Raw genomic sequence first — 138,572 nt, 5'->3', positions numbered from 1 at the left:
ATTGGCCCCTACATATTTAGCAATATATGAAGTATATTTGTAAATTATATAAAACCTATTAGCCGGTTCTGTGTTTGGAATCATTTATTTTTAGAATGTGACACTATTCTCTATACTGTGCCATTCATGTTATCAGTTTTGAAATCAGCTTCAACTCAGTCAGAGAGTGGTAAGGGTGTGGAATGCACTACCTGCTAATGTAGTCACCTCAGCCACATTAGGGAGATTTAAACAATCCTTAGATAAGCACATGGGTGATTTTGGGATAGTGTAGGGGGACGAGCTGAGAATAGTTCACAGGTCGGTGCAACATCGAGGGCCGAAGGGTCTGTGCTGTGCTGTATTGTTCTATGTTCTATGTCTCACAATGTATCCTTGTGTTTTCATAGCTTTAACAGTAGCTTCATATTCAATTGATAATTCACTAAATTGTCTTCAGCAAAATGTGGACATAAAAGAGATTGGAAGTTTGCTCAATATCCTGGTTAGCTTTCATCCATTGATCCCCTAATACTGCTAAAAAAATCTATTCAATGCTTTCCAAACTAATTCTAGGTGTGACCCAGACTTCCGGGGGAAGATCTGTGGGGAGGGTGGTTCAATTTTCGTCTGGAGAAAAGTAGGGCTTTGAGGGAGTGGGAAGTTGAGCATTTCCTACCTCCCCACTCTTTCACCGCCATGTTACCCCCCCCCCCTCCTTTACCATGTACCTCCCTACACCATCAACCCACAATTTCTTCCTCAACCTTTCCCCCTCCAGGCCCCCATCAGAATAATCTGTGGAATCTGGAGGGTCAGGGAGAGCATTGCAGTATTGGAGGAAGAGGATACATTGGAGGGTTCAATCGACCTTAGCTAAAGAACAAAAAGGATACAATCATGTAGCTTGGTGTTGTTACAATTGAGATTTTTAATAATCAAAATAGACTGGGTTAGTGATAGTGTTAAGGACAAAAAGGGGCAAATGTTTTTAGATTGTGTTCAGAACTAATGTTTACAATAGAATGTGTCATGTACAATAAGAAAGGAAGCACTAATAGATCTGTTTCTATCAGTGACTGAGTTTGGCAAAGTAGAGCAAGTGTCACTGGGAGATCATTTAAGGGACAATGATCATTGTTTTATGAGATTTAGAATTATGATGGAAAAGTGAAAAGGACAATCCAAAGTAAGAATAATTACCTGAAGGAGAGCTGACTTCAATGGGGTAAAAAGGAGTTGGGTCAGACAGATTCAAGCTGAGAGTTGACAGAAAATGCTATGAATTGGCTACCTTCAAGGAAGAGGTGGTTTAGATAGAGTCAAGTTATATGCCTCAAAAAGGTGAAGGAAGGGCAAACAAATTCTGAGCTCCTTGAATTGAAAGGAGAGAGAAAGGAAGGCATAAGAAGAAAAAATGTACTTCTGGCAGTTGTCAGGCACAAAATAGAATTGAGAATCAAACTGAATACAAAATGTTCAGACAGAAAAATTAAAAAAGAAAGGCAAAGAGGGATGATGAAAAAAGACTGGCAGCAAACACAAAGGGAATGCCAACATTTTCTGTGGGCACTCAAATAGTAAAAGGTTTTAAGAGGAGTGCTAGGGCTAATTTGAAACTATAAAGGAGTATGGCTGAATTATTAAATTAATATTTTCCATCTGCCTTTATGAAAGAAGCAGATGTTACACAACATATAATGACAAAGGAGGAAAGTCAAAAACCACGTAGGTGCAAATTGATAAGAAAGAAATAATAAATAAGCTGTAGGTACTTCAGGTAGACAAAGTACAGGTGCACAATCCTTTATCCTAAATGCTCAGAACCAGTGGGTTTTCAGAATTCAGAATTTTTTGAATTTCAGAATAAGTGACAGTTTGATGGTGAAATTTTAAAAATCTTACCAAATAGCAGATGTACTGTGAATGAAACAGAATTGAGGCCTGTCAATGCTGGCCCACACCCTACACATCACATCTGAGTGACACGCATTGAGTGGGTGTCAACTTAGGTTAACTGTTTGCATGCCAAACAACCTTGTTAATTAGAAAAAAACTTCATGAGAAAGCCTTTGGATTTCGGAGCTTTTCAAACTTCAGGGTTTCGGATAAAGGAATGTCTACTTGTATGTGGACTAAATGTGATGTACATTAAAGAAAGTGAGACTTGAAATTTCATAATCTTTCAGTCTTACTTGGACTTGAGTTGTTGCTGGAGGATTGGAGAATTGCAACCATTATGTTCTTGCATAAACACTATAAAGATCAGACCAGGAATTACAGAGCAGTCAATTACCCTTCAGAATCATAATTTGAGAGAGAAATGATTTTCACGTGGACAAATATGGAATAATTATGGATGGCCAACATAGATTGCTTAAAGGAAAATGTTTCATTCTTAATGTTTAATTAACCTGTTTAGATTATTCGAAGAGGTATGCATGGATATATGAAGGGTGTTCAATACAGGACCGCACTACAGACTTATGAGCAAAATTATATCTTGTGGAATAAAAGAGACAGTAACAATATTGATACAGGATTGGCTGTATGATAAAAAGTAGAGAGTAATGGTTAATGGATTCTTTTTTCAGACTTGAGGAAAGTCCAGATGTTGATATTTTGACCCTTGCTTCCCTGACTATATTAATGATCTAGATTTTGGGGTGGAGGGGATAATTTCAAAGTTTAGAGATGATAACAACTTGGGAGCATTGTAATCTGTGAGGAGGACAGTGCCAATTTACAAAAGGATGTTGTCAAATTGGTGGAGTGTGTAGATGCATGGTAGATGAGGGGAAGTGACAGATGATATATTTTGGTAGAATGAACATGGGAAGAAAGTATAAAGTAAAGGGTGCCACTATAAATGATATGCAAAGATCTGGGTCAATATGTGCATAAGTCACTAAAGATGGCAGGAAAGATGGAGAGAGCTGTTTATAAGGAATTTGTATCCTTGGTCTTATCACTATGGATAAAAAGTACAAGAGCAGGAGTGATACGGAACCTATATCAGACATTAGTTAGCTCAGCTGGAGCATTGTGTATAGTTCAGAGAGCCCTAATTCCAAAGGATCTGAACAGACACTTCATTGGGAGTTTTCTATCGACCCCTCAATAGCAACAGAGACACAGAGGAGCAGGTTGGAAGGCAGAGTTTGGAAAGGTGCAAAAGTACAAGGGTTGTTGTCATGGCTGACTTCAACTTCCCTAACATTGATTGGAACCTCCTTCATGCAAATAGTTTGGATGGAGAAGATTTTGTCAGGTGTGTCCAGGAAGGATTCCTGACTCAATATGTAGATAGGCCAACTACAGCAGATTGGAGTTAGTGCTTCGCAACAGGTGTCAGATCTCTCAGTGAAAGAGCATTTTAGTGATAATGGTCAAAATTCCCTGACCTTTACTCTAGTCATGGAGCGGGTTAGGAGCAGACAGTATGGCAAAGTACTTAATTTGGGGAGGGGGAATTACAATGCTATTAGGAGGGAACTGTGGAACATAAATTGGGAACAGATATTCTCAGGGAAATGCACAGAAATATGGACGCTGCTTAGGGAGCATTTGCTGCGAGTGCTGGATAGATTTGTCCCACTGTGATAATGAAGGCATGGTAGAGCGAAGGAACCTTGAGTGGCAAGGGATGTGGAATACCTAGTCAAGAGGAAGAAAGAAGCTTACTTAACATTGAGGAAGCAAAGATCAGACCAGGCTCTAGAAGGTTACAAGGTGGCCAGGAAGTAACTGAAGAATGGATTTAGGAGAGCTAGAAGGATGCATGAAAAGATCTTGGAGGATAGGATTAAGGAAAATCCCAAAGTGTTCTACACTTATTTGAGGAACAAGAGGATGGGCAAAGTGAGGGTAGGGCTTAACAGGAATAGTGGAGGAAACTTGTGCCAAGAGTTGGAGGAGGCAGGGGAGTCCTTAATGAATACTTTGCTTCAGTATTCACTTGTGAAAGGGGGGCCTTCCCATTTGTGAGGACAGTGCAAAACAGACTGATATGCTCAAATTTGATGTTAAGAAGGAAGATGTGCTGGAAATTTTGGAAAACATGAGGATAGATAAGTTCCCTGGGCCAGGTGTGATATACACTAGGTTAGTACAGAAGGTTAGGGAAGACATTGCTGCGCATGTGGCGATGATCTTTGTATCCTTACTGTCCACTGGCGTAGTACCAGATGATTGACAGATTGAAAATGTTATTCCCTTGTTCAAGATAATTCTGGAAATTACAGACCCATCAGTCTTTCATCAGAGGTAGGCAAATTATTGGAGAGGATTCTGAGAGACTGGATTTATGATAATTTGGAAAAACATAGTTTGATTAGAAATAGTCGGCATGGCTTTGTGAGGGGTAGGTCATGCTTTACAAGGCTTAGTGAATTCTTTGAGGATGTGACAAAACACATTGATGAAAATAGAGCAGTGGATGTGGTGCATATGAATTTTAGCAAGTTTGATAAGGTACCCCATGGTAGGCTCGTTCAGAATGTAAGGAGGCAAGGGATACAGGGAAATTTGACTGTCTGGATACAGAATTGGCTAGCCCATAGAAGGTAAAGTATTCAGCCTGGAGCTCAGAGACCAGTGGTGTTTCGCATGGATCTGTTCTGGGACCTTTGCTCTTTGCGATTTTTATAAATGACTTGGATGACAAAGTGGAAAGTTGGGTTACTAAGTTTGCCAATGACAGGAAGTTCTGTGGAGTTGTGGGTAGTGTGGTGGGCTGTTGTAGGATGCAACAGGATACTAACAGAGTGCAGAGTTGGGCTGATAAGTGACAGATGAAGTTCAACTTGGAAAGGTGTGGAGTGAGTTATTTTGGGAGGTCAAATTTAAATGCAGATTACAGGGTTAAAGGCAGGATTCTTGGCTGTGAGGAGGAACAGAGGGATCTTAGGATCCACATCCATAGATTCCTGAAAGTTGCCATCCAAGTTTATAGGGTTTTTAAGAAGACATATGGTCTGTTTGCTTTCATTAGTGTGGCATTGAGCTTAAGAGCTGTGAGGTTATTCTGCAGCTCTATAGAGCCCTGGTTAGACCACACTTGGAATATTGTATTCAGTTCTGGTCGCCTCATTATAGGAAGGATGTGGAAGCTTTAGAGAAAGTGTAGAGGAAATTTACCAGAATGCTGCCTGGATAGAGGGCATGTCTTATGAAGAAAGGTTGAGGGAGCAAGGGTTTTTCTCATTAGAGCAAAGAAGATGAGAGGTGACTTAACAGAGGGTACAAGATGATGAGAGACATAGATAGAATGGTTAGCTAGAGACTTTTTCCTAAGTTGGAAATGGCTATCATAAGGGGACATGGAGGAAGGTTTAAGGGAGATGTCAGAGGTAGGTCCTTTACACAGAGAGTGATTGGTGCGTGGAATGCACTGCCAGCCGTGATTGGCGAATCATGTACATTAGGGACATTTAAGTGACTCTTGGATAGGCACATGGATAATAGCAATAGTTAGGTATGTAGGTTAGCTTGATCTGAGAGTACCATGCAAGATTGGTACAACATCAAGTGCCAAAGGGCCTCTATTGTGATGTACTGTTGTACGTTCTATGTAATTTGGAGAGAATGCAGGAGCGGTTTACAAAAATGGGCGACCTGGTAGATGTGTATAAAATAATGAGAGGTATAGATACAGTTAACAGTAGTTGTCTTTTTGCTGGGATGGAGGATTTCAAATCTAGGGGACACATTTTTAAGGTGAGAAGAGAGAGATTTAAAAAAGACATGAGAGGCAATTTTTTTTTACACAGAGCGTGGTTCGCATGTGGAATGAACTTCCTGCGAAAGGGGAGAATGTATGTACATTACTATGTTTAAAAGACATTTGGTTGGGTACATGAATAGGAAAAGCTTGGAGGGATAAGGGCCAGTAGCAGGCAGGTGGAACTAGTTCTATTTGGGATTATGTTCGGCATGGACAGGCTGGACCGAAGAGTCTGTTTCTGTGCTGTATGACTCTATAATGCTTCAGGAATGAACAACTTCATTTATGAAGATAGATCAGAAAAGTTGAAACTGTTTTCATTTGAGAGGAGAAGTTTGAAGGGAGCTTTAATAGAAGTTTTAAAAACCATGAGAGGATACAGTAGACAGGTCTAAATTGTTCCTTTTCACAAAAGAATCAAGAATATGAGGGATGAGATTTAAAGGATTTGTGAAGAGGTTAGTGGAATGTGAGAAAAATCTTTTTTTATTCTAAATGGTTTGAGTCTGGAATGTGTGGAGGTGAAAATCCAATCAAGGATGTCAAAAACACATCAGATGATTATTTATGTTGTAGTCATGTACAGGGTTATGGGGAAAAAGCACAAGATTAAAATGTTCATTTGGCAAGCTGGTATGGGCACAGAAGACTAAATGGCCTTCTCTGTGCCATACAGTTCTTTGATTCTGTGAATGTGAGGTTGGAATGCAAACAGTGGAGTTTTCAAGCTAATATTTGTGAAGGGCCACACCTGAAAGATTGGAAGAAAATTATTAGAAGTAAGTGGATCCAGAAATATTAAAGGCATAAAGGCACCCCAGTGGCATTAGACAGTGAAATAGATGTGAAGGTTGGTGGAAGAAACTAATTTTGTTGGTGGGTGGGATTCAAAATTGGAAGTTATGTTGAGGGCAAAAAAGGATCCAATGAGTATGTTCAGTGGTTTAGCCTGAATTAACTGCAATGAAGAATGGGTGTGGTAGCTGAGGCACGCAATTTTGGCTGGAGCAGTGCAGGATTGTTTTAAATATGTTGATGGGTTGATTTCTTTCCTTGTACTTTACTTTCAGTGCAGTTAATGTTGTGGTAGAGCCATCAGCACATCAATCATCTTAATTGTGCAAAAGTCTTCAGTGACCTAGTCGTGTTTTGCAATTCACTTTATAAGATGCAAATTCACCTTATAAGATGCAAATTTTTTTGTTGCATAAAAGTGCCATTATCATTGCCATTGTTAAGTAACATTGTTAATACCAATCATACATCACAGTTTGGATAAGCTACATTCCATAATTTGATCTAAAACAACAATACCATGGATATTCAAAACTGTTTGAAGAACAGTATTCAAATGTGAACAATATCTCTTCAGACACTGAGTATGCATGTGACCTTTGTAATCATGGAGATCAGATGAGTCAGCTTCTTGTTTCATTCCCATTACTAATATCCATTAGTTGTCTTGGAAACCAGCTTCTCTGTTCTGAATTAAAGCACTTATGGGAATGAAATTGTGCATGTTTATCTAAAATTAATGGAAGGAGATGGAGGTTACATAAAATAAATTTTGGAAGTGCTTTTTTACAAGGACTGGCTAATTAAAATAAGGATCAACCTGAATTAATATGTTAACTGCATTAGTGTCTTCAGTTAACCACGGATATGTTAAAATAAGCCCTGCATTAAGATACCACAGTACGTTTGTCTCAGACTAAAGAATTTGTGATTGCTTCAGGCAACATGCATAGTATAGCTATTGTGCTTTCATCTATCACTGCAACCCTCTACAACCCAGTCACTTTCAAGTAGGGGAACTTGAGAACATTTTTTATAAATTTATTTACTCAGTACCTTGAAGCACAAGTCTAATGAGAAATTATTGTTTTGTTGTATGGTTATACATTGTCAAAATAATAGAAGTGTCTATGAGCCATCGATAATGATGAAAATCTTGCCAAGATCATCCCAACCCCCCACTTCTTACCTTCAAGCAACTGCTAGAACTTAAAAAGACCCTCACTCACAACAAACTACCCAGCCTTCTGGATAACATCGATCACAACACTACACAACTCTGCCATGGCAACCTCTGTAAGACATACCAGATCATTGACATGGGTACCACATGTGGGAACACCACCCACCACGTACATGGCAGATACTCAAGTGACTCGGCCAATGTTGTCTACCTCATACGCTGCAGGCAAGGATGCCCCAAGACATGGTATAATGGTGAGACCTTGCAAACGCTATGACACAGAAAAATGGATACCACAGAGCAATCGCCTGACAGGGAAACACTTCAGCAGTCAAGGACATTAAGCCTATTATCTTTAGGTAAACATCCTCCAAAGCACCTTCAACGCAGAATCGCCGAGCAGAAACTGATAGCCAAGTTTCATATCATTGTTGATGGCCTCAACCATAATCTTGGGTTAATGTCATGCTACAGGTGCCTCCCCCTCCAATACTGGTCTGTATCAATAAAATCTTCTGTACTGTCCTGCTTTAACACCATCACCTTGATAACTTGTTATGCTGTCTCTACATTAATTATTTTGTAGAGTTTTGGATTAGTTGTTACTTTGGTTAGACCCTCAGCAGGTGACTCTTATACCTATCATGTCATTCCAGCCATTTGGTTTGCCTCCAGCACCAACTTATTTTTAATTTTTTGTAGTAGTGTCTCTGCCTCAATTAATTGGATTATAGGTCATCCCTTCACTTACTATTCATCTGTTGATACTTTACTCACACTGTTTGACACTTTTGATCACCTGTGAAGACTTATTATTCAATCTGTCCACACTCTACTCGCACCATTTGTATGATATTTTGATCTCTCTGCCTGTAAATTCTCTGCCTGTGTGCTTTTCTTCACTTCACCTGATGTGGGGGCAGAGTTTTGAAAGCTTGTGATTTCAAATAAACTTTTTGGACTATAACCTGGTGTCATGTGACTTCTGACTTTGTTTACCAGCTAAAAGCAATACCATGACAATAAGACAAAAGGCAGAGCCGATGAAGGAATAAATCAGGGGAGAATTCAAGGTCTGAAGTTGTCAAAATGGCCAATACAGAAAACTAGGTGCTGTTCAATAAACGTGCACTGGGTTTCACTGGAATACTAGTCGTCTGCCATTTCAACAATTTAAAAGCACGCCCCAACCATCCTTGCTATTTCATTAGCTTGTTAGACTGGTTGAGGACTGTAAAAATAATCCTGACCTTCCAGTCACTTGCCATTTCAATTAGACTGGGTGACCACTTTGTGGAGCATGGTTGCTCTCTGCACAAGCATGACTGATGTTGTTTGCCATTTCAGAACCCCATCCTGTTTTCATGCACATATTTTGGTCCTAAGCACACTGTAGTTTCTCCAGCATTTCCTCTGCAGGTACTGACAAACATTTTGGGGACAGCAGCAGCCTGACACAGATATAGCAAGGTAAAAACAATGATTGCAGATGCTGGAAACCAGATTCTGGATCAGTGGTGCTGGAAGAGCACAGCAGTTCAGGCAGCATCCGAGGAGCAGTGAAATCGACGTTTCGGGCAAAAGCCCTTCATCAGGAATAAAGGCAGAGAGCCTGAAGCATGGAGAGATAAGCTAGAGGAGGGTGGGGGTGGGGAGAAAGTAGCATAGAGTACAATAGGTGAGTGGGGGAGGGGATGAAGGTGATAGGTCAGGGAGGAGAGAGTGGAGTGGATAGGTGGAAAAGGAGATAGGCAGGTTGGACAGGTCTGGACAAGTCATGGGGACTGTGCTGAGCTGGAAGTTTGGAACTAAGGTGAAGTGGGGGAAGGGGAAATGAGGAAACTGTTGAAGTCCACATTGATGCCCTGGGGTTGAAGTGTTCCGAGGCGAAAGATGAGACGTTCTTCCTCCAGGCGTCTGGTGGTGAGGGAGCGGCGGTGAAGGAGGCCCAGGACCTCCATGTCCTCGGCGGAGTGGGAGGGGGAGTTGAAATGTTGGGCCACGGGGTGGTGTGGTTGATTGGTGTGAGTGTCCCGGAGATGTTCCCTAAAGCGTTCTGCTAGGAGGTGCCCTGTCTCCACAATGTAGAGGAGACCGCATCGGGAGCAACGGATACAATAAATGATATTAGTGGATGTGCAGGTAAAACTTTAATGGATGTGGAAGGCTCCTTTAGGGCCTTGGATAGAGGTGAGGGAGGAGGTTTGGGCGCAGGTTTTATAGTTCCTGCGGTGGTAGGGAAAGGTGCCAGGATGGGAGGGTGGGTTGTAGGGGGGCATGGACCTGACCAGGTAGTCACGGAGGGAGCGGTCTTTGCGGAAGGCGGAAAGGAGTGGGGAGGGGAATATATCCCTGGTGGTGGGGTCTTTTTGGAGGTGGTGGAAATGTCAGCAGATGATTTGGTTTATGCAAAGGTTGGTAGGGTGGAAGGTGAGCACCAGGGGCGTTTTGTCCTTGTTACAGTTGGAGGGGTGGGGTCTGAGGGCAGAGGTGTGGGATGTGGACGAGATGCATTGGAGGGCATCTTTAACCACGTGGGAAGGGAAATTGCGGTCTCTAATGAAGGAGGCCATCTGGTCTGTTCTGTGGTGGAAGGCAGATCCCTGGAGTTGGTGAACTGGTTTGACTGCATTGTTCTCCTTATAGAACACTTACAGTGTGGAAAGAGACCGTCAGCGTATCAAGTTCACACACAACCTCCAAAGAGTATTCTAGTTGGACCCACCTGCCTACAGTTGTGAAGTTGAAGGAGTGTACTATTCCTTTAAGAGAGAGTGAATGCTGTTTTGCACCGACATCTCACAAGCATCTGTCACATGATTAGGTAGCAATTTCAAGGGTACTGGAAAATTGAAAATTTGGAACATTTGGCTGTGAAATAAATACCTTAGTTGATTGTTGTTTTGACAACAATTCGAATTGAACCAATCAGTTTAAATTATGCCCAGGATACTAAAACCCAAGCGAGTTTGAATTTATTGTTTTGCCAACATCGAACCAATGAGACAATCTGATGTTGGGGGGATAAAAGTGACAGGCAGTTTGAAAGTGAGACAGACAGTAAACTGCCATCAAGAGAGACTACCATTCAGAACATTATCAAAGGTACCTTTTCATAAGAAACAGTTTTGCAGTAAAAGACAGAAGGAGATCTTCAGCCGAAAGGAGGAGGACACTGGAGATGACAGCAGCTGTGTGGTTTTGAAATTAAGTTGATGTAATTTTAATACGGGTTTTTATTGGAACAGAATATTGTTACAGAGTTGAAGGCAGATAGCAAGCAGTTAAGAGAAATGAGGCTTAGAATGGTAAATATCTTGTTTAATGTTCACTTTTAGAGAATAAATTGATTCTTTAAGTTTTTCTTTAAATAGTGGAATTTGGGAGTTCTCTGTCACTCATTATTTAACAGATTATGAGGTGAGGTGGGCTTTTCTGAGTGTTTTGTTTAATTAGCAAAAGGGTTCATCACCTTGACATAACACTTCCCTATCCCTGTAACCCTACATTTCCCATGACTAATCCAGCTAGCCTATACCGATACTGTCCCTAAACACTATGGGGCATTTAGCATGACCAATGCCCCTAACCTGTACATCTTTAGACTGTGGGAAGAAACTAGAACATCCACAGCAAACCCACACAGACACAGGGAGAATGTGCAATCTCCATGCTGACAATCACCTGAAACTGGAATTGAACCCAGCAGTGCTAACCTTTGAGTCGCCGTACTACACCTGAATCCCTCCTTCCAATCATCAAGGCAGGATACTGAATTACAGATTCATAAAATCCCTATAGGTTATTTAGCCTATCAAGTCCACTATGAACCTCTTAAGAGCATACCACCCAGACACACACCCCTACCTTATCCATGTAACCCTGCATTTCTCACAGCTAATCCACCTAGCCTACACATCTCTGAACACTATGGCCTATTTAGCATGGCCAATCCACCTAATCTGCACATCGAACTGAAAGACTGTCAGCAGAATAGCCCCAGAACAGGATGGCATGATGACTCAGCGGCTCGCACTGCTGACTCACAGTTCCAGAAACCCGGGTTCAATTCCAGCCTTGGACGACTGTCTCTGTGGGTTTCAATCAAGTGCTCTGGTTTCCTCCTACAATCCAAAGATGTGCAGGTTGGGCAGATTGGCCAAGTTCAATTGCCCATGATGACAAGGAATGTGCAGCTAGGTGGGTTAGCTATGCGAAATGTAGGGTTATAGGAAGTTGGTCTGGGTAGGTGTTCTTTGGAGGGTAGGTGTGGACTCAATGGGCTGAATGGCCTGCTTCTATACTGTAGGATTCTATGAAAAACATGAATTATTGTTATTTGAAGTGCAGGATCACACTGCCTGGATCATGGGAATGATTGGAATCCTAAAATCAGGAAAACGAATACCATGAAGGAAGTAGCTGCCAGAGTGGATGGGGATATAGCTGAAGACTGCTGCACAGCCAGTGCCAACTCAGTCCTTGCTGTCCTCTATCCAGCCAATCGCACCCAAGGGATGTTCCAAAGTGGTGTTGGAATTGTAACAGGAATGGGCTCTTCAAATAAGATTTCCCTCATGGACCAAGGGCACTTTTGCCATCAGGGACCAAGACCCCATCTGGAGCACTGGTCTTTCTTTCTCAGTGGCTTATTTCAAAATTATATTTAGCTCATTAAAAAAAATCTCTTTTTATACATACATTGTCACAAAAGCGGCTTAGTTCTGCACAGTTGTATGTCAAGTAAATAATCAAAACATTGACTTGCCCTGTACCCCAAAATATAAAGACCTCTCTTGCACATACAGTTCTAACATTTATATGTATTTGCGGTATCGGCAGTGTCCAAAAACTGAACGGACCCCCATTTACCTTCGACAGGAAGACTTCAGATAGAGGTCTTTCCCCACGGTGCCTTGGCAGTAGCTGGCCCAAGCTTTGGTGCCTTCATCAGCATTTAATCCTGGACCTTGGAATGTGCCTGTCTACAACATTCAGTCAGGGTCAACTTCCTGTTCTGGAAGTCAAGTTTCAGGCAGGCCAAAGAGCGCCTTTCAACGAGTTGATGGTCCTCCAGGCTCCATTGATGTTTGTCTCAGTGTGCGTCTTGGGGAACAAACCACTGCATCTTTCTCCAGACTTCCTTTGCAAAGGCACATTCCAGAAGGAGGTGCGTGACAGTCTCTCCCCACCCACCAGCAACCACTTCGGGGCAGCATGCGGTGGCACAGGCTGACTGGGCACACATGAAGGATCTCACAGGTCGTACCCTTCTCACCACCAGCCCAGCAATGTCTTAGTGTGTGTTAGAAAGTTCTGGTAATGGGGCATTCTGTCAATGACTTTGACAGTCTGCTCAGGGAACCACACGACAGTATCCACCCCCTCCTTTTCCTACAGGATCTCAAGGATGCTGTCCACCTCCTGATGGACTGCTGGTCAAAGGTGTTTTCCTTCACAAATTTCTCCACAAAGGACAGATGATACGACAGCTACTTGGAGCATTCTATGGCAGCGAGGCCAGGCCCATCCTTCACCATACAAGGTCAGGTAAAACCTCAGTACATAGTAACACTTAGTATTTGTGTACCGAGAGTATATACACAGCTTGATGCAGCCACACACAAAGATGGCCATCAGGATGAGGGTGGCATTGCTTATGCTCCCCTGACACCCCCCACCCCGGCTTATCCAGAGTTTTGTAAATGGACTTCCTACAGACCCAGTCTATAAGTGTGTAAGTTAGCTCACTGAGCTTGAAGGTTTGTTTTCAGACCTTTTGTCACCATACTAGGTAAAATCATCGGTGAGAGTCTCTCGTGAACTGTTGGTGGTATGTCTCACCTCTCTGTTTATAGAGCTTGGTTTCTTAAGGTGGGTAATGTCATTTTTCCATTCTTTTTTTCAAGAGAAGGTAGATAGGATCTAAATCGATGTGTTTATTGATGGAGTTCTGGTTAGAATGCCATGCCTCTAAGAATTCTCGTGCGTGTAGAGGCCATAAAGGAAGTAACTGCCAGAGTGAATGGGGATGTAGCTGAAGCCAAGAAGCCAACAGAGCCTTTTCAGTATACAACTAGGGGCTACTACCATCTCTGCTGTCATTCTTCCCATAGCAGTCAGTGGAGACATTGTAGGGTAAAACCAGGCACTCTCTCATTGGGCTCCTAGAATAGCTGTAGTCTTGCTTCATAAAAGCTACTCCATGGCCCACAGAGAGGTACATTCCCGGCAATGACAATGCCTAACACTGTGGCTACACTCTACTGTTTGAAGTGTATCTCCACCCTTAAATGACCATGGTCTGCTACTTTAACTACCTGGAGCCGGAGCTATTTTAACTTACCAGGCCTTTGAAGATGTGTCCATTAAGTTAGGTGCAGCTCTTGTTTTTAGCCTCTGGTGGCAGGACGTGATCAATGAAGGAAAAAGCAATCAGCACAAAGTCGAACAAGCAACTCAGCAATGTATAGCCTACTAACTGTGGAGTCAGAAGTGATGTGCCAGCTCTGGACATTGTTGTTTAAGGCTTTAAAATCACTAACAGTGTGAAGAATCCAAAGAGAAGCAGAAAAAAAATGTGGAATACTGAGTATAACCTTTCTGAAATACTAAGAATAAATTAATATCTCAATTTAAGAGCATTTTAGGAAAGGAGCAGGCAGGCAGCATTCCTCACAAAAGAAAAGCTCTGCTTAAACTGGATGCTTGAGGAATAAAATGTGCAGAGCTGAATTGAAGCTGGAAGAAATCTGCTCTAAAAACTATATTAAAAAAATGAGAGAAGGGAAACAGTTCTGAAGTCTGAGACAGTCAGTTAAAAATCATGTTTTTTTTTAAAAGATCCGAAATTCTGGCTGTTGCCATTTTGGAAATGGAAAAAAGCATGAATCCAACATTATATCACAAGTCAGAAAGTAATCAAAAAAGAGTTCTTCTGCTTAAAAATGTTGGAGAATCTGTTGGAGAGTCTAAATAAAAACCAAATGAACTGCGGTTGCTGTGAATCAGAGACAAAAATACAATTACTGGAAAAGCTCAGCAGGTCTGGCAGCATCTGCAAAGAGAAATCAGAGTCAATGTTTCGGGTTCAGTGACTTTCCTCTGTTCTAAGGAAGGATTACTGTACCTAAAACACAATGGTGGCACGGTGGGTCACTGCTGCCTCACAGTCCCAGGTTCGATTCCAGCCTTGGGCGACTGGCTGTGTGGAGATTGCACATTCTTCCCTATGTCTGTGAGTTTCCTCCGGGTACTCCAGTTTCCTCCCACAGTCCAAAGATGTGCAGGTCAGGTGAATTGACCATGCTAAATTGCCCGTAGTGTTAGGTGCATTAGTCAGAGGGAAATGGGTCTGGGTGGGTTACTCTTCGGAGGGTCGGTGTAGACTGGTTGGGCCGAAGGGCCTATTTCCACTCTATAGGGAATCTATCTATCTATTAACTCTGATTTCTCTCCACAGATGCTGCCAGATCTGCTGAGCTTTTGCAGCAATTTCTATTTTTGTTGGAGAGTCTTAAAGAGATGCAGAGGAATCCAACATCTTTATTTAAGAAGATTCAGAAGCGATAAAAAGTTTTGAAAAGAATTTAAAACAAATTCAAGAACATTATTGCAATAGTATTACTACATTTTGAAAGTTCAAAGCACCAAATAATTTAAAAGCATAGCAGTTGTCAAAGAAGAAAAATTTTTAAAGGCACCAGCAGAAGAAATCAATGTCTTGTGCTCGAATGATAGCCAGCACTGAAAGACCACAGAACGCCCTAGATACATCGAGACACAGCAGAGTTCCAAATATATTGCAAAAATTCAAATAGTTTTTCTTCAGAAAACTGGTGACTATTTGTTATTGTTGAGGTCAACATCGCGGCAAAAGTCAATATTACATCTGTGAATTCTTAAAATAAAATGCAACTGCAGATTTGGGAAACCAAGATAAAATGTATAAATGAAAATCTTCAGCATACAATTGTTCACTAAATTCATGTGCATGATTGATAGTGCTGGAGTACAAATACAATCAGTTCATTTGGACATTGCAGATGTTCACAACGTTGATGCTGCCAGACCAGCAATTGCACATATACCAATATAGATCATAAGACCATCAGATATAGGAACAGAATTAGGCCATTTAGCCCATCAAAGCTCTGCCATTAAATCATGACTCAACCCCCTTCTCCTACCTTCTCCCCGTAACTTTTGATCCCCTCACTAATCAAGCACGTATCTAGCTATGGGTCAAGATTAGAGTGGTGCTGGAAAAACACAGCAGGTTAGGCAGCATCTGAGGAACAGGAAAATCAACATTCTGAGCAAAAGCCCTTCATCAGGAATTCCTGATGCCAGCTCCACTCTAATCTTGACTCCAACCTCCTGCATCTGCACATCTACTTCTACCTATCTAGTTATGTCTTAAATACATTCAATAACTTGGCCTCCACAGTCTGCTGTGTCAACGGGTTCCACAGGTTCACCATTCTCTGGCTGCAGACATTCCTCCACATCTCTATTCTACAGGGTCATGCTTTCACTTTGAGGCTGTGCCCTCAGGTCCTAGTCTCTCCCACTAGAGGTAATAGCTTTTGCGTGTCCACTCCATCCAGGCCGCTGTATGATGTGACCTTACATTAAACAGTTAGACATCAGAACCAGAAAACAAACAACAGTGGACACTTGCAAAATGCAAGAAAACACGGAGTGCCTCACTTTCTTCTGAATTAGCAGAACTAAAATCTCAGCTCTCTACTGCTGAGAGAAAACCAAACTTCGAGAGTAAAAGGCTGAACAACTGGCTCAGAATAAATCCAAACTTGGAGAACACTGTCTCAGAGATGATGAAGTATTTAAGTGATGCCTCTGCTCAACTCCCAAAGATGAACAAAAAGCTGAAAGAGCAAGAAGTAGGAAAAGCTATAGGTTCCATATCAATAATCAAAGAAAAAGATTTCCAGTCCACAGGAAGACATGATCAATTTGAATATAATACAGACCAGACTGAACAGGAACAGCTGCAGAAAGATTAGCCCATAACAATGCTGAAGGAAGTGGCCAACAGGCAAAAAAACGGGTGGAGGTGCATAGTACTGTATAGGCATCAATAATCTGCAAGCCACCTATGGAACAGTTGTTTAGAAAAAATGCCAGCAAAGGCCAGCAAACGTCAGAGAACTCACGCAGCACATGAAGGGAATACAACAACTGCTGAAGTAGCAAGTGGAAAAGGCCCAGGTTTTCAAGAAAACAAAACAAAATGGCAAGACAATCAAAAAGAAAAGGCAGTATCACATTGACAATGGGAATCAACTGCATCTCCAGACAAAATCATCATCATGAGATCCAGATGTATCAAGAAACAGCTGACACATTATAGAGACAAACAAGCTCTTTGTTCTTTAAACCAGTTGATTTTGGTTTGGAAGAAAGGTGGATGTCATATGTGTACTAATCTTTAAAAGACTTCACCAATAAGCACTGACTCTAAATGCTGCATATATACAATGTTACAACTCCCACCCACCACCCTGTCTGACCGGTGTGAGTAGGCAGGACACACAGGAACAATGTCTGCATTACAACTGACAAGGTGTTTTGTCGTCTTAAAGAAATCAGGCCACAGAGTTAATTCATCCCAAATGAGTGTTTGATTATTAGAGCATATTTGTTAGTGTGACAAAAACCTTCCGGATTTGACAGAAATATTTAGCTCACACCCATCCCATGGATAGCCGCAGGAGTGGATATCATCAGGAGAAGACAAGAGGCATTCCCTTTCTACAGCAGTAACTGTAATATTCTATCAGTGTGGATGACGAGGTGGCTAGGTCAGTGCTTGAATCAGTGGGTGCATTTGGTAGCTGGGTGGGTCACTGGGTAGCTGGGAGAAGTAGGTAGGTAAGGGAGGTGATTAAATGTGACAGAAGGAAGATGCCTGAGATGGGCAAGTGGATAATTGGGTGGTTGAGAGGTAGGTCAAGCTGCAGGGTAGTTGGAGAGTGGGGATGGTTAAGGGTCAGTGGTATAGTTGCAGTTACTCAGATGTTAGACCAAATTTTAAACTGGTTAACATTTCCTGGACAATTATGAAGATAAATACTGTCTCAAATTTCTGACTTGGAAATATTGTCAATCTGAAATGTTCTCGGCAATTCCTAAATTTGTCCAAACATTAGAACCTCCATGGAGCCCTGACATGAGTTTCAGTCGTAAACTCCGTCTCCAACAATCCAGAGACTTAAAGGTTTGGGCTGATTCTGATTTTGTATGAGCTTGAGGGAGGTCATGCGAATTACAACGAGTAAGTGTTAGTAGAAGTGTAACATACTTAATTTGGTCATGAGTGACACAAATGATTTATAAAATGTTTATATTCTCCAGTATAATATCTTTTTACGATTCAGCACACACAGCCTCATTCTACACTCTGCAAATGTACAGGGTTAACTGAGTAGTTGGCGCATGTAAGAAGGAATCAACAACAAGAAATCTCATTCTTAAAGGCTTTCTTATTTACTGTGCAATGTTGTCACAATGGCTATTTAAAAAAGTAAATATATTAGTTGAGAATATCTTGCTCAACATTCATTACTAAAAATGGACTTCCCCATTTATAAAAGAAGCAACATTTCTTCAGAATGTATTTTTGAATTTCCTTATTTAGCAGTTTTGTGCAAGAACACATGCAAGTTAGAAGTTTCAGAGCTGGTTGCAGTTTTGCATTGTTTCCAACTTGGTAATAATGACAAGAATTCTGAAAAAGATCAGCAGCAGATCTGTACCGTTTGGTGTAGAGATGCAGAGGAGTCCAACATTTTCACATGATTCGTGCTGCCTAAGTCTGCCAAGTTTACTCATGAAAAGCAGTCGACTGGACTTCATTCCAAATTAGGTATTAATACAGATTGATGCTCTTCAAAGGATTACACTAAGTATGCCAAACAAAACAAGGCATCTGATTGGTCAGGGCTGCTATGATTTAATGTTTTCTGAACTGACTCAAGATCTGAGCCCTTTCCTAAGTTATATTTATGAAATCATGTTACAGAATTTGTCAAGTCATGTTAGCCACTCTGGTAATGGTAAAAATTTTGATTTGTTTATTGAATTCCTCTGGAATGCAAAGTCTTTCAGTTGTTCTTCTTTTATCTATTTGTTGGTTTTGATCAGGTAAATAGAAATTTGGGAATCTTCAGGGAATAAGTTGCAGTTCCGACTGTCGAATCAGTTTAGAACTTTCCTTATGTTACTTACTGTCGGTAACATTTCACACAAGTGGAGCTTTGTAAATGGTAGGATTTTGATATCAACAAAAATGTGGGCATTGAGTCAGGGAACTGATAACAGGAGACCCAAACTAATTTAATTAATCGGGTTTTGGAAGGAAATGTTTACAGTGTTTGGATGAGGGGGTGGTACTGGGTGGGATGCTTTTTAGAAGGTCCATGTGGACTTGGTAGGCTGGATGGCCTGTTGTCACACTGTAGGAATCCTATGGAAGGCAGGTCAGGGAGACAATCTTGAAGGGGGAATAGCTGGAACTGATTACAAAGTTTTGTATCCGCTACCTTCCTCAAAATTCTGCATAGCACATTTGTTGAATGTCCACCGGTAGCTGGGTTCCTCACAGTCTAGTACAAATCGAGCATGCTGTGCTCACTCTGCCCATCTGAGAATGTTACAATTCTACAATTGATGTGCATATGCAAGGAGCTTATTACCAAAAACTGGTGGGAGTACAGCTTGCTCAAGTTGTCACCTTTCCCATATTGCTTGTGAACCTCCCAGAATGGGCAGTGGACCACCTGGACGCTGCCTTTAATACAGAGATCTGTGTCCTATTATGCTTTGTGCTGGTTGTACAAGTATCCATCACTTCCCTGGCATTGAGCTGATGTCAGTTCTGTGATAGCTAGAAACAGAGGTGGCTTTTGTAATGAGACAGTGAGGAACTGGAGTTTACTGATTGCTCGGTCTAAGTCTGTCTTCATTGTAATGTCCCTGTAAGCTCCATAAACATGATTCTCCTAAACCCTTCACTCATGCAATTAGGCAACGGCAGACAGCCAGCCTCATCACATCACCATGGCTGCTCTCGGTCCAATTTCCATACCACTTCATGCCTTTACTTTGGACCTCAGAGCTACCTAGAACTTACACTCTTCTGCCAATTTGCTTTGTGTGCAGCAATAAAATATGCATCTAAATAGGATGGATGTAGCATATGGCTGTTAACTTTCAATCTTAACACTCACTCACTTTGTACTTAGTTGGAAGTTGCCAGACTCTCAGACTTGCATTGCTCATTGGTGCAGAGGGAGAGGCAGTCAATTTGTCATGGAGGTTAGCCATGAACAGTCAAGAGGTGAACACGTTGCTGTTCAGCACCACGCTGTTTCAATTTCACACCTATGACATGTACTGGTAGTTTATGTGGCAAATATACTGCATGTACTTCAGCCAAATGGCCATGCCCATAAGTTAAAGTGGAGCAGTGTTTATTAGGGTGCTCCTGATTGTAGCACCAGTCTTCCTGAGAGAAAGACGCACATAGATTGAGATTGAGATCCTTTGCTTCCCTTTTGTTTTGCCATTGATGCTGAACACCTATGGCTAGAGTGATGGAGTGCAGGTCCATGTGTATATCTAACAGAGACTGAGTTTACAGGACCTGACCCTCCAGATTGGCCAGTAACCTGTCCACAGAAACAGGCAGACACACATATGCCAGAGGTAGCAGGGCAGTGATACATTGGGGGCCTCCTCCATCCTTCATTTCAATTTACCAAGTGCCTCTGACAAATCCTGAGCCTATCTTTGCATTTCTGACCAAGAAATAATGGCCAAGGCCATGGGATCGTCTTCTGCCCCGGTGCTGAGCATTTGTCTCGTCTTTGGCAAAAGTCTGAGTGTCAGTAACTGGGGTCATTTCATCGTCACTGCTGAAAATGTGTTGCTGGAAAAGCGCAGCAGGTCAGGCAGCATCCAAGGAGCAGGAGAATCGATGTTTCAGACATGAGCCTGAAACACCGATTCTCCTGCTCCTTCGATGCTACCTGACCTGCTGTGCTTTTCCAGCAACACATTTTCAGCTCTGATCTCCAGCATCTGCAATCCTCACTTTCTCCTAGATCATTTCATCATCAACCAACCACAGAGGCATGTCAGCGATGTACTCACCATATTGTGCTCCTGAGTCTAACCCAGATACAATACCCTACCAAGGTTAAAATCCTTCAAGCTGCTGGAAGGTGCAGGTGAAAGCCTTTCTGTACATTCTCCAGGTTCAGTGCTTCCTCCTCAGATGTGGAGAGCTGGAATCAAAACTCAGGGCTCCAGTGCTGGCTTATTTTTGTGTCTGATGTTCCCTGGGATCCATTAGTGCCTGCATAAGAGAACAGAGGGAATGAATTCTTCTAAGAGAGAAAAATTTATGCAGGTTAAGATTGAGTTGATACTGGTGGTACTGGCAGTGCAACATTGGTTGCACACTGAGGTCTTTCTGTCTCCACATGAGTGGAGATGGTATTTGTCAGCTAACTTTATGAAATTTCTCTTCAAATGGAGTGATGATGTCCACCATGCCACCATCAGTCTTGGCCCTCTCAACCCAGTTGTGGGCCAGCTTTTCCTGCAGTGTGAGACAAAGGGAGGAATTTGCTGTCAGTGGATGGAAGTGGTGACTCAGGAGGATAAAAGATGGTGTGATGGACCTGGTGAGTGGGGAAAGAAGTGCAGAGAATGGGAATAGTTAATAATTTGGGAGGATGCTCTGGGTAAGAGCCATTGAGTGAACATTTTGCATACAATAGTGACAGTTGCAATTCCTGAACCTAGGTGAGAGGCATATATGGTGGCAGAGTTAGACCTTGTGAGTGAATGGGAGCAGTGAGAAAATGGTGGCACTTACCCTTGCAAAATGTGGAAGTTCATTGACCTTTTTTTCTTGCACTATGGAGAGTTTCTTTTGCCAATGGCACAGTACTGACCTGGATCACCATCTTAGTTCAGAACGGATGTGTCTGATGACATGGTCAGCGGGATAAAGCTTTACCGTCTTCTCAATCACCCTATCCACCATCATCTCTCATCCCTGAAGGTACAACTACGTGGGTGATGGCATCCTTTTCTGGGCCATGTGCTCAGCTGTAAATGTTAAGTAATGCAATACAAGGCCCAATCCCTGGTTTGCAGCATCTGAAGTAGTGTACAGCTGGGCTTTAAGTGTGGTGCCAGAAGATCCTGGCAGTGGTGAGCAATCTGCCTCTCCTGCTGTGTGATTCCACAACAAGGTAAACAAAAAGGCCAGTTGCATATTTAATCAAATAAACAGTGGAAGATGCATGACAAAAGTTACTATAAGCTATGATGGACCGGGTGCTATGTATCTTAAAATCTTGCTCATGCCCGAAACGTCGATTCTCCTGCTCCTTGGATGCTGCCTGGCCTGCTGTGCTTTTCCAGCAACACATTTTCTGCTATGTATCTTACTCAATAAATCACTTTAACTGAAAATTCAAACATTCAGCCTCAATTATATTTGTTGAAAAGGTTTGAGATCAAGTAATATATGTTGTACTTTTTAAAATTTTTTCTTAATTTGTGATAAACATACATATCTCAATGCAGAGTATAGGAGAGCATGCCAGGAGCAGTACCAGACCTACCTAAAAGATTTGACATTAACCTGATGAAGCTACAGGTCTGCTTGCATGCCAAACAGCTTAAGCAGGTAGTGATAGACAGACCAAGCGACCACACACTAACAGATCAGATCTAAACTCTGCCATCCTGCCACATCTTGTCATGAATGGGTTCAGACAGTTAAACAGCTCACTGATGAAGAAAGCTCCAGAAATATCCCCGTTCTCAATGATAGGGCCAGAGTATCAGGGCAAAAGATCCGGCTGAATCACTTACAAAAACCTTAACCAAAAGTGTCAAGTGACCTCACCCAAAGGTTCTCCATTTCATTGATGTCAATCTTCAGCCAATTCAATTCATTCCATGTAATATCAAGTGGCTGGAGACATTGGATAGTGCAAAGGCTTTGTGCCTTGATAACATTCCAACATTAGTACTGAAGACTTGCACTCTAGAACTTTCCACTTCCCTAGCCATGTAGCTACAGCACTAGCACATTGGTTAGGTATGTCCAGTACAAAAGAAGTGAGACAAAACTAATCCAGCTAATTACTGCCCCATCAGTCAATTGTCAAACATGATGGAAAGTGTCATCAACAGTGCTATCAAAGAGCACTTGCTTAGCAATAATTTGCTCACTGATATTCAGTTTGGATTCTGTCATGAACACTCAGCTCCTCATCTAATTACATCCTTGGTTCAAACATGAACAAAATAGATGAGGTAAGTGTGACTGCCCTTGAACATCAAGGCTGCATTTGACCAAGCATGACATTAAAGAATCCCAGCAAAACTGGAGAGAAAGTGAATCAGGAGAAAACTTTTCATTGGTTGGAGTCATACCCAGCATGAAGGAAGTCAGGTTTGGTTATTGGAGGTCAATCATTTCAACTAGAGCACATCTCTACAGGAATTCCTGAGGGTTATGTTCTAGGCCAAAGCATCTTCAGCTGCTTCATCAATGACTTTCCCTCTGTCATAAGGTCAGAAATTCTGTTGTTTAAGGGTGATTGCACAATGTTCAACACCACTCATGACGGCTCAGAAACTGAAGCAGTCCATGTCTGGGGCAATATCTAGATTCAGACTGACAAGTGGCAAGTAACATTCATGCCACACCAATGTCAGGCAATGACCATTTCCAAGAAGAGAGAATCTGATCATTTCTCATTGACAGTCAATGGCATTACCATCTCTGAATCTCTCACTATGTACATCCTAGGGGTCATCATTGACCATAAATTGAACTGGGAGTGTGGTGCTGGAAAAGCACAGCAGGTCAGGCAGCATCCGAGGAACAGGCGAATCGATGTTTCAGGCAAAAGCCCTCCTTGATGAAGGGCTTTTGCCCAAAATGTCGATTCTCCTGCTCCTTGGATGCTGCCTGACCTGCTGTGCTTTTCCAGCACAACACTCCCAACTCTAATCTCCAGCATCTGCAGTCCCCACTTTCACCATAAACTGAACTGGACTAGTCGCATTAATACAGTGGCTATGGGAACAGATTAGAGGCTCGGAATCCTGCAGCAGTTCACTCACCTCCTGTTTCCTCAAAGCCAATCCACCATCTACAAAGAGAGTATGAAATACTCTCCATTTGCCTGAGTAATTGTAGCTTCAACAGCACCCCAGAAACCCACAAAAATTACCATTTCAAAGGACAGTGGCAGCAGATACAATAGAAACAATAGAAACACTAGCACCTCCTATTTCCCCACTAAACTGCTCACCAGCCTGACTTTGAAATGTTAATAATCTTTCTCTATGGCTGGATCAAAATCCTGGAATTCCCTCCTGAATAGCACCATGGATCAACAGCATATGGCCTGCAATGGTTAAAGAAGGTAGTTCACCACCACCTTCTCAAGGGCATCCAGAGATAGGCAATAATTGCTGGCTCAGGAGCAACATTTACATACAGTGAATGACCAAGAAACTCACATGGCCTAATGGGAGTATTTGTTATTCTTATTGGAACCTAATGGAAAGGGAGGAGCACATGGCAGTTCTGAGAACTCTAGTAAATACATCATGATAAACTGAGTGTATATTGTTACTCTTTGGCATGCAGTGCAAAGTCGTGCTTGCTGTTTAACAGAAGGTAAGTATATGAGTAGAAACTTAAAATAATTTAAGCTATATAATAGCTTAGATGGCTCTTCCTTCAGATCTCTCTCTCCCTGTGAAGAAGGGCTTTTGTCCGTCTGGTTTCTCTCTCTCCTGTAGTATGGCTAAATTGAGCAATTTATCACGGGAATGAACGTTTCCCATCACTACGGCATCTCAATTACATTGCACTACTATTGTAACCATTGAAAAGCCTTCAATTAATATTTCAATGAATCAGTAATATTTCAAACTGTTATACATCATTGACTTGGAGTACAGTCATACATGTTTACATGCTCTGTCAGAAATCTGAGCAGGTGGAAAAATGCTACTCATGATATCTATTTGCTTACCACGAACATGAAGTGACTTGGGGGAATGAACAAAAGCTTTTCAAACTTCAAAAGGCCCTGAACGACCAGTATTCCTTCCACAAGAGGTGTTACTGATTACATTGTACAGAATCATTGAACAATTGGGGAATAATGAAAATGCTGAATTGTTTCAGTCTATTGTCGCAAACATGTATTTTTAAAAATATTTGATTAACAAAAAATGATTTATCAAATTAATGTAGAATAATACCTTTCATCTTTCCAAGAGTTTGAAATTAGATCATATACAAGAATCTGCTGGCAGAAACATTTTTTCTATTTTAGAAATTTATCTTTTCCTTACCTGCCATGTAATTCACAAGTTACTCTACAATCTAAAGTAACAGAGACAAGTTAAATCTTGCTAACACGCTTTATAAAATGACCCGCTGAGATGACCACAGGATCACATTCGCAGCTGGTTGCAGGATGATATTGAGCAGTAAACTGAAAGTGAGAAACTGTTTACATTCCCTGTCCTCCTGAGGCTCCCTGTGATTCTTCTTGCATTGAATGTGAGAGATCACTCTTCAGTTGTTTACTGGCCTTTCCTCCTGACTCTGGGGATCCATAATTCTATGCAAAACCTCACAACTGACAGCAGGACCTTCAAAAGCAGACCATGAAATAGAGAACAAGCTTCTAATGTTGTACTTCTATTCTGGTGATTGATGAAGCTTCTGAAGTAAAATTACAAAGGAACTTTTCTGATCCTCATCATATCCTCTTGAAACAGAAGGAATTTTTTTTCTTAGGCGTGGGTCATCAATATGCTTGGACTCAGAGGTTGTATGCTAAACCAGGCAGTGTGATATTTATGAGTTAAATAGTAAAGGCCACTCCACCGACAAACAGATTGCCAGCAAACTGTTGGCACCCCAGCACCCCTACCACCCAAAACTGCAATCTTGCATTCTCAAACCATCAGATTTGTTAACATTCTGTGCAGATTTATCTCTTCAACCACACTAAGCAATCTTCCAAATTTTATGTCTAAACGGATATTTTATTGATGATACATACACAAAGTTAGCAATTGTAAGAAAACTTAGCAAAGCGAAATCAGTATTCCATATGTGTAATACTCCACTGTAATTGTGGCATGAATCAACAGCAGCTTCCAGATTGCAAATTTCAGTTAATCATATTTACAGCAAAATTATTCACACATATTTGGACACATTTTTTTACAATTTCCAGGAGAAAAAACGCATTAGAATTCCATATACTGAGCTTGATTGCCATTTTGAATTAAATACTTGAGTATTTGTGGCATTTTTACTGTGTGTTTTTCACATGCGTGCTTTAAATGTGTTTTATGACATCATGTATACCAAGAACTACATCAATGGCACAAAGCCCATGATAATTGTTGGAGAAATATTATATTGTACAAATTGAGCAGTGCAGTGGATTAAGGCCCCTCTGAGACCTGGATTCAAGACAGACGTGATGAAAGTGTCTTCTACCTTCTGGTTATAAGAATTCTATATGAAATGAAATCTAGTGGTCTTGGGGCAAAAGCAGGAAATTACTCCTAAATTGACAACAATTGACAATGTCACTTAGATAGGCCCAATGATAAATAATGACAAAAATCAAAATATATTACTGGTGCACTGTGATATATGTTTCTAAATGCTGAGGTTAATTCAGTGGAAAAAGTATCTCCGCAGCTGAAAACGTTTGATGCTGGCATTGGATGCTTTCTTTAGACTGAAAGTATTCCCTTCCTGACCATTATTGTAACTTAGCTTGATAAGGTCGAGAATAGTTTATTATGGTATGTCTTATGCTATACTACTTAGGTCAGTGTGGCGTATTTCTTAAATGTTACTTGTTTCGAACTTGCAGATAATTGAAGTTAAAGGTGTTTTTCATTGGAGATGGATTGTCGATGTTTAAGGTTCTTTTCTGATAAAACCTTAATTCTTTCATATTTACTGTTTATTCATGTTTCAGTTATCTCTGCCTAAAAACTTGAAGTACAAATCATATTGAGATTGTAATCCTTATTAACACTTAAGTTTAATGATACTAGCTATGCAAATGATTATTCAGAAAGGATTAAGTTATGTGAAGGCATAAAGTTACCATTCTTATCTGACTGAAAACCATAGGTAAGGTGTGCGCCACCAAATAGTGATTTAAAGGCATGAATATTGTCCCCATTATATTTGAATCAAACATAACTTTTGAGCAGCCTATAGACAAAAATATGCAAAATGATGTATAATTTGCTGCATTTTATTTTTAATTCTGAATTTGTTATTGAAGCAAGTTCATCATAGTTTGAAATTGTGATCTTTAACACTCAGTGCAAAATGAAATGTCCTTATTGCTCTGTAAAACACCTCTCTTGCATGGAATAATCAAATACTTATTTAGTTAAATACAGGAAACAGCAAAGGTAACCACTGTGTAAAAGCATCATATCACCATTATGAATAAAGCTGTCCATGCATGTTTATTCCTTAGTTGTTGGCTTTTTAATTTCTTTTGTCTCAGACTTGCTTATAGAGATGGAAACAGATGGAGGTTGAGATATTTCAGAGAACTGTTTTTGTTCACTTTGAATCATTTCTCCCATTCTTACAAAAACAGCCGATGTATCATCAGTAGCCATTGCTCCAGGAGCGATATCTCTTTGTAATACGGAACGCTCAGTTAAGACAACTACAGTTCCTCCTGTTTTGGTATATTTCTTAGTAAGGGTGGCAGATACAGTGCCATCTGATTTGGGAAAGTGGAATTCAGACAATTCAGCTGTCCCACTGGCAGCTTGTTCTTCAATGAGCGATTCTTTGGTGACAACTGTGGAATGTTCTGTTGGATGTGTGTGTGTTGTGCCTTCAGGTGGTGGGGATATTGGTAGGTTAAAACTTTGAAGGATTCCTGGTTTTGGGGTGCTTTGTTTATCATTTGATTTTGTAATTTTGGTTCCAGTCAGAATAACTTGATGAGGCTCAGATGAAGTTTCACAGATTGGAACATGGCCTTGATGAGAAGGTTCTGGTTTACTTGTTTTGGTTGCTTGGACATTTATCCTGAAATCGCCTGATTCCAGTAAGGCAAGCTCAGTTCTGGCGGTTGATGTCACAACTTGACTGGGTGTTACCACGTATGCGCCTCCAGCTATGGTATCAGGATCTTTAGATTTCATTGTTACTATTTGAGTTGTGCCATCATCAGTATCCCCAACCACTACTTCTTTTGATGTAGGCATTGTTGCTGGTGATACTTCATCTGTAGGCCTGCTAGGTAAAAAATCCTGGCCATCAGATTTTACATCAATTACTGGTTCTGTGCTAGAAGTTGGAAATTCATGCGCAGTATGTTTTTCATCATCAGCGGCTTTTCCTTTCTTCCATGGTGAGGAAAAGTTAATTTTTGGAAATTTAAACCAACTTGTCCTCCCCTTTGATGGAGAACTTTCATCTGTTGTTGTCAGTTCAGCACCCCTTTCACCTTTCAGTTCAGGAGCTGTTTTATTTGATTGCTCACAAGACTTTCCTTGAACTGATTGACCTGAAATGTCAAATATAAGAAACAAAGAACATCAAAAAATTTAAGTTTAGCTTCACAATTTTTCTGATCAATATTCAATTCTATCCCACATAGTTTTAATACTGCTTTCTGTTCAATGTGAATGGACATTAGAACATCTAGACTGGTGCTGCCAGACCTGCTGAGTTTCACCAACAATTTCTGTTTTTATATCACATCTCCAGCACCCACAGTTTTTTTTGTTTTGTTATACATCCAGACTATTACATAGAACGTTATCCTTCTGCATGCTATTTAATTTTCACTGTGTGCACTTCATTGTAGGTAGATTTATGGTTGACCAATGCTTTCCGCCTTCTTTCTCAAGCAGTTCTTTCACTAATGCTTTAGTGTGTGTCTTCTGTTTAGTTACATTGTCAGCAAATTTGCAAATAACTGATTGTGATATTGATTATTTCATAATAGCATTAAATTTTGCCCTGATCATAATAAAACTGATAAACTCAAGAAATGGTTCAAATTCTTTGCTAAGGCTGAATGATCTGGTCCTAGAGGAATGAATCCCAGTTTTAGAAACATTCACATGCATTACTGAAATCACAGGTCCCATTCATTTTCTTCTCAGATTCATTTGTGTGGCTTCTAATGACTCCTGTTTGTTTAGTCCTATTATATAGTAAACAATGATTGCTGAACATAATGTTCTGAATGTTTCATGTACAAATTTCTTTCATCATATCTACTTCATAGCACCACGAGGCCAAACCCATATCAACACCTCTGGTGCTAATTAATCTGCCAGCCATGCAGAGCTCAATATTTCTAAATTAATGTCAATTTTATGATAATTTAATGTGTTATCTAAAACTTTATCCAACAACAAATGTAATCCAGTTTTGGGATGAAAGACTTTCTGAATTACAGGTGGTCGGAGGCAGGGGAACATTGACCATGAGAGTGAGTGCAATCAGTTTTACACCACATTCAATTTTATTCTGCTTGGTGTTCAAAGGGAAGTCAGCCTGCCAAGAAAAATTCCACCATCCCAGATATGTCAGCTTAAATATTTCAAATTGAGCCAGAGTTATTGTATGACCAAATAACCTCCTACAATATTAGAAACTTGAACATCAAATGTCATTACATTAATAAAAGTACCTGATTCTTTTGTCAGCGCCTTGGGAAAATCAGAATCTTCAGTTAGTGATACATCTTTCTCTTTTGTTTCTGATGTAAAGTCGACATCTGGAAATTTAAACTTTGAAAATGAAATAGAAAATAGTGCTGGAGCTTTAGTGTCCACTGACATTTCAGGAGCTGAAACATCAAGTTGAGTCTTGGGCATCAATGTATCAGCATCAATTTTCCCTTTTGTTTCTGGATCACCAGTACTGATTTGTGAACATTGATCCTCAGGCATTTTCAGATGGGCATCAACATGCTTGAAATCAAAAGCTGCGACATTGTGCTGACCTTCCACTGTTCCTACTTTCATGTCTATGCTTGGCTCATTCTGAACAAGGTCAGTTTTTGAAAGTGGAATGTCAACTGGAGCAACACTAATATCAGCATTCGTATTAGAAGATTTCATCCCAGATGTTGAAACACCAAACTTTATTGCTTTAAATTTTGGTATGTAAAATTTTTCTCCTTTCCCTGCAATGGCAACATCACCTGCCTCTACACCATCTTCACATTCTGGAGCAGCCACATCAACTTTCAATCTTTCAATGTCGATCTCTCGCTTTTCAACTGAAATATTGACATCTGGCTTGCCCACAGTCATATCAACTTCAGGGCCTGTGCATTTTGGAAGAGATACACCGAAAGAAGTTATTTTCACAGGTGGAAATTCTAACCTTGCACCATCATCTTTCATCTTTGGATCTGCTGATCCTAAATCCACATCAACTGTTGGCAGATGCATGCCAGTTGATGGAGTGTTAATGTCCACTGACATTCCTGGAGCTGAAACATCAATTTCAGGTTGAGGCACGGACACATCGACATCCAATTTCCCTTTCACTTTTGGCATTTCAACATCGACTTTTGGTTTTTCCACTTCAGGCAGTTTTAGACCGATATCAGGACCTTTGATGTCAATCTTCCCAAGACTAAGATCACCTTCCATCTTGCCTGCTGAGACATCAACACTCGGTACTTTGATATCCACATCAGGATTCTTGAGTGAGACATCAGCTTTGGGAAGATTCATGTCTAGGTCCACTTTTGGAGCTTTTATATCGGGAGTGGACAATCTGAATTTGGGAGTTTTGAATTTGGGCAGTTTCATTTTACCACCTTTAACTTTAATGTCAACATCCGGTGCCTGCAGATCATCTTCTAGTTTTGGAGTTTCTACGTCAATCATTGGAACTTTAATGCCTATCTCAGATTTTTGAACTGAAATATCAACATCTGGCTTGCTCACATTCACATCAACATCCGGTCCTTTGAACTTTGGAAGAGAAATACCAAATGATGGTATTTTCATGGATGGCATTTTGAACTTTGCTCCCTCACCTTTCAACTTCAGATCTGCTGAATCTAAATCAACATCAACTGCTGGCACATCAATATCAGCTGATGGAGGTTTAATGTCCACAGACATTCCTGGAGCTGAAACATCAATTTCAGTTTTAGGCACGGACACATCGACATTCAACATCCCTTTCACTTTTGGCATTTCAACATCGACTTTTGGTTTGTCCACTTCAGGCAGTTTTAGACCGACATCAGGACCTTTGATGTCAATCTTCCCTACACTAAGATCACCTTCCATCTTGCCTGCAGTGACGTCAACACTTGGTACTTTGATATCCACGTCAGGTTTCTCTAGTGAGACATCAGCTTTTGGGAGATTTATATCTAGGTCCACTTTTGGAGCTTTTATATCGGGAGTGGAAAATCCAAATTTTGGAGGTTTGAATTTGGGCATTTTCATTATACCACCTTTAACTTCAATGTCAACATCCGGTGCCTGCAGATCACCTTCTGGTTTTGGTGTTTTTAAATCAATTTTAGGACCTTTAACGTCTATCTCTGGTTTTTCAACTGTAATATCAACATCTGGCTTGCTCACATTCACATCAACATCCGGTCCTTTGAACTTTGGAAGAGAAATACCAAATGATGGTATTTTCATGGATGGCATTTTGAACTTTGCTCCCTCACCTTTCAACTTCAGATCTGCTGAAACTAAATCAACATCAACTGCTGGCACATCAATATCAGCTGATGGAGGTTTAATGTCCACTGACATTCCTGGAGCTGAAACATCAATTTCAGGTTGAGGCACGGACACATCGACATCCAACTTCCCTTTCACTTTTGGTATTTCAACATCGACTTTTGGTTTGTCCACTTCAGGCAGTTTTAGACCGATATCAGGACCTTTGATGTCGATCTTCCCAAGACTAAGATCACCTTCCATCTTGCCTGCTGAGACGTCAACACTCGGTACTTTGATATCAACGTCAGGTTTCTCTAGTGAGACATCAGCTTTCGGGAGATTTATATCTAGGTCCACTTTTGGAGCTTTTATATCGGGAGTGGACAATCTGAATTTGGGAGTTTTGAATTTGGGCAGTTTCATTTTACCACCTTTAACTTCAATGCCCACATCCGGTGCCTGCAGATCACCTTCTAGTTTTGGTGTTTTTACATCAATTTTAGGACCTTTAATGTCTATCTCTGGTTTTTCAACTGAAATATCAACATCTGGCTTGCTCACATTCACATCAACATCCGGTCCTTTGAACTTTGGAAGAGAAATACCAAATGATGGTATTTTCATGAATGGCATTTTGAACTTTGCTCCCTCACCTTTCAACTTCAGATCTGCTGAATCTAAATCAACATCAACTGCTGGCACATCAATGTCAGCTGATGGAGGTTTAATGTCCACTGACATTCCTGGAGCTGAAACATCAATTTCAGTTTTAGGCAGGGACACATCGACATCCAACTTCCCTTTCACTTTTGGCATTTCAACATCGACTTTTGGTTTTTTCACTTCCGGCAGTTTTAGACCGACATCAGGACCTTTGATGTCGATCTTCCCAAGACTAAGATCACCTTCCATCTTGCCTGCTGAGACATCAACACTCGGTACTTTGATATCCACATCAGGTTTCTCGAGTGAGACATCAGCTTTGGGAAGATTTATGTCTAGGTCCACTTTTGGAGCTTTTATATCGGGTGTGGACAATCCGAATTTGGGAGTTTTGAATTTGGGCAGTTTCATTTTACCACCTTTAACTTCAATGTCAACATCCGGTGCCTGCAGATCACCTTCTAGTTTTGGTGTTTTTACATCAATTTTAGGACCTTTAATGTCTATCTCTGGTTTTTCAACTGTAATATCAACATCTGGCTTGCTCACATTCACATCAACATCCGGTCCTTTGAACGTTGGAAGAGAAATACCAAATGATGGTATTTTCATGGATGGCATTTTGAACTTTGCTCCCTCACCTTTCAACTTCAGATCTGCTGAATCTAAATCAACATCAACTGCTGGCACATCAATGTCAGCTGATGGAGGTTTAATGTCCACTGACATTCCTGGAGCTGAAACATCAATTTCAGGTTGAGGCACGGACACATCGACATCCAACTTCCCTTTCACTTTTGGCATTTCAACATCGACTTTTGGTTTTTCCACTTCAGGCAGTTTTAGACCGATATCAGGACCTTTGATGTCGATCTTCCCTACACTAAGATCACCTTCCATCTTGCCTGCTGAGACGTCAACACTCGGTACTTTGATATCAATGTCAGGTTTCTCTAGTGAGACATCAGCTTTCGGAAGATTTATATCTAGGTCCACTTTTGAAGCTTTTATATCGGGAGTGGAAAATCCAAATTTTGGAGCTTTGAATTTGGGCATTTCCATTTTACCACCTTTAACTTCAATGTCAACATCCGGTGCCTGCAGATCACCTTCTAGTTTTGGTGTTTTTAAATCCATTTTAGGAACTTTAATGTCTATATCTGGTTTTTCAACTGTAATATCAACATCTGGCTTGCTCACATTCACATCAACATCCGGTCCTTTGAACTTTGGCAGAGAAATACCAAATGATGGTATTTTCATGGATGGCATTTTGAACTTTGCTCCCTCACCTTTCAACTTCAGATCTACTGAATCTAAATCAACATCAACTGCTGGCACATCAATGTCAGCTGATGGAGGTTTAATGTCCACAGACATTCCTGGAGCTGAAACATCAATTTCAGTTTTAGGCATGGACACATCGACATCCAACATCCCTTTCACTTTTGGCATTTCAACAACGACTTTTGGTTTTTCCACTTCAGGCAGTTTTAGACCGATATCAGGACCTTTGATGTCGATCTTCCCAAGACTAAGATCACCTTCCATCTTGCCTGCTGAGACGTCAACACTAGGTACTTTGATATCAACGTCAGGTTTCTCTAGTGAGACATCAGCTTTCGGGAGATTTATATCTAGATCCACGTTTGGAGCTTTTATATCGGGAGTGGAAAATCCAAATTTTGGAGCTTTGAATTTGGGCATTTTCATTTTACCACCTTTAACTTCAATGTCAACATCCGGTGCCTGCAGATCACCTTCTGGTTTTGGTGTTTTTACATCAATTTTAGGACCTTTAATGTCTATCTCTGGTTTTTCAACTGAAATATCAACATCTGGCTTGCTCACATTCACATCAACATCCGGTCCTTTGAACTTTGGAAGAGAAATACCAAATGATGGTATTTTCATGGATGGCATTTTGAACTTTGCTCCCTCACCTTTCAACTTCAGATCTGCTGAAACTAAATCAACATCAACTGTTGGCACATCAATATCAGCTGATGGAGGTTTAATGTCCACTGACATTCCTGGAGCTGAAACATCAATTTCAGGTTGAGGCACGGACACATCGACATCCAACTTCCCTTTCACTTTTGGTATTTCAACATCGACTTTTGGTTTGTCCACTTCAGGCAGTTTTAGACCGATATCAGGACCTTTGATGTCGATCTTCCCAAGACTAAGATCACCTTCCATCTTGCCTGCTGAGACGTCAACACTCGGTACTTTGATATCAACGTCATGTTTCTCTAGTGAGACATCAGCTTTCGGGAGATTTATATCTAGGTCCACTTTTGGAGCTTTTATATCGGGAGTGGACAATCTGAATTTGGGAGTTTTGAATTTGGGCAGTTTCATTTTACCACCTTTAACTTCAATGCCCACATCCGGTGCCTGCAGATCACCTTCTAGTTTTGGTGTTTTTACATCAATTTTAGGACCTTTAATGTCTATCTCTGGTTTTTCAACTGAAATATCAACATCTGGCTTGCTCACATTCACATCAACATCCGGTCCTTTGAACTTTGGAAGAGAAATACCAAATGATGGTATTTTCATGAATGGCATTTTGAACTTTGCTCCCTCACCTTTCAACTTCAGATCTGCTGAATCTAAATCAACATCAACTGCTGGCACATCAATATCAGCTGATGGAGGTTTAATGTCCACTGACATTCCTGGAGCTGAAACATCAATTTCAGTTTTAGGCAGGGACACATCGACATCCAACTTCCCTTTCACTTTTGGCATTTCAACATCGACTTTTGGTTTTTTCACTTCCGGCAGTTTTAGACCGACATCAGGACCTTTGATGTCGATCTTCCCAAGACTAAGATCACCTTCCATCTTGCCTGCTGAGACATCAACACTCGGTACTTTGATATCCACATCAGGTTTCTCGAGTGAGACATCAGCTTTGGGAAGATTTATGTCTAGGTCCACTTTTGGAGCTTTTATATCGGGTGTGGACAATCCGAATTTGGGAGTTTTGAATTTGGGCAGTTTCATTTTACCACCTTTAACTTCAATGTCAACATCCGGTGCCTGCAGATCACCTTCTAGTTTTGGTGTTTTTACATCAATTTTAGGACCTTTAATGTCTATCTCTGGTTTTTCAACTGTAATATCAACATCTGGCTTGCTCACATTCACATCAACATCCGGTCCTTTGAACGTTGGAAGAGAAATACCAAATGATGGTATTTTCATGGATGGCATTTTGAACTTTGCTCCCTCACCTTTCAACTTCAGATCTGCTGAATCTAAATCAACATCAACTGCTGGCACATCAATGTCAGCTGATGGAGGTTTAATGTCCACAGACATTCCTGGAGCTGAAACATCAATTTCAGTTTTAGGCATGGACACATCGACATCCAACATCCCTTTCACTTTTGGCATTTCAACAACGACTTTTGGTTTTTCCACTTCAGGCAGTTTTAGACCGATATCAGGACCTTTGATGTCGATCTTCCCAAGACTAAGATCACCTTCCATCTTGCCTGCTGAGACGTCAACACTAGGTACTTTGATATCAACGTCAGGTTTCTCTAGTGAGACATCAGCTTTCGGGAGATTTATATCTAGATCCACGTTTGGAGCTTTTATATCGGGAGTGGAAAATCCAAATTTTGGAGCTTTGAATTTGGGCATTTTCATTTTACCACCTTTAACTTCAATGTCAACATCCGGTGCCTGCAGATCACCTTCTGGTTTTGGTGTTTTTACATCAATTTTAGGACCTTTAATGTCTATCTCTGGTTTTTCAACTGAAATATCAACATCTGGCTTGCTCACATTCACATCAACATCCGGTCCTTTGAACTTTGGAAGAGAAATACCAAATGATGGTATTTTCATGGATGGCATTTTGAACTTTGCTCCCTCACCTTTCAACTTCAGATCTGCTGAAACTAAATCAACATCAACTGCTGGCACATCAATATCAGCTGATGGAGGTTTAATGTCCACTGACATTCCTGGAGCTGAAACATCAATTTCAGGTTGAGGCACGGACACATCGACATCCAACTTCCCTTTCACTTTTGGTATTTCAACATCGACTTTTGGTTTGTCCACTTCAGGCAGTTTTAGACCGATATCAGGACCTTTGATGTCGATCTTCCCAAGACTAAGATCACCTTCCATCTTGCCTGCTGAGACGTCAACACTCGGTACTTTGATATCAACGTCATGTTTCTCTAGTGAGACATCAGCTTTCGGGAGATTTATATCTAGGTCCACTTTTGGAGCTTTTATATCGGGAGTGGACAATCTGAATTTGGGAGTTTTGAATTTGGGCAGTTTCATTTTACCACCTTTAACTTCAATGCCCACATCCGGTGCCTGCAGATCACCTTCTAGTTTTGGTGTTTTTACATCAATTTTAGGACCTTTAATGTCTATCTCTGGTTTTTCAACTGAAATATCAACATCTGGCTTGCTCACATTCACATCAACATCCGGTCCTTTGAACTTTGGAAGAGAAATACCAAATGATGGTATTTTCATGAATGGCATTTTGAACTTTGCTCCCTCACCTTTCAACTTCAGATCTGCTGAATCTAAATCAACATCAACTGCTGGCACATCAATGTCAGCTGATGGAGGTTTAATGTCCACTGACATTCCTGGAGCTGAAACATCAATTTCAGTTTTAGGCAGGGACACATCGACATCCAACTTCCCTTTCACTTTTGGCATTTCAACATCGACTTTTGGTTTTTTCACTTCAGGCAGTTTTAGACCGACATCAGGACCTTTGATGTCGATCTTCCCAAGACTAAGATCACCTTCCATCTTGCCTGCTGAGACATCAACACTCGGTACTTTGATATCCACATCAGGTTTCTCGAGTGAGACATCAGCTTTGGGAAGATTTATGTCTAGGTCCACTTTTGGAGCTTTTATATCGGGTGTGGACAATCCGAATTTGGGAGTTTTGAATTTGGGCAGTTTCATTTTACCACCTTTAACTTCAATGTCAACATCCGGTGCCTGCAGATCACCTTCTAGTTTTGGTGTTTTTACATCAATTTTAGGACCTTTAATGTCTATCTCTGGTTTTTCAACTGAAATATCAACATCTGGCTTGCTCACATTCACATCAACATCCGGTCCTTTGAACGTTGGAAGAGAAATACCAAATGATGGTATTTTCATGGATGGCATTTTGAACTTTGCTCCCTCACCTTTCAACTTCAGATCTGCTGAATCTAAATCAACATCAACTGCTGGCACATCAATGTCAGCTGATGGAGGTTTAATGTCCACTGACATTCCTGGAGCTGAAACATCAATTTCAGGTTGAGGCACGGACACATCGACATCCAACTTCCCTTTCACTTTTGGAATTTCAACATCGACTTTTGGTTTTTCCACTTCAGGCAGTTTTAGACCGATATCAGGACCTTTGATGTCGATCTTCCCTACACTAAGATCACCTTCCATCTTGCCTGCTGAGACGTCAACACTCGGTACTTTGATATCAATGTCAGGTTTCTCTAGTGAGACATCAGCTTTCGGAAGATTTATATCTAGGTCCACTTTTGGAGCTTTTATATCGGGAGTGGAAAATCCAAATTTTGGAGCTTTGAATTTGGGCATTTCCATTTTACCACCTTTAACTTCAATGTCAACATCCGGTGCCTGCAGATCACCTTCTAGTTTTGGTGTTTTTAAATCCATTTTAGGAACTTTAATGTCTATATCTGGTTTTTCAACTGTAATATCAACATCTGGCTTGCTCACATTCACATCAACATCCGGTCCTTTGAACTTTGGAAGAGAAATACCAAATGATGGTATTTTCATGGATGGCATTTTGAACTTTGCTCCCTCACCTTTCAACTTCAGATCTGCTGAATCTAAATCAACATCAACTGCTGGCACATCAATGTCAGCTGATGGAGGTTTAATGTCCACAGACATTCCTGGAGCTGAAACATCAATTTCAGTTTTAGGCATGGACACATCGACATCCAACATCCCTTTCACTTTTGGCATTTCAACAACGACTTTTGGTTTGTCCACTTCAGGCAGTTTTAGACCGATATCAGGACCTTTGATGTCGATCTTCCCAAGACTAAGATCACCTTCCATCTTGCCTGCTGAGACGTCAACACTCGGTACTTTGATATCAACGTCATGTTTCTCTAGTGAGACATCAGCTTTCGGGAGATTTATATCTAGGTCCACTTTTGGAGCTTTAATATCGGGAGTGGACAATCTGAATTTGGGAGTTTTGAATTTGGGCAGTTTCATTTTACCACCTTTAACTTCAATGCCCACATCCGGTGCCTGCAGATCACCTTCTAGTTTTGGTGTTTTTACATCAATTTTAGGACCTTTAATGTCTATCTCTGGTTTTTCAACTGAAATATCAACATCTGGCTTGCTCACATTCACATCAACATCCGGTCCTTTGAACTTTGGAAGAGAAATACCAAATGATGGTATTTTCATGAATGGCATTTTGAACTTTGCTCCCTCACCTTTCAACTTCAGATCTGCTGAATCTAAATCAACATCAACTGCTGGCACATCAATGTCAGCTGATGGAGGTTTAATGTCCACTGACATTCCTGGAGCTGAAACATCAATTTCAGTTTTAGGCAGGGACACATCGACATCCAACTTCCCTTTCACTTTTGGCATTTCAACATCGACTTTTGGTTTTTTCACTTCCGGCAGTTTTAGACCGACATCAGGACTTTTGATGTCGATCTTCCCAAGACTAAGATCACCTTCCATCTTGCCTGCTGAGACATCAACACTCGGTACTTTGATATCCACATCAGGTTTCTCGAGTGAGACATCAGCTTTGGGAAGATTTATGTCTAGGTCCACTTTTGGAGCTTTTATATCGGGTGTGGACAATCCGAATTTGGGAGTTTTGAATTTGGGCAGTTTCATTTTACCACCTTTAACTTCAATGTCAACATCCGGTGCCTGCAGATCACCTTCTAGTTTTGGTGTTTTTACATCAATTTTAGGACCTTTAATGTCTATCTCTGGTTTTTCAACTGTAATATCAACATCTGGCTTGCTCACATTCACATCAACATCCGGTCCTTTGAACGTTGGAAGAGAAATACCAAATGATGGTATTTTCATGGATGGCATTTTGAACTTTGCTCCCTCACCTTTCAACTTCAGATCTGCTGAATCTAAATCAACATCAACTGCTGGCACATCAATGTCAGCTGATGGAGGTTTAATGTCCACTGACATTCCTGGAGCTGAAACATCAATTTCAGGTTGAGGCACGGACACATCGACATCCAACTTCCCTTTCACTTTTGGCATTTCAACATCGACTTTTGGTTTTTCCACTTCAGGCAGTTTTAGACCGATATCAGGACCTTTGATGTCGATCTTCCCTACACTAAGATCACCTTCCATCTTGCCTGCTGAGACGTCAACACTCGGTACTTTGATATCAATGTCAGGTTTCTCTAGTGAGACATCAGCTTTCGGAAGATTTATATCTAGGTCCACCTTTGAAGCTTTTATATCGGGAGTGGAAAATCCAAATTTTGGAGCTTTGAATTTGGGCATTTCCATTTTACCACCTTTAACTTCAATGTCAACATCCGGTGCCTGCAGATCACCTTCTAGTTTTGGTGTTTTTAAATCCATTTTAGGAACTTTAATGTCTATCTCTGGTTTTTCAACTGTAATATCAACATCTGGCTTGCTCACATTCACATCAACATCCGGTCCTTTGAACTTTGGAAGAGAAATACCAAATGATGGTATTTTCATGGATGGCATTTTGAACTTTGCTCCCTCACCTTTCAACTTCAGATCTGCTGAATCTAAATCAACATCAACTGCTGGCACATCAATGTCAGCTGATGGAGGTTTAATGTCCACAGACATTCCTGGAGCTGAAACATCAATTTCAGTTTTAGGCATGGACACATCGACATCCAACATCCCTTTCACTTTTGGCATTTCAACAACGACTTTTGGTTTGTCCACTTCAGGCAGTTTTAGACCGATATCAGGACCTTTGATGTCGATCTTCCCAAGACTAAGATCACCTTCCATCTTGCCTGCTGAGACGTCAACACTAGGTACTTTGATATCAACGTCAGGTTTTTCTAGTGAGACATCAGCTTTCGGGAGATTTATATCTAGGTCCACTTTTGGAGCTTTTATATCGGGAGTGGACAATCTGAATTTGGGTGTTTTGAATTTGGGCAGTTTCATTTTACCACCTTTAACTTGAATGCCCACATCCGGTGCCTGCAGATCACCTTCTAGTTTTGGTGTTTTTACATCAATTTTAGGACCTTTAATGTCTATCTCTGGTTTTTCAACTGAAATATCAACATCTGGCTTGCTCACATTCACATCAACATCCGGTCCTTTGAACGTTGGAACAGAAATACCAAATGATGGTATTTTCATGGATGGCATTTTGAACTTTGCTCCCTCACCTTTCAACTTCAGATCTGCTGAATCTAAATCAACATCAACTGCTGGCACATCAATGTCAGCTGATGGAGTGTTAATGTCCACAGACATTCCTGGAGCTGAAACATCAATTTCAGGTTGAGGCACGGACACATCGACATCCAACATCCCTTTCACTTTTGGCATTTCAACATCGACTTTTGGTTTTTTCACTTCAGGCAGTTTTAGACCGATATCAGGACCTTTGATGTCGATCTTCCCTACACTAAGATCACCTTCCATCTTGCCTGCTGAGACGTCAACACTCGGAACTTTGATATCCACGTCAGGTTTCTCTAGTGAGACATCAGCTTTTGGGAGATTTATATCTAGATCCACGTTTGGAGCTTTTATATCGGGAGTGGAAAATCCAAATTTTGGAGCTTTGAATTTGGGCATTTTCATTTTACCACCTTTAACTTCAATGTCAACATCCGGTGCCTGCAGATCACCTTCTAGTTTTGGTGTTTTTACATCAATTTTAGGACCTTTAATGTCTATCTCTGGTTTTTCAACTGAAATATCAACATCTGGCTTGCTCACATTCACATCAACATCCGGTCCTTTGAACTTTGGAAGAGAAATACCAAATGATGGTATTTTCATGGATGGCATTTTGAACTTTGCTCCCTCACCTTTCAACTTCAGATCTGCTGAAACTAAATCAACATCAACTGCTGGCACATCAATATCAGCTGATGGAGGTTTAATGTCCACTGACATTCCTGGAGCTGAAACATCAATTTCAGGTTGAGGCACGGACACATCGACATCCAACTTCCCTTTCACTTTTGGTATTTCAACATCGACTTTTGGTTTGTCCACTTCAGGCAGTTTTAGACCGATATCAGGACCTTTGATGTCGATCTTCCCAAGACTAAGATCACCTTCCATCTTGCCTACTGAGACGTCAACACTCGGTACTTTGATATCAACGTCAGGTTTCTCTAGTGAGACATCAGCTTTCGGGAGATTTATATCTAGGTCCACTTTTGGAGCTTTTATATCGGGAGTGGACAATCTGAATTTGGGAGTTTTGAATTTGGGCAGTTTCATTTTACCACCTTTAACTTCAATGCCCACATCCGGTGCCTGCAGATCACCTTCTAGTTTTGGTGTTTTTACATCAATTTTAGGACCTTTAATGTCTATCTCTGGTTTTTCAACTGAAATATCAACATCTGGCTTGCTCACATTCACATCAACATCCGGTCCTTTGAACTTTGGAAGAGAAATACCAAATGATGGTATTTTCATGAATGGCATTTTGAACTTTGCTCCCTCACCTTTCAACTTCAGATCTGCTGAATCTAAATCAACATCAACTGCTGGCACATCAATGTCAGCTGATGGAGGTTTAATGTCCACTGACATTCCTGGAGCTGAAACATCAATTTCAGTTTTAGGCAGGGACACATCGACATCCAACTTCCCTTTCACTTTTGGCATTTCAACATCGACTTTTGGTTTTTTCACTTCCGGCAGTTTTAGACCGACATCAGGACTTTTGATGTCGATCTTCCCAAGACTAAGATCACCTTCCATCTTGCCTGCTGAGACATCAACACTCGGTACTTTGATATCCACATCAGGTTTCTCGAGTGAGACATCAGCTTTGGGAAGATTTATGTCTAGGTCCACTTTTGGAGCTTTTATATCGGGTGTGGACAATCCGAATTTGGGAGTTTTGAATTTGGGCAGTTTCATTTTACCACCTTTAACTTCAATGTCAACATCCGGTGCCTGCAGATCACCTTCTAGTTTTGGTGTTTTTACATCAATTTTAGGACCTTTAATGTCTATCTCTGGTTTTTCAACTGTAATATCAACATCTGGCTTGCTCACATTCACATCAACATCCGGTCCTTTGAACGTTGGAAGAGATATACCAAATGATGGTATTTTCATGGATGGCATTTTGAACTTTGCTCCCTCACCTTTCAACTTCAGATCTGCTGAATCTAAATCAACATCAACTGCTGGCACATCAATGTCAGCTGATGGAGGTTTAATGTCCACTGACATTCCTGGAGCTGAAACATCAATTTCAGGTTGAGGCACGGACACATCGACATCCAACTTCCCTTTCACTTTTGGCATTTCAACATCGACTTTTGGTTTTTCCACTTCAGGCAGTTTTAGACCGATATCAGGACCTTTGATGTCGATCTTCCCTACACTAAGATCACCTTCCATCTTGCCTGCTGAGACGTCAACACTCGGTACTTTGATATCAATGTCAGGTTTCTCTAGTGAGACATCAGCTTTCGGAAGATTTATATCTAGGTCCACCTTTGAAGCTTTTATATCGGGAGTGGAAAATCCAAATTTTGGAGCTTTGAATTTGGGCATTTCCATTTTACCACCTTTAACTTCAATGTCAACATCCGGTGCCTGCAGATCACCTTCTAGTTTTGGTGTTTTTAAATCCATTTTAGGAACTTTAATGTCTATATCTGGTTTTTCAACTGTAATATCAACATCTGGCTTGCTCACATTCACATCAACATCCGGTCCTTTGAACTTTGGCAGAGAAATACCAAATGATGGTATTTTCATGGATGGCATTTTGAACTTTGCTCCCTCACCTTTCAACTTCAGATCTGCTGAATCTAAATCAACATCAACTGCTGGCACATCAATGTCAGCTGATGGAGGTTTAATGTCCACAGACATTCCTGGAGCTGAAACATCAATTTCAGTTTTAGGCATGGACACATCGACATCCAACATCCCTTTCACTTTTGGCATTTCAACAACGACTTTTGGTTTGTCCACTTCAGGCAGTTTTAGACCGATATCAGGACCTTTGATGTCGATCTTCCCAAGACTAAGATCACCTTCCATCTTGCCTGCTGAGACGTCAACACTAGGTACTTTGATATCAACGTCAGGTTTCTCTAGTGAGACATCAGCTTTCGGGAGATTTATATCTAGGTCCACTTTTGGAGCTTTTATATCGGGAGTGGACAATCTGAATTTGGGTGTTTTGAATTTGGGCAGTTTCATTTTACCACCTTTAACTTCAATGCCCACATCCGGTGCCTGCAGATCACCTTCTAGTTTTGGTGTTTTTACATCAATTTTAGGACCTTTAATGTCTATCTCTGGTTTTTCAACTGAAATATCAACATCTGGCTTGCTCACATTCACATCAACATCCGGTCCTTTGAACTTTGGAACAGAAATACCAAATGATGGTATTTTCATGGATGGCAATTTGAACTTTGCTCCCTCACCTTTCAACTTCAGATCTGCTGAATCTAAATCAACATCAACTGCTGGCACATCAATGTCAGCTGATGGAGGTTTAATGTCCACTGACATTCCTGGAGCTGAAACATCTATTTCAGTTTTAGGCATGGACATATCGACATCCAACTTCCCTTTCACTTTTGGCATTTTAACATCGACTTTTGGTTTTTCCACTTCAGCCAGTTTTAGACCGACATCAGGACCTTTGATGCCGATCTTCCCAAGACTAAGATCACCTTCCATCTTGCCTGCTGAGACATCAACACTCGGTACTTTGATATCCACATCAGGTTTCTCGAGTGAGACATCAGCTTTGGGAAGATTTATGTCTAGGTTCACATTTGGAGCTTTTATATCGGGAGTGGACAATTCGAATTTGGGAGTTTTGAATTTGGGCATTTTCATTTTACCACCTTTAACTTCAATGTCAACATCCGGTGCCTGCAGATCACCTTCTAGTTTTGGTGTTTTTACATCAATTTTAGGACCTTTAATGTCTATCTCTGGTTTTTCAACTGTAATATCAACATCTGGCTTGCTCACATTCACATCAACATCCGGTCCTTTGAACTTTGGAAGAGAAATACCAAATGATGGTATTTTCATGGATGGCATTTTGAACTTTGCTCCCTCACCTTTCAACTTCAGATCTGCTGAATCTAAATCAACATCAACTGCTGGCACATCAATGTCAGCTGATGGAGGTTTAATGTCCACAGACATTCCTGGAGCTGAAACATCAATTTCAGGTTGAGGCACGGACACATCGACATCCAACATCCCTTTCACTTTTGGCATTTCAACATCGACTTTTGGTTTTTTCACTTCAGGCAGTTTTAGACCGACATCAGGACCTTTGATGTCGATCTTCCCAAGACTAAGATCACCTTCCATCTTACCTGCTGAGACGTCAACACTCGGTACATTGATATCAACGTCAGGTTTCTCTAGTGAGACAGCAGCTTTCGAGAGATTTATATCTAGGTCCACTTTTGGAGCTTTTATATCGGGAGTGGGAAATCCAAATTTTGGAGGTTTGAATTTGGGCATTTTCATTTTACCACCTTTAACTTCAATGTCAACATCCGGTGCCCGCAGATCTCCTTCTAGTTTTGGTGTTTTTAAATCCATTTTAGGACCTTTAATGTCTATATCTGGTTTTTCAACTGTAATATCAACATCTGGCTTGCTCACATTCACATCAACATCAGGTCCTTTGAACTTTGGAAGAGAAATACCAAATGATGGTAATTTCATGGACGGCATTTTGAACTTTGCTCCCTCACCTTTCAACTTCAGATCTGCTGAATCTAAATCAACATCAACTGCTGGCACATCAATATCAGCTGATGGAGGTTTAATGTCCACAGACATTCCTGGAGCTGAAACATCAATTTCAGGTTGAGGCACGGACACATCGACATCCAACTTCCCTTTCACTTTTGGCATTTCAACATCGACTTTTGGTTTTTTCACTTCAGGCAGTTTTAGACCGACATCAGGACCTTTGATGTCGATCTTCCCAAGACTAAGATCACCTTCCATCTTGCCTGCTGAGACGTCAACACTCGGTACTTTGATATCAACGTCAGGTTTCTCTAATGAGACATCAGCTTTCGGGAGATTTATATCTAGGTCCACATTTGGAGCTATTATATCGGGAGTGGACAATCTGAATTTGGGTGTTTTGAATTTGGGCAGTTTCATTTTACCACCTTTAACTTGAATGCCCACATCCGGTGCCTGCAGATCACCTTCTAGTTTTGGTGTTTTTACATCAATTTTAGGACCTTTAATGTCTATCTCTGGTTTTTCAACTGAAATATCAACATCTGGCTTGCTCACATTCACATCAACATCCGGTCCTTTGAACTTTGGAAGAGAAATACCAAATGATGGTATTTTCATGGATGGCATTTTGAACTTTGCTCCCTCACCTTTCAACTTCAGATCTGCTGAATCTAAATCAACATCAACTGCTGGCACATCAATGTCAGCTGATGGAGTGTTAATGTCCACTGACATTCCTGGAGCTGAAACATCAATTTCAGGTTGAGGCACGGACACATCGACATCCAACTTCCCTTTCACTTTTGGCATTTCAACATCGACTTTTGGTTTTTTCACTTCAGGCAGTTTTAGACCGACATCAGGACCTTTGATGTCGATCTTCCCTACACTAAGATCACCTTCCATCTTGCCTGCTGAGACGTCAACACTCGGAACTTTGATATCCACGTCAGGTTTCTCTAGTGAGACATCAGCTTTCGGGAGATTTATATCTAGATCCACGTTTGGAGCTTTTATATCGGGAGTGGAAAATCCAAATTTTGGAGCTTTGAATTTGGGCATTTTCATTTTACCACCTTTAACTTCAATGTCAACATCCAGTGCCTGCAGATCACCTTCTAGTTTTGATGTTTTTACATCAATTTTAGGACCTTTAATGTCTATCTCTGGTTTTCCAACTGTAATATCAACATCTGGCTCGCTCACATTCACATCAACATCCGGTCCTTTGAACTTTGGAAGAGAAATACCAAATGATGGTAATTTCATGGATGGCATTTTGAACTTTGCTCCCTTACCTTTCAACTTCAGATCTGCTGAATCTAAATCGACATCAGCTGCTGGCACATCAATGTCAGCTGATGGAGGTTTAATGTCCACTGACATTCCTGGAGCTGAAACATCTATTTCAGTTTTAGGCATGGACATATCGACATCCAACTTCCCTTTCACTTTTGGCATTTCAACATCGACTTTTGGTTTTTCCACTTCAGGCAGTTTTAGACCGACATCAGGACCTTTGATGCCGATCTTCCCAAGACTAAGATCACCTTCCATCTTGCCTGCTGAGACATCAACACTCGGTACTTTGATATCCACATCAGGTTTCTCGAGTGAGACATCAGCTTTGGGAAGATTTATGTCTAGGTTCACATTTGGAGCTTTTATATCGGGAGTGGACAATTCGAATTTGGGAGTTTTGAATTTGGGCAGTTTCATTTTACCACCTTTAACTTCAATGTCAACATCCGGTGCCTGCAGATCACTTTCTAGTTTTGGTGTTTTTACATCAATTTTTGGACCTTTAATGTCTATCTCTGGTTTTTCAACTGTAATATCAACATCTGGCTTGCTCACATTCACATCAACATCCGGTCCTTTGAACTTTGGAAGAGAAATACCAAATGATGGTAATTTCATGGATGGCATTTTGAACTTTGCTCCCTCACCTTTCAACTTCAGATCTGCTGAATCTAAATCAACATCAACAGCTGGCACATCAATATCAGCTGATGGAGGTTTAATGTCCACAGACATTCCTGGAGCTGAAACATCAATTTCAGGTTGAGGCACGGACACATCGACATCCAACTTCCCTTTCACTTTTGGCATTTCAACATCGACTTTTGGTTTGTCCACTTCAGGCAGTTTTAGACCGATATCAGGACCTTTGATGTCAATCTTCCCTACACTAAGATCACCTTCCATCTTGCCTGCAGTGACGTCAACACTTGGTACTTTGATATCCACGTCAGGTTTCTCTAGTGAGACATCAGCTGTCGGGAGATTTATATCTAGGTCCACTTTTGGAGCTTTTATATCGGGAGAGGAAAATCCAAATTTTGGAGGTTTGAATTTGGGCATTTTCATTTTACCACCTTTAACTTCAATGTCAACATCCGGTGCCTGCAGATCACCTTCTGGTTTTGGTGTTTTTAAATCCATTTTAGGACCTTTAATGTCTATATCTGGTTTTTCAACTGTAATATCAACATCTGGCTTGCTCACATTCACATCAACATCCGGTCCTTTGAACTTTGGAAGAGAAATACCAAATGATGGTAATTTCATGGATGGCATTTTGAACTTTGCTCCCTCACCTTTCAACTTCAGATCTGCTGAATCTAAATCAACATCAACTGCTGGCACATCAATATCAGCTGATGGAGGTTTAATGTCCACAGACATTCCTGGAGCTGAAACATCAATTTCAGGTTGAGGCACGGACACATCGACATCCAACATCCCTTTCACTTTTGGCATTTCAACATCGACTTTTGGTTTTTTCACTTCAGGCAGTTTTAGACCGATATCAGGACCTTTGATGTCGATCTTCCCAAGACTAAGATCACCTTCCATCTTACCTGCTGAGACGTCAACACTCGGTACTTTGATATCAACCTCAGGTTTCTCTAGTGAGACATCAGCTTTCAGGAGATTTATATCTAGGTCCACTTTTGGAGCTTTTATATCGGTAGTGGAAAATCCAAATTTTGGAGCTTTGAATTTGGGCAGTTTCATTTTACCACCTTTAACTTCAATGTCAACATCCGGTGCCTGCAGATCACCTTCTAGTTTTGGTGTTTTTACATCAATTTTAGGACCTTTAATGTCTATATCTGGTTTTTCAACTGTAATATCAACATCTGGCTTGCTCACATTCACATCAACATCCGGTCCTTTGAACTTTGGAAGAGAAATACCAAATGATGGTATTTTCATGGATGGCATTTTGAACTTTGCTCCCTCACCTTTCAACTTCAGATCTGCTGAATCTAAATCAACATCAACTGCTGGCACATCAATGTCAGCTGATGGAGGTTTAATGTCCACTGACATTCCTGGAGCTGAAACATCAATTTCAGTTTTAGGCATGGACATATCGACATCCAACTTCCCTTTCACTTTTGGCATTTCAACATCGACTTTTGGTTTTTCCACTTCAGGCAGTTTTAGACCGACATCAGGACCTTTGATGCCGATCTTCCCAAGACTAAGATCACCTTCCATCTTGCCTGCTGAGACATCAACACTCGGTACTTTGATATCCACATCAGGTTTCTCGAGTGAGACATCAGCTTTGGGAAGATTTATGTCTAGGTTCACATTTGGAGCTTTTATATCGGGAGTGGACAATTCGAATTTGGGAGTTTTGAATTTGGGCAGTTTCATTTTACCACCTTTAACTTCAATGTCAACATCCGGTGCCTGCAGATCACTTTCTAGTTTTGGTGTTTTTACATCAATTTTAGGACCTTTAATGTCTATCTCTGGTTTTTCAACTGTAATATCAACATCTGGCTTGCTCACATTCACATCAACATCCGGTCCTTTGAACTTTGGAAGAGAAATACCAAATGATGGTATTTTCATGGATGGCATTTTGAACTTTGCTCCCTCACCTTTCAACTTCAGATCTGCTGAATCTAAATCAACATCAACTGCTGGCACATCAAAGTCAGCTGATGGAGGTTTAATGTCCACTGACATTCCTGGAGCTGAAACATCAATTTCAGGTTGAGGCAGGGACACATCGACATCCAACATCCCTTTCACTTTTGGCATTTCAACATCGACTTTTGGTTTGTCCACTTCAGGCAATTTTAGACCGATATCAGGACCTTGAATGTCAATCTTCCCTACACTAAGATCACCTTCCATCTTGCCTGCAGTGACGTCAACACTTGGTACTTTGATATCCACGTCAGGTTTCTCTAGTGAGACATCAGCTTTCGGGAGATTTATATCTAGGTCCACTTTTGGAGCTTTTATATCGGGAGTGGAAAATCCAAATTTTGGAGCTTTGAATTTGGGCATTTTCATTTTACCACCTTTAACTTCAATGTCAACATCCGGTTCCCGCAGATCACCTTCTAGTTTTGGTGTTTTTAAATCCATTTTAGGACCTTTAATGTCTATATCTGGTTTTTCAACTGTAATATCAACATCTGGCTTGCTCACATTCACATCAACATCCGGTCCTTTGAACTTTGGAAGAGAAATACCAAATGATGGTAATTTCATGGATGGCATTTTGAACTTTGCTCCCTCACCTTTCAACTTCAGATCTGCTGAATCTAAATCAACATCAACTGCTGGCACATCAATGTCAGCTGATGGAGGTTTAATGTCCACAGACATTCCTGGAGCTGAAACATCAATTTCAGGTTGAGGCACGGACACATCGACATCCAACTTCCCTTTCACTTTTGGCATTTCAACATCGACTTTTGGTTTTTTCACTTCAGGCAGTTTTAGACCGACATCAGGACCTTTGATGTCGATCTTCCCTACACTAAGATCACCTTCCATCTTGCCTGCTGAGACGTCAACACTCGGTACTTTGATATCAACGTCAGGTTTCTCTAATGAGACATCAGCTTTCGGGAGATTTATATCTAGGTCCACTTTTGGAGCTTTTATATCGGGAGTGGGAAATCCAAATTTTGGAGCTTTGAATTTGGGCATTTTCATTTTACCACCTTTAACTTCAATGTCAACATCCGGTGCCTGCAGATCACCTTCTAGTTTTGGTGTTTTTACATCAATTTTAGGACCTTTAATGTCTATCTCTGGTTTTTCAACTGTAATATCAACATCTGGCTTGCTCACATTCACATCAACATCAGGTCCTTTGAACTTTGGAAGAGAAATACCAAATGATGGTAATTTCATGGATGGCATTTTGAACTTTGCTCCCTCACCTTTCAACTTCAGATCTGCTGAATCTAAATCAACATCAACTGCTGGCACATCAATGTCAGCTGATGGAGGTTTAATGTCCACAGACATTCCTGGAGCTGAAACATCAATTTCAGGTTGAGGCAGGGACACATCGACATCCAACTTCCCTTTCACTTTTGGCATTTCAACGTCAACTTTTGGTTTTTTCACTTCAGGCAGTTTTAGACCGATATCAGGACCTTTGATGTCGATCTTCCCTACACTAAGATCACCTTCCATCTTGCCTGCAGAGACGTCAACACTCGGTACTTTGATATCAATGTCAGGTTTCTCTAGTGAGACATCAGCTTTCGGGAGATTTATATCTACGTCCACTTTTGGAGCTTTTATATCGGGAGTGGGAAATCCAAATTTTGGAGCTTTGAATTTGGGCATTTTCATTTTACCACCTGTAACTTCAATGTCAACATCCAGTGCCTGTAGATCACCTTCAAGTTTTGGTGTTTTTACATCAATTTTAGGACCTTTAATGTCTATATCTGGTTTTTCCACTGTAATATCAACATCTGGCTTGCTCACATTCACATCAACGTCCGGTCCTTTGAACTTTGGAAGAGAAATACCAAATGATGGTATTTTCATGGATGGCATTTTGAACTTTGCTCCCTCACCTTTCAAATTCAGATCTTCTGAGGCTAAATCGACATCAGCTGCTGGCACATCAATGTCAGCTGATGGAGGTTTAATGTCCACAGACATTCCTGGAGCTGAAACATCAATTTCAGTTTGAGGCATGGACACATCGACATCCAACATCCCTTTCACTTTTGGCATTTCAACATCGACTTTTGGTTTGTCCACTTCAGGCAGTTTTAGACCGACATCAGGACCTTTGATGTCAATCTTCCCTACACTAAGATCACCTTCCATCTTGCCTGCAGTGACGTCAACACTTGGTACTTTGATATCCACGTCAGGTTTTTCTAGTGAGACTAGAGCTTTCGGGAGATTTATATCTAGGTCCACTTTTGGAGCTTTCATATCGGGAGTTGAAAATCCAAATTTTGGAGGTTTGAATTTGGGCAGTTTCATTTTTCCATCTTGAACTTCAATGTCAACATCCGGTGCCTGCAGATCACCTTCTAGGTTTGGTGCTTTTACATCAATTTTAGGACCTTTAATGTCGATCTCTGGTTTTTCAACTGAAATATCAACATCTGGCTTGCTCGTACTCACATTAATTTCAGGCCCTTTGAACTTTGGAAGAGAAATACCAAATGATGGTATTTTCATGGATGGCATTTTGAAATTTGCTCCCTCACCTTTCAACTTCAGATCTGCTGAATCTAAATCAACATCAACTGCTGGCACATCAATGTCAGCTGATGGAGGTTTAATGTCCACAGACATTCCTGGAGCTGAAACATCAATTTCAGTTTTAGGCAGGGACACATCGACATCCAACTTCCCTTTCACTTTTGGCATTTCAACATCGACTTTTGGTCTTTCCACTTCAGGCAGTTTTAGACCGACATCAGGACCTTTGATGTCAATCTTCCCTACACTAAGATCACCTTCCATCTTGCCTGCTGAGACATCAACACTCGGTACTTTAATATCCACATCAGGTTTCTCGAGTGAGATTTCAGCTGTGGGAAGATTCATGTCTAAGTCCACATTTGGAGCTTTTATATCAGGAGTGGACAATCCGAATTTGGGAGTTTTGAATTTGGGCAGTTTCATTTTACCACCTTTAACTTCAATGTCAACATCCGGTGCCTGCAGATCACTTTCTAGTTTTGGTGTTTTTACATCAATTTTAGGACCTTTAATGTCTATATCTGGTTTTTCAACTGTAATATCAACATCTGGCTTGCTCACATTCACATCAACATCCGGTCCTTTGAACTTTGGAAGAGAAATACCAAATGATGGTATTTTCATGGATGGCATTTTGAACTTTGCTCCCTCACCTTTCAACTTCAGATCTGCTGAATCTAAATCAACATCAACTGCTGGCACATCAATATCAGCTGATGGAGGTTTAATGTCCACAGACATTCCTGGAGCTGAAACATCTATTTCAGGTTGAGGCACGGACACATCAACATCCAACTTCCCTTTCACTTTTGGCATTTCAGCATCGACTTTTGGTTTGTCCACTTCAGGCAGTTTTAGACCGACATCAGGACCTTTGATGTCAATCTTCCCAAGACTAAGATCACCTTCCATCTTGCCTGCCGTGATATCAACAGTCGGTACTTTGATATGCATATCAGGTTTCTCTAGTGAGACATCAGCTTTCGGGAGATTTATATCTAGGTCCACCTTTGGAGCTTTTATATCGGGAGTGGAAAGTCCAAATTTTGGAGGTTTGAATTTGGGCAGTTTCATTTTACCACCTTTAACTTCAATGTCAACATCCGGTGCCTGCAGATCACCTTCTAGTTTTGGTGTTTTTACATCAATTTTAGGACCTTTAATGTCGATCTCTGGTTTTTCAACTGTAATATCAACATCTGGCTTGCTCACATTCACATCAACATCCGGTCCTTTGAACTTTGGAGGAGAAATACCAAATGATGGTATTTTCATGGATGGCATTTTGTACTTTGCTCCCTCACCTTTCAACTTCAGATCTGCTGAATCTAAATCGACATCAACTGCTGGCACATCAATATCAGCTGATGGAGGTTTAATGTCCACAGACATTCCTGGAGCTGAAACATCAATTTCAGGTTGAGGCACGGACACATCGACATCCAACTTCCCTTTCACTTTTGGCATTTCAACATCGACTTTTGGTTTGTCCACTTCAGGCAGTTTTAGACCGACATCAGGACCTTTGATGTCAATCTTCCCAAGACTAAGATCACCTTCCATCTTGCCTGCCGTGATATCAACAGTCGGTACTTTGATATCCACATCAGGTTTCTCGAGTGAGACATCAGCTTTCGGGAGATTTATATCTACGTCCACTTTTGGAGCTTTTATATCGGGAGTGGACAATCCAAATTTTGGAGGTTTGAATTTGGGCAGTTTCATTTTACCACCTTTAACTTCAATGTCAACATCCGGTGCCGGCAGATCACCTTCTAGTTTTGGTGTTTCTACGTCAATTTTAGGACATTTAACGTCTATTTCAGGTTTATCTACTGAAATATCAACATCTGCTTTGCTCACATTCACATCAACTTCAGGTCCTTTGAACTTTGGAAGAGAAATACCAAATGATGGCATTTTCATGTATGGCATTTTTAACTTTGCACCCTCGCCTTTCAACTTTAGATCTGCTGAATCTAAATTGACATCAACTGCTGGCACATCCATGTCATCTGATGGAGGTTTAATGTCCACAAGCATTCCTGGAGCTGAAACATCAATTTCAGTTTTAGGCATGGACACATCGACATCCAACTTCCCTTTCCGTTTTGGCATTTCAACATCGAATTTTGGTTTTCCCACTTCAGCCTGTTTTCGACCGAGATCAAGGCCTTTGATGTCGATCTTCCCAAGACTAAGTTCACTTTCTATCTTGCCTGCAGTGACATCAACACTCGGTACTTTGATATCCCCCTCAGGTTTCTCTAGTGAGACATTAACTTTGGGGAGATTGACATCCTGGTCCACTTTTGGAGCTTTTATATCGGGAGTGGAAAATCCAAATTTGGTAGTTTTGAATTTGGGCAGTTTTATTTTTCCCCCTTTAACATCAATTTCCATATTTTCCTCAGTTTTTGGTGGATATGAATCACATTCTTGCTCCCTCTGAAGTGCTTGATATTTCATGCCCGAACTTTCAATTGCCTGCTGCCTTTTGTTGTTCTCCAAGGTTGAGTCTGCCTCTTCTGGCTCAGTGAATGTTGTTGTGAGATTACCCAGTAACCTGCCTGGTAGCACTTCTCCTCCTTGTTCTGTGATATCTCTATCAGTGTTTGTACCTTTGGCATCAATCTTCATTAAGCTAACATCTATTGCAAGTGTTGAAGACTTACTTTCTTGCCCAGAAGCCTTATCTTTGTCTTCCTTAGTTTTGGTTTTTCTGATTTTTCCTTGCTTATCTGTCTTGGATTTCTTTGTTTTTTTCTCAGATTTTGGAAGAGGTTTCTCAGCAACCTGTTTGCTCGTACTTGATTTTTGTTCCTCATCTAATGGCAATATAACATCAGCTTTTACATGTCCGCTACTAGGTTCTTCATGTGAGACAACCTGTTGCCTTTGTTGGACAGTTATTTTATCATATTCCTTCCTTACTTGTAACTTAGGTTCGGATAGTCCACTGCCTGTTTTCATTTTACCTTCTGAAGCATTGGTCAGAATACCTGATTGTGTGTTACTGTCTTTTTTTGAATCATCAATTTCAATTTTCTGCTGTTCCATGTTTGTAGCTGATGTTGGCAAGTGTGATTGTTCATCTGGTAATTTTGTTTCAATATCAATTGTGGGTTGAATTGGTTCTGAAAGGATAAATTTTGCTATTTTCAGTTTTGGCATTTTCAGTTTGGAGTCTATATTAATATTGTCCGGTTCCATTGCATTGTTCTGATTCTCCAGCTTTGAATCAGATTGCTTTATTGTTGTTTTTGTGGTGCCATTTGTGCTTTGTGGCATACTATCTGCATGTGTTTTGAATTTCTCATATTTCAAAGTTGATGACTCCTTGCTGCCTGGTGACGGTTCTTGTCTTCCTTGCTCAGAGTTTTCTGTTTTCCCCATTTTAATTCCTCCTCCACCAATATGTGGAAGTTTTATTTTTCTTCTACGTTTTTTTAGCTTTTGAGGGGTTTCTGCTGTTTTTAAATGGGACTCTATATCTGTGCTTGTTGCAATTACATCATGTTGTTCACATTCCTCCGTTTCTGATAGGCTGTGTGATCTGTCCAGTTTGTATGTCTTTGTTTTTTTGAAAGCTGGAAACTTGGGGCAAGAGAAAGTTACATCAGGTACTTCAGCCGCCTTTGTCCTTCCCTTCTGTGTTGCTTCTTGCGTTTGTGTTTCTATTGGTGTGCTCATTTCTTCAGAAGCACGTCTTGCTATTTTTGCTTTATTTCCATAAAGTTTTGAAAAAAACTCTTCTTCTGCTCCCTATAAAAAAGTATGCACTGTTATTTCATCAGGTTTTGTATAACATAAACCTATAAGCTTGCAATATTGATAGAGAGAGACAAGTAGAGTGATTAACCATGGTGCATGTGTTTGAATGCAAACGTTAACTGCTTCGTAAATGGCCTGGAGTTTTGCTCAATGTCTAAATGGTAAACTTATGTACTCATTTTTGTAGAATACCATTGTGAGCTACTTTTGATTATCTGATTACACTGTAATCAGTCTGATTTCCATGTCCTTTTCTTGTGTTCATTGCAGAAGTCAGCTTTCCATAAACTGCAGTTTCATCTCTTGTGTAATATCCTATCTGTTATAATTCTGATGCAGAATGAAAACTGAACTTGTTTGCCAGTATGTTATAGACTAGAAATAAAATGCTCCAAAAACATAACTTCTCCCTGAAGAACTTCAACAATGCTAGGTAGCCTTTGGCCCTTCGCTTATTATGATAGTTAGGAGCTGCCAATCTGTTTGATTATATTCTCATGATTAATTTTAATGTCAATGTCCCCATTAAAATGATCACTCTTGTGTTTGCTTCGTATCTTATCATGTAGGTTGTGATTGAATCGTGTTTCCATCTGCATTGCGTTTTGTGTATCTCTGGGGAGAGTTCATTTCGCCGGGAATGCTGGTATGTGGGTTTCCTTTTATGCACTTTTTTGACTGTTCACTGTGTTTTTATTTGGTTAAAAATCAGACAACACCAGGTTTTAGTCCAACATGTTTATTTGGAAAAACTAGCTTTCAGAGCGCTGCTCCTTCATCAGGTAGCTGTGGGACAGGATCATAAGACACAGAATTTGTAGCAAAAAAATTACAATGTCATGCAACTGAAATGATAGATTGAACAAACCAAGATAAAAGCAATCTAGGTTTGCTCAATATATCAGAGCTGAAAATGTGTGGCTGGAAAGGTGCAGCAGGTCAGGCAGCATCTAAGGAGCAGGAGAATCGACGTTTTGGGCATGAGCCCTCCTTCATTCCTGAAGAAGGGCTCATGCCCGAAACGTCGATTCTCCTGCTCCTTAGATGCTGCCTGACCTGCTGCACCTTTCCAGCCACACATTTTCAGCTCTGATCTCCAGCATCTGCAGTCCTCACTTTCTCCTTGCTCAATATATCATTTCAGTAGCATGACACTGTAATCTTTTACTATAAATTCTGTGTCTTGTGGTCCTGTCCCACAGCTACTTGATGAAGGAGCAGCAGACCAAATGCTAGTGCTTCCAAATTAATCTGCTAGGACCATGACCTGGAATTGTGTGATTTTTAACTTTGTCCAGCCCAGTCCAACACCAGCTCCTCCACATCATTTTATTATTTGGAGGATTGTGATGTGGTTTAGTTTGTTGGTTCTAAGTATTGCCTTACCTGTTGGTTATAGTGGGACTTTAGGCACTTGTTTTCGGGACCCCATTTCTTAGTGGGAATTTTTTACTGTTAACTGTTAGTGTGTCATGTGTTTGTCAATTTGTATGACATTAAATAAAAAAAACTAAATAAAACAATCACTTTTGCACCCTGTTTGTACCTCTTGGTAAAGCCCTCATTTTCACTTCATTAAGTAAAAAGGACTGGAGACGAGAATGATTAAAACTGGCTTACCCATTCATTGTCAGATCTGATTAGATTAGATGAAGCATTATCTGGCTCTGGACTTGTCTTCCAAAATTGATAATTTTTCTAAGGTGACTCTGGAATGCAGAGCTAACCCCTAAAGTATATTCTCTGCTCCAAATCCTCATCTTAAATCACCTTCTCTGACTTTCTACGCTTAATGCTAACTGCAAATGTAAGGAATTCATGCATATCTATTACAAGGTGTGAGGCCATCTGTGCATCTGTACCTACATCTTCCCACTTGTCATCCAAGTTCACCAGCTCAAACTTCTCCCATCCAGCCCGGACTTCGCAACTTCCTCCAGAATTTTTATTATATTACATTGTGCACACTCCAAGTCTGATTTATCCATGAAAGCCACCTCGTCCTCCTTTAATCCTATTTCCAACAATTTTAATCACCTCTCTTCCTCTTCAAATCTTCTTTAATTCACTATTCCAAAAAAAGGTATCTTTGATACCTCTGTCCATCAATATTTCAACTGAAATCATTTTTGATTGTGACTAAGGTCCATTCTTATCTTCTGGGTCACTCAACATCCTTCAACATGGTCAATGCTACAAGTTATTACAAGATCTCACCTTCATCCTCCAGTTTAGGGGAACTTCTTCTGCCAAGTGCCATCCTTAACTATCCATTTGGAGCCATAAGTTTATCTGTAGTGACTATCTATTGCATCGGGATTTTTAGATTAGATTCTCTACAAGGATCAACCAATGATTACCATCACCTACTTTATTTCTCAAGTGCAAGCTGTCCATTAGCATATCACACAAAATGTCAAAAACATCAGTAATTGCACTTACACAGCTACTTGCTTCATATCCATTATTGGATGAACAGAAATATTGTTCAACCAAATATTTGGAAGTTTGAAACTACTGTCTTTGGTTCCCCCAACAAATTGACAATTTTGAGCTGTAATGTGGCACTGCAGTTAAGGTACTCAAAGCTATAAATATTGTGTCTGCTTCACCACAAAACCACCTACTGCCATCTCCAAAAGACCATTCACAATCTTTATCAATTATCCAGATGTGGGGACCTAGTGTAATGTTTCCACATTTGCTAGTGAGACAATAACAATAGGTAGGAATGTGAGTTGTGGAGAGAATACAAAAAAGGCTTCAAGTGAATTTGAACAGATTGAGTGACAGGGTAATAATAAAATGTGATTTAACGTGAAGATGGCCACTTTTATAGGAGGATGCAGAGTACTTATTAAATGGTATGAAATTGAGAATGCTGATTACAAAGGAACCTGACAGACATTGTTTATAAGTCATCAAAAGCAAAGAAAGTCGGAAGACAAATGGTATGTTTGCCATTATTAGAGGAAGATTTGAGCATGGGAGTAAAGAAATCTTGCTGCACTTGTGTAGAGCTTTGGTGAGACTACATTGGAGTCTTGTGTAGAGTTTTGTCTCCTAAACTAAAGAAGGATGCATTTGCCACAGAGGGTATGCAAATAAGGTTCACCAAATTAATTCCTGAGATTGCGCAATGATGCCTTGAGGAGAGACTGAGAGATTGATAGAGTCTGTATTCTGTAGATTACAGGAGGATGAGAGGAGCTCTCAATGATACGTAAAAAATTCTTAGAGTGTCAACAGGGTAGATGCAAGATGGATTTATCTTCTGACTTGGGATAGTGAAGAAGGGAAGGTCATCTAGTACGTGGTCTTAGAACAAGAAGGTAAAAATAATGGCTGCAGATGCTGGAAACCAGATTCTAGAGTAGAGTGGTGCTGGAAAAGCACAGCAGTTCAGGCAGCATTCGAGGAGCAGGAAAATCGACGTCTCAGGCAAAAGCCCTTCATCAGGAATACTGGCAGAGTTCCTGAAGGGTGGAGAGATACAAAATCTCTTCTTGGCTTCTATCGCTTCTTGCCCTTTTGGCTTAGAACAAGAATTAAGGCCGAGATGAGCAAAGACATCTTTACTGAGAACTTGGTGAATTTCTATAGTTGTCGATCTCAGAAAGCTGTAGAAGATCAGTCATTGGCTATATTCAGACAGAGATTGACAAATACCTAGCCATTAAATATTTCAAGGGAATGTGGGAAAAGTGTGATCAAAAGGTGTTGATTTTGAAAATCAGGCATACTCTAGTTGAATTGCAGAATAGGCTCAAGGGTCTGAAAACCCAATCCTTCTCCTATTTTTCTATCTGCAGCTGTGTGACTGCCAAATCACATCTGCTGCTGTAACTCTTCTTTATATTATTATCACCAGTAGAATCACCAGGTCCATGCCTTCACAGCAGTCTTCCTTCCTATATAACTTGAACTTTCCAGAATTCTGTTGACTGTGTCTTAACTTCTCCAAGTCCAATTCACCCATCACCCTGAGCTCACTACATACATTGACTCAGCAAGACCTCAATTTTCAAAGTCTCTTCCTTTTTTAAATCTCTTGCAAGGCCTTGCCTCTCCCTATTTCTGTAGCATTCTTTGGCTCCCCAGAGCCCTCTGTAGTTCATATCCATTGTGCAACCCCAACATCAGTCCCTCCAGCATTGGTGAGTTAGCTTTAAGCTGCTAAAGCGAATAGCGCTGGATTCTATCCCAAACCCATTCCCTTCCCACCCACAGTCTACTTCTTTAAGACCATCTTCAAAATTTATTTCATTAACCACTTTTTTTTGGCTATCTATACTGATAACCTTTTAAAGGGAAGTTCTGCAGAGATAGTGGAAGCACTAATCAAAATACTTCAGAGCACATTGGATTCTGGAAAGGTTTCAGTCGATTGGAAAACTGTCCATATAATGTCCCTGTTATTGAAGAGAGGGAAGAGAAAGCAGGATACTACAGACCAGTTAGCTTAAGATATGTCATTGAGAAAATGCTGGAGTCCATTATTAAAGAAGAACTGGCAAGACGCTTACTGCAATCAAACAGAGTCAACATGGCTTTGTGGTGGGAAATCATGTCTCACAAACTTGATTGAGTTTTTTGAGAACGTAACAAAGAGGATTGATGAGGGCAGAGCGGTAGATGTCATCTGTATGGACTTCAGTAAGGCACTCGACAAGGTTCCCCATGGGAGACTGGTTAGCAAGACTAGATCACACGGAATATAAGGAGAACTAGCCATTTGGATACAGAACTGGTTCAAAGGTAGAAGACAGAGGGTAGTGGTGGAGGGTTGTTTTTCAGACTGGAGACCTGTGACCAGTGGAGTGCCACAAGGATCGGTGCTGGGTCCTCTACTTTTTGTCATTTACATAAATGATTTGGATGTGAGCATAAGAGGGACAGTTAGTTAGTTTGAAGATGACACCAAAATTGGAGGTGTAGTGGACAGAAAAGAGGTTTACCTCAGATTACAACAGGATCTTGACCAGATGGGACAATGGGCTGAGAAGTGGCAGATGAAGTTTAATTCAGATAAATGTGAGGTGCTGCATTTTGGGAAAGCAAATCTTAGCAGGACTTATACACTTAATGGTAAGGTCCTAGGGAATGTTGCTGAACAAAGAGACCTTGGAGTGCAGGTTCAGAGCTCCGTGAAAGTGGAGTCGCAGGTAGATAGGATAGTGAAGAAGGTGTTTGGTATGCTTTCCTTTATTGGTCAAAGTATTGAGTACAGGAGTTGGGAGGTCATGTTGCAGCTGTACAGGACATTGGTTAGGCCACTGGTGGAATATTGCATGCAATTCTGGTCTCCTTCCTGTCGGAAAGATGTTGTGAAACTTGAAAGGGCTCAGAAAAGATTTACAAGGATGTTGCCAGGCTTGGAGGATCTGAGCTACAGAGAGAGGCTGAACAGGCTGGGGCTGTTTTCCCTGGAGCGTCGGAGGCTGAAGGGTGACCTTATAGAGGTTTACAAAATTATGAAGAGCATGGATAGGATAAATAGGCAAAGTCTTTTCCCTGGCGTCGGGGAGTCCAGAACTGGAGGGCATAGGTTTAGGGTGAGAGGGGAAAGATATAAAAGAGACCTATTGGGCAACTTTTTCACGCAGAGGGTGGTACGTGTATGGAATGAACTGCCAGAGAAAGTGGTGGAGGCTGATACAATTGCAACATTTAAGAGGCATTTGGATGGGTATATGAATAGGAAGGGTTTGGAGGGATATGGGCTGGGTGCTGGCAGGTGGGACTAGATTGGGTTGGGATATCTGGTCGGCATGGATGGGTTGGACCGAAGGATCTGTTTCCATGCTGTACATCTCTATGATTCTATGATTCTATGAAAAGGAAATCATGTTTGACAAATTTGCCAGAGTTCTGTTAGGAAATAACAAGCAGAGTTATGAAGGGGAATCACTAAACATAATGTATTTAGATGATCAAAAGTTACTTGATAAAGTGCCACATACAAAGTTATTACACAAGCTAAGAGCTCACAATATTGGAGGGGCATGGACTGAGAATTAATTAACACAGAGCTCAGAGAGTTGGAATTAATTAGTATTTTTCTCACTGGAATTTTTTTAACAAGTGGAATGCCTCAAGGATCTGTCCTACAGCCTCAATTATTTACTATCAATATTAATGTCTTGGAGGAGGGGGCAGAGTGTAACGTATCCAGATTTGCTGACAGTACAAAAAAGATGGAAGGGCATGTCATGATGAAGACATAAGCAAGGAGACACTTCCCAACACTTGCGTTTATGAACGAAATTCCATATTACAATTAATTTTAAGGATCCAACATGCAAAGATTCACTCAAACAAACGAGTATATTATACAGTACTGTATTGTGTTCTGATTTGCGTACAAACTGACTTATGAATGAAATCAGCAAAGGAACCCATTTGTGACCTAGGGCCAGACTGTAGGACAAAGTTTAGTGAATGGCAACAAGTTGGCAGATGGTGTTTAATGTCGGGAAATGTGAGGTCAACTCTTTGGTAAGTATTACCAAAAGGCTGAGTATTATTTAAATAGAGAAAGACTTCAAAAAGGAGTGTTCTTGTGCATGAAACACAAAAGGTTAGCATGCAGGTACAGCAGATTTAAGACGACAAATGGAATTGGCTTTTAGGTGGTTGAAGTTAAAAAAACAGGAAGATCTTGTTACAACTGTATAGGGTGTTGGTGAAGCCACTCCTGGAGTATTGTGTACAGTTTTGGTCTTGTATTTACAAAAGGGTATAAAAAGGTGCAGTTAAAAAGCGATTCACCCATTGTTTCCTGGTATGACAGGGTTGACTTATCAAGGGCAGCTTAACAGATTAGGCCTTTATTAATTACAATTCAGAAAAAAAAAGGGGGCAATCTTAATGAAGTACACAAGATTCTGGAGCAGCTTAATAGGATGGACAATGGGATGATGTTTCCATTAGTGGGGGAAAGTCAAACAGGGGACATAGTTACAAAATAACTGAGATGTGAATGAATTTCTTCTTCCAGAGATGGGTGGCACGGTGGCTCAGTGGTTAGCACTGCAGCCCCACAGCACCAGGGACCCGGGTTCAATTCCAGTCTTAGACGATTATCTGTGTGGAGTTTATACATTCTCCCAGTGACTGCATGGGTTTCCTCCCACAAGATTTGTGGGCTAAGTGAGCTGGCCATGCTAAATTGCCCATAGTGTTCAGGAATGTGTAGGTTAGGTGCACAAGTCAGGAGTAAATGTAGAGTAATAGGATAGGGTATGAGTCTGGGGGGTTACTCTTCGGAGGGTCGGTGTGGACTTGTTGGGCAGAAGAGCCTATTTCCACACTGTAGGGATTCCATGAGATATTGAAAGCCTGGAATTGTCAAATAGTTGTGGAGACTAGATTACTGAAGATATTTAAAGAGGAGATATTTAGAATTTTAAAATATCAGGGAGTTGCCAACTATGCTGAGCTGGAATGAAGGAGGAATTGAGGCCTTGAGCAGATCAGCCATCATCTTGTTGAATGACAGGGCCAGTTTGAGGGGCCAAATGGCTTGCTCCTGCTCTGATTTCTTATGTACTAACAAGACAGGCAAAGCCTGAAATCTGTGAAGAGTAAGGAAGAACAGAGTTCTTCACAGAAGGCTGTGCCACCATATGTTCTCAAGCTTCATTTAACCCTATGGAAATGCTTGAGCTGAATCTGATTCAACAAGGAGCTTACTTGTATCACCTCCTTCAATACAACATGAGGCCTCACACAATGGCAAGGATGGGCCTGCAAGCATTTGTAAAGGTTACAGTGGGGTTGAATTTCAAAATATCTGAACTTATCATGTGTGGGGGGGAATGACATAACCAACCTCTGCCCATATACCATCCAAGGATGCTTCCAGAATGTGATGAAAATGGGCTATATTGGGAGTGGTACATATATCAGGACCTGAGGAATCCAGCCATTGCTAAATAAGCTACATGGATAAAGCTACCTCCATTTTGAAGCAGTCTGCTATTCCTGCAGTCTTTGTAACTCCACAGAGAACCATAGCATGGCTACTTGGACACAAAACGTATCAGTGCAGATGACGACTGATTTTCCTCTGCCCATGCACGGGAATTGCCTATGATGAGAACTATAGAGTGATCAGAACCATTATGGAGGAGACTGTTGGCACGCTGGAGCAACACTTCTCATACCTGGTTCATTCACACAGAGCCCACAAAATATGTTGAACTCAGCGGCAGTCTGCTGCAATCTCCATACATCATCACAATGCTACAGAATTCTGATAAAGAGCTTATGCTGAAAACGTCGACTCTCCTGCTCCTTGGATGCTGCCTGACCAGCTGTGCTTTTCCAGCACCACACATTTTGACTCTGATGTCCAGCATATGCAGTCCTCATTTTCTCCACAGAATTCTCAGTCAAGTATCTGAATGCCAGCTCATGAGGAGACAGAGGAAGAGTCGAGGCAGAGCATAGTACAACTGACTTTGTCATCTTCCTACTCGCCAATGAGTCCACAAAGATATTGAATTTCTCCCCAAGTATAGCCCGTTGAATAATGGAAATAGATGATGTCACAACACATTAAAGGGAAAAATGTACTAGAGAGTGTACAAAATAAGTATTGCAGGCATTCAAACTAAATTTGCTTCAGAAAAAATGAACTTTGTAGAGATGAGACCAGATTAAGTGGTTTTAGGTGCCTATATAAAATTGACCAGCCTACTAACAGATGTTACATGTTAAATTCTCTACTCTCCTAGAGTGGCCTGGCATATAATGTACAATTCTGGCAATTAAAAGCCTGAATCATATAAACTACCTTTGTTCATTCAGTATGTCATCTTTGAAGAGTTCCCTATTCTAGAATATGGAGAGTGCATGTGAGAAAGAGATTTAAAATATGTGGCTGTGGTTTTATTTTTTTTAAACATTAAAACAGGCTAAATAAACTGAATAGGCTACCAATGTTCCAATGATCTTATGTGATAAATGTCAAGATCTGTCTGCAAACAGTAACCAGTGAAATATTACAGAGAATTATTCCTCTAAAGAGATTTCAACAATTATCATCTTCTGGAAGCTGAACTTAAAAAGTCCTTTTATCCTCTACTGAACTAAAATAAAGACAAATAACAAACTTTATTTTAAGAGTGAGTGGAATTTAAATAGTAATCTTTCTCTCACTGTGAATGTGCCCCCTTAGTGTCCTCTTACTGTATGAGGCAGAAACAACATTATAATTCATAATAAGAACTGCCAACAGAATATACTTAATTATGTATTTTTAAGTAATTTCTAAGGAAATGACATTAACAGTAGAAGCAGTGAACAACTAATATTTAACAGAAAATAGACCCACCACGATAGGTTTACTTCCTTTTACTTCAACTGCCTCTGATCCTAGTGTATTAGATATTGTTCGTTTCAGGCAGTATTTCATTTTGTATGGTTCTGAGTACTGCAAAATCTTGAGTGCGTCCTCATATTTGATATTATCAAAATAAATTGTAGCACTGATAAGTTGGTCACCTGATGAAAACAAAATCATACACAAGTTTAAATAGTGATTAGACCTCAAATGATTTTAAGTCTTTGCACTTTATTTGGCAAACTTACTTATTTAAGGTGCTATATGGAACAGTAAGCCCTGCTGCATTTGGCACAACCAGAATGAAAACATACCTTTCATGAAAAGCAAGAATAGTAACTATTGTATTTGGGTCTGAAAGAGTGAATACAGAGGAGAGCCATGCACACCACCCACAATGCTGATGTCATTTGGACATGTGGATATACGGCTTGGGAGTAAGAGTTAATACCTGATCCTCTTTATAATCTCTTTAACAATATCTATCACATCAGTGTAATCTGTGCGATGTATATTTTATTTATGTTGTTTATTTTTGATCATTGAATTTTTAATTTTGAACTAGCATAGAATGTGGATTTTCCCAAATTCCCTGTTTGAAAGGCTATAATGATTAACTTGTGACTATTTCTGTACACCCAGTGATTTCTTTTAATACACAGCCTGAGAGAAAGACTTCCTCGAGAGTAATGGGAATTTGTTGACATGGAGTGAATTTATGAGTGTACCAAGTAAACAGTTACGTTTTCAGAAAGAAAATTCTAGAATTGTTTTAGACTTAGGGGTTACGCCCATAGCTTGAAGAAAAAGGCTTTTTCAAATTTCAGTTTGAGATGTTATGCAGGATTCTTAGTGCAGGTTAGATATATAAAGCAATTTCTCCAGAGCGAGGCAGAAGTTAGTTTAGAATTTTTAACCTAGATTAAGGAGCTTAGTTTGAAAATCCCTGAACATAAATATTTGGTTAAAACCCTGAAGGGGTTATGTGAAGCTGAGAATGTTTAAGCTCAATTACATGATGAATCAGGAAGAGGCTAGCAGATTCACATGATTAGGAATTGAAGCCACAGCTAAGTCAAGCATTATGTGGAACTGAAAAGAACACCTCTCCCATGTTTTTGAGCTATGGTTAGATTAATGGGCATATATTTTTACTGTGTGTTTCAAAATGTTTAAACGTGTTACATGTCAGTGTTTTGGTTTATTCTAGCTTAATTTCTTTTGCATAACAAACTTCTTTTTTTGTTAATACTAAGTCTGCAATATCACATGCTTGTATTTCAGTCAGAGATGACCTTGTTAAAAAAGGAAAAAGCAAATAAAACAAAATGTGATCTATCAAATTTAATTTTAGTCTGGGATCTAACTTCTCCAGTAATAACATCAACTGTCATAATAACACCTGTATCTTAGTTGCTACCATGCAATCAACTACTCCTTGTTCAACATAAGAATTGCTTCTAGTTAGGCCAATACTTGATCTACTATTCTGGACTAAATACCCATTAAAAGAGGATTATGGCAGCAAACTTGTCACATGATGAGATATAGACATAGTTTAGTTGCACGTAGAACAGCAACCTGTGAACATGGTCTTGTTTCTACAGGTAATGGAAATGTTTCAGTGTCTTGCCTATATATTAGCTTGGCCTCTTACTCAAAGGATAGTCAATTCAAGCCTATACCATGGTTTGAACACATAATTTAAGCAGTACAGTATGGAGGGGCATACTGCAATGTCAGATGCGTGATCTTTTGGATTAGATATTTAGCTGAGCTAGCATGAGAAGATGCTGGTGGACTTCCTTTTTTTACAGCTGAGTGTTTATTCTGGTGGCTATAAAAGATTCTGTGGTACTTTTCTAGATGAGAAAGGAATCCTCCTTTGTCCTCCCACTCTCACTCCCTCTACCAATACTAAAATCAAGTCCACTGGGTCATTGTATTTGTCTCTGGAATATGTTGTGAACAATTTGTTTTATTGAGATTTATTAAATGTAGATTGGATGCTTCCCCCTGCAGGGTAATTTTAAACAAAAGGTCATGGTTTTAGGTCAAGGAGTGGCAGATTTAAAATGGAGATGAGGAAGAATTACTTCTCTGAAAGGATCATGAATCTGTGGAATTTGCTACACAGAGTGTGGCCAATGCCAGGACACTGAATAAATTTGAGGGGATAGACAGATAGATAGGTTTTAACTAGTTGTGGCTTAAAGGGTTCTAGGAAGTGGACAGTTATGTGAAGTTAAGGCCAAGATAAAATCAGCCATGTTAGTATTAAATGGTGGAGCAGTCTCAAGGGGCTCACTTGCTTAGTCCTGCTCTTAGTTCTTATGTTTGTATGTTCTTATTGCCTATTCTCAGCTAGCATGAGAAGGTGCTGGTGGACTTTCTTTTTTTTACAGCTGAGTAATTGTTATGTCACTCATCGGGTAGTTAAGATTGACAAGGTTGAAGTTGGACAGGAGCCTTTTAAAAGCATGGTCAGGTAAGCCAGGATGTAAAGATTTCCTTACCGTAAAGGACATAATGAACCAACAGTACCACTTTTGCTGACAATAGCTATTGAGATTAAGGCTGTTTTTTCCTTTAGGCTGAACTAAAATTCTCAAATGGCTATTTTGAAATTTCATGTTCTCTAACTATTAGTTCAGGATTTCTAGTTCAGTGAAATAATCATGACTCATTGTCATTTACATATCTACAAAGATTGCATGTGAAAAGCTGTTCGTTGGAGGCAAAACAACTGAGAATACAAGATATAATAAATTGCATTCCCTCCACAAATGCAAGTAGAATGAATAAACATAGTTATAATTGAAGAGAAGAAAATTTAATTTTATACTTTGTAAATCATAATTCAGATACTTTTATAAATAAAACCATTGTCAGAAAACTTATGGCATTAATGCCATTTCATTACCAAGTGTAATATTGCTCTAACAGAGTCTGTTTTTTTCTGGTGTTAATGTTCACAGAGATCTTTGATCTTCAGTGAGTATGTTTTTTTAATGTGAATTGAAGTTAATTTGCTTAATATAAATAATTGATAAAATGAACTTATTTACTTTTTCATAAAGATTTGTATAAGTGCAATCAATATGTTTAGAGATTGCTATGGAATCAAATTGTGGCTCAGATATGATTAGTGGTAAAATGGTGGCCTCAAAGAAAACTACCTACAAATATCTAATGGTCTCTGTAACACAGACTTCTATTTTCTCATATTAGTTTGAATTTATTGCCGTGTTAAGAAGATTTCCAGAGGTCCAGGAACAATGCTGTCATTCAGTAGGACAAGCAATCAATCATATGAACATATTCTTATTGTCAGCAAACCAAGATATAAAATGTACTCATCATCCTAAATTATCCTGTATAACATAAAATGGCTGTTTGGTATGCACACATTAGAAGTAGAAATACTATAAACATTTTTAAAATTGTGTCAAAAATGCTAATTTTTTCAGGGTGCAGAATGTTTACCTTATACATACATGAAATTAATGTTCATGGATCCATGTGAATCTTCAGCATCAGTTATAAAATTAAAACCCAATTACATTTAATTAAGAATGTATAATTCTTGAAGAATGTTGTAATTATGAGTACGAAAAGAAAATTTAATGTCAGTTAAGTAATTTCCAGAGGGTCACAATGAGAGTGGAGTGCAATAAATTACCTTATGGAGAACTCCTGATAGGAATTTCCAGATTGCCATAGTTAACTGTGCATGTATGAAACAGAGAAATATAGAAACTAGGAGCAGGAGTATGCCATTCAACTCTTCAATCCTGCTCCACTGTTCAAGGCTGATCCTCTACCTCAAACACCTTATTTCCACTTTCTCTCCATACTCCTTGAAGCCTTTAATATTTAAAAATGTATCAATTTCTTTTTTAAATACGCTCAGTGGTTCAACCTTCACAGCCTCCTTTGGTAGTAAGTTTCTTAGATTGACCTAACTCTGGGTGAATAAATGTTTCTGTAACTTAGTCCGAAATGGCCTTCTCTGTATACTGAGACTGTGACTCTTGGTTCTAGACAACCCAACGAGGGAAGCATCCTCCCTGCATCTAGTCTGTCTAGTCCTGTTAGAATTAAGCATAGATTTCAGAAATTGTTGTCAGTTTCAAAGAACTAGTGATTATAAATGTTTTTCCATGTTGTTACTACCACATGGTCAAGACCTCAACCTTGCTTTCAATAATACTTGTATTAGCGTATTATTTCTCTGTAACTTAGCTGTTATTAAAATGACATTAAGTGATATTCATTGCATTACAAATATTTGCATTTTCTTTTCCCAATGTGACACCAATTGTTCTGTCCAAACAGATTTTGGTATGCTGATATGCACAAGTAAGCTCATTTTTCATACTTAGACTGTGTAGAGCTGCATCTTGAGGGATAAGAATTATTCCATGTACAGTAAGCAATCTATTGGATTTAACATAGCTGCATAACATGTTTTCATATTCTCTTCAAAATGATAGATATCATCATACAAATCAGAGTATTACAGACTAAAGTCAGGAATAACTTTGTTGTAATATTTTATGAAGCTCTAATAATTGTACTATGTTTTAATAATAATGTTATATTTCCTGTCAGTCATACACTAGAAAATTCAGACCTAATGAATCTTCTGGGATTTTTCATAGTAAAATACTGCAGATTCTGCATTATCCCTTAAAGTATTCAATTAAATCCTTTCTTGTTTTTCAGCAGAGATATTAATCTGCTTAAAATTAAAAAAAACAAAGAAATATAGATGAGTTAGTTAAATGGAATGATTGGTAATTATATGAGAAGATGGACAGTATGTTTGGATGATGTTGTCTTGTTTGTTATTTTTCTACAGATGATAAGTTATGCCTGGTCTGAAAAATGTCAGCCCAATGCATTAGTGACTTACTTATTCATATTCCTAGGCTAATAATCTGTCAATTCCACTGAATAACAGAATATGGTCATTTAGTACTTTCTTCTCTTTTGTCATGTCCATCCTTAAAAATGATTGCTTTTAAAGATGAAACAAATTTCCTCAGGGGTCTCCTGATTACTATCAGTAGAAGATTGGTGAAAGCCCCATTTAGATGTGTATCAGGTACCAGCTAACTCTCTTTGTGAATCAGGAACACCCCAGAGGATATTCCCAGCAGTTTCACTAAGTTTCTAAAATACATGCTGGCCTCCAAGGTGCTTGCTGCACAAATCAAAGTATTTGAACATCAGGACATAGCTGGATTCTATCCAGCAGAGATCACCAGGTTGTGACAGTTAAAGCAAAAGGAACACCGATTGATTTAGCTCTTGTCTGGTTCAGGGGAAATTGAGGTCAATTTAAGTGGTTTCAAGCTGTGATCAGCTGAATCAGTGGAATATAAGTATTAAGCCAGGAATCTCCACAGTCTATAGGCCTCTTTTTAGCAAGTTTGGTTTAAACTTTCACGTAATATTCAGTGACTATCTGGATATGCTTTACCTTCTCTCATTCGTAGCTGTTTTGCAGCAGGAGAATCCTTCAGAACATGTTTGACGAATATGCCATCTTTTTCTCCACTTTTAACACTGAAACCAGTTGCACCTACTTCAGCCTCTGTCTTCACAAATACTTCCACAACATCCTTTTCCTTTTCTTCCTGTAAAGAAATAAGAAGAAAATGCAAATAAGACAGCAGGTAGTTTTAATATTATTTTGTTCTATTTGTCTCCAAATTATGAACAATTTTTTAAATCCAAGTAGCAAAAAAAACCTACCTCTTTGTGACTCATCTTTGCAGATAATTGTTTCTTAGACAAAATTTCTAACTCCTTTTTCTGGTCTGTGATGTCGCCAAGTTCTTCATGTGGTAGCTGCCCCAGTAGCTGCATACGAAAGTTCAGAAATTGGTTGAAATGAGTGAGAATCTTCAAGGTTCTGATACAAAATATAATACTTGCATTGAAGTAAATCTGTGTTAAGCAATCCTGTAGCTGGGTTTGAGGCAGATGATTGAAGCTAGACCTTTCTGTCAGCACTATCAGAACAAGTGGCAGCTTTATTCCACTGGGAGTGATACCTCATTGGTATCTTAAATACAGAATGGGACCTTAGTTGCAAATTGTGTGGGCTCCTGACCTCTTATGATGAGAGTACTGCTTCTCTGTTTCTCAGCCTGTTTTAAATTGTCAAACATCAGTGGGACTGGGGTTATACATGCACGCCATCGTCTTAAACCCAATACCTCCAAATACCCCTTTGAAAACATGAACAAAAATCATCTGCCATGATTTTGTGCAATTTTGCCCAGTGCACTGTGAATTTAAATTCCTACATTTCTGTGAAAAATGTAAATCGCTGGATTCTACCTCTACAGTGTTTGACCTCACCTTTTAAAAAAGTACATAGAAAGATGGTAGAAAATATTTACCCCACAGAATAGGCATTTAGTATTTTGGAGTGTGAGGAACAAAACTAATGTAGTCTGTGGATTTTGGACACAATCATGAATGAGCAGGATGCTGGTATTTGGCAGGGGCTAGTTGTGAAATTTAGCCAATAGGGATTAGCAATACTGGGCACAGAGTCCTACAAGTCAGGTCTAACTACATCCGGTCCTGGAGTATGGAAATACTGCAGAAAGGACTTTTGGCTGAACAGGAAGTTATAATGTAGATATTAGCTGTCCTTGTGACTAAGTTATGATGGTGAATCCTAGATTCCTGTTGCCCCAGCTGAAGAATACCAGCAAGTAGCAGCATTGTGTGAGTCAAATACCAATATTGCTCAGTATTGTGAGGGCATCTGAGTTTAATAATTCCGGAGAACATCCTGCGATCTGTAAACTTCGGAGTGAATGGTTCAAGAGGTTGGAAGTGCTAAAAATTAATAGAATCATAGAATTATTGACTGATTACAGTCTAGAAGGTGGCCCATCATAGCCCATTATGTTCTTCCTGGCTCTCTGCAGCCTCAATTCATTCTCTGTGGTCCTTTAATGTTTCTCTAATAAATTGTCATTTGAAAGTCCTGATTGCAACTGACTCCACCACATTCTTTACAAAGTGCATTGAGGATTCTAACCCCAGGCAGGATGTCAAAGTATCTCTCGGGTAGGGAAAGAGTTAAAACAGGGACGAAGTGAGGGCTGCAGATGCTGGATATTAGAGTCGAAGGTGTGATGCTGGAAAAGCATGCAGGTCAGGTAGCATCCGGGGAGCAGGAGAATCAATGATTCAGGTATAAGCCCTTCATCAGGAATGAAGCTTGTGGGTTGGGTGGCAGAGAGATAAATGGGAGGGGGTTGGGGCTGGGGGAAGGCAGCTGAGAATTCAATAGGCAGATGAAGGTGGGGGAGAAGGTGATAGGTCAGAGAGGAAGGTGGAGTGGATAGGTGGGAAAGACGATTGACAGGTCAAGAAGACGATTTACATGTGAAAGAACTGAAACCAACATGTTCATTCTAAAAGATGAGAGACTTAACAAACAATCCAGGTCTTTTTCAACATATAATTTCAGTTACATCACAATGTTAGCTTTTGCTATAAATTCTGTGTCTTATGATCTTATTCTCCACAACCACCTGATGAAGGGGCAGCGTTCCGAAAGCTAGTGCTTCCAAATAAACCTATTGGACTGTAACCAGGTGTTGTGTGATTTTTAACTTTGTACATCCATTAACATTTTACAACTACAACTTTTGAAGTGTAGTCACTGTCTTGATGTTAGTCAATTTTAGCAGGTTCACACAAGAAACAAACAGCTGAGTGTCCATATAATGTGTTCTGTTAGAGACGATGGTTGGTCAGGACACCAAGAGTTAAATGATCTTTCACAACCATCTGAATCAGGACCAGGTTTTTGAAAACCCTGAATATTGTATTGAAAAGTCACAACAGATTACACTACATTCTGCTACAGAACCCATAAATGTTTGATTTCCAGTTGGAAGTTCTGCTAACTGATGCATGAGAGGCAATCAAAACTGAAGCTAAATTTCTTTTCCTATGTTTTGCAATTTTCTTGCTACTTTGCTTAGCTTCTTGAGAAAATAGAAAGAGGAAAAGACAAACAAATTGGAGTGGTAAAAACAATGACTGTAGATGCTGGAAATCAGATTCTGGATCAGTGGTGCTGGAAGAGCACAGCAGTTCAGGCAGCATCCAAGGAGCAGCGAAATCGACGTTTCAGGCAAAAGCCCTTCATCAGGAATAAAGGCAGTGAGCGTGGAGAGATAAGCTAGAGGAGGGTGGGGGTGGGGAGAAAGTAGCATAGAGTACAATGGGTGAGTGGGGGAGGAGATGAAGGTGATAGGTCAGGGAGGAGAGGGTGGAGTGCATAGGTGGAAAAGGAGATAGGCAGGTAGGATAAGTCCGGACAAGTCATGGGGACAGTGCTGAGCTGGAAGTTTGGAACTAGGGTGAGGTGAGGGAAGGGGAAATGAGGAAACTGTTGAAGTCCACATTGATGCCCTGGGGTTGAAGTGTTCCAAGGCGGAAAATGAGGCGTTCTTCCTCCAGGCATCTGGTGGTGAGGGAGCGGCAGTGAAGGAGGCCCAGGTCCTCCATGTCCTCGGCGGAGTGGGAGGGGGAGTTGAAATGTTGGGCCATGGGGCGGTGTGATTGATTGGTGTGGGTGTCCCGGAGATGTTCCCTAAAGCGCTCTGCTAGGAGGTGCCCAGTCTCCCCAATGTAGAGGAGATTGCATCGGGAGCAACGGATACATAAATGATATTAGTGGATGTGCAGGTAAAACTTTGATGGATGTGGAAGGCTCCTTTAGGGCCTTGGATAGGTGAGGGAGGAGGTGTGGGCGCAGGTTTTACAGTTCCTGCGGTGGCAGTGGAAAGTGCCAGGGTGGGAGGGTGGATTGTAGGGGGGCGTGGACCTGACCAGGTAGTCACGGAGGGAACGGTCTTTGCGGACGGCGGAAAGGGGTGGAGAGGGGAATATATCCCTGGTGGTGGGGTCTTTTTGGAGGTGGCGGAAATGTCGGCGGATGATTTGGTTTATGTGAAGGTTTGTAGGGTGGAAGGTAAGCACCAGGGGCATTCTGTCCTTGTTACGGTTGGAGGGGTGTGGTCTGAGGGCAGAGGTGCGGGATGTGGACGAGATGCGTTGGAAGGCAGTGCAGAACTGGGTGTGATCTAGAACAGGTGAGGTTGTTGGGTGCAATTAGCCTGAAGCATTTTCTCACGTTTTGCAAAGGTTACATTAAGTATAGTTACTCAGAACAAAATAAACTCAACAGGTGGTTGCAGCTTTTACATTTTAATGTTTCAGCTTACACAGCAATTCTAGACACTGATCATAATTATATTGTGAAAAGTCAAAAGGAGATTTTATTTTTACATTTATTTTTGTTGGACATGAATTACAACCTACCCATCAACATTGATTTTGATCAAGCAACACACCCAGACCTACACCCCATCCCATCCCCATAACCCTACATGGAGTTTTAACCATGGCAAACCTACCAACACTGCACATCCCTGGACACCACAGAGCAATTGTTAACATGGCCAATCCACCTAACCTGGCACATTTTTGGAGGAAACTGGAGGACCCAGAGGAAGCACTGAAGACTGGAATTGAACCTGATCCCTGGTGCTCCAGAGAAGATGTTAGATGCTCATCTGAATTACAGGTCTTAAGAGAGTGAAAACAGGACCACTAAGGTGATAGCATAGTCAGATCTAAATCCAGAGAAGCTGATTGTTACAAGACAGTTAGTTATCTTTTAATTCAAGATAATCTGGAGTCATTCAGAGAGGGTGATTTAATCTCATACAAATATACCATGAGACAAGCCCATGTGAACTATTTGTTATGGAAATAGAAACTCAAATCAATGTTTATTAAAATTGATATGTGAGTTTTAACTCATTAACACAAGAGAGGCAGCTGGAATCTTGTTGAAGGGTTGGGGGTCTCACCTGTTGACTGAAGAGCTGGAGAGACACCCAAGATGCCAGTGGAAAGGCCCTCCAAACCACAGGCCAGTCAAGCAGTGTGAGGCTAACAGAGGGTCTCCCACTGAACTTAAGACCCAGGGGGTCAGGGTTTTGTCTACTCGGAGCTGGAAGCCGGTCAAGTGCAGTAGCTCTTGTTTTAAGAAAATACAGCTGCCAGCAAGTTTGAAAGCACACTGTAGGTACCATGCCCTCAGCTGTTTGTCCCATTGTGGATTCTGTACTCCCTTGGTTGCTTATTGTCTGCATTTATGTTCTTGTAGGCTGCACTGGCTTATTAGATTGCGACTCTTCTGAGTTCCGAGCATCCCTAATTTGTCTTATAAGAGATTTAAGTCATCTCACAACTTCCATACTGTAAACTCCTTATTTGCACTTTGACAGTGCAGTATTGAATGCTGCTCTCTCGTACAGTGTTTCATTCCTGCTCCATTACATTCTTCTCTTTCACCTGCCCTCTTCTGCTCTTCTGAAGTCAGAGTTGTATCATCATCATCATCATCATCATCATCATTATCTACTTGTATTCTAATTAAAACAGCCCATGTGCTCTGCAGCGTAACAGGGCAGATCAGGTGGAACACTCCTTGCAGACACAGGATTGTGGAGATACACAGGACACAGTAAAGTGGGAATGGATGAGGTTTCCAGGGTTGGGAAGTGGTGTGTGCATGGTAGTCGGTTCAAGGGCAGGGGTCTGGCTCTCAACACACACCCCCTCTCTATTGTCCAGTCCCTCAATTGATGTCCAGTCCCTTTTTCTGAAGAAAACCTATTAGTTTGGAAAAGTTCTATACAGATGCTGACAGAGCTGTTGAGTTTGTCTGGCACTTTCTGATTTTATTTCCTATTGCCAGTATCTGCAGTTATTTGTCTTTATCAAATTTTAAGGTGTACACATTTATTTTCCAATGTTTACCTTTGTTCCTAAACATGAAAGGCAGTAGTGGCACTTTACAGCCTTTCAGACTCAAGAATGAATTCAACAATCTTAGATCATAATAAGCACTTTCACTTCATAGGATGACAGCTGTTGGTAACCATTCTGCTACTGCCATTTACACATCCAAGACCCGCCTTTTGTTTCTTTACTTATCCCATTACATTCCTGTTCGGCCCTGCAATCCTGTCTTCCTCTTCGCCATTTGACTAGAATTCTTTAGAAGTAGAATTGCTACAGTATGGAAACAGGCCCTTCAGCCCAACAATTCCACACCCGACCCTCCAAAGACTATCCCACCCAAACGATTATTCTACATTTATCTCTAACTAATGCACCTACCCAACACGTTCCTGAACACTACTGGCAATTTAGCATGGCCAGTTCACCTAAACTGCACATCTTTGAATGGTGGGAGAAAACGGGAGCACCCGGAGAAATCCCATGCAGACACAGGGAGAATGTGTAAACTCCACACAGTCACCTGAGGCTGGAATCAAACCTGGTCTCTGGTGCTGTGAGGCTACAATGCTAACAACTGAGCCACCGTGCCGCCCATAATTGGTTGAAATAAAAAAATTAATGGATGAAAGAATCAGTTGAAACCTAAGGGGAGGCAGGCAGTGACTTAAGGCGAAATATTGTCTGTATTCTAGAAACTTTGAACAACAGTTTGAAGTCTTGTCACAGCAGCAACCTGCTGACATAAATATGAGGAGTTAGCATTTGTACTGCACTTATAATTTAGCAAAATATCACATGATGCTTATCAGTAGTATCAATAAATACAATTTTTGTCACTGAGCAACATAAAGGTGTCAGGACAGATGATCACAAACTTGGTCAGAGAGGTAAGTTATAAGGTATTTTTGGAGGAGGGAGAACTTGGTCGGCATGGAAGAGTTGGACCGAAGGGTCTGTTTCCATGCTGTACATGACTAACTTTCATCTTATTACAGAGCTTCCTTTTCGCACATTCCTCCCCTCTCCTTTCCCTGCCTCTGCACATTCTTAAAATCTATTGCTTCTCATTGGCCAACATGTAAACTATGTCCTTCTCCAAAACTGCCTCCATTGCTGTGTATTTCCACAATTTCTGTTGTTGTTGCAGTATATTGAAGTTACTGTCAATTAATGCAAAAAAGACAATATCATGAGACCACTTTCAGGAAAAATGATACTGCTGTGTGACAACTCATTACTTCACAAGGAGTACCTTCACAGATCTTTCGTGGATTATTTCAAATTTCTATGCCTCATGGTCAGAATTAAAAGCATTCATATTTACATGACAAAATCTAACAGAAATATGATGGGAATCTTCACCATGTTCAAACAGCGGATTTCCAGCATAATTGTTTTGTCAGCAGTTGTACTCCACCAGATTTCTCTTTATTTTTCAATCTGTTTAGAATTCAGATGCATTCACATGCTACTTCGACAGATTTTTATTTCAGAATTACACAGAATTTGCGGCTCAGAAACAGGTTATTTGGCCCAATTGGCCTTGTTTCATTAAACCCGATGCACAAATGTTTCCTTACGTCTCGAGTTCTTATCTGACATTCCCTTGACACTATTTACATTAATTGCAGTATGTGGTTGAAAGTTCCACATTCCAACCAATCTCTGGGTAAAACTATTTCTAGTCATAAATATGAAAACCTACAGGCATTGATCACTCAAAAACAGAGGTTCACTGCACAGTTGTTGTGCTTACTTATTAGAATGCCTCTTGCTGTCATTCACATTACCTACTCGCGTTGCTTCTGTGTCTCACTTCAATCTTCTGTCTGCCAGGGTTGTAGTCAAGAACTCTTTTCTCTTTTTCATAATTTTTTTTAACTTTAACTGAAACTGCTGATGCAGCTCAGCTATTGTAAGTAATTTTATAATTATGTGTATAATTCTCTTAGGTTTTAACATACAGCTGTGAAGTTCAGTCATCATCCTCACAGCCCCAGTTCTGGTTTCCTCACCTGAGGAACAGTGTGGTTGTGATAGACGGAGTGCAATGGAGGCTTATCAGACTGGTTCTTAGGATGGTTGGGCTGTCCTTTGAGAAGCAATTGAGAGCCTGAAAGGATGTTTCCTGGGCAGGTTCAGCCATTAAGTAAGTTGAAGACAGAGATGATAAAGATTATTTTAAGTGAATCGTTTTTATATTTTGCAATGGAATAGCAATAACTGATACAATCTTTGACATTACTGTGCCACTTGCCAGTTAGGAATTGCCTCAAGAGATATGGGCGTAGCACAAGATTATGACGGTGACTTAGATATCAACCATGATCTTTACTGGTGGAGCTGGTTCAAGGGATTGAGTAGCCTCCTCCCACTTGTATGTTGCATTCCAGAGTACTGTATTTACACAGTTTAATTATAGCAACCTGCTTGTACCATTGCTCCAGAGCTGGTAAACGTGGCAACAAAAGTAGCATTGATGCTGTTAAATATCCAGGTCCTCCTCTATTAGAACAATTGCGTTCTGTTTTCAGAAAACTTTTAACTTTAATTCTACCTGTTTGATCATCTTGAAAAACAAAATCAAACTTGTATAAAATGTTGTTCCCATCAGACTCCATAGATCCCAGAAAAATGGTGGGCGGAACACAGATACATAAGATTCGACAGATCCAATTGTTACCAGCAGGATAAGGCTGAGGCAGTGAGTCTCACAAGATGGAAGTCCATACTCAACTAGACCATTTGAACTTAGTGCTGGCCCCAACCAGATCCCATGTTAATTTACACAAGGGTTTAATCCTTGGTATGAGATGGACAGATTGATGGAGTAGCCATTCGTACTTTGAAGGATGGTCAGCAATTTTTCTAAGTGTCATGATCTTAAGTTCTTAAATCTTCTGCTTTTTAAATATTAAAAGAGGAAGTTGACATTGAGATGGCAGCATGGGAAGGTGGGATGGGGAGAGTGGAGGTGGGGGTTGGTGGGGTACGGTACATGGGGCCGTGAATGTTGATTAACGTTTTGAGAGGTGACGGGTGAAAGATGTGTCCACATCTAAACACCTGCGACAGTGTCCCAGAGAATTGAGCTGAGCATTCTCACCAGCCTGTCTCAGCACTTGCCCATCTCCATGTCTGCGTTAGATCTGCTTCAGGAATCAGCAAGTCAGAAACGATCCCAAATCTCCCAGAGCAAATGAGTTCAGACAGGGATCCTTTGAAGTGGAATGGGTCTGCCAAATCTGGAAATTTCTGGATATGAGTTAAACACGTCTAAGGCAAAATTCATTGTTTTGAAGTGGACATCCCATGTATTTAAAAATGTGACTTCAGCACATTTAAAACCATGACTTCTCCTGCTCTTGCTTACATTTCTTAGACTAAGGTAAACGTGCATTTCAGAAAAGGATAAGACCAAGTGGTCAAATTTAGTAGAATAGTAGTTTAAACAAAAGTGAGGGAGTGAGCTTCATTTTCAAATCAACAACACAACAGTGCAGAATACTTTCAGGATTCACCTTTTGGGGTGGGGTTGGGTATGTCAAATTTCTTAATCTGCCATTCCGAGAAGGGAGTAGCATTCATACTCAGGGATTGTTAGTCAGACAATCTACAATTTTTCATCCAAGGCTGAATTACAGATCATTCTTGATTTTAGCTGCGTTGTTGTCATTTCCACTTCATACTTGTTTACGTACCCTCTTTCCTTTGTATTCCTCTGCTAATGAATAGTCATATACTGGTGAAGATCCCTGAGGCCTTGGTCTAACAGTTTCTACAAATTCTGTTGGCAGCTCACACACCTACGAGAGAATGAATTGCAAATAAAATCCATTCCTTTAAAACATTAGCTTATTCTCAAAATATTATATCAAAATTATAATGAGCATGTAAAAGATTATTTTGAATGAATCTTTTTTGTATTTTGCAATGGAGAAGCAATAACTGATACAATCATTGACATTACTCTGCCACCTGCTAGCTCAGCAGTTTGTATGAAGATCAAAGCATTGCTGGTACAACTTCAAATATTTATCAGACTAAAAGCTGAATATAGCACAAAACAGCAACAGTATTTTGTGTAAGGGCATATTTGTTCAATGAATGTTGAATGTTGAACCTTGGTTGTTGGTAAAATTCTAGAATCCATCATTAAGGATGAGGTTTCTAAATTCTTGGAAGAGCAGAGTCTGATTAGAACAAGTCAACATGGATGTAGTAAGGGTGGTCGTGTCTGACAAACCTGTTGGAATTTTTTGAAGAGGTGATAAGTAAGTTAGACCAGGGAAACCCAGTGGATGTGGTCTATCTAGACTTCCAAAAGGCCTTTGATGAGGTGTCACACGGGAGGCTGCTGAGCAAGGTGAGGGCCCATGGTGTTCAAGGTGAGCTATTGGTATGGATTGAGGATTGGCTGTCTGACAGAAGGCAGAGAGTTGGGATAAAAGGTTCTTTTTCGGAATGGCAGCCTGTGACAAGCGGTGTCCCGCAGAGTTCAGTACTGGGGCTGCAGCTGTTCACCTTATATATTAATGATCTAGATGAAGGGATTGGGGGAATTCTAGCGAAGTTTGCAGATGGAACGAAGTTAGGTGGACAGGCAGGTAGTACTGAGGAAGTGGGGAGGCTGCAGAAGGATCTAGACAGTTTGGGAGAGTGGTCCAAGAAATGGCTGATGGAACTCAATGTGAGCAAATGCGAGGTCTTGCACTTTGGAAAAAAGAATAAAGGCATAGACTACTTTCTAAACGGTGAGAAAGTTCGTAAAGCCAAAGTACAAAGGGATCTGGGAGTGCTAGTCAAGGATTCTCTAAATGTAAACATGCAGGTTGAGTCCGTGATTAAGAAAGCGAATGCAATGTTGTCATTTATCTCAAGAGGATTTGAATATAAAAGCACCGTTGTGCTACTGAGACTTTATAAAGCTCTGGTTAGTCCCCATTTGGAGTACTGTGCCCAGTTTTGGTGCCCACAACTCAGGAAGGACATACTGGCACTGGAGCATGTCCAGCAGAGATTCACACGGATGATCCCTGGAATGGTAGGTCTAACATACGAGGAACGGCTGAGGATCCTGGGATTGTATCCATTGGAGTTTAGAAGATTAAGGGGATATCTAATAGAAACTTACAAGATAACACATGGCTTGGAAAGGGTGGACGCTAGGAAATTGTTTCCATTAGGCGAGGAGACTAGGACCCATGATCACAGCCTTAGAATTAGAGGGGGTCAATTCAGAACAGAAATGCAGAGACATTTCTTCAGCCAGAGAGTGGTGGGCCTGTGGAATTCATTGCCGCAGAGTGCAGTGGAGGCTGGGATGCTAAATATCTTCAAGGCAGAGATTCTTGATTAAGGGCTACGGGGAGAATGCTGGTAAGTGGAGTTGAAATGCCCATCAGCCATGATTGAAAGGCAGAGTGGACTCGATGGGCCGAATGGCCTTCCTTCCACTCCTATGTCTTATGGTCTTATGGTCTTATGGAATGTGATAAAACCAAATTAGTAATGTTTATTTAACTGATATTGCATTTAATAAATTCTGTTTCTTTTTTTAAAGTTGTACTTTAAAACTCCAGTGCATAATAAAATTAACGTAAAGAAATATTTCACAAAATGACTTTACAGATTTTTAAAAATATATTACTTACAGAATCACGATCACCAGGGTCTACCTCAGCCTCTTTTAAACACTGAACAGAACCTATAAAAGTGTTGAGATAAATGACACTTAGTAATTGAATAACATACAGCAACAACTGCGCACATACTCCAGAGTTCTTGTTACATATGTTCTGATAACACATGCAAGCACTTCTATTAGTCCTGTTTCTAAAATGGTCACTGATTCCCACATCAGAAATCTAATAGACGAGAATAAGCATCGTATTTAGAACAATAAGATCAAATCTCTTCCTAGCATCATATATTGAAATATCTCTGATTGTTGAAAACTACTTCTAATTATTACAAAAGTAATTATTTTTGAACCTCACAACAAAAGGCTTAACTTCAGGATAATCGTAAAATAATACATCAGTAGAGAAGCAATACATTTTATCATCAGAGATAAAGGGTGCACTTTGTTTTAACAGTATAATCAGTACAATCACACAGTTCAGCACAATAACACAAAAATGAATCTAAATCAATGAGTTGAGCTGTTCAAATCATAAACTGAAAAAACTGCAGATGCTGTAAATCGGAAAGAAAAACAGAAATTGCTGGAAAAGCTCAGCAGGTGTAGCAGCATCTGTAGAGAGAAATGTGAGTTAACATTTTGGATTGAGTGCCCCTTCCTCAGAACACAGACCTGAAACATTAACTCTGAGTTCTCTCTACAGATACTACCACACCTGCTGAGTGTTTTCCAGATTTTTTTTGTTGAAAGCACGTATTTTACAAAAGTGTAATAGCTATGAACAAGGCATGATTTTTGATTTAAAGCCTTTGTAAATGAGTCAATTGCTTTTATAATGCCCAGAGAGCAGAAAGAGAGAGAGAGATCCTTAATGTGTATTTTTTTAATTACTGTATTTTAAATTACTGTTCCTTAAATCAACCTTTGTCAACATGAGTATCATTATTCATATGATGCCAGCTGACTACAATTTCTGGAAAATTCAGATAAGTAGTAACCAGGGAAAAAAGCACGTATCACCCTCCTGGACTGTCACATTATATAGACATTACAGCCAAGCCAATACAATGAAACAAGAGTTGAGATATCCACATCAGCCAGTTCCTAACAAAGTAAAGCATTGAAATACATTATGTTGGAGATAATGCTACAAAATGCATGGTTATCTGGTACACAATGGATTTTAATGATACACCTCAAATCATCTCATTCACTAAAATGTCTCAATCTGAAATCCTAGTCATGTAAATAAATTTGAGGACTCTAAAACAGTTTTAATTTTAGAACTTTGACTTATATAATAATTTTGTTTGTTACAGCAGACCACATCACTTCAGGTCCAGACTTAGCTACCGCCTGCTACTGGCTTCAATCTCTCTCAAAAGTCTGATGTCTGGAGAGAGTCCTTTCCCTGTGAACTGAGCCAATTTCCTGTTTACAACTGCTGCGCTCTCACCAGCAATTTGACAATATCTAACTCCTGCTGATTTCTACTCGACTGAAAGGACCACTCATTGAACATTGAATTATTAGACAGTCTAATTCACATGAACCAATACCAATATATTTGATATTGCCATTTGTGATGTGTTACTCCTTTTCTTTCTGTTCCTTGTATACTTGTGAACATTCGTTCTGAATCGTTTCCCTGGGTTTTGAATGTATGAAAAAAACCAACATTGTTTTAATTCAAAAGATATTGGGTCATGGGTCATCCTTAAGTTGGACTTCATAAACATGGATGAGCAAACACACTACCTCTTGCTTTTTGAGAAAAGGAAAAGGAGAATAAAAGAAATTAAAACCCACTCATAGTAAGGACAGATGAGGGGAACAGTAAAAATGCTTCAATTCACCTCTCCCTCCCATCCTTAACATCCCATTAAAGCATTCGTAGAACAATACAGCATTGGAATGGGCCCTTCAGCCCACAATGTTGTGTTGAACATGACACCAAATTAAACTAATCTCTTCTGCCTGCACTTGACCCATAACCCTCCATTCTTTGCATATGCATGTGCTCATCTAAAAGCCCCTTAAATGCCCCCATCTTATCTGCCTTCACCATTATCTCAATGCATTCCAGATTCCTACCACTCCGTGCAAAGACAAACTTGCCCCTCATATCTCTTTTGAACTTCCCCCTCACGCTAAATACATGCCCCAATATTAGACATTTCAATTGTATGAAAAAGAGTTTGAAGTAAATTTTATTGCAAGGATGGTAAATAATGATTTAACCCTGTATGTTTTGACGTAGCTTTTACTCGGTCAAATTGGCCATATTTTATAAATTGTGAGAACATATTGATACATTTGTCAAACACATTTCATCATAGCTGTTTTATAATAACCTGGTGCAAACATTTGCACTTGGTACCTTTTGAATAGCAATAGACCGTATTCTAGAATTCTACTCTGATAAACTGCTCAGTGTGTGCAGGCAAGTTGCTAAATGTGTGGAATCAAGAACAGGATATGAAATTTGGCTTCAGAGCAACTTCCTTGAGTGAGAGGTAACAGCTGTGCACAACAAAACACTCACCCAAAGGAACTGTGCTTATGAAGTCAACTGTGTTGGCTTTCCAACATCTCTGATGAAGGGCTTATGCTCGAAACGTCGAATTCTCTATTCCTGAGATGCTGCCTGGCCTGCTGTGCTTTGACCAGCAACACATTTGCAGCTTTCCAACATCTCTGCCAGGTTCAGAATTAAATTGTATATGTGCTACTTTTGCCTGCACTTCATAAGGCAAATAATGGGCAGTGCAATCAGCCAAGATCTGAAGCTCTATGAACTGAGAGTTTGTGGTCCAAATAATTGTGGGATTCTGGATATTAGTGTTGGCTAGCAGATAGAAAGAACGAACACAGGAACATTTACAAAGAGCCTTTCATGATACTAAGATATTGCAAAGCACTTTACAGTCAATGAAAAACAGTTGTATTGTAGTTATTAAATAATGGAGGAACAATGGCACCTTCCTAAAGTCCTTCTCACAGCAATGTGGCAGTGATCAAATGTTAGTGAAGGAATAAATATTGATAGGATCCACAGAAAAATTCTCCTGTTCTTTGAATAGTCATTATAATCACTTCTGTCCATTGGAGAGGACATATAGGGGCTTGGTTTAATGTCTTATTCAAAATATGGCACCTCTAACCTCTGGCAACACTTAAAACACTGCACCACACTGACCAAACCATGGTTAATGAGCAAACAAGAGTGGTGTGTCCAGGTTCAGCTGGTAGACGGTGTCAAGACGCTGGGAGATATTCAGAGGAAGCCATTAAATTGAGACTTAGCCGAAAGGACTTTAGTTAGAATGAATGTCTTGAAAGCTATTATTTTCCAATAAAAAAATCACAGTCTTAGAAAGGTTCAATTGCAAAACGATCATCGCCACAACAACCCTGTAGAGACTCCTCGGGATCTTGTATGTTTCAATCAAGTTGCCTTTTACTCTTCTAAACTGAAGCGAATACAAGCCTAGCCTGTGCAATTTTTCTTTATGTGCAATTAACTAATTCAAGTTATTAGTCCAGTAAATTGTAGCCAGACTGAATTGCATGCTGGTACACTCTGGGGAGTTCAGTAGGTCTAACCAAATATGAGCATAACAAGCTACAGGCTCAACAGCAGAAGACAACATAATTAACCAACGTAATGAGATCTTGTCTGATGAGATAAACATCAGGAGATAATCTGATCAACTGAAATAGCGAGATTATGTCTCCTGAAACAAATGATTTGGTGGCTTGCTGCATGCAGGAATGCAGGTATTGAGTCACACATGTCTTTGAGAAATAATCCATGCATATACTGGTGAACAGAACACTAGAGCGACAACCCAGGAACAACCTATCACAAGAAGACAGAGGAACCCTGTGCTAGAAGCCATAAAGATTGTGAGCTTGGAGCAGAGAGATCACAACACCGGTAGTCAACCTTTGTTGGTGCCTAGCCAGTGTGACTCAGACGTGACTCATTGATCTTGCTTGGGAAGATAAGTATTGTTTATTTTTTGGGAATAGATTGTAGCACTTTAGAACAGAAAATAGTCACTTGCATTTCAGCAAATATTGATTTTGATTGAATGAAGTCAGAGTTTGTGAGTTTGTGTTCATAAATAGATTTAGCAGCAGAGCCTCAGTCAACGCAACCTTCTCTGAACTCTATCCAATACATTTACATCTTACTTAAATAAAGTGACCGATGCTGTGTCCAGTACATCAGAGGTCATAGTGTCATGAAGATGTACAGCACAGAAGCCTGTGCAATTAGATAATAGTCAGTTCTGCTATAATGCAATAGTTCCATTCTTGGACAATCCTGTTTTACAAGAAAATCTTGTAATAGCAGCACCATTTAAACTAATGGGGCCGAATTGTGTCATAACCAGTACACACTTTAAAACTTCATGCTTTAAAAAGTGTCCCCAATGTGTCAATCGTGTTATAGTGAACTTGTGTTAACAAAATGCATGTTACAGCAAAACAACCTATATGCTTCCATTTTTTCATTCTTCCTTCCAAAATAGGCAATTTCATGTTTTCCCAGGTTCGGGAAACAAAGCTAATCAATGGCCAGCACAGCAGTTTTGTTTTCACCTCTATATGTTATACATCGTGAAAAAAGTTCCAGTTGTATAAACTTAAAAGCTATTAAACATGTCAACGCAAATATGTTGCTGATGCATAATACAACACCAGTGTTCTACAAAGTTTCCTTTTCATTATAACTATGTTAGAAGATCAGGAAATGACCTGTGGAGTTCTGATTTGTTAGTCTTGTTGAAAGCGTATTGACTTGCATCTTCCTGTAGGAATACACATAAAGGCAAAAAACTATGGATGCTTGAAATCTGAAAAAAAAACCAGAATGGTGGAGAAACCCAGCAGATCTGGCAGCATCTGACTCATTCTGAAGAAGCGTCATACCGGTCTCAGCAAGTCTGGTAGCATCTATGGTGAGAGAAACAGTTAACCCTTTGAGACGGGTATAACTCTTCTTCATAATAATTCAAGTGCTGCCAGATCTGCTGAGTTCTCTACCATTCTCTGTATTTGTTTTTCAGATTTCCAGCATCCATAGTATTGGCCTTTAATTGAGTATATATATTTGTGTATTACTACAGGAAGATACAGGTAAATACAGATAAATTAAAATAAATTTGCGTTAGCGGATATCAGAAATTTTAAACACATTTGAAGGAACCACATCATCCAGTGTGAAATTTCTTGAATTATAAATGCAAGATGACAGCATTGAAGCATTACAATAATGTATATAAATAATGCCTCTCACAGGGGAAGTAATGGTCTAGTGATATTATCACTAGACTATTAGTCCAATAACTCAGTTAATATTCTGAGGATCTGGGTTCATCGTGACAGATAGTGGAGTTCGAATTCAATGAAGATTCTGGAAGTAAGGGTCTAATGATGATCATGAAACTCCATTGTTGATTGTCAAGAAAAACCCACCTGGTCTGCTAGTGTCCTTTAGGCAAGGAAATTTGCCATCCTTACCTGGTCTGGCCTACATCTGACTCCATGCTCATAGTAGCATGGTTGACTCTTAACAATTAGGGATAGGCAATAAGTGTTGGCTTAGCCAGAGACTCCCACATCCCATACGTGAATAACAGAAAGAGGAATTACATTGAACAACATTGCTACCGAAAAGGAAAAATGATTGACAAGATAGTTTTAAGGAAGCATTAGTTTTATACAATAATTTCAGGATATTTTTGGTCCTCTTGGAGACTGTGACTTATTTGATGCTGTCTACTTCTGTCTGGTTGGAGGGAGGATGGGAAATTGCATATTAGTGAGATGAAATGTCAGAACATGAGCAAAGTTGCCACCAAGTTGACAGGGTTGTCAAGAAGATGTATGGTGTGTTGACTTTCATTAGCAGGGAGATTGAGCCATGAGGTTATGTTGCAACTCTATACAGCCCTGGTTAGAACACACTTGGGATATTGTGTTCAGTTCTGGTCGCCTCATTATAGAAAAGATGTGGAACCTTCAGAGAGGGTGGAGAGGAGATTTACCAGGATGCTGCCTGGACTGGAGGGCATGTCTTATGAAGAAAGTTTGAGAGAGCTAGGGCTTTTCTCATTGGAGTAAAGAAGGATGAGAGGCAACATGATACAGGAGGACAAGATGAATGAGAAGCATAGATAGAGTGGGTAGCCAGTGACTTTTTCCTATAGCAGAAGTGTCTATCACGAGGAGGCATAATCTTAAGGTAATTGGAGGAAGGCTTAGGGGAGATGTCAGTGGTAGGATTTTTTTATACAGACAGTGGTGGGTGTGTGGAATGCACTGCCATCAGTGGTAGTAGAGTCAGATATATTAGGGATGTTTTAAGCGACTCTTGGATAGACACATGGAAGATAGTACAATGAAGGGTGTGTAGGTTAGTCTGATCTTTGAGTAAGATAAAAGGTCAGCACAACATAGAAAGCTGAAGGGCCTATACTGTGTTGTACTGTTCTAAGTTCTATGTAGTTAATGGTAATGACAAAAATGGTTTAGATTTTGACCACCAAGGTAAGTCGCTCAAATTGTGAACTTTCCGAATCTGCCTCAGTAAAAATTATCATGGACGTTTCATTGGGGTAGGGGGGTCATTGCAGTTGTTGGATGGAGTTAGACCAGCTAGAAGCCGAACATAGGCAGCCAGAGGGATAGACAAACACCAAGGTGGACTAATTATAAGGCCTCCTGTAGCTCTCTGGGAAGACATCCCAGTTGTTTCAGAAATTGTGAAGTCCCCTGTCTGTCATACCATCTCATGTCTCTGTCCATGGCCCTTATAACCTCCATGTAACTCTGTGCCAACTCATGCCCATCTCACTCCTCCCCATAGTCCCTGATATCCTCCATGCCACTCCTATGACTTTTTTCGAGTATCCTCAAAAGAAGGATCTCAGGGGTCATGTGGAGAAGAAACACAATAAACTTCCAACAATCTACTACAGCTGTCACTCCAAGATACTCACTTTTATTTAGACCCCACATCAAAGAGACCTAATTTTTTAACAGTTTCTTCAAGCTGTCAATCAAACTATGAACTCAAATATGTTGAACAAGTGCCTGTTCCAGTCCATATTGGTATCAATGACATACGGAGTTAGGAAGAAAATTAGGAAGTCAAGAGCAGCCATCTCAGAATTACTTCTGGTCCCACATGCTAGTGAGCATCAGAGTAAGAGTATTGATCAAGTTAACATGTTGTGGGAGGTTTGATGTGGAGGAGTAGATAGACTGCAGCAGTTTAAGAAGGCAGCTCATTGCCACCTTCTCAAAGGTCAGTAAGGGACAGGCAATAAATGCTGGCCACCCAAGGATGCCCATGTCCCACGAATGAATAAAAAGTAGTTGGGGGCTTCAGATTTCTGAGGCAATGGAACAAGGTTGGAGCAGGTGGGACTTATTCAAGTTGAGTGACACCTGGGTTAAACCTCTACACGATCAAGACTAATATCCTCACAGAGAGATTTGCTACTGCTGTTGGCAGGGGTAACTAGCTTGTCAGAGGTTTGTGAACTTGAGAGAAGTTCAGATTGCAAGGATATAAAGCTAGTAACAGGGAATGGAGGAGTGTCAAGTAAGGTTAGGACACACGTGAAATGACGGTTTAGAATGCAGTATAATTTTAAAATTAAGGTCACTCTACCTGAATACACAAAGCATTCACAACAAGGTAGATTACTTAAAGCCACTATTAGAGGTAATTGAGGAAGATTTAATTGCCATTACAGGAACATAGCTGCAGGATGACCCAAGCTAGTAACAAAACTTTCAAGGATAATCAAATTTAAGAGGGACAGGCCAAAATGTAAAGGAGATGCTATTGCACTGATAATAAGTACATGAGCATATTAACATGAGAGGACATCAGACCAGAAGAACAAAATATGAATCTGTTTAACTGGAACTAAGAAAAATGCAAGGGGCAGCAGACATTGATCAGAGTCATCCATAGGCCTTTAAACAATATTCGTTGCATGGGCCATAGTATGATTTGGGGAGATTAGAGAAATGTGTGGAATGGATAGCACAAAAATCATGGGTAACTGCAATCTGCATAGAGACAGAGTAAACCTAATGAACATTAATACTGTGTTAGGGATAGGTTTCTAGAGCAGTGCGTCTAGCACGGACTACAGAACAGGCTATTTTCGATATAGGATTGCGTACGAAAAGGTGCTACTTCATAATCCTGTTGCAAAATAATCTATAGGGATGAATGATTATAAAATGATAGAATATTACAATATGTTTGAAGTGTGAGGTATTCCAATCAGAAGACAGGTATTAAATTTGAGTGATGAAACAGGGAAGTACATGCCTATTACACTTACACATTGGAGTGAAAGTTTGAAAGTCGAAAAGTGTGGATCAGAAAATCACAGCAGGTCAGGCAGCATCCAAGGAGCAGGAGAGTTGACATTTCAGGCATAAACCTTTCCTATTGAAGAGCTTATACCCGAAACATTGGCTCTCCTGCTCCTTGGATACTGCCTGACCAGCTGTGCTTTTCCAGCATCACGCTTTTCAACTTTGAACTCCAGCATCTACAGTCCTCACTTTCTCCTAGTCATAGAGTCATAGAGGAGTACAGCATGGAAACAGACCCTTCGGTCCAACTTGTCCATGCTGACCAGATATCCTAAGTTAATCTCGTCCCACCTGCCAGCACCCGGCCCATATCCCTCCAAACTCTAATGTTGCAATTGTACCAGCCTCCACCACTTCCGCTGGCAGCCCATTCCACACACGCACCAGTCTTTGGCTGAAAAAGTTGTCTGTTAGGTCGCCTTTATATCTTTCCCCTCTCACCCTAAACTAATCCCCTCTAGTTCTGGACTCCCCCACCACAGAGAAAAGATTTTGTCTATTTACCCTATTCATGCCCCTCATGATTTTATAAACCTCAATAAGGTCACCCCTCAGCCTCAGATGCTCCAAGGAAAACAGTCCCAGCCTATTCAACCTCTCCCTATAGCTCAAATCCTCCAACCCTAGCAATCCTTGTAAATCTTTTCTGAATCTTTTCAAGTTTCACAACATCCTTCCAATAGGAAGGAGACCAGAATTGCACACAATATTCCAAAGCAATGTTCTGTACAGTCACAACATGACCTTCAAACTCCTGTACTCAATACTCTGACCAATAAAGGAAAGCATACCAAATGCCTTCTTCACTATCATATCTACCTGTGACTCTACTTTCAAGAAGCTATGAACTTACACTCCAAGGTCTCTTTGTTGGACACTGCCTAGGACTTTACCATTGAGTATATAAGTCCTGCTAAGGTTTGTTTTTCAAAATGCAGCACCTCACATTTATCTAAATCAAACTCCTTCTGCCACTCCTCAGCCCACTTTCTCATCTGGTCAAGATTCCATTGTAATCTGAGGTAACCTTCTTCATTGTCCACAACACCTCCAATTTTAGCTGAAAATGTGAAAGTCTGTTGTAGAGGATTTGATCAACTGACAATTAAACAATAATGATTTGATTAGGTATTGTCAAAATGGATGTAAATGGGGAATTGATGAACCTGTCAAATTTTTTGGGATTGTTACTAACAGAATTAGCAAAGTTGGTGGGTATTGTAAACTTAGATTATCAGAAGACTTTTGATATAGATTCTCTACAGGAGGTTAGTGAGCAAAGTTAAAGCACGTGAAATAAGGTGTAATGTACTGGCATGGATTAGGGATTATCTAGAAAGCAGAAAACAGGTATAAATAAATGAGTCGTACTTGTATGGAACACTGTGACTAGTGAGGTATCGCAAGAATCAGTCCTTGGGCATGAATTGTTCACAATATTGCATCAATAGTTTGAATGCAGGAATCAAGTGTAATATTTTCCAGTTGGAAAAGACACAAACTTAGATTGGCATGTGTGAATGAAGGTTGAAAATGTGTTGCTGGTTAAAGCACAGCAGGTTAGGCAGCTTCTCAGGAATAGGGAATTCGACGTTTCGAGCATAGACCTCATTTTTTACATGTGTGAATGAACAAGAGCATGGCAGGTAGAATATAATGTGAAAATTTATAAGGTTATTTACTTTGTTAGGAGGAACAGATGTGCAGAATATATAAGAGATTAGAAAGTGTAGATTTATAAAGGGAGTTGGGAGCTAAGAGTCTTTGTCAATGAGTCACTGAATGCTAACACCCAGGTGGAGCAAACAAGTATGAATGCTAATGGCATGTAAGAGGATTTGAATACAGGAGTGGTGATGTCTTGCTTCAATTGTATAGAACCCTAGTTAAACTACACCTGGAATACCATGTGCAGTTTTGGTTCACTTTCCTTAGGAATAATATTATTGCGATACAGGAAATACAATATAGGTTCACCAGAATTGTTCCTGGTACAATAGGATTGTCCAATGGACAGAAATTGGGGAAACTCTATTCTCTAGAGTTTTGAACAATAAAAGATGATCTCCCTGAAACCTGCAGAATAGTTAAAGGGATAGACAGGGTGGATTTGGGTAATATACATCACCTTGTTAGAGAGCCTAGAGCCATAGACACAGTTTCAAAATAATGGTAAGCCAAGGTAAAATTAAAATTCTCAATCCAGAGGAAGCTCAATTATTGGGTATGTTTCAAATAGACTTGACAGATTTCTACATATGATTAAGGTAAAGGGACATTGGTACATTGTGGGGAACGCTGTTGAAGTGAATGACCTGACATGATCATATTGAATGGTAGTGTGGGCTTGCTGGGCTGAATGGCTTATTCCTGCTCCCATGTCTCTATAATAAAAGAATAGAAAGTGCTGGAGAAACTCAGCAGGTCTGGCATCATGAGTGGAGAGAGAAACAGAATTAACATTTCAAGTCCAGTATTATTCTTAACTTTGCTTCTTTCTCCATAGCTGCTGCAAAATCTGCTGGGTTTCACTCGCACTTTTTGTTTTTATTTCAGATCTCCAGAATCCACACCACTTGGCTTTTATTTCAATGCTCCTCTATCTGTTTGTATTTATTAGGGTTATTGTTGATGGACAGAAAACTTGGGATTCCAAAGCTTTTTAAGTTGATAATCCGTGCAAGAAGGGCACAGCGGACTCAATACTTGATTTATCAGCACCCATTGCTTTAAGTACGCAAGAAAGAAACTTTGTGCAGTCTGCCAATGTCAATAGCTGCAGCATTTAGCCAGCACTAATAGTGCTGTTAAGTTGCTGCATGCTTCAGCAGAGAATGCAAAGTCTTGACCAGCTAACATCCTTATCAAAATGGGGTCCAATGTTGGAGCCTTCCAATATGTGTTAACCTTTACTACTTAAAGGTATCCTGCACTCCTTAAAATCTCACAGCACATGACTACAACACTTCCTGTAGCCTTCTGCAACCTGAAACAACTTTGGTAAACATCAAACCCTTCTACAGTTACATCACGAGCCAGAAGAAATCAATCAACAAGTAATTTATAAGTTGCTAATGACCCCTTAAAGTAGTGCTGGTGAAGACTCTTGCTTTTGAATGTATGTTCTGCTTTACAAGGCTAAAGAGAGTGCAATAGCTGGAGATCTGAGTTCTAGAATGGCAGTCAAATGGTTAATATGCCATTTCTGCATTCTTCTAGGAAATGAACCCTGCATACCTACTTATCATCCTTACCAAAATAGGGTCCAATGTTGAAGCCCTCCAATATGGTTTTCACTCCTATCATAAGACCAAAATGGCCCTTAATTAAAGTCAAAAGGGACATCCTGTGAGAGCATGCCATCATTATTCAATGTTTCTCACTATTGTCCAGTGAGTCAGGCGAAAGTCAATTGATTTCTCAGGTATCTATTTGGTCATAACCACAGAAACCCCGCAAGGTCTCCTTTTCCAGCTCCCACACTATTATTTCTTTTGTGACTGTGGATTTATCAATGGCTCTCTCTCATTTCTCATCTGTTATAACCCTCATCAATATTATCTAATAGTAATTCTCACATGCATGCTGATGATACCAACTCTACCTCACCACCAATGTTCTCTATCAGTTGTCTTGCTGCTGTACAGACCCTGACTTCTATGTATGATGGCAGCTGCCAGAAGCAGTACAATACATTGACATACAGGTTGACAAGCACAGATCTTACCAGCAACTTGCCACATAGCCACGCAGTTTAGAGGACATGTTGCTCAGCATTACCACTCTCAACTCCTTCACCATTTCTAAGTTGTCACTCTTATTACGATCTAAGAGATCATGAATGTTTAAATAGAAATCTGAACACCCGGCAATCAACAAACAGAATTTCGCCACAAGATTTCACATTTTTAACCAAAAACAAACTTTATTGTATACAAGAAGAATTAAGCAAAGCAAGTATAACCATTTACAAATGCTAATATTCCTAACACTTCCCGAGCAAAATTCAAAGCTAACAATTTACCCAGAATCAGCATAGATTTCTTTGCAATTGTCCACAGATGTGAACATCATGAATTGTCTTCCCAGTAAACCAAGCTTGGCCTCAGCGTCTCCACAGAAACTGAGCCACTCAGGCTTGTTTTCAAGCAGGATTTGGAGCATGATCCCTTTCACTAATCAATAAATTAGAAACAGTGCTAAATTGTAGCAAACTTATAAGCTTCATATTTGTTACAGCTTAATTTGTTAAAGACATATTATAAATACAAGTTATAATTGTTGGTTCAAGAGTCTGAGCCAGTCATCTGCAGTTAGCGTTAGTCCTGTTAAATCTGATAACCATAGGTCTATACTTGTCTTTACATCCAAAATCTAATACAGGAGTTGAAACTTAGCTCCAAAACACAAACTCCCTCTCCCACCCTGCCCCCCCCCCCCCCCCCCCCCCCCACAACACCACTGAGAACTCTTACACAGTACATTTGCCTCCATACCTTCACAGAAACTAACCTGTAGACTCATTTAACACTAAGCCAACCCAATTTTTCAAAGGGCTAACTGAAGAGCTTCATTGGGAAACCTGGCTGGTGTCCACAGCTCATTGCTTTCATGGAAATAGAGTTCAAACCCAATTGGAAGGGTGCACTCGGCCAACACCTCCCCAGTGCATGTTCCAGGTAAAACCAAACACTCTGCTATTGATTTGAAATGTGTGACATCTTGACTTGGGTATTCAGTTGGTCAAATACTGGATCAAAGGTAAAAGATTCAGGTCAGATTTTTACAGAGGAGACAGGGAGGTTGAATGTAGAAACTTACTGATGTGGCAGACCTGGTTTCTTTAGAACACCCCATCCAATGTATTGTTTTTTTCTGGTGAGACAAAGGCAGATGGAGTTGGGCCAAGTGCCACTGGAGACAGTTTTTTTTTAGATTACTTACAGTGTGGAAACAGGCCCTTCGGCCCAACAAGTCCACACCGACCCGCCGAAGCGCAACCCACCCATACCCCTACATATACCCCTTACCTAACACTACGGGCAATTTAGCATGGCCAATTCACCTGACCCGCACATCTTTGGACTGTGGGAGGAAACCGGAGCACCCGGAGGAAACCCACGCAGACACGGGGAGAACGTGCAATCTCCACACAGTCAGTCGCCTGTTTGGAGAAGGCCATGGAGATGTTCAAGTGCTGCAATTGGATTTTTGTAAGACCCATCTGAATGATGCTTGGACCCAGGAATATTTCAGCCTGTTAGACCTTCTGGTCCTCACTCCCTATATCCCATTTCTTCCTACCCATTGCAAATGAATCCAGCATATCTCCCAAAAGACCTCAAATCTCCCATCCCCTCTATAACCCTATCCATCCTGCCTCATATCCCCAGACTCACCTTCATCCCCATGCCTCCTTATGTTTCCCAGGCTAACATTATGTCCCCTCATATCCCCACATACCTACCATCCATTTGCATAGGCCTTCCATAATCCCATTAACCCACATCTTCAATGCTTGCTCATTCAATATGCACAATGTACAGTTAGTTATGTTAGTTAAAAATCTCCATATGTTAGTTAAAAATCACACAACACCCCGTTATAGTCCAGCAGGTTTATTTAGAAGCTAGTATTTGAATTATAACCAGGTGTTGTGAGATTTTCAACTTTGTCCACCCCAGTCCAACACCAACACCTCCGCATCATGGCTATATAATAGTGGCATCTCTTTCAAGGGCTAATTAATAATGGGTGGGTGAAATTTTCCTCTCCCTCCTGTTGATTTAGTCATAATGAAAAAGAATTGAAAAATCAGATTCTTGCCATCAAGAGAATGTTTTCAGATTTACCCATCAAGCCTTAAATGAGGGCTTCAGAATCTCACTGTTCAGTGACAACTCGTTTTATTTATATTGTCACCTCCAGTTCTCCTCACCTGCACTGTGAAACTAGATGATGCAAATTCCCAATAAGTAACCATGATGTCTGGTAGCTTCAGCTCAATGAATGCTTTTGCCAACCATAAAACAAGTAATTCTGCACATCTCCCCACAGGATCCAAGGGCACCATCCTCCTCCACTCTTCCTTCATCAACGAACTGCCAGGCTCACCATCACATCTTGCCTGATCTCAGACCAACTCTCACTCCACTTTAGGGCTTCAACATTTTCTTTAGCGCTCAGGGACACCTATAATTATTTTACTTCAATATGAACAGAGATACATGTGAGCAAAAAGCAAAAGTAGGCCTTTCAGCCCTTTCAGTCTACTCCACCACCCTGTCATAACTGTAATCTCAAATCCACCTCCTGGCCTACTTCAAATCACCTTTCAACAAATTGCTTCAGAGTCTATCCATCTCTGCCTTCAAAATATTCAATGCCATCACCATTTCAGGAAGATAGTTTCAAAGACTCATGAGCTTCCGAGTGAAAATAATTCACCAAATCTCTGTTTTAATTAAGTGGCCCTCAGTAATCCTTAGCTTTAAATTCTCCCTTCGGATTTGAGATTTAATTTGATTTATTGTTGTCACATGTACCTCAGTACAGTGAAAAGGTTTGTTTTGCGAACAGTGCAGGCAGATCCTAGCAAACAAGGTTATACAGATCATAGGGCGCTTGGACAGTGTGAGGCATATAAGGTTACAGCTGCACAGGAGGCACCCAAGTCAAGATCAACATTAGGTTTGATATTAGAGAGGTCCATTCAGCAGTCTAATAACAGCAGGGAAAAAGATGTTCTTAAACTTGTTGGTGCATGCATTCAAGTTTCTGTATCTTCTGCCTGACAGAAGAGGTTGGAAGAGAGCATTAGGGGGTGGGAGGGTGTTTGCAAATGTTGGTGGTTTTTTCATGGCAATGAGCTGTGTAAATGGACTCCATGGTTGGGAGGTTGGCTTCCATGACGCTCTGGGCTGTGCACTCAACTTTCTGTAGTTTCTTACGGTCCTGGGCAGGGCAGTTGCTGTACCAGGGCATTCTGCACCTGGATAGAATGCTCTGTATGATGCAATTGTAAAAGTTGGTGAGGGTCCTTATGGACATGCTGCTATTCCTGATCTGCCTGAGGAAGAAGAGGCTTTGTTGTACTTTTTTGATTGTCACATCTACATGTGAGGTCTAGGACAGATTGTCAATTATCTTAGGAACTTGATGCTCTCGACCCTCTCCACCTCTCCACCTCTGCTCTGTTGATGTTCACAGGGGTGTGTCCTCCTCCTTGCTTCCTGAAGTCAATGATCAGTTCTGTTGTTGAGAGAGAGAGAGATTATTATCATTGCACCATGACACCAAGCACTCTATCTCCTTCCTTATTTTGACTCATCGTTGTTTAATATCCGGCCTACAATGGTAGTGTCGTCAGCCATTGTAGATGGCACTCAAACAGGATTTAGCGACACTGTTGTGGATGTACATGGAGTACAATAGGAGTCTAAGTATGCATCCTTGTGGGGCTTCAGTGTTGAGGATTATCACACAGAAGATGCAGTTGTCTATCTTCACTGATTGCGGTCTGTGGATAAGGAAGCTGAGGATCCAGTTGCCAAGGGAAGAGTTGAGACCTAGGTCTCAGAATTTTGACATCAGTCTGGAGAGGATAATTGTGTTGAAGGCAGAGCTGTAGACAATGAGTAGGAGCCTGATGTAGGTGTCCTTCTTATCCAGATGTTCCAGAGATGAGTGCAAGTCAGGGGAAATGGTGTCTGCTATGGACCTGTTATGTCAGTTGGCAAATTGTAGTGGATCCAGTTAGACTGGGAGGCTAGAGCTGCTGTGGGCCATGACTAACCTATCAAAGCATTTTATGATTATGGAGAGAGAAACATCCTCTTCATATCTACCTTGACAGGACTCCTCAGAATCTTGTATGTTTCAATCAAATAACCTGTTAGTCTTCCAACCACCAGCAGTCACAATCCTAGCCTGCCCAACATTCTCACGTAAGAAAGCACTCACCCCACACCCCCATTTCAGGTATTAGTTGAGCAAACCTTTGAACTGCCCCAATTCATCTATAACTTTCCTTAAGAAAAGATGATCAATACTTAACACAGCACTTGAGATCCAGTCACACAAGTGCCCTGTATAAATGAAGTATAACCTTTCCACTTACTTTTGCAATGTGGTAACATTCCGTAAGCTTTCCTTATTACTTGCTGGATGTACATACAAACCTTTTGTAATTCACTCACAAAGGCACTCAGGTCGATTTGCATTTCAGAGGTCTACAATTTCTCACCCATTTAGATAATATACATGTTTTATTTTTCCTGCCAGAGTGGGCAACTTCACATTTTCCCACTTATTTACCTGATCTTTGCCTCCTCTTTTAATCTATCTATATCTTTTGGTGTGTCTGGTTCTGTCTTCACAACTTTCCTATATAACCTTATGCCATCACCAACTTTGGCAAACACTGATCACTATGACACACTATTCATTACATCTTTCCAATCTGAAAAAGATCTATTTATGCTGAATTTCTGCTTTCTGTTAATGACAAACATGTAACCATGCCAATACACTACCTCGTATACCACAAGTGTTTAGTTTCTGCAATAATCTTTTGATGAGAAACTTGTCAAATGCCTCCTAGAAATCACCCCTTTATCCACAGCATGTTATCTTCTGAAAGAGCTCCAGTACACTGGTAAAGCATGAGTTCCCTTTCACATAACCATGTTGACTTTGCCTGATTACCTTAAATATACCCAAGTGCTCTGCTAAAACTTTTAAAATAATAGTTTTAAACATTTTCCCTGGATGTTAAGCCAACAGCTTACAGTTTCCTACTAGCAGAAGTGGGTACTGCAGATGCTGGAGATTAGAGTCAAGATTAGAGTGGTACTGGAAACGCACAGTTCAAGCAGCATCTGGGAGCAGGAAAATCGGTGTTTCGGACAAAAACCCTTCATCATGCAGTTTCCTACTGTCTGTTTCCTTCCTTTTCAAATAAACGTGCTATATTTACTGACTTCCTATCTAATGGGATCATCCCAGAATCAGGAATTTTGGAAAATTAAAAACAATGCATCAAATATCTCACTAGTCACTTCTAATTAGACCCTAGGATGAAGTCCATTTGGACCCAGGCACTTGCAAACGCTCAACTTCAGCAACTTATTCCGTACCAATCCTCTGGCGATTATGATTTCCCTGTGTTCTTCCCTCCTGATTTTCACTTCCTGACTTATTACTGACTTTGGGATTATACTGATACCCTTCCTAATGAAGATTGATGCAAAATAATTATTCAATTCCTTTATTCTCCAATCTCATTTCTCTCTGACTAATGCTCATTTTATTAACTCTCCTTTAAATATTTATAAAATATCTTAGTTGACTTTATATTTATAGCTGGCTTTCTTTCATACCTTAATTTTCACTTCTTATTAGTTTTTTGGTCATTCTTTGCTGTTTTTTTATATTCTGTCTAATCTTTTCACCTGACACATGTCTTTGCACAGTTAAATGCTTTTTTCTTTTCATTTGATTATTATTAGTAGTAATAATGTTTTACTTCATTTTTAAATTCTAGTTTTATCTGGTTGTTTATTCTTAGATTCATACTCTATCCATTCTTGTCGCAGTTTGTGATTTCCTATACATAGTGTCTTTCTCTTTGACCTTGAGTCTAATCTTTGATTTATCACATTTCCCCCAATTTAATTCCTTGCTTTATCACATTTCCCCAATTTAATTTTAAATCCTCTATAGTTCCCTATTTTGCATTTGGCAAAAACACTGCTTCCAGCACCATTCAGGTGGAGATGTTCCATCTGGATAGTTCCACTTTTCTCAGTACTGGTACCTGTGTTCCTCAATCTAGTATCCAGTCTCCACAGCAGTCTCAGAGCCATGCATTCCTGATGAAGGGCTTATGCCCGAAATGTCAATTCTCCTGATCCTCAGATGCTGCCTGACCTGCTGTGCTTTTCCAGCACCACACTCTCGACACTGACCTCCAGTATCTGCAGTCCCTACTTTCTCCATGCATTTCTCTGTATAATATGACTTGCCTTTGCCAATTTGCACACAAGACTGGTAATGATGCAGAGATTGACCTTTGAGGTTCTTCTTAATTTGGCACCTAGTTCCTCATTATAATTTTGCAGAACTTTCCTCTTTGCCCTGTTGATGTCTTTGATGCTTACATGGATGATGATATCTGATCCTCCCCATCCCATAAGTTGCTCACTAGCCCTGAACAGGTATCCTGAACCCTGCTACTGGACAGAATATACAGCCATTTGGACTCATCTCTTTGCTGCAGAGGATGGTGCCAATCCCCTTCACTACACTGCCCTCTACTAACACCACATTTTTCTTCCAATCCCCTATGGTTGAATGGCTTCCTGTACCTACAGTGCCATGTTCAGTTAGCTTATAAATCTTGCTGCGCTCACTCTCATCTAGACAAACTAAAAGAACCCTAAATCTGTTGGACAATTGCAAAGGCCCTCTGGGTCTCCTCAGCTCACTCACTCACGGTCATAGATTTCAGGTCCCTGAACACGAACTAAATCAGGCAAACCAAACCTAAGAGGTATGAATACCTCCTGGTACAAAAATTCCAGGTAACTATCCCTCTCCCTGATAAGCACAGTGTCTGTAGTTAAGCCTCCAGCTCACAAACTCTGAGCTGAAGCTGTTTGAACTTCAAACACTTGCTCTAGACATTTTTGCTCTGACCAAGCCATCATCCAAGAACTTCCGCATACTGCACCATTACCTTCCCTGCCATTCTTAATGCATTTTATTTAATTACTTAGTTGTGTAATTCACCTATATATGTTGCTTTATATAATATTCTTGCCTTACCATCAATTTATATCCTGTGTTAAAACTTAAAAGACCTTAAGCACCTTCAAAATCCATCAACATTTCCATCCAGAGGGACAAAGGCAGTAGATACATAGGAACACCACCACCCACAAGTTTCTCTCTAAGTCACACATCATCCTGACTTGCCATGATATGGAGGTGCCACTGTTGGACTGGGGTGGACAAAGTCAGAAGTCACACAACATCAGGTTATAGTCCAACACTTTTATTTAATATCACAAGCTGTTGAAGCGCTGTTACTTGGTCTGCTGGAGTATCCACCTGATGAATGAGCATCACTCCAAAAACTTGTGATTTTAAGTAAACCTGTTGGACTATAACCTAGTGTCATGTGATTTCTGTCTTCATCCTGACTTGGAAATATATTGCCGTTCTTTCAGTGTTACTCAGTCAAAATCCTGGAACTCCCTCCCTCCCAAACAGCATCATCAATGTCCCTGCACCAAATGGACTGCAGCAGTACAAGAAGGCAGCTCAACATTTCTTTCACCATGGCAACTAGGAACAGGTAATAAATACTGACCCACATCCATTGAATGAATAAAACAAAACTTTCAGAGACTCACCAACAGCTGACTGCTTTCTTTGAAATAGCATATGGACCAACTTTTCAATTTATATGTTGACAACCTAGATGAAGGAGCTGAGGGCATTCTGGCTAAGTTTGCAGATGATACAAAGATAGGTAGAGGGGGACAGATAGCATTGAGGAGGTGGGGAGGCTGCAGAAGGATTTGGACAGGTTGGGAGAGTGGGCAAAGTGGCAGATGAAGTACAATGTGGGAAAGTGTGTGGTCTTGCACTTTGGTAGGAAGAATAGAGGCACAGACAATTTTCTAAATGGGGAGAAAATTCAGTGTAAAGGAGCTTGGGAGTTCTAGTCCAGGATTCTCTTGTAAACTTGCACGCTGAGTCAATAGCTAGGAAGGCAAATGCAATGTTGGCATTTTTTTATGAGAGGACTCGAACATAAAAGCAGGGATGTACTTCTGAGGGTCTAGAAATCTCTGGTCAGACCACATTTGGAGTATTGTGTGTAGTCTTTGGCCCATATCTCAGGAAGGATGCACTGACCCTGGAGCGTGTTCAGTGGAGGTTCACAAGAATGTTTCCAGGAATGAAAAGTTTAACATATGTGGAATGTTTGAGGACTCTGGGTTCATTTTCAATGGAGTTTAGAAGGATAAGGGAGGGATCTAATTGAAAATTACTGAATACTGAATGGCCAGGACAGAGTAGATATTGGGAAGTTGTTTCTATTGGTAGGAGAGACTAGAACCCAGGGGCACAATCTTAGAATAAAGGGAAGACCTTTCAGAACGGAGCTAAGGAAAACTTCTCCATCTATGGAATTCATTGCTACAGCCGGCTGTGGAGGCCAGGTCGTTGAGTATGTATAAGACAGAGATAGATAGGTTTTTGAGTATCAAGGGGATTAAGGGTTGCAGGGAGAAAGCAGGAGAATGGGGTTGAGAAACTGATCCGCCATTCAATCATGGCGGAGCAGACTCAATGGACTGAATGGCCTAATTTCTGCTCCTATGTCTTATGGTCTTAAGTCCAATTAGTTAGAATGAATGTGCCAGATCAATTGGAAGACTTGGGTGTTCATCCCTGGGTGCTCTTGGGCCAAAAGGGTACAGACTTGCTGGGAGTACCCTGTCCACATGCAGGGCTCACACTCCTCAGCTTAGACTGGTGCTGGCTTTGGAATCATAGGCTGGGGAGAAGTCGGGTTCCTGTGGAATGTCTTCAGAAGAAGCTTTATGGGGGTGCCTTTGTGTTGCTTCTTCTCTCCTGTGGATGCCTGCTGGCACTGCCCTGGAATAAAGGCAGTGGAGTAAGGTCAACTTCCCTCTGCCTCCTCTTGTCTTGCCGCTGCTGTCGCTGTAGTGATAGTGTGCAAGCTTGTGCATGTACCTGACAGACACTACGTTTTGGGTCTGGCTCTTCATGGTGCTCACTGAACTGTCCAGGAAGGCAGCCAAGCATATTCTTCCACAGCCAGCTCTCCATCATATATCCAGTTTAAAGTACACCGCTGACAAACCTGCCCTCAGTTCCTATGCATGTCTGTGCATTTTGACAAAGTCATCCATGGCTGAGACCAGATGCCCATACTTTGCCTTGTGCTAGGCAGATGCCTGGTCTCCAGAAGGCTGAGTGTCAGCAGCAGGCAGCGTTTCTTCCTCAGCCAACTGTGAAGGTGCAACAATGAGGCATGCACCAGACTGTGGCCCGATGTCTAATCTGTCAGAGTACCATTGTGGTGAAAGTCTCTGACCTGGTGAATGGTTAGATTAGATTAGATTACTTACAGTGTGGAAACAGGCCCTTCGGCCCAACAAGTCCACACCGACCCACCGAAATGCAACCCACCCATACCCCTACATTTACCCCTTACCTAACACTACGGGCAATTTAGCATGGCCAATTCACCTGGCCCGCACATCTTTGGAATGTGGGAGGAAACCGGAGCACCCGGAGGAAACCCACGCAGACACGGGGAGAATGTGCAAACTCCACACAGTCTGTTGCCTGAGTCGGAAATTGAACCTGGGTCTCAGGCGCTGTGAGGCAGCAGTGCTAACCACTGTGCCACCGTGCCACCCACAAGACCCACGAATCCAATCCCAGCACCTCCAAACTACTCAGAAATGGAAATGCAACAGGAAACAAGTGCAATAAAGCTCCCAAATCCACCAAGCCAGGTAGGACTCGAACCGACAATCTTCTGATCCGAAGTCAGACGCGTTATCCATTACACTACTGGCCAACAGTGTGGATGAAATCTTTGCTCGTGCATTCCATGAGGCTTCACTGGCTTCCTCCCCAGAGGTGGCGATGGCATTGATGATCTGTGGCTCTGGCCACTTTGTGAAGTTTTGCTGGGTGCATTAAGTCTTATGTAGACTATTAGTAGTAATGGGAGAACAGTGCAGCACAATGATCCTTATTGGGTTGATTACCCAGTGAGGCTTCCCTGTCCCCACAGCTCCTGATGAGGGAGCAGCGCTCCAAAAGCTATTGCTTCCAAATAAACCTGTTGAACTATAACCTGGTGTTGTGTGATTTTTAACTTCGTCCAGCCTAGTTAGCACCGGCTCCTCAATATCATGTCCCCACGTGAGTCGTCCTGTTCTCCTCTGACCAGATGAATGATTTTCTCTTGGTAAAGAATGAAGAACCTGATGTCGTGCCCCTCCCCATCCTCCCCAACTACCTCGCCCCCTCATCGCCCTCCCAGTTGTTTAAGAATTTCTCCTACAATGATACAAATGGAGGAATTGAAAATGATGGAAGTGGATGGAATAGCAATTAATGTAGATGCATGAGCAGGAGAGATGATCAGGTGTTCCCAGTGAGTAAGCAGGAAGCACAGTGAGCACAAATGGGTAGAACTTGTAGAGGATGGGGTGAGTGGACATGACTCATAGAATAATGAGAATTGCCATCCGTGGAGCTTGATGAATTGTATGTTTAATGACAGAGTTAGCTGAAAATGTGTTGCTGGTTAAAGCACAGCAGGTTAGGCAGCATCTCAGGAATAGGGAATTCGACGTTTCGAGCATAAGCCCTTCATCAGGAAGGGTTTATGCTCGAAACGTTGAATTCCCTATTCCTGAGATGCTGCCTAACCTGCTGTGCTTTAACCAGCAACACATTTTCAGCTGTAATGACAGAGTTAGAGTGAGTGTTGGCCCCATAAATACTAGGGCATAGATAGTGGTGCTTATCTTTGCGGACTGCAGAAGGTTATTGACCTTCTTTCTACACTGCTGAGCAGTCTGCTTTAGTTGGGGCACAGCACTGATCCTTAATCTCTGCCCAGGCTGGCTTGCTTTAGAGGTATGGCCCTCCTGGGGCAGTCACAGGGAAATGGACAGTCCTCCTCTCTACCACTGTATCTACGGACACGATCCCTGACTGTGACACAGAAAGCTCGCTTATCTTTCTTTAGGGCTATGCCTTCAATGTTTAGTCTCAAGCACCATGGTATAAGGGGCCATTCCTGTGTCTGAAGCAATATGCAGCTGCATTTTAAATATGGTTCCAGAGGCACGTAGGCCAGGTGGTCTCACCAGTGGTAAGTCTCAATGCTTCTCTGGCCTTACAGCTCCCCAAGAAATGTAAACAACAATCCAGTGGCATAATTATTGAGGTAATAAGTGGAGATTTACATGAGAAAATTCACCCTGAGCCATAGCAGACTGGATGCCATGTTATTCTTGCTAAGACACTTGAACTCCAAATGGAACAAAATCCACTTATATTTTCAAATCTCTCCTTTGAAAGTAATTGCTACATTTACAAATCTATAACATTGCCAGTCAGACACAGTCACTCAGTGTATCAATAATAGAAGGTTTACCCCCTTCATAGCTATTAGCTCTGTCCAAATAAACATATAGACATCTGCTAAACAAATGTCTGGCTTTTTGTTGCTGTTAATACAATTGCCGTATACCTTATTAAAAAGGTTTGACTAATTTCCAAGAATGACTAATGCACTGAGCTTAGCAAGCCTTCCATTTCCAAAGGGCTGAATTATTAGCTTTCAATGATTGACATCTTTATGAGATTACAATAAGACTTTTTTTTCTTGATTTACGAGGTTACGAGGTATGATGTGAGGAAACACTTTGGTTACTTATAACTGAATAGTTGTGTCCGATTAACACATATAAGTTTGTAAGAATAGCAGTCTTTTCTCAAAGGGGATTTTTGAATTTATTTTTCATGAGCACTTAAAGGAGTTGCCATTATTGGTAAATACTTCATTGGTTCTGCATGCAAGGCACACTGGGTTAGTGGTACAAAAAGCAGTATGAAAGAGGTATTAGGTCACAGAAAACATTTGGAAGGGAAATGGAGGATAAAGGGGATATCATAAATATGAGCATATATGGGAAATATGAGGGGAGAGGGGAGTTCGAAGCTGACGTGGATGAGGAATGGTAGGCTTGGAAGAGTAAAGGGGATGTGAGGGAGAATGGATAAGACCTCTTACTCTTCTCTGTAAAAACATTCCCTATTAGATACCATGATTCATGATTCCTTAAAAGAGCTGTGAGCCAGGAATTCTAGAGAAGTTGGTTGAACTCCAAGAAAATTGTAGAGGGTGCAGTGGTATGTGATGCCCATCTCCTCCATGGAGCTGAGCAGGTTGTAAGTGAAGACTGCAGATTTGCTACCCACACTCTTTATTCTTCGTATGAAATTGTTAGAAATTGGAATGAGGGTGGGCATTGTGGATTCAGGGCTGGCTACCATTATAAAAGGCATCCGGAGTCAATTCAACTCATTAAAATGTGGTCCTGGTCTTAGAAAACAGGCTTCTTTAGCAACTGAACAAGAATTTCCACATTGCTGCAATGGAAAGAGCTTTGAGGGCTGGAAAAATAGATCACTGCTTTATAGATAATGACTTCCTATCCATTTATAGTAGTTATAATTTGCCATAGTTACTGAATTCTAAGCATTAAATAGAAGTCTTTTCATTGACATAAAAAGAAAAGCAAATCCTGCTCAAAAAAAGTTGAAGCATTTCCTGCAGCAATTTTAATAAATCTGAATAGACTATTTAGAAGCTGAGCCAATAGAATCCATATGTCTGTTTGCTGGTGAGTCATGGACAGACTCTGAAAGTTCAGCGTCGCTAATGAAGACATTAAGATGGCTAATACCAAAGTCAGTCATTGAAGAAGAGAGAAAAAAAAGCTGCACTTGGTGCTGTGTGCTAATTCTGAGATCTCGATCTATGAAATATAGGAGTTGGTGTTCCTCTCATTGCTGGAGAGTTTTGCTTCATTTGGTCAATGTGGTTTTCCTCTATGGTGAGAAAGGAAGATAGCAAAATCATGGTTGAACTGTTGATTTCTGACTGAGGTGATTGTGTAGGCTTCATTCCAGCTCCCCCCCCCCCCCCCCACCTCCACCAAGCTTTACGTATTGCCTCGCTGGATAATGGAGAGAAAATCTGTGGTGGTGGTTGGGGGGGGTGGGGGGGAGCGGTATCTTGCGTTGTTAGAACAGATCCTGTCCAGTTTTATGTTTTATACTACAGCGTTTGAGAGGTTTGTTCAGAATTTTCAGTTTTCATTCAGCCCTCACTAAACCACAGTGTCTCATGCTCCAAATTGCCAACAGTGCACACAAGTCTCAGTAAGGACATAGGTATAGGAGTAAACTCTTCGGTCCATCACCCACTGTTCCATTTAATCATGGCTGATCTTCTATCTCCATGTCACTAACCTCCATATTCCTTAAAGCCATTAGTTTCCAGAAAGCTTCCACAACCCTCTGGGGTACAGAATTCTAAAGATCACGACCCACTAATAGAAACATTCCCCTTCATCTCAGTCTTAAATTGGCAACACCTTACTCTGAGATTAAACTCTGTGAAACTAGATTCTCTCACAAAAGGAAACAACCTCTTCACATGTGAAAGTCCCCTTAGAATCTTGTATGCTTCAAAAAGGCTGCCTGTCATTCTTCTAAACTCCAGTGAGTACACACTCAACCTATTCAACCTCTCCACATTAGAAAATCTCTCCATACCTCAGATCAACCCAGTGAACTTCCTCTGTTTTACCTCCAATACCAGCATATCCTCCTTAGATTAAGGGGACCAAAATTGTTTACACTCTTCTAGGTACACCTTGTACAGCTTTAGCAAGACCTCCTATTTTTATATTCCATTTCCCTTGAAAAAAAGGCCACGAATTCTTTTGCCTTTCCTGTTACACAATGAATTTACATGATGGTATTTTCTGGTTCATGCACAAGGATTTCCAAATCCCTCTGTGCTGCAGTTTTCTGCAGGCTTTCTCCTTTTAGATAATATTCTGTTCCATTATACTTACTGTATAAGTACAACTACTCATATTTTCGCACATTATATTCCATGTTTCAAGTATTTGCCCACTCGCTTAACTTGTCCATATCTGTCTGTAGATTCTTTGTGTCATCCTCATTACACACCTTCCCTCCCACTTTTGTATCATCTGCAAACTTGGCAATAGTACATTCACTTCTGTCATCTAGGTCATTAATATACATTGTAAATAATTGTGACCCCAGCACTGATCCCGTGATACTCTACTAGTTACAGACTACCATCCTGAACTTTCCTCCTGAACTTTCCTCCTTTATCCCAACTCTCTGTCTTCTATTGGCTAGCCAATCCTCTGTCCATTCTACCCATCCTGTCATAACCCCCTCCAATACAATAGATACATACCTTATTAAGTAGCCATGTGTGCCGTACATTGTTGTAAGCCTTATAAAAAGCCAAATATATTACTTTCACTGGTTCCCCTTTATCTATCCTGTTCATTTCATCCTCAAAGTGTTCTAATAAATTTGTCAGGCACAATTTCCTCTTCCTGAACTCATGCTGACTCTGCTTGATTATCTTACATATGTCGAAATGCTCTGCTATTACAACCTTTATTATAGATCCTAACATTTTCCCAATAACAGATGCTAAGCTAACTGGCCCCTTCCCTATTTAAATAAAGTTGTTACATTAGTAATTTCCCAATCCTATGGGACTTTTCCAGTTTATAAAGGTTCTTAGAATATTATTAGTGTTGCATCCATGATTTCTGTAGGTAGTTGCATTAAAATCCTGAGATGCAAAACATGAGGTCTAGGGACTTAGAATAATTAGTTTCCCTAGTATGTTTTTGTTCGTGACAGTTATTATATTAATGTGTTTATTTAGTATTTTTGGAGAATTTTTGTCCTCTATCATGAAGGGATTTCCTATAAGTCAAAAAATGTGCAACTCCAAATGTCTTGTGCTTAATTTTTGAGCTGCCTTGATCTAGGGCTCCTTTATAATGGATCTGGGCTCATTCTCTTACCATATGCATCTAGTTATGCAATTAAGGTCCTAACAGTAGCATATGGCCTCACTTAAGTGATTTAAGCAGCATTCTGCAGTTTCAGTTGGACAGACTGCTTATGCATGTACAGGAGAGCCTGAATATTGTATCTAGATTCAATGTTTCATGCTTGCAGGCACAAAGCAAGCTGCTACTTGTCGTGTTCCAGCTGCATAGTATTCATTTATTTTAAATTCATTTCTTAATGCTATGTTTCCTTTGATGGAACTTATCATTTTGCCAGAAAAGATTTATTCCCTTGAGCACCTTACTTCACACACTAATAATCAAGTTTATTTGCTTTCTACAATTTACTGCTTTTACATGGATATAATCTCTGCTTCTGTAGTAAAAGAAAACACCACAAAAATAAATAAATGGCATGCACCAATCTTAAATTTGACATTGAGTTAGCAGGTAAGGCCTAAATTTCATTTCTATATTCTTAAGCCAAAACAGAACTGATTTCACCCAATTCTAGATTCATTTCCTCCTGCAGCTATTGTAGATCTCAGCTAATAGTATACCTGATGGGGTTACAGGTCATTCTGCTATGACACGTGTTTCGTTAACGTGAATTTGCTGTCACGCGATTGATGAATTGGTGACACTGTTTCTAAAGCGTGAACTTTTAAAACATGTGTTAGCTGTAACGCAATTACATTGCCAACACTTTAAACACTGTTTCTAATGCACAATTTTTCTATAACTTGGGGTTGCATAAGAACACAACTGTAGCCTTATCGAGGACCTACCTGTACATTACATAGTAAATAATTCAATTAATTATCAAAACATCTGAAAACAGACCATATCTAATTAATTCCATTGGTGTTTGAATTTGGCCTTTCTACTATACTACATTAGTGGTACTACTGGCTATCTGTTAGATCATTTGTATAGTTTACAAATATTATTTATCATATTTGAAATCATATTTTTTCTGGCATCTTACTGTATCACAGCTGATATAAAACAATTTCCTTGTACTATACCATTTTGTAACTCAGCCATTCCACTTTGTATCTAATTCTAATTGATACTGTAATGATATTCGATTATACAGTTGGAATATTACTATATTTTTTTTGATTACAAATGAAACACCATCATCCCAGTTTCTACACTGTTAAGGAGTTAAACAAAAATAATATTGAGGGCCATCCAGCTCTGTGTTAGTTCTGACATGATTTTCTGATTGAACCTTTCAACTTGGCTACCATCCAACTCCAACAACCATCAAAGACTTGGTCAAATTCACCAACCACAAGATTATGACTGCAGCAATTGGCCAGTAATCAGTTTTTAACCCTTCTTGTCTGAGGCCTTAAAACATTTGCATCCTACATTACTGCCTCTCCTGTATAGTCCACCTCTTTGTGAATACCCTATCATATATTCGACCTACCCCAATGTAGACAGCACATCTTTTGCCATTGTTTCTCCTTTAAACTGTATGGGTGCATCCAACATGCCCAATGGAGACAAACTTTCTCCACTATTATTTTTCTATTGAAAGCTTTCCCTTAAAATCGGGTCAGCTTGCTTACAGATATCTCTCTTCCATCAATTAAAGAATGGTTACAGAAGGACGTTATTTGGCTTGTAGGTTCTCTGTTACAGCACTTCAGCCAATCCCTGATTTTTCCCCCAACCCTGCAATTCATTTCTCTTCATGTACCTACTTAATTAGCTTTTGAAAACCTCAATTGAATATGCCTCAATCACTCTTTTAAGCAGTGATTTTCAAAACTTAACCATGCACTGTGTAAAAGTTTCTTTTCATATGTACTTTGGTTGTTTTTCCAATCACCTTAACTCTCTGTTTTTGTTTCTCAACCCTTGTGCCTAGAGGAAGAGTTTCTCTTCATCTACCATGTCTAGATCCCTTAAGATTTTGATTAGCTCTATCAAATCATTCATCAATTTTCTCACAGGAAAACAATTCTTCAATCTCACAGCCACTCATCCCTGGAACAATTCTGGTAAATGTTTTCTATAGCATATCCATCACATATATCCTAAAGTGCAGTAGCCAGGCTTGGACACAATATTATAGTTGAGGCCTAGAAAGAGTTTTTGAAGCTTCATTGTAATTTTATTTTCTCTGTACTCTGCCTTCTTGCTTCATAACTGCTTCTTTAAATCCAAGGGATGAAAACTTAAATGGATATGGCAGACAATTAGGCAAAAATGAGGACTGCAGAAGTTGGAAACCAGAGTTTAGATTAGAGTGGAACTGGAAAAGGACAGCGGGTCAGGCAGCATCTGAGGATCAGAAAAATCAACATTTTGGGCAAAAGCCCTTCATCAGGAATAGATCTCTTCCTGATGAAGGGCTTTGGCCCGAAACATTGACTTTCCTGCTCCTCGGATGCTGTCTGACCTGCTGTGCTTTTCCAGCATCCCCATGGCAGACAATTAGTTTAGCCATTCACACCACCAGATCCTGGTGGACCACACATAAAGCATTAAGGTGTTCTGCTGTCACCTGTTAAAACTGCTCACTATTCCTGGATCATCCTGGAATGTAAAAGTAATCCCTGAGTTCTTTCTTTCTACAGAAATCTGCCATCTTAAACACCCCCTTGCCGGTCTCCTTCCTGCTTACCTCCATCAACAGACACAAGGAACTCCTGGACTTTGTCACTGATATTGAGACCAACTGCCTCAGCCATTTTTCTCACTTCAACTGGCCTGCTGAGCTAAACATTCCTTCATGAGCCCCCAGCTTCCTGTCCTGATTTAGCATAATTCTTTAGTTTAGGCACAGCAAGAGGGTGATAGTACAGAAATTAAAGGATGATGCTAAATCAGGACAGGAGGCTGGAGGCTTATGAGGGAATGTTTAGCTCAGCAGGCCAGTTGAAGTGAGAAAAATGGCTGAGGCAGTTGGCCTCAATATTAGTCACAAAGTCTAGGAGTTCCTTGTGTCTGCTGATGGAGGTAAGCAGGAAGGAGACAGGCAAGGGGGTGTTTAAGATGGCAGATTTCTGTAGAAAGAAAGAACTCAGGAGTTACCTTTACATTCCTACTATCTTTTTCTCTTCAAAGTCTTTGAACATGTCCTCACCTCACAAATCAGTGTTTATCCCTCCACACCATGTCTAACTCCCTCTGATCCGGCTTCCGTTCCTACCATTATATTCAGACTGCTCTTATCAAAGTCACAAAAATATCTTCTAATATCCTGTCAAAATCATAATTTCTCCCCTCAGCTTTCACAGTTTTTGAGCAAGAAACGGATCCTCCTTCAAATTTCCTCTGCTGTTATCTAGTTGAGTGAGAGTACTCTCATCATATTCCATTCTTATCTATCTCACAGCAACCAAATTATCATTTGCTATGACTCTTTTCCTGCCCCTTCAGTCATCTCTAATCATCCCCAATGATCTACATCACAACTACATACTGCTCCTAAGTGACATTATCTGAAGAAAACAGCATTAGTTTCCACATATATGTTAATGATATCCAAATCTCTCTCACCTCATCTCTCAACTCCTCCACCATTAGTAAAACATTGCACTGCATATCTAACATTCAGTTTGGATAAACATATTTGACATTCAATTTGCTCTAACTAAACATTGTGAAGGCCTAGCCCATTGTCTTTGGTCCCAGTCTCAAATTTGAGGTGGGATTGAAGTGTGTAAGACTGATGAACAGCCATTTACAATCTACATAACTATTCTGTTTCATATCACCTAACCTGTTTTCAATCTGAGCCACCCAATGTCCATATTTTCATCACTTTCAACCTTTCTTTCAAGCCTATTCAGTGGCTCTTTATCAAATCTCTTTATCAAGTCTATGACTCCACATAAGCCACCTTCACCAACCTCCCTGTATCCCAACAAAAAAACTTAATTGAGGTGGTTAAACACAATTTTCTTTTCATAAAATTATGTCAATTTTCCTTAATAAATGACACACTTCCGCTTCTTGTTGCTTTCTATCTCTTCCATCATCTAGAGAACATTCCCCTTATATCTGAAAAAACAGTTCCAATACAGACTTGAATATGTACATGTATCCATTAGGAAATTTGCTTAAAATTAAAAAGCAATTTGACCAACACATTCTTAATTTGACATACGTACTTCAGTGGCACTTAAGTGTGTTGAACACATGTTACTAGAAAAATAAGCTGATTCACCTAAATCATAATTTTTACAATTGTGTGGTATCTGGATTAAAACATTTTTAAACTTTACACAGTAAATGATTTTTGAATTTGTTGTACAGACATGCTAAGTTACATATCATGGACACAAAAAGGTGGCTTCAATTCCCATTATTTTCCCTTAGCTAAACATTATTTTGTTTAAAATTTTCTGTCTTTATAATCATACACTCACTTTTTGCTCTACCACAATAAACAATAAAAGCAAACTGTATGAGAAAAATTATATCTCAATCCTGTCAAGCCTGTTTCTTTTTGCACATCTATTCAATACATGCAAATAAGATACAATGCACATTTATGAACATGCTTAATGGCTCCATTCATTAGTGAGCATTACTAGCTAATCTTCTGGTTAGTGACCCCTGATTAAGTTTGCTATCTGTCATTGTATCTACTGATAAGGGCTTGGAAACTGTCAAAAAGCACAGTGTGGAGCTGAAAAGTGTGTTGCTGGAAAAGTGCAGCAGGTCAGGCAGCATCCAAGCAGCAGGAGAATCGACGTTTCATATGCCCTTCTTCAGGAATGAGGAGGGTGTGCCAAGCAGGCTAAGATAAAAGATAGGGAGGGAGGGACTTGGGGGAGGAGCGTTGGGAATGCGATAGGTGGAAGCACAGTGTAAAAACATTAATTAAAACCATAATCAGTCATTTATAGACTATAACGTGCTGCAACATGATCTCAAGGGCTCACACAATCCTTATAAATACTTTAAGATGTTTGTTATACAGACAGATTATACTCAAAATTTCTTCACCAGCTTTACTAGAAAGTTTCAAATATTTTGAGCATTTCTGAGATTTTTGCAGCCTTTTGCTGGTGGAGGTGGAATAATATGATGATAGGACTCTCAATTACATTAAGGGAGTTTGGCCATCAGGTAGTACTTGGAAAAGGTTAATGCTGCGATCATCTCAATCATGAACAAACTATTCATGATTCACTGCCTCACTTAGGACAATACCTGAACTTCTCAATGGCCTCAATGGTATTATATATTTTTGCCCAGTGGTTTTAATTTAAAATGTCAACATTCAGCAATAGTACAAATTGATTATTAATTGATTAGGAAGATAATTTCCCAAAAAAATCCCCATTTACGTCATCTCCTTCATTGAGACCTTTATTTTTATTCCAACTCCATTTCAGACCTAATCTTCCAGAAATCACATTTCCAAGATTTGTGCGGGTATATCATTCTACTCTAAAAGTTAAAAATCACACAACACCTGGTTATAGTCCGACAGATTTATTTGGAAGCCCTAGCTTTCGAAACGCTGCACTTTCATCAGCTAGCCATGGAGGATGAGATCATGATCACAGAATTTATAGCCAAAGGAGTCCATGTCACGCAGATATGATACATTAAATAATTTTAGATTAATTCTTTCATCTTTTAAAATTGGATAAACTGGTGTCTGTTCTTTGATATGTAAATGCCAGAACTCCTTTTAAATTACATTCTCAAGATAGTTCAGCTTTTCCAACGATAGCATTTTGAGAAAGTAAATCTTAGCAGGACTTATACACTTATTAGTCTGCACCTTGGAGTGCAGGTTCAGAGCTCCTAGAAAGTAGATTTGCAGGTGGATAGGACAGTGCAGAAAGCGTTTAGTATGCGTTCCTTTATTGGTCAGAGTTTTGAGTACAGGAATTGGGAGGTCATGTTGCCGCTGTACAGGACATTGGTTGGGCCACTTTTGGAGTATTGTATGTAATTCTGGTCTCCTTCCTATTGGAAAAATGTTGTGAAACTTGAAAGAGTTCAGAAAAGACTTACAAGGATGTTGCCAGGGTTGGAGGATTTGAGCTATAGGGGGAGGTTGAATAGGCTGGGCTGTTTTCTATGGAGTGTCAGAGGCTGAGGGGTGACTTTATAGAGGTTTATAAAATCATGAGGGGCATGGATAGGATAAACAGACAATGTCTTTTCTCTGGGGCGTGGGAGTCCAGACTAAAGGGCATTGGTTTAGGGTGAGAGGGGAAAGATATGAAAGAGACCTAAGGGGCAGAATTTTCACACAGAGGTGGTACATATATGGAATGAGTTGTCAGAGGAAGTGGTGGAGGCTGGTACAATTGCAACATTTAAAAGGCATCTGGATGGATATATGATTAGGAAGAGTTTGGAGGGAAATGGCCAGATGCCGGCAGGTGGGACTAGATTGGGTTGGAATATCTGGTAGGCATGCACGAGTTGGAGCAAAGGGTCTTTTTCAGTGCTGTACCGCTTTCTTACCCTGTGACTCTAACAGGTGTGAAGTCTCTCTGTGCCCCAATGTTTAATCAGACTTACAAGCCCTCTACATAGTTTTACAAAGTTAAAAATCACACAACACCAGGTTATAATCAATAGATTTATTTGGAAGCACTAGCTTTCGGAGCACCGCTCCTTCACAGACTTTTTAGCAAAGATTTATATTGTGATGCAACTGAAATTATATATTGAAAAAGACCTAGATTGTTTGTTGAGTCTCTCACCTTTTAGAATGACCATGTTGGTTTCAGTTCTTTCATATGTAAATCCAAGAACTTCGTTTTAAAATTGCATTCTCAAGTTAACTTTAACTATAGATGCTATGTCGTCTCAGATAATGCATTGAAAGTGTGAGGTGGCCTGTGTGAGGCTGTCTGTGCCCCAATGTTCAGACTGATTTTAATCAAAAAATGGGATGTATAGAATCTTACATGGATTCATGCAGTTTTGTTGAGCAAAATAAAATGTAAATCTGAATGTACAAATTTACCCCATAAACATATATGTGTGTGTATGCATGCTTGTGTGTATGTATGTGTGTGGGGTTGTGCGGGGTGGGGGGGGGAGGGGGGGAGGTGGGGGGTGGGTTGTGTGGGGGGAGGGAACGCTGTTGGGGGTGTGGTATGAGTGTCTGTGAGAGAGTTTGTGTATGTGGGGTCAAAGGTGGACTTTGGGACAAGCAACAACACAGAGTGGCTCAGCAGAAGCTGATCACAAAGTTCAGAAATGGCCTCAACTGGGACCTTGCGTTCATGTCACATAATGGGTGATCCCACTGTACAATACACTCTGTCACAGATAAACACACACTCCTATATACTCACACACCCACGCAGACTCTCTCTCATACACAAGCTCTCTCTTTCATATACACACACACACACACACACACACTTATACACAGTCTATCTTGTGCACTCACACCCACATGCATCCACTCACATGCACATTCACTCTGCCACTCCTACAAGCGCACACATATAAGTTTATGGGGTGAATTTGTTTTTGCAGAATTGCATTTTATTTTGCTCAGAGGCTGCATGAATCCATGTAAAACTCTGTAAAACTACGCAGAGGGCTTGTCAGTCAGACTCAAGGTTGGGACACAGACAGACTTCACACCTATTGTTAGAAAAGCTGAGCTTGAGAAGTGATTTGGAGATGCCGGTGTTGGACTGGGGTGTACAAAGTTAAAAATCACACAACACCAGGTTATAGTCCAACAGGTTTAATTGAAAGCACACTAGCTTTCGGAGCGTCGCTCCTTCATCATCACTACACCTGATGAAGGAGCGACGCTCCGAAAGCTAGTGTGCTTTCAATTAAACCTGTTGGACTATAACCTAGTGGTGTGTGATTTTGAGCTTGAGAAGGTAATTTAAAAGAAGTTCCGGGATTTACATATCAAAGAACAGAAACCAGCATAACCCATTATAAAAGATGAAAGATCTAATCTAAAATTGTTTAATGCATCACATCTCTGTGTGACTGGACTCCTTTGGCTATAAATTCTGTGATCATGATCTTATCCTCCATAATCACCCGATGAAGCAGCGTCACTCCGAAAGCTAGGGCTTCCAAATAAGCCCTTGGGACTATAACCTGGTGTTGTGTGACTTTTAACTTTGTCCAGCTCAATCCAAAACTGGCATGTCCAAGTCATTCTACTCTCAAGGTTTCATTAATGTTGCGCTGAAATGATGTGTTTAGGTATGTTTGGGCACAAAGGTAAATACTCTTGGCCTCAGACTTTTTCATGCCATCTGATGGGAGTACCTTTACCTTATGTCTGTGTGTGCCACTACAACTCTACTGAGACTGGAATTTCAGGGAATCACATTAAAAAATGCATCTTAGGGAATTACAAAGGTGAAGACTCTTTCAACAAATGCAAACATAAATGGCACATCGGTGCATTATGATAGCCATCATGATCACCTTATTACTCAAGCTAATTTTGCTCAGCAAAGCATAAATAATTACAACTATACCTTATTTATTAAACATTGCTGAAATGCAGTTTGCAAAAGTCTTTTCCAGTTTTATAAGCAAATTGGTACAAATCAACACAGTGGTAGCATTATTACTAGAATAAAGGGGTCTTCAACAAGTTTTCACAAACATATTTGAGAAGTTTGCTATTGTGCATTTAGTTTTCTAATTCAGAGTTGTATGAACTACTGAAATGAATCCCAAGACTAAGTCATGGGGGTGTAGCCTGCTGTTCCAAGTGGATCATTGGGCAGGCAAACAGAATTCCAAGCTAAAAATAATTAGCAGTTCATGTGAGTCACATGGTGTAAGCCCAGACTCTAATTCTACAGTAGCCTCATTTGTAAAATGCCTTGGGATTTCTCCTGCTGCATATGAACGCAGGAGCATTAGAAATATGCTCAAAATGTCTGAAATATTCCTGATATTGACATTACTAATGGTCAGGCATTCTAGATTTCAGCCCATTCCGTCATAACTGCCTTTCTGACATTAGCAAATGTGATCTCTGTCATGCATTTTCATTTACTTTCTTCAGCAGATTGCACATTATACCATGGATGCACTACAGTTTTAAAAACAACTTTTCAATTGGAAATTTCAGAATTTGCCCTGATTAAGGAAAGCTTTGAACATTGATTATTGTTTAAATTCTAAAGTTGGTACAGTCATTTTTTTCAAGACAAGAAAATACTTTTGAATAATGAAATATTAAAAAGGTGATTACTTACAAACGTGAATCTAATTCACTTATTTTAATTCTTTAAAAAAGCAGCTTTTGATAGAGTGAAATTCTTCCTGAATTGAATAAATTCACCGTTCGTTTAGAGGGAATTATATTCATGAATCATCCATCGTATGAATTACAGAGAATACTTCAATTGTAAATCTACACAGCTTTCTCATTTAAATTTTGCATTAACAGTGAAATCCAAACTACTTTCATAGAAGTATTTTTTTCACAAGGAAGTGCAATTCTAAATTATTATGCCTTCAATTAACAAGTGAACAAATGACACATCGAAAACTGCATCATCATGTCACTTACATGTGAAGCCTCAATAAGAATATTACTGCAAACCATTCCTGATTCTTCTTCAAACCAAATTAAGCAAGGATCTTAAAACTTCTTCAGGAAGACAATAACCTTTAAAATGTGGATAATTGAGGAGCAGTTTATGCTTTGATCATAATTCTTAACTTTGAGCTGTAATTGCATGGTGCTAACAATCTGAAAAATTGATCCCTGCTGTTAGGAGAATGATAGGAATCTGCAGGTTAAACTGTTTGACTTCTACAGTAATGGAAAGCAGGACTCTGACTGTGTCCTTAGCAAATTTTGAAATGTTACAAAGAGATTGACAAAACAGCTAATTTGAGAAGGAGAACAGTGGTCTAGCCAATCAACAACTCTTAGGTTGCAGTGTTGCCAGTCAGTTGACCGTAACTCCTCCAGGTGGCAATACACCTGCAACGCAAATTACACCAGTTCAGTTCATATGCTGGAGTCTTTACAATGCTGCATAAGGGAGCTCACTTTGCAATGACAAAAATGCCCTTGTTTTGGTAATAGCAATCTGAATGTTATAGTAACCACTCAATAATGGGAATTAATGGAGCTCATATCCAAAACTAGAATTTTATACTTTGGTCATTAGAATTTGGGTTGAATCAGAAATTGTTTATCTGATCCAGGTCATCACTGGCATGGAGTATAGCAGACAAAATGATTAAGAATATTTCCTACATTGGCATTGAGAAACAATTTGATACTTGAAAGTAAAGTATTAGCAAAAATAGGAGCTGAAAGATGCAAAGGGACTTAGACAAATTATTTTACTGAACAAAACACTTGCTCCTCGGATGCTGCCTGACTGGCTGTGCTTTTCCAGCACCACACTCTTCAACTCTGATCTCCAGCATCTGCAGTGCTCACTTTCTCCCAAAACACTTGGTAGATCGAGTTCAAGGTGGGGAAACATGAGAGAAATTTATTTTGGATGTATGAAGACAAACCATAATATTATAATCAGGAAAAGACTAGTATCTGTGGAGGAATGAAGTGATTTTCATATTGATGCATAGACATTACTAATAACTACTACATGAGTCAGGGTTTATACACTGTGGATTGCAACACCCAATACAGTTGCTGAGATAATATTTGGGGTTGCAAACTCCTTCTCTAATGCAACAATGGCTGGTAGAACGGAGAGTCCAGTGAGCCAGCCCTGGACACGCTGGCTGTTTGCTGCCAAATGAGTGTACATTGCACCCAAAGCATTTTTTAACCTTAGGAAGCACTTTGAGCAGTGACTGGGTGATTATGTATGGACTTGGCACAGGCGAGTGTAACACAGTAACTGACTGCTTGCAAGGAAAATAGTTGGAGTTTCTATGACTTGAGTCGGATGGTGGCTTTTAATATAACTGCAAGGCTCCTTACTCTGCAGCAATGCCAATAGACCAGGAAAGGGGAGATAAGAGTAGGGTGGGCTGCTGTTGGTGTGGAAGGGGGTGCTGATTACATCAGGGAGATTGACGGGAAGAATTTCACAGAGTTTTCTGTCAGAGAATTTTGAGTATTTGGTTTAAATCTATATTTTTACAAAGTACTTAAAAACAGAGATTTCCATAGTAATACAATATCTTATTATATGTTGATATATACTATGCAAACTTTCACAATTATCTACTGAATGGTGCTATATTGCTTACAGGCTGGGATCTAGTTAATTTTCAAGATTGACCCTAGGATTATATTGGAAAATAGTTTGGGAAACCTTGCTGTAGCTGATTATGATGGTCTTAAGCCATTAATGATTTTCTCATCGGAGTAAAAATACAAAAGATGTATAAAACCTTGATCAGACTCAAATAAAATGTTTCTTCTATATTGGAGAGAGCAAACACAAACTGGGATGATTTGGAGATGCTGGTGTTGGACTGGGGTGTACAAAGTTAAAAACCACACAACACCAGGTTATAGTCCAACAGGTTTAATGGAAGGACACTAGCTTTTGGAGTGTCACTCCTTCATCAGGTGGTAGTGGAGGGCTCAATCCTAACACACAGGATTTATAGCAAAAGTTTACAGTGTGATGTAACTGAAATTATACATTGAAAGATTGATTGTCGGTTAAGCCGGTTAAGCCTTTCATCTGTTAGAATATCATGATAGTTTCGCTTCTTTCATGTGTAAATCACAAAACCTTTTTTTTAAAAAAAGTTGCATTCTCAGGTTAGCTGTTAACAATGGTGATAGCTAGACAATATGTTGAAGGTGTTAGCCCCCTGTGTTCTCTGTCTATGCCATGATGTTTACATTGATTCTAATCTAAAAAGTGAAGTAACGGAGTTCTACATGAATGCATGCAGTTTTTGAGCAAAGTACAATGTAACCCTGCAAGTACAAATTCACCCCACAAAATATAAGTGTGCATGTGGGTCTTTGTCTGTCTGGGTTGGGGGTTGTGAGTGTGAGAAAGTGTATGTGTGTGTGTAGTGAGTGCAGAGTGTCTTAAGTCTGTGAGGAGGTGCATGTGTGAGTGTGTGTGTGTCTGTAAGGGTGTGTGTGGGTGTCTGTGTGTGCGTCTGTGTATATGTGTGTCTGTGTGTATATGTGTGTCTGTGTGTGTGTGAGAGTGTGTGTGTGTGTAGGAGTTTCTGTGTGTGTGTGTGTATAGTGCAATGGTGGTCATCTATAATGTGACATGAATCCAAGGTCCCGGTTGAGGCCCTCACTATGGGTACCGAACTTAGCTATCAGCCTCTGCTCGGCCACTTTTTGCTGCTACCTGTCCTGAAGTCCACCTTGGAGGATAGTCACCCAAAGGTCCGAGGTCGAATATCCTGGACCACTGACGTGTTCCCCAACTGGGAGGGAACACTCCTGTCTGTTGATTGTTGTGCGGTGCCCATTCATCCATTGTCGTAGCCTTTGCTCGGTTTCCCCAATGTACCATGCCTCTGGGCATCCTTGCTTGCAAAGTATAAGATAGATAACGTTGGCTGAGTCACATAAGTACTTCCCATGTACAAGGTGGGAGGTGTCCCCATGCGTAATGGCGGTATCTATGTCCACACTCTGACACGTTTTGCAGCACCTACCGTGACAGGATTGTATGAAGTTGTCCTGAGAGCGAGGCAGCTTGCTACGCACAATGATCTGTCTGAGGTTTGGCAGTTGTTTAAAGGCAAGTAGTGGAGGTGTGGGGAAGGTCTTGGAGAGGTGCTCATCCTCATTGATAATGTGTTGCAGGTCATGAAGAACATGGCGTAGTTTTTCAGCTCCTTGGAAATACTGAACAACGAAGGGTAACCTGTCGGTTGCAGCAAGGGCCTCAACCGGGACCTTGGGTTCATGTCACATTAGAGGTGACCACCATTGCAGTATACACACACACACACACACACACACACACACACACACACACACACACACACACACACACACACACACACACTCCTATACACACAGACACACAGACACGCATATACACAGACGCGCACACAGATACCCACACATACCCTTACAGACACACACACTCCCGCATGCACCCCCTCACAGACTTAAGACACTCTGCACTCACTGCACACACACACATACGCTTTCTCACACTCACAACCCTCAACCCAGACAGACACACACATACAGACAGACAAAGACCCACATGCACACTTATATTTTGTGGGGTGAATTTGTACTTGCAGGGTTACATTGTACTTTGATCAAAAACTGCATACATTCATGTAGAACTCTGAGCTCAAAAACTGCATGAATTTATGTAAAACTTCATTATCTCACTTTTTAGATTAGAATCAATGTAAACATCATGGCATAGACAAAGAACACAGGGGGCCAACACCTTCAACATATTGTCTAGCTATCACCATTGTTAACAGCTAACCGGAGAATGCAACTTTTTAAAAAAAGGTTTTGTGATTTACACATGAAAGAAGTGAAACTATCATGGTATTCTAACAGATGAAAGGCTTAACAGACAATTTTTCAATGTATAATTTCAGTTACATCACACTGTAAATTTTTGCTATAAATCCTGTGTGTTAGGATTGAGCCCTCCACTACCACCTGATGAAGGTGTGACACTCCGAAAGCTAATGTGCGTCAAATTATACCTGTTGCACTATAACCTGGTATTGCGTGATTTTTAACTTTGTACAAACTGGGACAGTTGCTTTGCAGGATACCTCTGCTCAGTCTGCAAGCATTACCCCAACACATCTATCACTGTACTATCAGTCTTTTTCCCTACAGCCATTAACTTTTGTTCAGTGACACCTCTGATCTGTAAACTCCCTCAGCCTCTAACCTTCCACCAGCCTTCCCTTCTAGTTCATTTGCTCCATGCAACCTTTTCCAACAGCATAAAACCTGTAACTTTTCAACCTCCCTTCAGTTTTGGAAAAACGCTGTATAAAACATTAACCCTGTTTCTCTCTCCACAGATTCTGCCAGACCTACTGAGTTTCTCTGGCGCTCGGTCAGTTGCAGTTTGAAGCACTTTGTTCAATTTTTGACACCTCAAGAAAAACATATTGGCCTTCGAGAAACAGCAACTTAGTCACACTATATTAGAATGTAAATAGTTAGCTTATCAGGGCAGGTTGTATAAAATTGGTTTGCATTTCCTTGAGTTTAGACAATTAAAGAGTAATCAAATTGTGGGATTTAAAATAATAAAGAGCAACTATTTCCACTGATGGAGGAATCCAAAACAAGAGGATCTTATAAATAGAACTGAGCAAGTTCGTGAAATCAGGAAGCTCCTTTTAGACAAAGAGAATTGGATATCTGGAACTAGCTAACCCGAAAATCGTACGATTCCTCGTCATAAGATTAATTTCAGTAGACAAGAAGGTAAAGCCATTAAGTGAGAAAAGGAGGACAGATAAACGTGAAGTACAAGTATTGGGTTCATTGCCAATCCCTCTTCCTATGTTTTTACAACAGCAATATTATGGAACTAATTAAGTGATCTTTTTTAAATCTTACTTTCATCTAAAACTGAATATGTAGTAAATTTATTAACATTGAATTTATAATTGTTTCATAATTGAATAAACTATTTGTAGCATCAGGTATTCTGAGATTATCCTCATCATGTCAGCGAATAACAGAGGTGAAAAATATATGTACAGTATCATGACAATAGATTAGAAGTTTACAGTACCATGGAAATGGTTAACTTTTAACGCTTAAGTGTGTGTTTTTTAAAGGAGTCTGCTGCTGTCAAAAGATTATGCAAAAGTGAGGACTGCAGATGCTGGAGATTAGAGGCGAGAGTATGGTGCTGGAAAAGCAAAGCAGGTGAAGCAGCATTTGAGGATCAGGACAATCGATGTTTCAGGCAAAAGCCTTTCAGCAGGATGAGGGGCTTTTGCCCAAAACGTTGACTCTCCTGCTCCTAGGATGCTGTCTGATCTGCTGTGCTTTTCCAGCACCACACTGTCTTGTATAGTCCTGTGGGGGAATCCATGGAATGTCATAACTTTGATGTTTCAGGAAAACTTCAAACAGAGGAAGGAATAAATCAGGAAAAGCTAACAACAGTGCTAATTATCTTCTAATTATCTTTTAATGCTTTGGCCTTCCAAGAATGTTAAAAAATGGGAGTTAAACACCAACTGCAACATGAGTGTGTGTATGTTAGTGGCCTGATGCCCTAGTTCGTATTGTTGTGGTGTGAGAGTCACAGTTCTGACATCAACCATTTAAACAACAAGCACTGCAGATAAAGAGAAAAGCACCTGTCTCACTCTTGAGTGCTGTCAGTCAGTCAGCGCCAAAATGCATCAGGGCAAAACAGTTTCCACCTACAAAGCAAAGAATCTCAAAATCAACTATTCAGCTACCAAAGTCAAATTTCTGGCAATACCCTCTGCAAAGCGCTAATGCTCAATGATATACTCTTCACTAAAAATCAGAGACTAATCCATATTGTCTTCTTTATCAACTTTTACTTTTTGGGAATCTCTTATTTATACTGTGTGTGTAAGTGTGTTTGCGTCACTATTTCTTCTCACAGTTAGTGAATAGTAAACCCCTTCCAATTGTTAATTCAAGAAAGCCTGGTTAAATTGGTTCCATTGAAAGTATAAGTTCAGTTGCATCAAGAAGAAAGGAGACGGAAGGGATCCTTTTAAAATTACCCTTTGTTGTGACCAATGGAAGGGACTTGTGAATATCCAAGGAAATCAAGTTCACCGTTCCTCACATTGAGCTTATTTGCTTCAGGAATCCCATTTGAAACCTAACAGTGTGGGGGAATCCTGTCTTTGACTGGTGGTAACAACAGTTAAATGGAGAACACACCATCTAATGTAAATATTTTATTATAAACATACATGTCAAAAATGAACGAAACTCAGCTCTTTTCACACAGTTCAAAGTTTCTTATGCAACACAGAGCTGCAAAAACTAGAATAGCCTTGAGCATTACTGAATGATGCCCATAAATACTAGCTCAAAATGATCATAAACCAAATACATATTTTGGTATAAAGCATGCAATTAATTATTTGCTACAGGTTTATTTCTTTCTGGGTTAACACGACATAGATATAAAAGTTTACAACTCCACATGACCATAAGATGTAGGAATACAAGTAGGCCATTCAGCCCATTGAGTCTGTTCTGCCATTCAATGAGATCATGTGACCTGGTAATACTCAACCTCATTTTCTTGTCTTTTCTCCATAGCTTTTGATTCCCTTTCTGATTGAAAATATATCCATCTCAGCCTTGAATATATTTAAAGACCCAGCCATGATAATCCCCTGTGGTAAAAAATTTCACAGATTCACTAGCCTCAGTTATTTCTGCTTCTCGCCATATTCCTTGCCACCTCCAGTGAGGAAAAAACTCACTCCTAAATGTTCTTGTCAGGTCTCTTTCTCGTGTAGGGTTGCTATAGCTACTATTCCCCTTGAGTTGCAGTAGAGAGGAAAATTGAACAGAGGCAGCAAAGAAAAGGACAAAGTGCCTGCAGCAGGAGGAGGGATAGAAAAGTTTTCTGTGAGGGCTCTTATAAATCTTGTCATCTGAGAGCATTTCTGTTCTTTTCAGCAAAGCCAGGAGTATTACTTGCACTCGCAACCTGCCACCTCAGAACAGAAACTGGTGTTGTCAGGATCCCTCCAGGCTGGAGCAGGTAACTTTTGTAAGCCCCAGCTTGCTACTCCATGCCTAGAGAAAGGAGTTCATTGTGTTGTCTCTGACCAGAGGGAAGCAGATATAATGTGCGCATGCTTTGACAGGACAATACAATTCACAATGGAGCAGGACATCATCAATAACGTGTGAATGGGACTGCTGAATGAGCAGTGCTGTTCAACTACATCCAGCATCTTGTTAGTAAATGCCCATTATCCTGACAGCAATTATCATGCTTTCATTTTTTGCCAGTTGACCCATTATTTCTTTAGTATTAAAGCAAAACAAGGGCTGCCAACTGGGCACCAAAGCCAGCTATTTAACATATGTTTCATGACTCCACTCCAACACACAATAACACAGCTACCCAACAGCAACATTGAGACCACAGGAGAGTTGAAGCAATGTCTTTGCTTTCTGAATCTCTCTAAAGGAGCCCTCTAATGCTTGCTGGATCAGGCTTCCTGATTCATGACCACCTGCTGTATGTTTCATGACCTAACTACTATGAGAGAACAGCCCTTGCCACCAGAGATGCAGCCAGCAAATCAGAAAGCAAGTCGAAAAGGAAGCGGAGGAGGAGGAGGAGTAGGAACTGGAGAAAAGGAAGAAGCAAGCAGCATATCTGTTTACTGGCCAGTCTTTTTTTGTGATCATCACATTCAACTATGGTTCCACTGAATGCAACCCTAACCTCACAGAATAAGTGTCTCATATTTTATCATCCCTCCATTATGGACCATCAGAAATTCCTCTTGGCCACAATAACTGAAATAAAAGCCATCACAATGCAACAATTCTAACTTTATCTAACAAATACCTGCTATTCCATTCAAATATGAACTAACACCCTTGTGTGTCCCATTAGTCCTTGTCTGCTGGTGCCTTTGCCTGTCTTAGGGCTCCTAGAGTGTTAATTGACTGTGGGAACACTGCTAATTTTCAGTAACAGCGATGGCAAATGACCTTATAGAGCACTGTCCAGACCTAGACCTCCTTATTTTCAACTATCCATTCACAGCATAGGTAGTGACAGACTAACTGGGCTATCTGCCTGACAAGCAACAGCAAAGACACAAACAGAGTAGCAGTGGTGGGAAGATGCAGGTTACATTCCTGAGGTTAAACAAGATTGTGCTCCATGTTCCCAGTGGCTTGCCCAGAGCTTATCTCAGCAATTATCATAATAGAATGATAGAATCCCTACACTGTAGAAGCAGGCCAATCAGCCGATTGAATTCAGAACAACCCTCTGAAGATCCAGCTTATCCCTGAAATCCTGCATTACCCAAGGTTAATCCACCAGTTGCATATTCCTGGACCTTATGGCAATTTAGCATAGTCAATCTACATCTTTGGACTGTAAGAGGAAACCCAGGCAGTGAACATGCAAACTCCACAGAGAAAGTCACCTGAGGCTGGAATTGAAGTTTGAGGCAGCAGTATTAACCAATGAGCTACCGAACTGCGATCCTTGTAATTTGTTGAAGCACTGATTGTTGGGACTGTCTTCAGACTCTGAAACCCTCTCTGAGTATTAGTATCCACAACCATAATGGCAACAGTCTGAGCCAACATGATAACAAGCTACAATTTCATAACATCAGACTGTGCTTCCACAACAGCAGCTGATATTGTGTGATTTCTGAGCATTTTCTGTTGAGTGTTGTAACATCAATCACACTGAGTCACCTTCTCCCTTCTCATAGACTTGGCCACCACTTCTATGTTAAAGGGGATGGCTGTGCCCACCTGCCTCAGGTTAAAGCAGGACATTGCCTTGCTCTATGGCAATAACAAAGGGTTCTCTAGGATCTCTGCTCCCCCCAGTGACCCTGGCCTCAGTCACGTTCACTCCAGTGACAGCTAGCCCTGCCTGGTCTCCATGGTGATCAGGACATGCAGTTGTGCTCGTCTCCTGTGGTGAACTGCTGCTGCAATCGACTCTGGCCCATTGTGGTCCTCAACTGAGAGGGAAGTGTGATTGAGTAATGTGCCTGTATTGGTGAATAGTCAGCAGAGTGCACAACTTGTAAAATGTGAATGTGAATCTTGTAACAGTGCCAACTTCGTTAAGGGTAAGGTGAGAGTATCAACATAAGATTGGTGGCTTGTGAGTGAAGGGTATATAGTGAATGGTGCTGTGTGTGTAAGGTCTGCGATTCCTTTGGAAAGATATGGCATGTGTACATGTATTCACTGCCTCTGGCCATTTGTGTGAGGAATTTGAATTTTTTGTGGCCCTCCATCCAGGTCTGAGGAGCTACATTTGTGTCTGAAATGGATGTCGGCCCAGTGTCATCCCAATATATTTCCAAAGGGACCCCACCCTGCAGGCAAGAGCATCTCTTTTAATTCCCATCCACTGTTATATAAGACAGTTAGTACCTGAAAGAGTTAATTGACTACACAAGATAATCTCTGTCCATTATTTCAATGAGAGAAGATAATGAGAGCTGTGTCATGCTTTATAAGTTCTGCAAAAACAGAGTATTGTTAGAACACTGTGCTTGTTTACCAATAACCTTTGAAAATGTTTAGTGGATTTTTAAATTCTTTCCTGAGTTATGGATGTCCCTCGTTAGTAATGGCAGTCTTTAAGGTAGGTCTTCTTGAACTGCTGCAATTTGGTGTAGATAGACCCACAAGGCCATTGGGGTGGAAATTCCACAATTTGATCTAGTGACAGTGAAGGAGCACTAATATATTTCCATGTCAGGATGGTGAGTGATTTGGAGGGGGACTTGCAGCCGATGGTGTATTTGCTGCCTTTGTCCTCTGAGACAGAAGTGGTTCTGTGTTTGGAATGTGCTGTCTTAGTTAATTTCTGCGATACATCTGGTAAATGGCAACTACTGTCGCTAATGACCACCAGCACTGGAGGGAGTCAATGTTTGTGAATGTGGTGCCAGTCAAACAAGCTGCTTTATCCTGGATGGTAGGCAAAAGTGAGGATAGCAGATGCTGGAGATTAGAGTCGAGAGTGTGGTGTTGGAAACACACAGCAGGTCAGGCAGCATCCAAGGAGCAGGACAATTGACGTTTCAGGCGAAAGCCCTTCATCAGGGATGAGGCTGGGAGCCGAGGGGGTGGAGAGATAAATGGGAGGGTTGTGGGGCTGAGGGGGAAGGTAACTGAGAGTGCAATAGGTGGATAGAGGTGGGGTAATGGTGATAGGTCAGAGGGGAAGGTGGAGCAGATCGGTGGGAAGGAAGATGGACAGGTCATGAGGGCAGTGCCAGGTTGGAAGTTTGGAATTGGGATAAGGTAGGGGTGGAGAAATGAAGAAACTTGTGAAATCCTGGATGGTGTCTAGTTTCTTGAGTGTTATTGGAGCTGCAGTCATCCAGGCAATTGGGTTGGATTCCATCACACTCCCGACTTGTGCCTTGATGTAATGTGAACATACTCTTTCGTTGATCCTGATGTCTTGGAAGAGAACATCATACATCTCAAATTTAATTTAGTAAAGAATTAAATATTATGTAATAAACCTAGTTACATTTCATCAGGATTAAGCCTATCTGCTGCCTAAGACATTGTATAGGCATCCTTGCTCACATGATATCAGTGGCTTAGACGAATACCAACAAGGAGGAATATGGTGATGAATCTAGCACTGGTATCCTAGATAGCACCAACAGACATAAGATCCACCCCCTGCAGAAGCTCAGTGCAGCAACAGAGAACTTAGGAGCAAGCTACAGGCCTACTGTGCCATTTCGACCCATCCTTGCATTCATTAACTTTCCTTCAACTATTTCCAGTACGTGTTACTGCCAGAATGTACTTCACCTGCTAGCCATATATGACCTACACCCTCTACTGAAGTTGTCCAGCAGGTTATTTAGTATTAGGTTACTCTTCACTCTGCTCTAACTTACCAGGCAGTCCAAAGTTTGTGTGCTACGTGATTTACTACTGCCTAGATTAATCAAACAGCAGCATCCCTGAACCCAATTACCAGCCTTATCCAATCTTTCTCCCACTCCTGTATTTGTATGACTCATTTCACCTCAGCAGCATGTCCCAAAGTGGCTTATATCCAATTAAAGGCTTTTTAAAGTAAAAATCATCAATATAATATGGCAAATAACATGAATCCATTCTGAAAGCAATTTGAATTTCCTCATAAAAGGGACCCATTAGCCCAGGTATGTGGCTTTGGTTTTATTCGTACATCTGGGTTCTATTACACCGTAAGGCTCAAGATGTCAAAAATCAGAGGCGGGGCTGGAATCCCAGAAGTGATGCCACTATTCTTGGGCTTTTTGTCAGGGCTGCTGTCTTTGTTGATCAGAACTGCAGTAACAACTTCAAGAGAGTCCAGGTTTTATTCTGTTCACTGTACACGATCCTAGCAGTTTGATGCTAAATCATAGTTTACTTCTCACTTCAAACCAATGCAGAGAGGGAAAAGAATGTAACTAATTGATGTCAGATGAATTTAAGGAACTATCACACAGATTAATTAATGACTTTAAACCTCTCTTTCCAAAAATTCCCCATTACTATAAAAAGGCATTCAGGACAGAACATATTTTAGAACAAAACTGAAAACAATCCTGCTTATTTCAAGAAGAATGAAGTAACCCTGGAGATTTAACAGTCAAACAAACAATGTAAAGTAGTCAATGCCAAGATCTCTTTTTGGCAACAGCTTTTAAGTACTATAGTACAAAACATTGTAAATAAAAATTACTGTGAAACATTCACTGCTTCCTGAGTTCTAAATCTTAATTTCCTATTAATGGCTGAGAGAGTCCACAAAATGTTGGTGTCTGCACATGACTGAAATGTTATAGCTGCACAGTGAAATGGGACCCAACATTTTAATTAGCCTTAAAGAAACAGCAATCTGATGTAAGATACCTTTGCCTTTGTATGTTATTTGGCAAATTATATTGAGTCCACTAAATGATCATGGAAAAATTAGTATGGATGAACATGCGCTAGATGAACAACGCAGTTAAAAATGCTTTTCAAAACGGTTATCTTTTTTATGAAAGTGCTGCAACATGTTATGTCTGGTTGAATCAGGAAACTCAATTATATTAGGGTTTTGTCAGCAAAAATGTACTATTGTCTAACTACATTAAATGTATAAAATTCATTGCACATATAAACAGGTTCATTCATCATTGTGTGTGAAAGATTTGAACCAAATGAACCTCAAACAATCATGTACTTTGGCAAAGACAGTACTTGCCTATTTATCAAATTTCGAAGCACTACCTAAGATGTTATTTTAATAACCCACTGGTGAAATCTGAAGTTAGATATTTTGTACACGCATTAGTTCAGGCATGTTTTCTTAATCTGGTTAGTCTGTAAGAGCATCATCAATAACAATGACAGCAAAATCCTGCCTTTTAGTCATCCTCAGGCATTCCATGTCCCAAGATGCTTCGCAGGAGCATATTCAAGGAGTACTTTACACAGAGGGTGGTAGGTGCCTGGAACACGTTGCCAGCAGAAGTAGTAGAGGCAGGCACGGTAGATTCATTTAAGATGTGTCTGGACAGATGCTTGAGTAGGTGGGGAACAGAGGGATACAGATGCTTAGGAGTTGGGCGATAGGTTTAGACAGTGAATTTGGATCAGCTCAGGCTTGGAGGGCCGAAGGGCCTGTTCCTGGGCTGTAAATTTCCTTTGTTCTTTGTTCAAGAGGGATTTGATAGGACATTCAAGGCTTGATTAAAGATTGATTTTAAGGAGCAGTTTAAAGGATGACAGATAGCTGGAGGTGCTGAGGTATTCATGAATGTTATTTCAAAACCTGGGGCCAAGATAACTAAAAGCAACTGAATCGGAGTTTCACAAAAGACCAGAAGTGCAGGTGAACAGCATTCTTAATGGTGTGGAAAACATGGGGAGATTAGAAAGGCCCAGATAATGGAGAAATTTGTTTTTGAGGTGAATTTTAAAGTACAATTGATGGTGGACTGGGAATGCATAGATGCAATGATGAAGAAAGTGAGGACTGCAGATGCTGGAGATCAGAGCTGAAAAATGTGTTGCTGGAAAAGCGCAGCAGGTCAGGCAGCATCCAAGGAGCAGGAGAATCCTGAAGAAGGGCTCATGCCCGAAACGTCGATTCTCCCGCTCCTTGGATGCTGCCTGACCTGCCATGCTTTTCCAGCAACACATTTTTCAGCATAGATGCAATGATGGGCCAGACTTGGTGCAGATCGGGCTATGCCCAGACAAGTTTTGAGTGAGTTTCTGGTGGGTGAAAGAGGGAAGGCCTCCCAAGAAAGGATTGGAATAATAAATTCTGGAAATAACAGAAGTATAGATTTGAAAGCCGGCTGCAGAAAAGCTGAGAAGTGGAGACAGCAAAGTAATAAAAAATAAAAGTAGGCAGATTTTGTGATATATAATACATGGATTTGGAAATCAGTTCAGAATAAATAAAGGTACTGAGGTTATGAACAGCCTGGTTCAGTTTGAGAGCATGATCAAGGCGAGGCTGGAATCAGTGATAAAGGAACAGAGTTTGTGTTGGAGCTCGAAAACAATAGCTATGGACTTCCCAAAGTTCTTTCAGAGGAAATTCATTTTCAGCCAAATCTGGAAATTAGATAAACAAGCTGATAGAACAGAAGTAATGGAAAGATAGATATGTGAATTAATGTAAACTAATTTTATGATACAAATTCACAGGTGTTATTACCTTACTGAATAATTGCAGGAAAATAACATGAACTGTGTGGCTTATGTTTTACTAGATGCTACTGCTCAGATGCTTATTTCTGACTGGGTTGAGCAGTTGCTTACTTTCAGTGCTAGTTCGAGGACAGCACACAAACACTGCAGGAGTGTATCTGATAAGTTTCAAACACTCTGATACTGCATGTGCTATGCAAAAATGAGGACTGCAGATGCTGGAGACCAGAGTCGAAAAGTGTGCTGCTGGAAAAGCACAGCCGGTCAGACAGCATCCGAGGAGGAGGATAGTCTACGTTTCGAGTATAAACTCTTTGTCAGACCCTCGAAATGTCAACTCTCCTGCTCCTCGGATGTTGCCTGACCAGCTGTGTTTTTCCAGCACCATACTTTTGACTTTGCATGTACTGTGCACCAAATAATTAATATAGCTACTGAGTAGTCACATTTTTCTGGTATTTCCCAAAATTAAATTCTGTTCAACTTTAAGATATTCTACTTAATACAAACTCATGCCAATTTATGTGCAACGTATTTATCTATATCATCAAAAATATCAAATGTGCTTTATTAAATATGTCAGAGAATATTTTACCAGAAATAAATAACTCTGGCGTTGCTCTTAATTCAAGCAGTGTAATGTTAAACTTTACCCAGCTCACTTTTTTATCAGTTATTTCTTCAGTCCAAAGGCACACCATATGTTGACATTATTGTTTGACCTTATTGCTGCTTACTTTCTATACAATTTTCAATCAAGATAAATACTACAGTGCAAATGAAGTGGCAGTTTATGTCCCCTTTAAATTCTGTGTTGAACAGAAGTCAATGCTTTCTGTGTTCAATGACAGACATATTTTGTATCGTTTAGGCTAATCCAGAACTCACATTTTATTTTTCTACCTGCTAATAATTTAGCAAAAAATATTGTATTTCTATCAAGCAAAAATAAAATTAAAGTAAATATACATTTTCATGGAAATTGATCTATTAATGGCAGGGTTTCCACTGTTTTTGTGACCTTGTGTGTTTCAAACACAGCATGGTAATTAAAACCACAGTGGACATGCCTGAAGTTCTTGCCCTTCAGATATGCAGTTGCATGATCTTCTCCTTTACAACTATCATGACCAAACACCGTTTTGCTATTTCTCTACTGCTACACCCCTTGTTTCTGAGTCAAGATTTCTTGGCTAAAGTACAAAATAACCAGAAGCAATATTTTAATCCTGCACATATCTTGATCAGTACCAGACCAACATTCTCGATTATGTTGTTGGTGCACTAATTCAAGAAGGTTGCTTCACTTAAATTTAACTACAGATGTCTTACTAGAAGTATACAGGATTGCTTACACAGGATAGAGTCTTAAAGAATAGCAAGCATTCAGTGATTAAGATTTTCAGTTTGAGGTACTCAAACGTTTTACTGCAGATTACCATTAGGGAAAAGTGCAATCCTAAAACTTACCAGAAGATCTTGTTAGGTTCTAAACCAGGGAATCTTAAGAATTTGTAGAAACTAGCCTTGAAGTGGACGAGCCCTGATCGCCAGCCTGCCTGCTGCTTTCTACCAGTGTGTGAGTGACAACTGAGGAGAGATTTGTGGAACTAGTTTAGTCTATGTAAGGAATGAGAGGGCGGTCCATCAGAGTCAAATTTGACTGGGTCTCTACTGATCCAGCTGCCTAACCAAAACTAAAACAGTGTCGTCAGGCTAATATCCTTTGAAATTGAAACCCACAGTTTTAAAGCAACAACTGGACTGCTGCATTTAGACCAAGGCTGAGCAATCAAAGATACCTTTATTCACAGTTTAGTCACAGTGGTTTAAGAATAACTCAGAATTATTGACATATTGTTCTTCACTGGTAATTACACAGTAAACCTTTCTTCCCCAGAATAATAATAATTTGCATTTATACATAGGAAAATGACCAAAGAGGTTTCACAGGGACATTATCTCTGAAAGTGGGATGACCGAAAATAACTGCCTTTTCAGAGAATGAGATATTAGAAGGGGTAACATAAAAATTGTTCTCAGTGCTTTTTTTAAGGATGTTAATGAAGCAAAGTGAAGTCAAAGTGGTTTAATCCAGACTCATCCTGCAATAGGATGGAATAGAATATAATCCTAATAGAAACAGAGGGCAGACAAGGTGAGAAGAGCTGATATGAAGGACCAGAGTTTTATTCAGGATCATAGAAGATGTTTGTAATGTCCTAAAGTGTACCAATAGAGGAGGATGCCTCCTGACAAAAGCTTATGCCCAAAACACCAATTCTCCTGCTCCTCAGATGCTGCCTGACCTGCTGTGTTTTTCCAGCACCTCACTCTCAACAGTGGAGGAGGAGCAATGAGAGTGAAACTAGAGGATGAAGGATAGTGAAGATCACTTAACAAGAGAACAGTGGAAGGTACACACCACACACACACACACACACACACACACACACACACACACACACACACACACACACACACACACACACACACACACACACACTATATTCCAGACTGGTGTCAGTGCAGATACTGGGAGGTATCTTTGGTGAATTTAGGGGAAATGTTTCCAGTCATGAAAGAACCCAAAACTGTACGTTCATAAATATAATGGTTACCTGTAAAGATTTCAAGGGAGGACCTTCTTCTTTGGAGAAGTTAGAAATGCAACTTAATGCACAGAGTAATTGAAGTGAGTAGCACCAATAAATAGAAGGGCAAGTAGAAGAGATACATAGACATAGAAAGCAGAAAAAGATTGTGTTGATATGATATGGTGAAGTTGGATGACTGGCTTGTGCTAAGCATAACACCTGACTGGGTCACATGGCCTGATGCTTCTGCCTGTAAGTTCAATACAATTCTATACAAATTTATAGGCACAGTGCAGATTTGCAGGTTGGTGCTCTAGTGAAGTGAGGAGAACACAAGATTTAGCAGCAGTTCAAAGACATAACATCAGTGTGGAGACAATGTGTCATAATCTCATGAAACTGTGTGACAGAAGGTGGGGTAAAAACAAAAGGAACAAAAAGTCTACCACATAAACAAATCAACAGCACCTTCTCATAGTATTCTTAAAGCAATCAGATCTATACATGTATAGACTTGTGTAAAGTTACAGATTTCTCCTATTTTATAAAAGTCAACTGTAAAATATTTAACATGAATTTCATACTCCAATGCTCTCTTCTTAGTACTTTATTTCTTTAAGCTTCTAATGGAAAGAAAGACAACCATGTATATTTCGAAATTTACACAGAAATAAAAATTCACAAAACAACAGAATGAATAATCCCGATCCAGCTCCCATTCCAATTGCCACATGCCATATATTCATTCAGAAACTATTTAATCTATTATTAAATGTTAACTAAGTCTTTGGGCTGAATCTTCCCATATTTTGGAAAAGTGTCAGTTTTGATGAGTTTCATGGAAGGTTATTTTCTGTGGATACGAATGAGATTTTTGTGCAATCATCCTAAACCTGTCTCATTCACTACCTACCACACCCCTATGACGTTCTCAACCTGACTGTAACTGGAAGTACTCACCACTGCCAGGATATATCAACAACCCTGGCACCATATATAAAAGGCCACTGTGCACCCAGTCAAGTACTGGAAATCCAGAGCTGCCCAGGCTTGGCAGACAAGGGGAAATTAGCAGCCAGCTTTTCAGACAGGAACCTAAAGATCCTGATGGGCTGGATCAGATGGAAGAGAGAACCATAGAGCAAAGGAGAAAACGTCCCATAACAGAATCAAAACGCTCATGACAGGTGGAGGTATGCTGGATATTCATCTCTTCACTACCTACGAGGGAAGAGTCTTGGTTCTGACAGGCCAGGACTGAAACCCTTCCAGTGGAGATGCTGAAATCTCTATGTTCCAAGAAGCAAGTAAAAAGTACTGATTATTGTTGTGCTACCCTCCCATTTCCAACACTGTGCACTTCATGTTAATGTGCCACAAATTCTACCCATTGGTCATCACATTCTTTTAGCAAGCTTTGAGAAGAGTTGTAACTCAGGTTGAGGTTCTGGATGTAAGTTTGCTCACTGAACTAGAAAGTTTGTTTTCAGACATTTCGTCACATGCTAGGTAACACCATCAGTGAACCTCCAGTGATGTACTGGTGTTTTGTCCCGCTTTCTATTTATGTGTTTAGGTTTCCTTGGGTTGGTGATGTCATTTCCTGTGTTGGTGAAAGCGGTGTCCTTCCTCATCTGTATGTAAGGATACTAGTGATAATGGTTCATGTCTTTTTGTGGCTAGCTGATGTTCATGTATCCTGGTGGCTAGTTTTCTGCCTGTTTGCCCAATGTAGTGTTTGTTGCTGATCTTGTGAAGCATTTTGTAAGTGACATTCATTTTGCTTGTTGTCTGTATAAGGTCTTTCAAGTTCATTATCTGCTGTTTTAGTGTGTTGGTGGGTTTGTAGGCCACCATGATGCCAACAGGTCTGAGTAGTCTGGCAGTCATTTCCAAGATATCTTTGATGTAGTGGAGAGTGGCTAGGGATTCTGCTTGTCTTTTGTCCGATTGTTTGCATCCTTACATACTGTTATCCTTAAATACAGATGAGGAAGGACACCACTTTGACTGGGACAACACATCTATCCCAGAACAAGCCAAACAGAGACATGCACAAGAATTCCTAGAAGCATGGCATTCCAACTGGAACTTTATCAATAAGCCCCATCTACCACCCTCTGAGAAAAAGAACACGAAATGACATTGCCAATACAGGAAATGACATCACCAACCAAGGAAACTAAAACACATAAATAGAAAGTGGGACATAACACCAGCACTTCATCGGAGGCTCACTGATGATGCCATCTTGTATAGTGATGAAATGTCTGAAAAATGAACCTTCCAGCTCAGCGAGCAAACTTACATCCAGTAACTTCCTTCTTTGGTTTCCTGGCAGTCTAGATGGGATTCCCATTATGTCAAATATCAAGTTGGCCATCCTGCACATGTTCCCTCTTCCACCTCTTATAGCATGAATGTCTCAAATCCTGGCAGGATTGTACCAGCTCAAGCCCTGATCCCTCGATGGATATGTTTTCTAAATTAGCATCAGAAATACTTGCTGGTGAGCACTTCACTGCCACATCTTCACAGCTTGTCATGGTAAAAATAATTCCACTTGAAAGTCTGTAGGTGGCCAAGTATCTGCCCAACCCCAGGCAGGAGAGGATCCCATGGTGTTGGTCATTTGTGACACAGGAGCAGCAGGCAATCACAGTACCTGCAGGATATGTACTGAAACATTCTCTAGTTATTGGTGCTCAGTACCAACAGCAAGGTGACTTGGGAACAATTGACTTTGACCTCAATCCAGGTGCCCCTTCCTCACGAGACAGGGCAGTGACAGGAGGAATCCAACCTGAGGAGGACCCACATACAAACCAACCAGACATCTCCTCTCAGGACATCCGGGTGGCCAGGCCATTCCACCTCATGCTGTCTGCTACCGTCAGCCTGTAGGCAGTCAAGCCAATGAGCTTGCATCTGTCTCTGAGCAGGACACACAGCAAGTCTAGGCACTTTAGACAGAAGTATGCCCAGAGCTGTCTGATCAAACTTCCACTAGGGCAGGGTTCCTTCACCCCAGCTGCAGAACCCAGGACTGTATAAAGGCGTAGTGAGAGGGAAAGAACTAAGAAGACCTTCTGAAGGCAGATTGGTGACATGGGTAGCATGTAACTGTAGGTACATTTTCACATTTTTAAACGTATCTTCCCTTTGCACATTCATCCATTGTGAAAGTCTCTGTCTGACCACAATAGCAACACTGAAGGTACAGAGCCCACCTATCCTTTGTGCTAAATGATGTACCATAGATCAAGCTATGTGCAACTCCTGCACCATGTGCAGGCAATGGGTGAATCACAGGTTGATGCTACTTTGGCCAGTATCCTCAATCTTTCCAGATACTAACATTGCTATTGTGTCACAGTCATTAGTGGTATTCAGTTTTTATCCAATGGTCAGGAGAGTTTGGGACAAGGGTTTGGATCTCCCACAGTAAGTAAGGTTCACAAAGCAGGTACATTTCAGCTTCAGTGTATGGATGGCTGTGTAATAGTGTTGTCCTTTAAAGGACCACCATTTTTCTGCACAATCCTCTATTATATGCAAATCACTAAAGTGAACAAAAGCCTGAAGCATTTGAATTGCTTTCTGTCAGTGCACAGGAGCTGAATATTCCCTGGCAAACTATCTCTATAATTCCAGTTGGTTCCTCGATTGCTACTTCAAGGATTAAACCATGATCCAATCAAAGCCACGAATACCTACAGCATCGTACACAACTATGGGTGGCACGGTGGCTCACAGTGCTAGGGACCTGGGCTTGATTCCCGCCTCGGCGACTGACTGTGTGGACTTTGCACATTCTCCCCGTGTCTGCGTGTGTTTCCTCTGGGTGCTCCAATTTCCTCCCACGGTCCAAAAAGATGTGCAGCCCTGGTGAATTGGCCATGCTAAATTGCACATAGTGTTAGGTGCATTAGTCAAGGTTAAATATAGGTTAGGGGAATGGATCTAGGTGGGTTACTCTTTGGAAGGTTGGTGTGGACTTGTTGGGCCAAAGGGCCTGTATCCGTGCTATAGGGAATCTAGTCTACAGGATGACCCAAATTATTTAGGGCTAAAATCGACCTGTTTGAATATATTTTATCACATCTATATGCCTTTGGTCCTATGTTGATTAATATTCTGACATCCCTAATGGCAGGTATAAAATCCATTAGGCAAAATTTAAGTTTTACTTAACAAGTGTGGTTTTGCAGCCAATGAGCAATTATTATAAAGTGACA

At 40.4% G+C, this 138,572-nt stretch overlaps 2 protein-coding genes across 2 annotated transcripts; both read right to left on the bottom strand.

Moving 5' to 3' along the window:
* Positions 1 to 25,805: 25,805 nt before the first annotated feature.
* LOC132818193 (neuroblast differentiation-associated protein AHNAK-like) lies at positions 25,806 to 55,320 on the bottom strand. Its single transcript, XM_060828971.1, has 7 exons — positions 51,951 to 55,320; positions 43,248 to 51,902; positions 40,644 to 43,214; positions 40,556 to 40,610; positions 37,263 to 40,498; positions 29,474 to 37,214; positions 25,806 to 28,336 (listed from the first exon to the last, which is right to left on the bottom strand). Exons 1-7 carry the CDS (start codon positions 55,062 to 55,064, stop codon positions 27,276 to 27,278), a joined length of 26,433 nt encoding a protein of 8,810 aa, XP_060684954.1. The 5' UTR covers positions 55,065 to 55,320; the 3' UTR covers positions 25,806 to 27,275.
* A 9,435-nt stretch (positions 55,321 to 64,755) lies between these two features.
* Positions 64,756 to 70,619, bottom strand: LOC132818192 (periaxin-like). The gene is made up of 3 exons (XM_060828969.1): positions 70,555 to 70,619; positions 70,280 to 70,436; positions 64,756 to 64,952 (listed from the first exon to the last, which is right to left on the bottom strand). Exons 1-3 carry the CDS (start codon positions 70,567 to 70,569, stop codon positions 64,756 to 64,758), a joined length of 369 nt encoding a protein of 122 aa, XP_060684952.1. The 5' UTR covers positions 70,570 to 70,619.
* Positions 70,620 to 138,572: the final 67,953 nt, after the last annotated feature.

This window comes from Hemiscyllium ocellatum, chromosome 8 (genome assembly GCF_020745735.1).
Source record: "Hemiscyllium ocellatum isolate sHemOce1 chromosome 8, sHemOce1.pat.X.cur, whole genome shotgun sequence".
Taxonomy (NCBI): domain Eukaryota; kingdom Metazoa; phylum Chordata; class Chondrichthyes; order Orectolobiformes; family Hemiscylliidae; genus Hemiscyllium; species Hemiscyllium ocellatum.
Note: the sequence above shows the minus strand (reverse complement) of the source record. Positions and strands in the feature narration are given on the sequence as shown.

Excerpts from the sequence above, each read along its gene's own strand:
- LOC132818193 (XM_060828971.1), bottom strand. The coding sequence starts at position 55,064 with ATGGGGAAAACAGAAAACTCTGAGCAAGGAAGACAAGAACCGTCACCA. Across the intron at positions 37,215-37,262 it reads TCAAAGGACCGGATGTTGAT|ATAGACATTAAAGGTCCTAA; the intron begins GTGAATGTGAGC and ends GAAAAACCAGAG. Across the intron at positions 28,337-29,473 it reads GGCGCTGACAAAAGAATCAG|GTCAATCAGTTCAAGGAAAG; the intron begins GTACTTTTATTA and ends TTGACATTTCAG.
- LOC132818192 (XM_060828969.1), bottom strand. Across the intron at positions 64,953-70,279 it reads ACAGCTACGAATGAGAGAAG|GTGACCAACTTATCAGTGCT; the intron begins GTAAAGCATATC and ends TGTTTTCATCAG.